At 43.4% G+C, this 142,049-nt stretch overlaps 5 protein-coding genes, 1 long non-coding RNA gene, 1 other non-coding gene and 2 pseudogenes across 27 annotated transcripts; 8 read left to right on the forward strand and 1 right to left on the reverse strand.

Moving 5' to 3' along the window:
* The first annotated feature begins 5,023 nt into the window (after window positions 1-5,023).
* On the forward strand, window positions 5,024-33,870 carry LOC101717170 (uncharacterized). Of its 10 annotated transcripts, XM_087201079.1 has the most exons (9): window positions 5,024-5,268; window positions 7,922-8,048; window positions 10,438-10,533; window positions 13,721-21,829; window positions 22,441-22,514; window positions 26,054-26,176; window positions 26,256-27,871; window positions 31,960-32,146; window positions 33,426-33,870. In XM_087201079.1, the coding sequence occupies exons 1-4, from the start codon at window positions 5,239-5,241 to the stop codon at window positions 15,358-15,360; spliced, it is 1,893 nt and encodes a 630-aa protein (XP_087057205.1). In that variant the 5' UTR covers window positions 5,024-5,238; the 3' UTR covers window positions 15,361-21,829; window positions 22,441-22,514; window positions 26,054-26,176; window positions 26,256-27,871; window positions 31,960-32,146; window positions 33,426-33,870. The 10 variants fall into 10 exon arrangements, with proteins under 10 accessions (XP_087057205.1, XP_021101877.2, XP_087057202.1 ...); XM_021246218.2 differs by having other exon boundaries at window positions 5,365-8,048; window positions 26,054-27,871; XM_087201076.1 differs by having other exon boundaries at window positions 26,054-27,871.
* LOC147821304 (small nucleolar RNA SNORA2/SNORA34 family) lies at window positions 25,684-25,820 on the forward strand. The gene has a single exon (XR_015447355.1). It is a non-coding gene; the product is annotated as a small nucleolar RNA SNORA2/SNORA34 family (small nucleolar RNA).
* Window positions 33,871-41,694: 7,824 nt separating the features above from the next.
* Window positions 41,695-49,668, forward strand: LOC147821305 (uncharacterized). Its single transcript, XM_087201067.1, has 4 exons — window positions 41,695-41,937; window positions 43,931-44,057; window positions 44,690-44,785; window positions 45,931-49,668. The coding sequence occupies exons 1-4, from the start codon at window positions 41,821-41,823 to the stop codon at window positions 47,559-47,561; spliced, it is 1,971 nt and encodes a 656-aa protein (XP_087057193.1). The 5' UTR covers window positions 41,695-41,820; the 3' UTR covers window positions 47,562-49,668.
* Window positions 49,669-52,368: 2,700 nt separating this feature from the next.
* LOC101713087 (zinc finger protein 543-like) lies at window positions 52,369-73,036 on the forward strand. Of its 7 annotated transcripts, none has more exons than XM_087201070.1 (5): window positions 52,377-52,707; window positions 54,931-55,020; window positions 57,364-57,459; window positions 68,949-70,557; window positions 71,626-73,036. In XM_087201070.1, the coding sequence occupies exons 2-5, from the start codon at window positions 54,978-54,980 to the stop codon at window positions 71,729-71,731; spliced, it is 1,854 nt and encodes a 617-aa protein (XP_087057196.1). In that variant the 5' UTR covers window positions 52,377-52,707; window positions 54,931-54,977; the 3' UTR covers window positions 71,732-73,036. The 7 variants fall into 7 exon arrangements, with proteins under 7 accessions (XP_087057201.1, XP_087057196.1, XP_087057200.1 ...); XM_087201074.1 differs by lacking the exon at window positions 54,931-55,020 and adding an exon at window positions 65,778-65,948; XM_087201069.1 differs by having other exon boundaries at window positions 52,378-52,707; window positions 54,931-55,057.
* Window positions 73,037-87,478: 14,442 nt separating this feature from the next.
* LOC110346102 (uncharacterized) lies at window positions 87,479-94,417 on the reverse strand. Its single transcript, XR_002389939.2, has 5 exons — window positions 93,863-94,417; window positions 91,178-91,362; window positions 90,057-90,204; window positions 89,350-89,414; window positions 87,479-88,783 (listed from the first exon to the last, which is right to left on the reverse strand). It is a non-coding gene; the product is annotated as an uncharacterized LOC110346102 (long non-coding RNA).
* Window positions 94,418-95,798: 1,381 nt separating this feature from the next.
* Window positions 95,799-106,522, forward strand: LOC101708995 (zinc finger protein 304). 4 transcript variants are annotated; one of them, XR_015447262.1, is made up of 5 exons: window positions 95,799-96,214; window positions 98,320-98,446; window positions 104,848-104,972; window positions 105,234-105,303; window positions 106,332-106,427. XR_015447262.1 is itself a non-coding variant. In XM_021246230.2 (4 exons), exons 1-4 carry the CDS (start codon window positions 96,185-96,187, stop codon window positions 106,342-106,344), a joined length of 240 nt encoding a protein of 79 aa, XP_021101889.1. In that variant the 5' UTR covers window positions 95,799-96,184; the 3' UTR covers window positions 106,345-106,522. The 4 variants fall into 4 exon arrangements, 2 of the variants coding, with proteins under 2 accessions (XP_021101889.1, XP_087057017.1); XM_021246230.2 differs by lacking the exon at window positions 104,848-104,972 and having other exon boundaries at window positions 106,332-106,522; XM_087200891.1 differs by lacking the exon at window positions 105,234-105,303 and having other exon boundaries at window positions 106,332-106,504.
* A 6,483-nt stretch (window positions 106,523-113,005) lies between these two features.
* On the forward strand, window positions 113,006-127,907 carry Znf548 (zinc finger protein 548). Its single transcript, XM_013066275.3, has 4 exons — window positions 113,006-113,398; window positions 114,949-114,984; window positions 118,887-119,013; window positions 120,429-127,907. Exons 1-4 carry the CDS (start codon window positions 113,201-113,203, stop codon window positions 121,865-121,867), a joined length of 1,800 nt encoding a protein of 599 aa, XP_012921729.1. The 5' UTR covers window positions 113,006-113,200; the 3' UTR covers window positions 121,868-127,907.
* LOC101709600 (tRNA (adenine(37)-N6)-methyltransferase pseudogene) lies at window positions 123,518-127,907 on the forward strand (annotated as a pseudogene). The gene has a single exon (XR_015447245.1). The product of XR_015447245.1 is annotated as a tRNA (adenine(37)-N6)-methyltransferase pseudogene (transcript).
* Window positions 124,071-127,907, forward strand: LOC147821307 (tRNA (adenine(37)-N6)-methyltransferase pseudogene; annotated as a pseudogene). Its single transcript, XR_015447264.1, has one exon. The product of XR_015447264.1 is annotated as a tRNA (adenine(37)-N6)-methyltransferase pseudogene (transcript).
* Window positions 127,908-142,049: the final 14,142 nt, after the last annotated feature.

The following is a 142,049-nucleotide window of genomic DNA, read 5'->3' on the forward strand; positions in this document are numbered from 1 at the left end:
GTCTTTAACGTTGGTAACATGTTTCTATCCAGCTTGTTAGCTAATTGAGATAATATCAAAAGATTGGTTTTACAAATTCAGTGTCTATTGTTGTTTGTCTTTTCCTTAGTTAAAGATAATATAGATAGCTTAAAGTGTTTAAATTTTATGATTTGATTCTCATGAGTCATCTAAAGCAAGATGTTAAGTTGTTAAAATATATTTAAGTTGGCTATAATTAAAAGGTTAGGCTTTCTAAAACAATAAAGTTTTCTGAACATATTGAAATGCTCTTCATTAAACTTACAAAACTAGCAATAAGTTCTGTATTTTACTAAAATAAGTTTCTTGTGTTCTTGTTGTTAGGATTTAGGTTACTGAAAAGTGAACTTTAAGAGTTAAACAGTATTTGAATGTTAACCTACAAAATGTTTTCAGTAATCAGCTCACAATTGGTTAAATAAACAACTGTTATCTTAGTTTATGACATAACATATTTTTGGGCATATATGTATGTATACATCTAAAAACAAGCTATGCTGTGAGTGTAAGCTTTAAAGTTACGTTTATAGAGTTAAGACTATATAAATTTATGGGGCCGGGGATTTAGCTCAGTGGTTCCACCACCTGCCTCACAAGCGCAAGGACCCGAGTTCGATCCCCGGTACCAAAAAAAACCCAAAAAAAAGACTATATAAATTTAATAAATATAAAGTAACCAATAGGTACTCTGTTTAGGCCTCAAACATATAAAATGATCAAAATCTGACATCTCTTTAAATTTGATCCTGACATTTAAACTTGATCTTCATCTATTGGCTTTGATTAAACAAGCATTTTTTTTGTTACTATATAAATGAGATACACTTGTATGTTGGCTAATAAGTCTATTTATTTTCGGTCATTAACACTGTTTCCTGAACTTATCAGAGCTGTAAAGATATCCTTTATTCTTGTGGATACAATTACACCTTATAAAATCTGTTAAAGGAGTCTGTCTTAGTTGCTTTTCTCTCATTGCTGAGACAAAACGCCCAACACCCAAAGTTAAAGGGGAAAAGGTTTATTTAGCTCACATTTTGAAAAGGTTTCAGTGCATAGTCAGCTGACTTCAAGGGAGGGTGGCTCGGCAGAGGGGCATCGCAGAGGAGAAGTTCATGGTAAGGAGAAGACAGCAAAAGCGAGCAAGCAAGGGACCTTACCAGTGTCTCTCTGCCCCTTTTACCCTATCCAGGCTGCTTAGGGCGGGCAGCACTCACACCCTTAACCCTAGTGCCCTTCAGCCTAGCACTGCACCGTGAATCGATTCCAGCGTCACATACTCTAGATCCAGCCAATTCTGAAAGAGCCCCACCTGTGACCGCAGGGGGCTTTGGGGGACATCCAGACACAAACCGTAACAGAGCCTAAAATCTGTCTTAAGAGCAGAAACTAAATATGTAAGGGTTCCATAGACCTGTGATGCCAATCATTGCTAACTTTATGGTATATTTGTGTCTCCCAAGTATACAGGTCTCCAAAGGTGCAGAACTGTAAAACATCATACTGGTGACCTCTAGGTTAAAGTTTTATGGTGGTAAAACTTCTTAGGCTCAAACACCTGGCAACCCTTTACTTGTGTTCCCACTACCTTTGATGAACTGCACCTACCAGTCCGATATGAGACAGCCAACCAGATGATGTGGATATGTTTTCTGGTCTGTGCTTTTGTGATTGTTATGTAATTGTGTTATAACAGTTAGAGGTACTCAAACACTGCAGTCCAGACAATATCACTGTAACGATTAGAGATTAGGCATTAATAATTGGTAAAGTACATCTATAAACAGGTACATTCTACTCAAATTTCACTATAGTAACAGAGCATTTAAAAGGTAACAATTAGGTAAAACTTTCTTTGTGTAATTTAATATTTTGGGGGCTTTTTGGGGGAGGGTGAGACAGGGTCTTGCTATGTAGTTCAGGCTGGCCTTCAACTCACTATATAGTCCAGGCTGTTCTAGAATTTATGGCAATCCTCCTGCCTCAGCCTCCCAAGTGCTGGGATTATGGGCATGCACCACCATGCCTGGCTAATATTTTGTAATTAGATAAAGACCACTGACCAAAAAGTTATTCTAGGGCTGGGGATATAGCTTAGTGGTGCTGTGCCTGCCTGGCAAGCATAAGGTCCTGAGTTTGATCCTCGGTACCAAAAAAAAAGTAATTCTATACTAAGATGAACAGCTAAATGTGTTTCAGAGATAATGACAAAACTTAATGGTTCTAGTAATGTTGTCATGATTGTCATGCTAAAGTGCTATGTTTCCCTTGATCTCAAACCTTCTCTGTAAAGCTTTATCCGTTAGCATTCTGCAAGAATTTGACTTCTAAAATAATCATGATTGGTGAAGAAATAACACTTTCCTGGTCATATTATATATTTCAACCATTCTCCTGGGTATTCAACAATTTAGGTTTGGAACCAGAGCTAGAAAAATAAGTGAGCTAAGGGGACAGCCCATATATTGGCTCTGGCCCTCCAAGGTCAACAAGGACCCAGGACATGAGTGGACTTCTCTACGAGATGCTACAATTCTGGTGAGTCACTCAGCCTCCTGAGCAGGGAGATTGTCGGACCCCTAGAGGACAGGTGTCAACCAGTGTACAGTGTGCTAAAAAGGAAGGTCACCAAAGAGAGAAAAGTCTCCCTGCTTTTATAGAAAGCTACATAGTCAAGCAAGACTGACCCATCTGGGTGGCTGACACTGACAGAGGAACTGAGAGGATGTACACATGGTTCCAAAAGTAATGTTTGAAGAGACTTAACTGACTTCCATAGATAGCAAAAGGTTAATTTTTATTATTACAGGTCTTGCTTTAACTTGGTTTTAAACACCCAGCAGAAAAGTATGACCAAAGGATGTATAAAAATAATACCATAGAGAGGGTGGAGATTTAGCTCAGTGGTTTCACCGCCTGCCCCGCAAGTGCAAGAACCTGAGTTTGATCCCTGGTACCAAAAAAACCCCAAAAACATAGTAATAAAGGATAGATACAGAAGGGGCGCTCCAATCACTGACCCCTGCTGGCAGTTTCCAGCTACACTTGTAGCTGACCATTGTTATAGTTCAGTGAGGCTAGAAAACTACAATGGAAGCTGTAAAAGTTCAGCAAGAGCCGGGGATTTAGCTCAGTGGTTCCTCTGCCTGCCTCGCAAGCATAAGGTCCTGAGTTTGATCCCCAGTACCAAAAAAAAAAGTTCAGCAAGGATCTTCAGATTCCTCACTAAAATTGTCCTTCAAAACTACCGACCTCTCCATCTTCTTACATCTAAAATTGGAGGGACTTATGCACTAATAAGTGAGATTTGTTGCCTTTAGGTAAATAATTCAGATCTGTTGAAAAAAATCATAAAAGAAATATCAGACTTGGGGCCGGGGATTTAGCTCAGTGGTTTTGCTGCCTGCTGCACAAGCACAAGGACCCGAGTTTAATCCCCAGTACCAAAAAAAAAAAAAAAAAAGAAATGTCAGACTTATAGATAACCTCCATCAGTAGAGAGGTCTAGGACACAGCTGATTAGAATCTCTATTCCAGTCCTTCACAGCAGTGTTTGGATGTGGCTCTTTCCCCAACCTAACTTTCCATACTAGTGCTCATGCTTTGATTGTATATGGTTTCATCTCTTGGAAACAATTGTTTATTATCAACTAGAGACTGCCAAACTCCGAGTGATCATGGAGATAGAACCAACGACAAATGTGCCAGACTCTGTTTACTGGAACCCACTAGATTGATGATGTCAAGGGAATTTACAACTGCTATACCACAACATGATTTCTATCCAAGGCCCATTAGATTAGCTTTCTGGAGAAGGTCCCTGACTGTGGTCTTCCCTACACTGACTTTTCTCACATTGAAGCAGCTAGATTGAAACTATGCCCTTTCTTCCCTATCCACAGTTAGGGATAGCTCCTCAGAGGGGGGAATATTGTAGGCAGCTAAGTTAGACAGAAGTTAATATATAAGCAGAGAGAGACAGACTGTGTTCTCAAGGAAGTCAATCAAAAATAAAGACATCAGAATTGTAGCTGAAAGCTCTTGTGAAGAAGGTGAATCCTCAAGATAAAGTCACAATGGCCAGATTTGTGTACTTCCCTAAGGGAGAAGCGGAACTGTAATTAATATCACCCAGTTCATTAAGTCCTGATGTGCATCAGACACCCAGGGTAGGTGACCAGAGCACCTGGACCCATCCCTTCCCAAAATGTTCTTGTGTTTGAAGTCACAGATAAGCCAAGGTTAATGATGTCAGTCATATACCTTTGCTACATGCCCAGCTTCCCTATAGGATCAATATTAGCTAAGCAGCTTTACTTGTGATCTTATTGGTTGATTATAGTTTGACCCACCTTTTACCCACATTTGCTGTATACATTACCCCTGACCAAGGCCTCATTGGCAATCCACTTCCTGTCCCTCAGGAGCTATCTTTCAATCAACCTTTCCTACTGGTAACCTCTGTTGTTCCTTGGAATTCATTCTTTGGTTTCTGGGAGTATGAACTCGGCACATCTGACATCTAGCAGGTTGGGAGTTATATTTCTTCTATATCTATACGCTGGGAATGGGGTGAATCTGTGTCCAGGACAGTGTGGGGCAGGACAGAGCCAGATGGCTGGGAGATTTCATTTTAGAATACAATAAAATTTATGAATGGCGTCCTTAAGTATGTATGTATTTATGTGTGTATGTATTGATTGATGCAGGATCTCGCTATGTAGCCCAGGCAGGCCTCAGACTCGCGGCGATCCTCCTGCCTTAGGTTCCCAGAGTGCTGGGGATAGCAAGCGAGCGCCTTTCAAGCCTTGTGAGGGAGGAAGCTGGGCTCAGGAGCGCTTGCCTCCTGCTGTCAGCAAGGAGAGAACTACGTTACCCAGAAAGCCCCGCGCGCGCGCGTTGGCCACAGGCGCTGGGCCAATGATGGCCCAGGATGGGGGCGTTTCCGGCGCGTCGCGGATCTGGGGCGGGACTTCCTGCCTGTTGTTGGTGACGCCAATTGGACGCGTCGGTTCCGTCCACGCCCGCCCTGACAAGTGTAGGGGTGTCCTGTGGTCTAGTCCGAGAGCGCTTTTCCGAGAGAAGCGCGAAGCAGGCCAAGTCGCACCTCTGCGCGCCGGGCCGAGCCGTGAGCTTGGCGCGTCTGTCCGCCGGGGTCACCCGCCGGGGCCAGGGAGCCTGTGGGAGTCGCCGGTCCCTCGGTCCTCGCTGTCCGCGATGGCGGCGGCACTGGTGGACCCGGCGCAGGTGAGTGGACGAGGGTTCTGGCTCCCCGCTCCTCTGCTAGATGGAGGGGCTGAGGCCAAGACGGTCACAGGTTTCTTTTTGTTCGTGTTTATTTAGGAAAAGTGGAGCAGGCGCCTCACTCAGTTTGTCTCCAGCCTCAGCACACGGGGAGCTGGATACACAGACAGTAGGCAGACCGTGCTTAAAAATAGGACCTGCAGCCACAGTCTGTACCAGCCTGCCCAGTTTTCTGGCCAGAGGCCCCCTTTGATACAATAGGCACTTCTGGAAGTCAGCCTGCTCTAAGTCATGCTTGTAGAAAGCAGATTACCATCTCTTGTGACAGTCCCCGAAGCCAATAACTTCTGTAACAGGCAGCTCCATACGGCCAGGATTTGATTAATAACCGGCTGCCCTCGTTTTTGTTTCTGCTTCTAATGTAAGTTCAACCAGAGAAAGCCAGTTACACACCTCTCACTAATCAGGTAGGTTGCTTCTTTACTGGTTTCCCTTACTACAGCTTCCCCGTACCAACAGTGCCAGGCCTGCCTATGGGGGCTTAACTGGTTGAAAGAAAAATGAGGCTGCAGGCCCTGGTCTCCCATCACATGGCTAATCCAGACTCCACACTTCTGCACATCCCTGCTCATCTGCTGTGGCTAACCGCTGTGATCTCATCTTTCCTTCCCTCTTCCCTGGCTCACAGCTATTTAGGGACACCTGCCCGACTCTGCAATGTTCTATTCGCTCTCCCAGCCTTTGCCCTTGTAGCTCACTCTGCCTAGCACTGTCCTGAGATCTCTTTGAGACCAACCTTTGCATTTTTGGGAGGTTCTGCTCACATGTCACTTCTTTGGAGAGGCTGTTCCTGGCAGTTTAGGCTAAAGTGGGCCTTTTTGTGTGTGTGTAGATAATCTAGCCCAACTTTTAAATGCTGCTAAGTTGAGGTTTTTCAGGATGTTTTGGAATAAAAAGCATAAGTGGTAAAACAAGACCCCGTAATAACTGACTTTGACTCTTCCATGTGAGCGTTATTCATCACCTCATTTAATTTTGATCCCTGAGACTTAGGTTCTGTTATTACCTCTACTTTACACCAGAATGGTACAGACTGACATGTCTTAACTCTCCAGTGTCATTCAGCGCTGAAGTAGAAGTGACCCTTTGTATGTGGACTATCAGAGCTTTTTTTTTTTTTTTGCACTACCAGGGATTGAACCCAAGACCTTGTGCTTGCTAGGCATGCGCCCTGCCATTGAGCTACAGTCCCAGCCCTTAAGCCTTTGTTTTTACAGCCAGTGGCTGGGAAGCTGTTCAAGAGATACCTGAAGAAAGCTTGGCAAGGTGAGCAGGTGAGGAGGGCTCCTTCAGCAAAGAGCTGCCTTGGTCATTAGGGAGCGGAGCAGACAGAACTGGATAAAGGTGAGGTGTATTGGTTATTTAAGGAGGGCTGAGAGGGCCTGTGAGGCTGCATGGCTCTCCTCCAACACCCTTGAGATTTTTCCTGGAAAGGCAAGATCGCATGGTGTTTGGCTGGATGTTCCTTCCACCTTTCACTGTACAGCACTGTGACCAGGAAAAGCCTGTGTTTTCATGACCACAAACAGCGTTCCCTCAGCCATGTGAAATTTCTGGTCTGGAAGTACACTGGTTTCAAGGCTATCGGCTGACAGTGCTTGGTGGGAGGAGGGAAAGGCTCATGGTTCCTTGTGCAGACTTCCTAGAAGTATGTAAAACCTAGGGAGGTAGACGGAGAGAATGAGCTGTCCCAGGCCCTGGCACTCCCCAGGGGTTTGGCATCCCATGGGAACTTCTCTATAAGTTTGGTGATTAGGACTCTGCACACATCAGAAGTATTTGGAGGAGCTGCTGAAACAGACTGACTGATTAAAAATTGGTAGAAATGGCTCATGAATTTCCCACTGTAGATTTATATTGATGGTAGAAGATGATTGGTGTTACCTTTAAAATCTGGGCAGCAATCCTCTCTCTAAGGATAAGATGTGAGACTGGTTGAATTTGGGAAGGTCTTCTGGCCTCAGGTCACTGTGACATAGATTTGACTGATGGTGGTGTTAACCTCAGAAGCTGGGAAAGGATCAACGAAAGTCCTAAAGCCCATGAAGCAGGAAATATTTTCTCCCTGTGTAATGAATATTATTGACAATGTGGGAATTGCCGTGTTAATCTGGAAGTCAAGGCTCAGGGGTGAAGTGAGGTTGCAAAGGTTGCACAGCCATCAAGTGTCTGTGTTTTAGGAGTTTGGATTCTGATTCCAGGAGTCTCACTTAGATCTGTGGATGTGTAGTCACTAACACAGAAGGTGAAGCCCTCAGCCTGGGGCAGGCACCGGGCTGGACCCGTGAGGCTCAGGTATTGCTGCTGTCATTGGAATCGTCATTGTCACTGATTTTCTCTCATTCCTCTAATGTCTGGAGCCCTGACTGTCCATCTCACAGCCCAGTTTCCTTTGCCGAATTATCTGATGGCTCCCGCACAGAAGGGCTATCTCCTTTGCACTGCTGCCTTCTGTCCACATCCCCATCTCTTGCCCCCTTGAGCTCAGCGCAGAACGTGGCCCTCAGGAAGTGTGGTGTCAGCAGGGCTGTGCTGTCTCTCTGCTGTTTCCAGCCAACCATGTAAGACAGCCCATAACTTCTAATTGACCCTCCAGGTGCCTGTGACCTTCGAGGATGTGGCCGTGACCTTCACCCAGGAGGAGTGGGGGCAGCTGGACCTGGCTCAGAGGGCCTTGTACCAGGAGGTGATGCTGGAGAACTGTGGGCTCCTGGTCTCACTGGGTAAGGCCACCTCCTCCTCAGTGCAGTGGACGTGGCTGCAGGCTTGGCTGGTCACGAAGACTGCTGGATCCTGCCCTGCTGCTGCTCACAGCTTCAGTCACTCCCCTCTGCCTACACTCCCCTCTGCCAGGCTGGTCCTCCTGTGTCTCTGGGCGGGAAACAGTGCCAGTTGGCTCCCAGGATGCTGTGGAGAGGGAAGGAGTGGAGGAAACCAGAGGCAAGATTTCTGGGCAGGCCCCATGAGGGACTGAGAACCACTCCAATTACAGCCTGACTTCTACATGGGCCTGCTTACTCCACTGTCTACAAAGAATGGCTTTTACTGCTTTAGCAAGACTGCAGTGTGCATGTCACCCGAGTCCTTGCTCTTAGTGGGTCAGGTTCCTGGTCTGTACTTTTCTGCATGTTTCTATTTTCCTTTCTCTGCACCTGACCTCTGTGAGACATTTTGAGGATACAAATGACACCCCAAAGCTCACACTTCCTTCCAAGTCTCAGCTGGTGCCCAGCATAGGCTGCTCTCTGCCAGAGGTTCTTAGATCAGCATCTTGTTCCTGCCTGGACTTGCACCTTCTGGGCAGTGTTGGGAAGTTCTGTGGTTGAACAGAAGAGCAGAGATGGCCGAACCTGGGTCTCTGATTGGCTCAGCTGTTCTGTCCTGTACTCTGCTCAGCCTGAGCCTTGGTTGTTCCCTGTGAAACGGTGCTGATCACCACAGGACTCCCTGGAGTGCTGTGAGAACATTCTGATACAGAGTCCCTTAGTCTGTAACCTGCAAAAGAGCACTGTAAAACTTGGCTTGGATCTCAGCAGAGATGTAGGCCAATGTAGGTGTGCCCTCCTGTGGACTCTGTAGACAGTTTGTGTGCTGGAGTCCTGGTCCTCAGCCTGGTGAGCTGAGGTGTAGGACCTTTAAGAGGCATTGCTGGGCCCAGGGATTTAGCTCAGTGGTTCGGGTGCCTGCCTCGCAAGCCAGGGTCCCGAGTTTGATCCCTGGTACCAAAAAACAAACAAACAAAAACAAAATAAGAGGCATTGCTTAGTGCAAGGTGGTTAGATCATTGGGGTGTGGGTCTTCCCAGATGTACTTCTCAGTGGAGTTCTCATGGTACCCAGTGAGTTCCTGTGAGACCAGGTAGTTGTGTCAATGAGCAATCCTGGCCCTTCTCACTCTGGCTTCTGTCTCATATGATCCCTCTCTCACCTCTCTTCACCACGTTATCTACTTTGAGGCCTAACATACAGTGGGTTACCCTATCTGAGACTTTCAGTCCCCAAGTCTATGTAAACCTGTTTTCTTTCTTTCTTTGAACCTAGGGGTGCTCTGCCACTGAGCCCTCTTTAAATTTTTTATCTTAAGACAGGGTCGTGTTAAGTTGCCCAGGCTGGGGTTGAACTTGCAGTTATCTTGCCTCAGCTTCCTAATAGCTAAGATTGTAGGCCTGTGCCACTATGCCTAGCAATATTGTTCAGTTTTGGAGTGGTACATTGGAGTTGTTGCTTGTTCCACTGAGAGCTCCACCAAGATGGGTTATCCCCCATCAGTACTAATTTCTGATTTACTGTTTGGAGTAAGTTTCTGTGGCAGCATGACACGGCGAGCCCTTGGCTTCCAGGTCACGAGGTAGAAGGTTTGTGTTGCTTCATTCCCAGGTCTGGTCTCCTAAAGGCCCAGATGACTGAGATTCTTTATCTCTTGTCTTTTTGTTTGTCCTGGGGAATGAACTCAGCACCTTTGCACTGAGGTACATCTCCAGCTTTTCTTTAAAACTGGAGGCCCTGGTACCAAAAAAAAAGAAAAAGAAAACTAGGAGGAGAGGGGAAGGAAGGAAAAAGTGATTAAATGGAAACGGAACTTTTGCAAATAGGGAGGGGAAGAAGGACTGGAGGGAGGGGAAGGGGACCAAAAAAAAGAATTAAGATGTGTTATGTGTTACAAGTTCCCCGTGATGAATATGATCATTATGTACTACAAACATGTACAAAAAACTGAAAAATAAAAGTGTATAACATTAAAAAAGTAAAAACCTAACTATTAAAAGATTTTTTTTTAGGCTGGGCATGGTGGCACATACCTGTAATCCCAGCCCTCAGAGGCTGAGGCAGGAGGATTGCTGTGAGTTCAAGGCCAGCCTGGGCTATGTAGTAAGTTCAGTGACAGCCAGAACTGGATAGCAAGGCCCTGTCTCAAAAAAAAGATTGTAAATTTTCAGACAGGGCCCTACTGAGTACCTAAATTGGTCAGCCTGGGCTCAAAGTGTGATCCTCCTGCTTCAGCCTTCCAGACTGTTAAGGTTAAGCTGGCATTATGGGTGTGCCCCACTACATCTAGCTGCTTTATCTCTTTTTCCCAAAACCCATGCATCCACATTTTTTTCTCCCTGACCAGGGTGTCCTGTTCCCACACCTGAGCTGATCCAGCAGCTAAAGCACAGGCAGCAGCCGTGGACAGCGAGGCTGGTCTGTGCCCAAAGCACACAGCCAGGTAAGAGCCAGGGTGGGGATGGGAGACCACGGCCTGGAGCCTTGGGATTGGTTTTTCTTATTTTTGTTTTTTTTTGTTTGTTTGTTTTTGAGATGGGGAGTGCTGAGAATTGAACCCGGGGCCTTCATCCTGAGCCACTTTGAGACAGGGTCTCTCTGTGTCGAAAAGTTGCCCAGGCTGGGCTTGAATTTTCGATCCTCCTGCCTCAGCCCTCCAGAGTGCTGGGATGACAGTCATGCACCCCCACGCCCATCTGGGGACTGTTCATATTGTGGGCCTGTGGGGATATTGGAGCCTTGGAGCCCTTTGTCCTGTGGCTCCTCTGACCTCCCAGCCCCAGCACACTTGTCCCTGCTCCTGGGGAGGGGCAGGTTCATGAGCTGGCTGTCTCTGGGTGCTCCTACCAAACTCCAGAATCCTAGTAGTTCAGCATAAATAATTAAATGATATGATAAATAAGTTGAATTTTTAAAAACTTATTACAATAAAAGATACAAAAGGAAAGAAGGGAAAGGAAAAAATATGAGAAAAGGAAAAAATGGAAACAAAGTCTTTGTAAATAGGGAGGGGTAGAGGGGTTGAAGGGAGGGCAGGGAAAGTGGGAAAAAATAACCAAAATGCATCATATAAAGGTACAAGTTCCCAGTGATGAATATAAATGTATACCTAAAATGTACCGATAAAAGAATTTAAGAATAAAAAATAAATATAATAAAAGATACATTGCCATGAGTTCCTCTCAAAATCTTCTTTACTTTAAACACACTAGTCCCAAGGTTCTTGCCACTTTCTGAAGCAATTCTGGAAGTCCTCTTTCCTGAGTGTCTAGTTGCGCTATTATGGCTGCTTTAGTGTCCTTAAGTGATTCAAAACATTTGCTTTTCACCATCATTTAGACTTTGGGGAAAAGGCAAAGGTGGTATGGTGCCAGATCTGGTGAGTGAGGTGGATGCGGTTACATTATGTTTTTATGAGCCTGCCTTTCTGTTGGCTGGCATTCAGCAGCAGCATTCACTGTATTTTTCATCTTACCTTGTAAAGACATGAAAGAAGACTTCCAGAACTGCTTTAGAAAGAAGCTAGAATGGTGAGAAAAGTGTTTGAAGTGTGTGTGTGTGTGGGGGGGTATTTTTAAGGGGATTAAGAGCAATGTGTCTTTTAATACAATAAATATTGAGATTTTTATTATAAGCATTCATTATACTTTTCACTCACATCTTGTATATTTCTCAGTCATACCAAAAGTTTGTGGGGGCATTGGGGAACTCTGTGCCATACGGTTAAATCATGGACCCAGGGACCTTCTAACATCAAGCTGTTGCTTTAAGATTGTCCTGACTTCTTTCCAGCTGGCACTGAATTGAAAGGAGCGGACATCACACCCATACCTAGGAACACCAGTTCCCCTCATGTTCCTCACCCAGGACTAGTCCTTGGCCACACTTGTGTCCACAGGGTTTGGATATGTGGCCCAGCTGTACAGGGAGAACAGGAGTTTTCCTAGTGGGGGAGGCTTTCTCCCCCTGGCTGTTTGCAATATCTATACCCAAATTCAGATGTGATTTCATCCCATTCCGCGTAAAAATGCACTCACTTTCCTTACACTTCCAGAAAACAACAGGTAAGTAAGTGCCTGTGCTGAGATTTCGTGAATCCATTTGCTTTCTGAGCATCTCACTGTTAAAGTGTTTCCGTGTTCATTAGCAGTGATGCTGTCAGTTCCAGCATCACTTTCCACATATGTAGGGTGTTTTTTTTAATGTTTCTGGGATTCAAATGATTGAGTTATAGACTGTGAAGGTAGACATTTATAGGATTATTCCTGTTGTTTTCCAGAGAGCTTATACCAGCTTATATTCTACCAGAGAAGAATTGACGATTCCATGGATCCGTTTCCTATCCCATTCTTGGTAGTGTAAGGCTTCTCAATTTCTGCCAATCAAATGGACACAACATAATATTTCACATGCTCTTGATTTTCATTTTACACATTGCTGTGGGGGTTTAGTGACTTACGTGATTTTTTAACCAATCTTTATTTTCTTCTGTGAAATGTCATTTCAGATAAATGCCTATTTTTCTTTGTTTTCGTTTCTCATGTTGTTTTGTAAGAGTTCTTTCTATATTCTGGTACTTCTTGTTGTTGTTCTGGTGTTGCTTTTGTACTCTAGGCCTTGGACATGCTAGCCCAGGGCTTCCTGGGTTCCTCACCCCCAACTCACATTCCTGATGCCTGTGCCAGTTATGAGTGCTGCTGGTGTATTTGGTTCCATGTGTATGTGGGTTCTGAGCTCCTGTTTTTCCTTTGCCTTGTCTCTGTCCCATCCCACTTTCCTTGTGAGCCCTGTCCTGGGAGAGGCAGTGCTCAGCTCCACTGTCACCTGCATCAGCATCTTGGAACCAGCCTTCTCTCTCTACGGGCTTCTCACCAGCACTGTACTGTGCAATTGTTTTATACATTCTGTCTTTTTGGCTACAGTACCCTTCTCTTTTTCCCTTTATGGCAACTCTTTTACAGCCTGTAGGGCTCTCTTTTGTTTTTGGTACCAAGGATTGAACTTGGGTCTTTGCACTTGCAAAGCAGGTGGCAGAACCGCTGAGCTAAATCCCCGGCCCTAGGGCTCCCTTTTTTGGATACCTGCAATTGAAAAATCCCTGATCTCTTCCCACCCAGGATTAGGCAAACTCAAGGTTAAGAACAGGGTCCTTCAAGATTGCCAACTCTGTCCAACTCCTCCGATGCCAACCACAAATTCACGATTTCCCCAAACCACCTCAGGGTCACTAATTTGCTAAAAAGACTCACCAAACTCTTTTAAGACCTATTGAGTCAGTCACGTTTGTTACAGAGTCTGTATTAGAAGAGATGCCAGATGTGGGGCAGGTGACCCAGGCATGACATTTCCATGTCTTTGGGGAATTGTTACTCATCTGGTATCCAGGAATATTAAGTGTGCACCTGGAGTGTCCTGAGCCAGGAAGGTCAGGAGAGCTTCAGTGGGCAGTTTCACTGTGTGTCGTTACACACACACAACTCAATCATTGCCTCGTGACTCCGTCTCCAGTCCCTGTGCCATTTCCATAGAGCTACTATTTTCAGCTTCTTCTTTTTTTCAATAAAGTAGTACTTTTGTTTCTTCTGGGTTGCCATTACTAACAGCCCTACTGTGTCTTGAATTTCTTTCAGATGACAGTGGAAAAACCAAAGCCACAGAATCCACCACGTCTGAGCCAGCCTTGTGTGAGGGAGCCGGGCTTCAGGGGCATTTGTCGAGTGGAGCCTCCCGGGGCTCCCCATGGATGCAAGCTCTGTGTCAGGGCCGCCCGCCAGACAGGCAGGAAGGATGTTGGAGATCAGGGGGTCAAGCCCTGAGGGAGAAGCTTCCCAGGAGCTCGAGCGCTGGCCCTGGTGGCTTAGGGACCGAAGATAGAGTGCATCTGAGGGCTGTGCAGGAGCAGGTTCCTGCAGGAGATGCAGGAGATGTGCCACCCTGTGCAGCACACAGCCCCAGGGGAGATGCCGTGACCAGGGAGCAAGAGGAAAACATCTTCCGGTGTGGCGAGTGCGGGAAGGTGTTTAACAAGAAACGCCTTCTTGCTCGACACGAGAGGATCCACTCTGGCGTGAAGCCCTACGAGTGCGTCGAGTGTGGGAAGACCTTCAGCAAGAGCACCTACCTCCTTCAGCACCACATGGTCCACACCGGGGAGAAGCCGTATAAGTGCATGGAGTGTGGCAAGGCCTTCAGCCGAAAGTCACACCTTACGCAGCACCAGCGCATCCACAGTGGAGAGAAGCCTTATAAATGCAGTGAGTGTGGAAAGGCCTTCACCCACCGCTCCACATTTGTCTTGCATAACAGGAGCCACACTGGAGAGAAGCCTTTTGTGTGCAAAGAGTGTGGCAAAGCCTTTCGAGATAGGCCGGGGTTCATTCGACACTACATCATCCACAGTGGAGAGAACCCCTATGAGTGCTTCGAGTGTGGGAAGGTCTTCAAGCACAGGTCGTACCTCATGTGGCACCAGCAGACCCACACGGGTGAGAAGCCCTACGAGTGCAGCGAGTGTGGGAAAGCATTTTGTGAGAGCGCGGCCCTCATCCACCACTACGTCATCCACACCGGGGAGAAGCCCTTCGAGTGCCCGGAGTGCGGCAAGGCCTTCAACCACAGGTCCTACCTCAAGAGGCACCAGCGCATCCACACTGGGGAGAAGCCCTACGTGTGTGGCGAGTGCGGGAAGGCCTTCACCCACTGCTCCACCTTCATCTTGCACAAAAGGGCCCACACTGGAGAAAAGCCCTTCGAGTGCAAAGAGTGTGGGAAAGCCTTCAGCAACCGGGCAGACCTCATCCGCCACTTCAGCATCCACACGGGAGAGAAGCCCTACGAGTGCACGGACTGCGGCAAGGCCTTCAACCGCAGGTCAGGCCTCACCAGGCACCAGAGAATTCACAGTGGCGAGAAGCCCTATGAATGTGTCGAGTGTGGGAAGACCTTTTGCTGGAGCACAAATCTCATCCGCCACTCCATCATCCACACAGGAGAGAAGCCCTATGAATGCAATGAATGCGGAAAGGCCTTCAGCCGAAGCTCCTCACTCACACATCATCAAAGGATGCACACGGGGAGAAACCCAGCCAGTGCTGGAGAGGAGGGACGGCCTTTCACAAGTGCACAAGCCTCTGTCAACATCCAAGAACTTCTACTGGGAAATGACTTCTTGAATGTAACCAGTGAAGAAAATCTTTTACGGGAGGAAACATCTTACACGGCATCTGACCGTTCATACCAAAGAGAAAGCCCCCAGATGTCTTCACTATGAGGAAACCCTTTGTGGAGTGTTGTTGCCATCTGAACACTCATGCTAGAAATGGACCCAACTTGGAACATTATGCTTTATCTGAGATTTCATCCAGGAGAGAGACCCAGTGGTTATTTTGCACTGAGGAAAATCTTTAGCTACATTTTCCTCCACAGTTTACAGTGCAGTGTTATCTCAGGAATTTTTATTAAAAGGAAGTGACAGAAGAGACAATGAAATGCAAGCAATGCTTCTTTCACACTACCCTATAAAGTCTGTGGCACTTGTTCATTCTTATTCGGGTGGGGAGGGTTGGTTTAAGAGGTAACAGACCTTGACCCTTTGTTTGTATTGTGTATATGTTCATTGCTGTCCAGTGATAAAAGAGTTAGAATGTTGAGAGCAAGTGTAGAAATGTACTGAATATCTTCTTTGTTCTACCTTGTTGTTTTTGTGCACCATAGGTTTTTATGAGAAATATGAAGACTTGAATAATGAAATCCTTTTATATTTAAAGCGAGAAGGCAAAACAGGTGGATGTATGTGATGTTGGGAAATTGAATCCAAGATCATGAGCATGTTAAGCATGTGCTATACCACTGCACTACACCTGCAGCCCCAGAAAATATAAGTGAATGGGCACTTTTTTAGGTACCACTTAAGACTGTTTAAGTCTTTGATTTTAAAAATTAAGAGTCTTGGGTGGTTTTAAACACCAGTCAGAATTTTTCTTGATCCCCAACTGTTGGTTTACTTGATTGCTATAGCTATACAGTCAATGTTAAGATTGAGTCAAGTGACTCTTTTTTATTTGTATTTAAAAATGATTAACACTCATATTTTTTTCATTTGCCGTATACACTAGGTTTAGGTTTTGTGCTTTTATAATGAAATCTGGCTCAGATGTTGCGTTAAATCGGTGTATCAGTTTGTTGAGAATTGGTTTTCTTTCTGTGATGAGTCTTCCAATTCACGAACATGGTACATCTCTACATTTAAGTATTCCTTGATTTATTCCATTACTGTTTTATAATGTACAGCATAAGCACCTTTTGGTATCCTCCAACTTTAATGAAGTTACTATTTCTAGCCATTTTTTTGTTGTTCTTATTAGAGAATCCTCGGGATTTTAAACATAGACATATCATCTGCAAAAGTTTTATTTCTTCTTTGCATCTGTATACCTTTTACAGACACTCCCCATTTAACGGCTGAGTTCCATCCCTGCGACTAGTCAGAAATGAATTGGTCTCTAAACCTACAGTATTGTATCATACAGTACAATCAGTAAAAGTCACAGCACTATATAAACAAGGCATACTGTCACAAAGAAGACATTGAGAGGGCCGGGGATTTGGCCCTGCTTCTGCCTCCTGCCTTGCAAGCGCAGGGACTTGAGTTCAATACCCAGCACCAAAAAAAGGAGAAGACATTGAGACTCTGTGAACAAGATGCATAGAACTGTAGGAAAGACACAGGGGCCTGAGTCCGAGCGGCAGTCATTGGACAGGCAGGTCGTTAAACGACGAATGTCTGTCTCTTTTTCTTGTTAGCACCCTAATTAGGTTTTCCAGTGTGATGTTAAATAGGATTAGTGAGAACTCATCCATATTTGGTTTATGATATTAGAGGGAAATTTTTCAGTTTCTCATAATGCGTTAAATGTAAGATTTAAAAAAAAATTTTTTTGAAATAAGGTCTCGCTGTGCAGTTAAACTTACTATGTAGCCTAGGCCAGCCTTGACCTTGCAGCAATCCTGCCTCAGCCTCCCAAGTGCTGGGATTATAGGCATGCGCCATCATGCCTGGCAAGATTTTTTTTTTTGTATGGGGGATTGAACTTGGGTCCTTGTGCTTGTGAGGCAGGCACCAGAACCGCTGAGCTAAATTCCCAGCCCCGGCTTGAATTATTTGGAAGACAGCTTGTAAAGTTGGTATTACTCTTGTAATCGTTGTTTCCATTCATTTGGGCCTGGAGGTTCTTTTAGATGTTTAATTATGTATTTATTTAATTTAATAGATATAGAATTACTAAGAGTATTTCATATCAGATTGATTTTTATGGTTCTTTTCATTCAAAGAATTGTTCCATTTCATGTACATTTTCTGGTATGTTTGTAAGCATTATTCAAAATATTTCCTTTCTGGGCCGGGGATTTAGCTCAGTGGTTTCGCAGCCTGCTGCGCAAGCTCAAGGACTCGAGTTTGATCCCCGGTACCGGAAAAAAAAAAAATTTCCTTTCTATCCTTTTGATGGTAGTAGGATCTGTACATATATGCACTATTTTCTTCCTAACATTGGAAAATGATCCATTCTCTTTTGGTCTTTGTAAACTCTTAACTGTTTTCTTTGTCATTTCAAGTTAATTGGGACTTTGTATCATACCGATTTTTCCCCTAGTCTCTTTTTATTTTTTGTTTGTATTATTTTTCGGTGCTGGGGATTGAACTCAGGGACTTATGCTGTTGCTAGGCAAGTGTGCTACCACTGAGCTACATTCGCACCCCACCTCCTCCATTTAAGAATTTTTTTACAGGATCTTGCTAAATTGTCCATTCTGGCCTCAAGCTTGTGTTTCTCTTCCTTTGGCCTCCTGCAGCAGGGATTATAGCGCAGCTGTGTGGGGCTTCTGTTATCGCTTCCTTTTTCACTAATTTTTGTTCTGATCTGTATTGTATCGTTTTTTCTGCTTGCATCGCTTGTATTGGTTGGCTCTTAATGATTTCTTGAGGTGGGTGTTTTCATTATTGTTTTAATGTTTTTTTCTATCATAAACTCTTAAGTTCTATAGATTTTTATCACAGCACTGTTAGCTTCATCCCACAAGGTTTTTTTTAAAATTAATTTTATTGGTACATTTTAGGTATACAATATAATGACATTCATCATTGGTATTCCACAAGTTTTAAAATGTTTTAATTATATTTCATTCAGTTCTGAAACTTCCTGTTTGTTTTGAGACTTCCTCTTTTTATGCATGAATTGTTTAGAAGCATGTTAATTTTCTAGTGTTTTTTTTCCTGCTCTTTGTTACTGGTTTCTAATTTGTTTCATATTGGCTCTATTGAAATTTTTTTGCGGGGGGCGGATAACGGAGATCGAACTCAGGACCTTGCACTTGTGAGGCAGGTGCTGGAACCATTGAGCTAAATCCCCAGCTCTATTGAAATTTTTTTCTTGACCCAGGATATGGTTTTTCCTCTTCTGTATGGTTGCTTGCTCTACTGGCACTAGGTAGAGTTTCTTTTCTTTTTTTTTTTTTCTTTTTTGGTGCTGGGGATCAGCTTGCAAGGCAGGCAGCGGAACCACTGAGCTAAATCCCCAGGCCCTAGGTAGAGTATCTATAAATGTCTGCATGAACCTGTTGGCTGGTGATATTATTCAGACATTCTACATCCTTGATGATTTTCTATGTTTTCTTTTTTTTCTTTTTTTTTTGTTTATTTACTGTACTGGAGGTTGAACCCAGGTCCTTTACACTGAGCTACATTCCCAGGGCTATTTTTGAGTTTTGTTTTGGTATTGGGATCGAACTCAGGACCTTGTGTTTTCGAGGCAGGTGTGGCACCTCTGAGCTAAACCCCCAGCCCACTATTTTATGTTTTGAGACAGGTTCTCACTAAGTCACTGAGTTGCCCAACTTGTGATCCTCCTGCCTGAGCCTCCCAGAGTGCTGGGATTATAGGCGTGTGCCACCGTATGTGGCTCTGTCCAGTATTTCTCTCAAATTGCCAAGAGAGGGGTGCTGCAGTCCCATATTTTAATTGTGGGATTATCTGTTCTTCCTTTAGGTTCCATCAGTTTTTCCTTCATAATTCACAGCTCAGCCTCCTGAATGCTGGGATTACAGGTTTGTGCCTGACCAAGGCTCTTTTTCGTAAATACTCACGTCGGGTTGCTAAGGCTTCTTGAGGTATTGACCTTTTATCACTTTTTTAAAATCACTTTAATATCCTGTTTTGGTCCTATAAATACTCTTGGCTCTGAACTATACTTTATCTGATGTCCATATAATCACTGTTACATTTTTTGGTTAAAGCTTTGCATACTTCATATTTTTTCATCATTGTCTCTATCATTGTATTTGAAGAATATGAGCAGCACATACTTAGGTCATGCATTTATATCCATTCTGTTTATTTGTATTTTAATGGCTATATTTTGACTACTTAAATTTAAATAAGTATTGATCTTTTAGCACTTACAGCTGCCATATTAAGATTTGATTTTAGTTTATGTTCCCTGTTTGTTGTTCTCATTTTTATTGTCATTTGTTTCTCCTTGTGAGTTACATTTCTGAAGAATCCATTTAATATATCTAGTTTTTTAGCATATCTTATTATTTTTGTAATATTGCTCTATGTATCACAATGCACACCTTATCGAAGTTTAAAGATATCACCAATTTAGCACTTTGATGTCTAGAAACCTTAGTTGCATTAGGTCCTTTTTATGTATCAATTAATATAAATTTTTTCAATGTTTCCTTTTCACATGCTGAGCATCATTTTGTAAGGTGTAATTTTTGTTTCAAGCACATTTTACAGATGTCAGGAGACGTCTTGGGTTACCTCTACATTTACCTAGTTTACGCATTCCATTGTTCATTAGTCCTTCTTGAAATGGCATGCCTTCCGTGGTTCTCATTTTCTTTCTGATGATCTTCCTCTGGCCTTCCTTCTAGGGTAGGTCTGCTGGTGAGAGGTGCTTATTGCTTTTTTTCATCTAAAGATGTCCTTATATTCCCTTCATTCCTGAATGGTATTTTCGTTAGAGTCAGGGTTGTCTCTTCTTGCCAGTCATGTTTATTTCTTCTGTCCACCATGGTTTCTGATGAGAAATCTGCTGCTATTTGAACTGTTGTTTCCCTAGTTCATGATGTGCCATTTCCACCAAACTTTGTTTAAAATGTTTTTCTTTTTAATGTTTAGAGTTATGAAGTCTCTGACATGGAATTTTTAATCTTAATTTGCTATTCATTCATCTTCAGCTTTCTTATTTGTAGGTTTATGCTCTTTGGCAAATTTGGGAGATTTTTATCATTACTTCAAATATTTTTTCATCCTCATTCTTTCTGTTCTCTTACATGAACCTCAGTAACATGAATGGTAGAGCTTTTGTTATTGTCTGTAAGTCTCTCAGGCTCTTATTCTTTTTCCAATCTCTTTTTTCTTTTCTTCACATTAATTTCATTTGCTTTTCTTTGTGTTTGTGTTTGTTTGTTTGTTTTCCGGTACCAGGGATGGAACTCAGGACCTTGTGCTTTCCAGGCAGACGCGGTGCTCCTAAACTACATCCCTGGCCCTTCCTTGCTTTTCTTTACACTCAACTGATTTTGTTTGTTTGTTTTTGTTTTTTTGGTTATAGCTGATCTGCTGTTGAACTTGTGAGTTTTTCTTTTTGTTTTTGTATGTTTCAATGACTTAATTTCCATTTGGTTGTTTTTTATATCTTACACTTCTTTGCTAAGTTTATAATGCCAAAGGAGGACTTGAGAGAAATATACAAACCTGTGCATTCCAGTTGTGGGTTTTTTGGTTGTTTCTCTCACTGATTGAATAGAACTGCTAAATTACCTGGAGGAGTGGAAGTCCTATGATTTATATTGGGATCAACAAGTATTTCTATGACCTGATTTTATAGTTTAGAAAGATCTGCAGATTTTTCAGAGTTGTGTTCTTTAGGTAAGGTTTGTATATAAAATTCTCAGCACTCTAAGCATTGTTATATCTTTAATGAACGTAATCTCTCCTAGTCTCAAATTCCCCTTGCCTTTTGTGGCTGGACACATACTCCTCCTTTACCCATTCCTCTTTCATACTGTTTTTTTGTTTAGAAAGGGTTTCAATGTGTAGTACAGGCTGGTCTTGAGCTCACTGTGTAGCCCAGGTTGGCCTCAAATTCACAATTGATCCTTCTGCTTCAGCTTCCTGAGTGCTGGGATTACAGGTATGTGCCACCATGCCTAGCACACTCATTGTTTAATCTTTTTCTTATTAGCCCTCTTCTTAACCCATAATCTATTATAGGGGGGATTAATCCTTCAAATACCTAGAAAGGGGAACAGTGAGGGCTAAAGAAAAAAAGACACTTGAGACTTGTGTATTTTCAAAGTATATGGGGTGCTGGGGGGTCAGTGGCTTAGAGTGGGAAAAGACCAAGACTCTCCGAGCTGCCACTATTTAGGGGTGCACACAGTGACTGGAGGGAGCATGGGGTGACTTGGGGCGGCGCTGATCTCATGTCTGATCCTGTGCAGATGCAGACCTCATGCTGATGAGGGCGGAAAGGACAGCGTTCCCACCTCCGTAGGGGGTGAGCTGGGCTGATCTTTCTCTTCTGTGTCACCACTGGGTTCTCAAGGAACCAGGACGTCTCCAGCTGGTGTCACCTTGCTGTTGAGCACCGCAGCTCCACAGACCATTGAGGCCTCAGCTGTTACCGGAGGGATAGTGGAGTTATGTTTCTGCATTCCATAGCCGCTCTCAGGCAAGGCAACCTTGGGCCTCAGACAGTTACAGTCATACTTTAATTATGAGACGATTTTTCTCCAAAGTTTATGTAGAATGCTCCTGACAGTCTATAGGTGTACACACTCTTTAGCATCATCTTCAGCCTATTTCCATTCTGCTTGTCTGTCAAGCTCTGCCGTGCCTTTTCCTCTTCTTAGATGTGCCCTATGTTATTGTTCTGGGCACTGCTTATCCCCAGCGCTTACATTCCTTTCACTCCCAGACACTGCACAATGGCTTCTATCACTGGCGCTGATGTAGGCAGGTCTCTCTCTCAAGTATTCTTTTGATCCCTCAATTCCCATTTTGGACCTATATAGTGCTAACCACCTCTCCAACTTGAAGGTCCTTTCCTGGGTTCTATAAATTCCTTTTTTCTCTTTCTTCTCTATAGGGAAACCGTTTTATATCCCAGGATCTGTCATGCCCATTGCTTTTCTAATTCTGTTCCTCATGAATGGGTTGATAACCTTTCCTAGGCATTTTACTGTCAGTGTTCTGTAGTTTCCCTGAATCTTTTTCTTCAGGTTGAATGTTTCTTATGTCCATTGTCCACCAGTCATCCTGCTTTTTTTTTTTTGGTACCAGGGATTGAACTCGGGACCTTGGCGTTTTCGAGGCAGGCGGCAATGGCACCACTGAGCTAAATCCCCGGCCCTATGGTAGGTAATGTTATTTCCCCCATTTTACAGGAGGATGAAGGAATTTGCTCAAGGTTGCACGTTTCTACACTTTGGCTTTAAGGAACTGGAGACCATGTAGGTGCCTGTAGCGTGGGTCTTTGTTCTTCTTGTCACCACTCATTTTTACTGTCATGGATGAAACAGTGTTCCTTTATCTGAAACCTATTAAAGGTTACAGCCTGGCTGGGGACTTAGCTCTGTGGTACTGTGTCTGCCTGGCAAGCACAAGGTCCTGAGTTCAATCCTTGGTTGCCCCCCCTCCCCCGAAAAAAAGGATACAGCTTGGCCATCCCTCCAAGCACATGAGATAAAGTAAACTCAGTCTCTTTTTTTTGGTACAGGGAATTGAGCTCAGGACCTTACAATTGGCAGGCAGACACAGTGCCACTGAGCTAGGTCCCTGGCGCAGGAAACCCAGTCTTTAATGACTGTATAATTTGTTGTGACTATGTAGAAGTCAGAGAATGTCTGGATTTGAGGAACTGGGGATGGGTAGGGAAGCCAGAGGAGTGAATAGTGGGAAACGACTCATGCATGTATTTGTTTCTGGGTATTGTGGTTGAGGTTCCTTAAAAACATCTTTGTAAATTCCCCACTGTTCTGCCTTATTGGTCAACATGGGTATACTGCAGCCCTCTCTCCTCTTCCTCTTATCACTCCCACATCCATCCCTGCCCCATTCTGTAGTCCACCTTTTGTTCCTTAGCAGACCCTCAGCACCTGTGTGTTTAGGTGAATGGCCATAACAGTGAGGTGTTTCTGTAATTGATGTGGCCCCCACATGTGTTCACCACAGAGCTGTGCATATAGTTTGCACCATATATGTCATGACTTTGAAGAGACTCTTCATGGACTTTTATGGACCAGTGTACAAGATTTTAAAACTCAGTGAGTGAGGGCTGGGGATTTAGCTCAGTGGTTTTGCCACCTGCTGTGCAAGCGCAAAGACCCAAGTTCAATCCCCGGTACCAAAAAAAAACAAACAAACCTCAGCGAGTGGCTATGTCAGAGTCCTTAAGACAACCTTCAGGTTCGATGATTACCAGGAAAACTCACAGGACTCACCATATTGTCATACCAAATGGCTATGGTTTATTACAACTAAAGGGTATAATGCAAACTCAATGAAAGAAGAGTCTCATAGGATGAAATTAATGAACCACACACCGTTTTCTAGAGTCTTTTTTTGTGTGTGTTACCAGGGATCGAACTCAGGACCTTGTGCTTGTGAGGCAGGCGCGATGCCACTGAGCTAAATCCCCAGCCCTCTTCTGGAGTCTTAATGAAATGACTATGCTTAATTTAAGCTTCATCTGGGACTTGGAACAACACATGTGAGATGTCTAATGGGAAATCCCACTTGGTCCTCATTGCTGAGAGTTTGCACTGGGCATGCTCTCTAGCACACACAGTTCTAGACCTTGGGAAGGCTGACAGATGCCCACATAAGCCACATTGCTGAGAGGAACAACTTAAGTACAGGGAGCCAGTCACCCTCATTTTGGGGAACAGTATATAACCTGAAATCTAAGGTCCCAAGCTACAGCTAAAGGTGAAATTTGCAAGCTCAAAGGATAAGCAAACTCAAGCCAGCTGGATTATATCTTTTTCAAAGTGGTTTAGATGAGACAAGTGCCAAGTTCAAATTTCTTCAACATTAAGTAAACAATTATAGTACATAGAAGTAATCACACTGGAGGCTGTGTTCTGTACCTGTAAACTATTGGAAAACAGTCATTGTGGCAATTTTCCCCCCTGTGGCAATTCTTAATTCACTATCCCGGATTTAATCTGGTGGTGACAGTTCAGAGGAAGTCTGGAAAGAAAGGACCTTGCCTCAGCCTGGTATTATACATAGATATGTCCACAAGTGTTTTTACTTGGAAATTTAATGTTTTCCTTTATTTCTGTACAGATGCAATGGGAAGGTAGATGCTCTGTATTTCCATACACGTCAGTAATTTCGTTTGTACTCTTTGTACTGCTATTGAAAGTTATAGCCTCTGTCTACAACAGAGATAATATGGGATTCATAATAATTCCTGTATCATTAAATATGGATAATTTGAGATTAAAGAATGTTGTTGAATGCTTAGTTACTTTCATGATCTGTTTGTGAGATTAACTTGGAGAGAGTAGGAGCAGCTAGTAACAAGAAGGCCTGTAATTTAGGGGGTAAAAATGACTTTTCAAGATTTTTTTTTTAAATTAAGCTGCTTCTCCTACTCCCTCTTCAGAGTATAAACTACAACCACTTCCTCTCCTCAAATCAGAGAAAAGTGTTACTGTGGAAAGGGCAGGTGTCCAGACTCTTGTGTACGATGAGGAAAGAATTTGTAAGTGTGCACCCAGTAGCAAGTGGCAAGCTTACACACTTACTGAAGATCATGGGAAGTTGTGCTCAGGGCAAATCCATTCCAGCAGATACAGCACAGACAGAAAAATAGTTTCAGGGTAATAAAAGCACTGCACACAGGTCAAAGCACACGAATGTAGCAACAGCAGCAGCCTCTGATAAATCAAGTCTTCAGAAATTCAAAGATAGGCATCTCATGCCAGGAACCTCCCCCGAATCTCTAAGTGTTTTTGTTTTGTTTTGTTTTTGAAACAGGGTCTCCCTGTGTACTTTAGGCTGGCCTCCAACTCAAGGTGATCCTCCTGCCTCAGCCTCCTGAGTGCTGGATTTATAGACATGTACCACCACACCTGGCTGAATCTCTAGGTGTGATGACAGGAATGATGCACAGGGTGTTAAATCATCTTAGGGGCTTTCAACATGCATGCTTATGCAGAATTCACTCTGACCTTAATGTATGGCATGTAGCACATACTTATAAACTCTTGATGAGATAGGAGTACGTTGAAGGTGATTGAAGGTCAGGCTAGGAGAGTAAACATACATTCTTGCCTAGAGCATCAGCTGGATTTTTATTATTTTCTATCTTGGGACAATTGACAGAATAGCTGTATGGTCCTGTTTAGAATTAAATGGAAGGGAGTGACTTTCTGAGTTCCATTGTCTCTATCTGTACTAAAGGAAAGGACAGAAAAATGTGTCATAAAACAAGTGTATCCATTTGAAAGGAAATATGTGGATATTGGTGCTAAGAGGACATAGTCTGCTTTCCTTTCCACAAGAGAGAAGGAACTGGCCCTGAATCAAGGTCGGCAGTTTTCTGAAGCTGTTGGTTTCAAGCAGGAGCCTAAAGAGATGTCTTTCTATGGTCTGTTGGCCATTTCAGAACTTGGCAAATGGAACGATCAATTCATTAGAAAGAAACAGTACTAAACAAATTATACCCAGGCATGGTGGTGCACAGCTGTAATACCAGCACTTGGAAGGCTGAGGCAGGAGGATAGCTGCAGTTCGAGGCCAGCCTGGACTGCACTGTGAGACCCTGTCTCAAAAAGCAAACAAACAAAATCTTTATCTCTCTTTATAGTTTTACATTTATTTAAAAATATATATCAGCATCAAAAATACAGACTTAAATTTTCTTTGTTTTATTTCATTTTAGAGTGAGATAAACACTTTTCAACTAAAAAAAGAAGAAGGAGCTGAGCATGGCCAAGCGATGAAAGAATGTGAAAGTTTCTTTGTCTTACTGTACCTTTTCCTTGCAATAAAAGCCCTTGCACAGGTGAGAGAGATCTGAGGCAGTAAGAGGTATCTATCCCCTTCTGGGCTACCTTTGAGTAATTTTTTTTCCTTTTCACCAGCCTCTCATGTTTCTTAGGGAGCAGCCTCCAGTACAGAGTGGCCAGGAACAGGGCCTCTAGAGACATGCGGAGCACTAGGGGAATCTTGGCTCTTGAAGTATGTCCAGCTTATCTCTCTTCAGACTCTAGGCCAAAGACAGCCTTTCTTCTGCATTGTGCAAAGCTGGGCTGCCTCTGGAGGTGCTCAGTGATATCGTGTGTCAGTCTTGAGGATTAAAGCTTAGTATTTGCTCACAGAGTTTTCTCATCACAAGCAAAAATCTGTTAGGGCCAGAGATTTAGCTCAGTGGTGCGATCCCTGCCTCACAAGTGCAAGGTCCTGAGTTCGATCCTGGTACTGGGGGGCAAAAGTCTGGTACACATCTTGCAGTTGAGTGGTTTCAGCTGTTTGTTCAATGGCCAGTTTATTTTGCCTCCTTTTGAGCAGTGTCAAGGAAATGGGCCTGGCATTGACTCTTTCTATCCTTGCTTTGATCTACAAGATAACTCCAAAAATTCCTATCCATGTTTTCTCCTAATATGCAGATGTGCTATATTCAGCATATGTTTTGAGAAGTGCGACCTCACTAATCCTGTATACTGCCCATTTCAGAACTACCCAATTCCAAGTAGTAACAAAGGACTTTCCTCGGTGTACGCCTTTCATATGCAAACCAAACACTCCAGAACCTCAATCTTTCAACTACTTCTTTCATGAAAGTCTCACAAATGGAGGAACTGTCTCTGCCTTCACTAACCAGGACCAGATGTCAAGTAACTAGGGACAGTCTCTCCTGAAACTCTAGCCTACCCTAACCTGCTTAGATTCTTTATTTTGCACAATAAATACACTTGCGTTGCTTTCTTTGCACTCCTGTTTGTCCTTCCCCAACCTGGCCGAGTATGGCTTGACGTGTGCTCTTTTTCCTGAGAACTAGGAGGTATCTCTGCAAAGGCAACTGTCTCAGCAACTTTTGGCTTCACCATACTTGAATAATAAAATTGACCTTTTATAATAATATGCTTAAGTCGTTAATAAGGTGCTACATTTTAAGAGTTTAGTAAAGCAAATCAGGCATTTCCATGTAATTTCCAAAGCATAAGGCACAGTGCACAAAACAAGACAAATGACAGAACCATAGAGGGGCAGATCAATGCTCAGAGGGGCTGTTGAAGTGAAGTAGTGATTGAGAGAGTTCTCTGCTAGATAAAAGGGCCCCTGCCTACAGGAAACAGTCTCTCCAGAGAGAACAAAGACCTGCTTTTTACACACACACACACACTCGCCCTCAGCTGTAGCCAATCATCTGCCTCCCCTACACTCCCCCTAGCCCTCATAAACCGCACCCAGCCAGCCCCTGGCTGCTGTTCTCACCATTGTTCGAGACAGTCCGGCAGCTCTGTCCTTTAATAAAAGCTTTGCCTTGGGTGTTCGTGTTTCAGCTCATTTTATTTCTCTCATTATTGGTGCCGAACACCCGGGAGGGACATGATCGGGATTTTGCGATGATCCCCCCCACCGGTCGGGGTTGATTAGCCTCCCACCGTCCTGAGACCCTGCCGAGCCAACACCCAACCAGGGGCCTCACTCCTGCCATTGCTGACGCTTAACATCCACACTGGCCTTCAGCTCCTGGGTGAGTACTCAGGTTAGCCCCGCTCTCGGGTGCCCTGCCTCTCAGTGTTCTCACTCAAAACATCTTAGCGCTAAGTCAGATGGACTCCTCTCTGCCCATGGCCAGGACTGCTGCCCCTGGGGGACGCCCCATTGGCTCGGATCCTCTCGGTCTCTCTCCAGAGATTGTCAAAGGGGACAAGGATGCTCCTCACTGTCGCGCTTCTCCTCCGGAGCTTTTCTGATACTCACCTTACATATCTGGCCTCCCTTTATTATGGGAGCTGCTCAATCCAAACCCCCATGATCAACCCCTCTGAGATGCCTATTGGCTAACTTTAAAACTCTCGGGCTCGCTGACGACACCAAGCCTAAATGGCTTCTTTCCTATTGCAACCAAGCGTGGCCTCTATATAGATTAGGTGACGATTCCGAATGGCCAGAAAATGGAACGTTCCACCCGAATGTTCTTCGGGACCTCCACTATTTCTGTCATCGCAATGGCAAAAGGTCTGAAGTCCCCTGTGTGCAGCCTTTCATCCACCTCCTCACCCGCCCTTCTCTTCGTCAGTCCTGCTCCACCCCTCAGATTCTCCTCGCTCACGCGGTTTCACCCCCACTTCCAGTCTCCGCTCAGAACCAGACCCGGCTCCCTTCGACCTGGCCGACTGCCCTCCACCCCGCCCTGCAATCCTTCTACCTCATCGTCCTTGGGGCCCTCGGCCGCGCCGCGCTCTGCCTCCCCACACCGCTCACTCGCTCTCACCACCGCAAACCGCCCACACCTCCTGTTTCCCCTCCTCGCACCCGCGCCCGGTACCCAACCCTTCCAGCCCCCATCATGCCCCTCCGGGAGGTAGCGGGAATGGAAGGCGTTGTCAGAGTCTGCGTCCCTTTCTCCCTCACAGATCTTTGTCAGATTAAAAAGCGTCTTGGCTCTTTTTCCTCTGACCCTGACTCCTACATCAAAAAATTTCGTTACTTGACTCTGTCCTATGATCTGACTTGACACGACGTCTATATGATACTGACTTATCCCCAAGGACAAGGAAAGAGTTTGGACTGAGGCCCAGACCCCAACAGATGAATTTCATGCTGCTGGTAACACCAAGCCAGTGGGAGACAGGCCGTCCCCTGAGAAAACCCACTATGGAACTCTCAGCTAGGCCAGGCAGATAGAGGCCACAGAGACCATATGACTCTCTGCCGCATAGAAGGCTTAAAAAAGACAGCTCACAAGTCTGATAACTTTGATAAGATTAAAGAAATAACACAGACCCATGAAAAACCCGGCACAGTTCCTGTAGCGCCTCACTGAGGCCCTTCACAAATACACCAAAATGGATCCTACCTCCCAGGTGGACATGATCATCATTAACACTCAGTTTATCTCTTAGTCAGCCCCTGATACTAAGAGAAAGCTAAAAAAGGCTGAAGAGGGTCAAAGAGGGCTTACACTCAGATTTTTTTAAAAAACTGAAAAGAGAAAATAAGTGCTGGATTAAAAACAGCTAGAAAAGCTCTGAAGAAGATAAAACAAAATAGTAAAAAAAACCAAAAAACAATCCACTCCTGGATTTAAGAGCCAAGGCCAGCACTATGTTATCAGCCTGATGCTGTTGTAAAGGTCTGGAATCGAAAACAAAGCCAGAAAACTACAGCTGTGCTCTACCAGACATCAAGAGATTTTTACCAAAAAATCAAGTTACAAATTTTAGTTAACCGATAAATGTATTTGTTTCAAATTGAGTTGATGTTTAATTGGTGTGCTTAAGACATTTCTTGTGCATTGTAAATTCTTGAATTGCAATTATAGGGTTAACTTACTCTTTTCTGTACTTTGTTGATGAAAAACTCAAGGTTACTACTGTTTTATTGGCAGCCAGTCAAATTTTAAAATGTAACCATCTGAGAACAGAAAAAAAAGGGACACTTTAAAATTTTAACAGCTGAAGATGAGTTTGTTATAGAAGGTTTATAGTGAGACGGAGGAAAAATATTTAAAAAGCTGTAAGTACAGGAGATATACTTTTGTTTGTTTCTTTTTGTTTTTTGGTACTGGGGATTGAACTTGGGAACTTGTGCTTGTGCGGCAGGCACCGGAACCACTGAGCTAAATCCCCAGCCCAAGAGATATACTTTTGATATGAAAGGATTTTATATGTTTCTCTTGTTAAAAGGATAAAAAGAGATATACAAGACCAACAGGCCTAGGTACATTGAGAAGGTGTACAGAAGTGATTTATGAAGGAAATATGTATGTTTGCTTGTTGATTTCAAGCTTGTTATAAAAGGTTTACAGGCACAAAGAGCTTTCATTCCTTCTGATTCTAATTCTACATGTGATCTCTGTTAATTGACTTATAAAAAGTTTTGACTAGTCTTATTTATAATTGTAAACCTAAAAATTATAAAGAGATATTATAATTCAATTGGGCTAAATATATTTGAGTACACTCCAGTTTTATAAATTGTCTTATATGTTTGTTTGTCCAATCCTACAGTTGTTTTGTTTATAGATAAAGGTTATTAAGTTCAAGACATGCTCCCCCCCTCAGGTTGCTAACAGATTAAAAGATGTAATACATATTGTTGTCTGAATATAATCACTCCAAAACTTTAATTGGTTACAAACAATGTAACAATCTTGTTTTTATAGGTTATTAAATAAACTTTGTCAAAGTAATTAAAGAGATTTAAAGAGGGTGCTATCAGGACTCCCCTTGGTGTGCAAAGGAGCAACCACATGGAAATATTTTCCACTTTGCTCACTAGGGGGACCGCAACAATTTTCAGTCTTTTTTTTGGTACCGGGGATCAAACTCCGGTCCTTCTGGTTTCGAGACAGGTGATGGAACCACTGAGCTAAATCCCCGGCCCTGTTTTCATAGTCTTACAACAGACTGACCTGATAGTTTTCATAGCCTTATAAAAGAATTACATCAGGGCTGGGGATTTGATATGAAAGAGATAAATTCTAAATATGTTGTTATGATATGTTAACACTGGTCATTTTCAAAAGATTAAATTTCCTGTAAAAAAACCCAACCAAACAAAAAAGAACAATAACAAGGTTTTATTAAAAAGATGCTTTTGTACCAAAATGAATTAAAGGGCATAAGTTCTCATACATATAATTATGATAATTATTATTGTTAATTTTCTGGTGTATTAAGTGTATTTATGCTTCCTGACTGTACAGGTTTTCTAATATGTTGTTTATGATAATAACCTCTTTTTGATTCAGGTATTTGCCTTTTTATACACTCCAGCTATTTATGATAACAGGTACATTTATGGGCTGAGACATTTTCTTTAGATGGTATCCTATCAAAGATAACAATTGAGATAAAAATTTTTGGTGTTTTTTTTTTTAAAAAATGAGTATGCTTAACAATGGCTATTTTATACCAAGATGGACATTTAAATGTGTTGCAAAGATAAGGTCATCATGATTGTCATAAAATACTATTTATGGCTCTTGATTTAAAGTTCTTTTTTCTCTGTTAACATTTTACAGGAATTCAACTACTAGAACAATCATGATAATAACAGTCTTTTAACTATATTTTATATTTCAAAGTGCTTGATATCCAGATAAGATTATAATAGTTAAGTTTGATGGGAAAAAGTTTTAGACTGCTTAGTAGATTAATTATTAAAGTAGTTGTAGAAGCAAAATAGGTAGTGTATCCCTTTAAAAACTTGCCTTAGCCCATTGCTTTTGGTGTTTAAAGTGAAGGTTATATAGCTCCTTTGATCTGTAGGTCTACTATAGACAGCATCCTAACTCTGAAGAACACAGTTGCAATGCTTGGGCAAACTTGTGATATATGTGCCTTAACCGTCATGTGTTTAGGACTGTAATCAGTAACAGAAACCACCTGTGTCTAACCATTAAACAGGAATTGGAACTTTATTTACTTAACGAAGGCCACTAGGGATGAGATAATGACTAAAAAAGTATAAAAAGGTGACTAACAAAGAACGCAGGGTGGGGAAACTGACCAGACCAGTTTCTGGTGGTTCTGCCTGCTTGCAAGTAAATTTTTATTAATTTACCCAAATTCTGTGTCTCTTTGTATTTCTTTCCATGCTTTCCGGAACAAGTTCACTACTCCTATTGCAATGCTAATGTTACTGATCTTCTCTTCTTGGTGTTCAACAACTAGTTTGGAGACCAAAACTAAAAAGGTAACTGGGCTATGAGGACAGCCAATATTTTAGCCCTGGCCCCTCAAGGTCAACAAAGATCCAAGACATAAGGGAACCTTCTCTACAGGATCCTACCTCTTTGGTAAGTTACTCAACCTCCTGAGCAGGGAGATTGCTGGACACCAGAGGACAAATGTACAATGTGCCAAAGGGAGTCACCAAGAAAAAAAAAATCTCTACATGGTTAAGCAAGGCCATGACCCATCCTGATGGCTGACACTGACAGAGAAGCATAGAGGCTCTACACTTGGTTCCAAAGTAATGGCCTGAGGAGACTTAACTGGCCTTAATAGATAACAAGAAGTTCATATTAATTGACACAGGTCTCACTTTAACTTGGTCTTAAACATTCAGCAGAAAAAAAAATAACCAAAAGAGGTATAAAAATAACGACATAGTAATAAAGCTAGACACAAATATGGGGCTCCAATCACTGACCCCTTCTGGCAGTTTCCAGCTACACCAGTAGCTGACTGCAGCTATAGATCAGTAAAAACTATGGTAAAATCTATAAGAGCTCAGCTAGAGTTTTAATTTTCTCAGTGAGATTTGCTCTTCAAATTGTCTCTTCTTATAGCTAAAACTAGAGAGACTTATGACAAAGTATCAGACTCAGATAACCTTTATCAATGAAAAAAATCTAAGAGCCAACAGGTTACAATCACTCACTATTTCAAGATCTAAGTGTGACTTTCTCCCCCACCTGCCCTTCCATTCTAGTGTGCTCATGCTTAGATTTTTCCTGCTCTAATTTCTTTAAAAATCTTGTTTATTCATGCCTATAGGCTGCCAAATTCAAAGTGATCATACAGATAACATCAACAACAAATGTGCTAGACATTTTTTTTTTACCAATATCCACCATGTTAACAAGTGTGCCCTTCCTGTACTCCCTTTCCCAATAGGAGCCAGAGTTCTGGCAGGAATAGGCACAGGGGTTGCAGTAATCTCAACATCAACACACTTCTATTACTCCCTATCCCAAGAGCTAAGTGAGGATATAAAAGGTAGCTGACTCTCTGGTCACCCTGCAGTCTCAAATCAATTCCCTGGCAGCTGTGATACTCCAAAATAGATGAGCTGTAGATATAATAACAGGAGAAAGAGGGGAAACATGTCTCCTCCTGGGGGAAAAGTGCTGTTATTTTGTCAATCAGTTTGGCATTGTGGGGTACAAGGTGAAGGAGCTCAGGGAGCATACAGAGAAACACAGATGAGACCTAGACCAGCTACACTCCCTACCAGGATACTTTGACCAATGGCTTCCCTGGCTTCTTCCTTTCCTGGGACCCCTCACTATCCTCTGCACAATCCTACTCTTTGGACCCTGCCTGTTTCATTGTTTTCAAAATTTCTTGCAGGAGCAGTTGGAGGTCTTTACCAATCAGACAGTCGGTGAACTCATTATGGCCAGTTATCAACCTTTTGCCACAGGAGACCACGCCATCATCACGTAGGACCCAGACCTGTTACCCTTTATCACTGCCTCTGTGCTCACAGGAAGCAGCTACAATAAAGAGACCTCTGCCCTTACTCCATAATAATATCAAGAGTCTGGAATGATAGAGTTCTCTGCTAGGTAAAATGGCCCTGAGAACCCTGCATCCTAAAATGGCCCCTACCTACAGGAAACAAGTCACCTCCTTTTTTCCACCTCGCCCCCAGCCGTAGCCAATCATCTGCCACTACCACACTCCCCCAGCCCTTATAAACCTCACCCAGCCAACCCCTGGTTGCTATTCTCGCCATTGTTCGAGACAGCCTGGCAGCTCTGCCCCTTAATAAAAGCTTTAGCTTGGGTGTTCACATTTTGGCTCATTTTATTTCTCTCAATGATAACCAGAAAAAGTGATACCTTGGTTGTCGAATGGTTCTAAAAATTGAACTTTCCACTACTTGAAAAGCAAAGTTAAAAAAAAAATCTGTTTGGTTTTGGTAACTTTGCTCCATAGTCAAACCGAAAATCCAATAGGCTGAGAGTGAGGCATGTGTCCTATCTCCCTGTGAACACAAAGGGTGTCATTTCGGTTTAAGCACCCCTCTTGCCCAGACTACAGGCAATACTTGTGTTAGTGCATTAAAACATTTGGCACTGTGTTTTTTGTTTTGGGGTTTTATTTGCACTTTATTTGTGTAAGATATTGTAAACATGGTCCAAAGAAAGGTAGTAATACCAGTGGTAAGGCCAAGAGGATAACTGAAAACCACAATGAAGAAAGAAATAATTGGAAAATTTGTTAAAGTACTGAAAAAATGAATTTGTAAGTAGTTTTTGGACCACAGAACCAATTACTTGGTTTTCCATTATTTCTTATGGGAAAATTATGTTTAGTTCTCAAGCTTTTCTGTGTTCGAACACAAATTTGGAACGAATTAAGTTTGAAAACCAAGGTATAAATGTAGTTTACAGACCACTGAATTAGTGGGGTCCCAGTGCCTGGGATTTTAGAAAAGTAGTTCTGGATGTCCTCCTTGTTGCCCGATACTTCTGAAAAGGGCCACACGTAAAGAGGGGCCAGATCATTTCTCCACTTCTTGTGACTTTTGGAGGAGGAAATGGCCTTTCTGTGTGCCATCTCCCAGGCCTGCCTAGATGATCTGTTTTCCGGCTTATCACCCTTTCACAGGCATCCTCAAGATTTTCCATTCTTATGCCTTAAGGCATGTTACTATTGCTCTTTCCCCGCTGTCAGGTAAATTGATGGTATGTTTCAAGTACTCTTCTCACTTTGATTGATGCAGTGACACCGTGCTTTATCTGTTTAGAGTGCCTTTTGTCTTTTGCTTTAGGTGTTATCAAAACAACTGCATTGCTGTCCCATCTGCATGATGTGTTGCAACTGTCTCTCCTCTGTCTCCAAACGCCCTTGCAGTGTTTATCTGTATCCCCTATGTAGAGATCTGGAAAAGACCCAAGGCAAGCTGGGAAGTCACACCCCTGTCCAAGGCCAGGCCTCGATCATTTAATTACTTTAACCAAGGGAAATGTTTCCGTCAGCACAGCCTCGGTTTAATGTGGGCGAATGATAGAGTTTCTACCATTTATTTAAATTCACTGTAGGTCTGCCCATGCCCTACCCAGGTCCTGAGTCAAACAGAACACGCCGAATCAGGCCACTGCAGACTGACAGGTCTGTGCACGCTTTACTGAGGTCCTGAGTCGCGCGAAAGACGCCGAATCACCCCGCTGCAGACAGGCAGGTCTGCCCATGCCCTGCCGAGGTCCTGAGTAGCACAGAACACGCTGAATCAGCCCGCTGCAGACAGGCAGATTTGCCCACAGCCTACCGAGGTCCCCAGTCGCGCGGAATACGCCAAATCAGCCCGCTGCACAGAGGACAGTCTGTGCACGCCCTAACGAGGTCCCAAGTAGCGCGGGAGACACCGAATCACCCTGCTCGAAGGCAGCCACCTAGTTCCACGCTACAGGGGCGCAGAGGACACCAGACCACCAGACCAAGGTACTGAGTCCCGCTGTTCCCGGCCAAGAGGTAGGGGCTTCTGAGCCGCCTTCCCACTGCTCCTGGTCCAGAGGAAGGGGCTTCCCAGTCACCATCCCTCCCACTGCTCCCAGCCCAGAGGAAAGGGCTTTTGGGCCACCTTCTGTCCCACTGCTCCTGGCCCAGAGGAAGGGGCTTCCAGGCCACCATCCCTCCCGCTGCTCCCAGCCCACAGGAAAGGGCTTTTGGGTCATCATCCCTACCGCTGCTCCCGGCCCCTGTCCCACCTCACCCAGCTCAGAGGAGGTAATCCGTGCAGGCGCTAAAAGCCCCCCGCCCCATTTGAAATGAGAAAACACATAAATAAGTCTCAAAATCAGACTTCCAGATCACCTACAGCAACCGAAAAGGGAAATGAAATGGAACACTCTGATACTCAACCACCTGGACCCACTGAACTGGCAACAAAAGGGGATCTGGAAAAAATGAAATCAGAAATAATTTCTCAGATAACAGGAGAAATTGTGCCCCTAGTGCGAGATATGATTAATAAATCTAGAGAGGAGCTCAGGAACATGATGGAATCCCAACATAAGAAACAAATGGAATCCATAAAACAGATGCAAGTAGATTTCCAGGACATGAAAAACTCCCTTGAAAGTCTACACAGCAGAATGAGCCAATGTGAGGACAGAATTTCAGATACAGAAGATAAGATTGCAATTAGTGACCATGAAAAGAAAAATTGCTTCAAAATTATAAGGGAACATGAGAAATCAATCCAGCAGCTGCTAGATGATGCAAAGAAGAATAACATAAGACTGATTGGGTTCAATGAAGAAACAGGAGAGAGTACAGATGACATAAAAAGTCTCTTCACAGAAATAATGGCAGAAAACTTCCCAAGCAGGGGAAAAGAGCTTGACATACAGATAAGTGAGGCATATAGGACTCCAAATAGCCTTGATCAAAAAAAATCTACACATAGGCATATAATTGTTAAGATTCCAGAAACACAACAGAAGAACAAAGTTCTCCAATCAGTCAGAGAAAAGAAACAAATCACATACAAAGGAAAGCCCATCAGAATCACAGCAGACTTCTCAACACAAACCATCAAGGCAAGAAGAGCTTGGAGTGACATATTCCAAGCCCTAAAAGAAAACAGCCTCCAACCCAGATTGATGTACCCTGAAAAACTATCTTTCAAAATGGATGGAGAAATAAGATACTTTCATGACAAAGAGCACCTTAGGAACTTCGTGAATACCAAACCAGCACTCCAAAGAATTTTACACAATATCCTAGGAACAGACAATGAGGATCACAACCCCAGGAAGCAAAGCAGAATGAAGCCATCTGGCATGACAAGAAATTAAATGGAAAGGGGGAGAACCCAACAAAAAGAAAAAGTCATGGCAATGACAAGTCAATACGTTTCCGTTATAACCATCAACGTTAATGGTCTCAATTCACCAATCAAAAGAAATAGACTGGCAGAATGGGTCAAGAAGCAAAATCCAACAATATGCTGCATACAAGAAATACCCTTAATTCAAAAGGAAACTCATAGACTGAAAGTTAAAGGGTGGAAAACAATACTGCATGGGACAGGAACCCGAAAAAAGGCAGGAGTAGCTATCCTCTTGGCAGATCAAGTAGATTTCAAACCAACACTAATTAAGAGAGATGAAGAAGGACACTACATCCTTGTAAAGGGAAGAATCCAAGAGGAAGAGATGACAATCATAAATATCTATGCACCAAACACTAGTGTGCCCAACTATATAAAACAAATACTAACGGACATGAAAAGTCATATATGCATTAATACAATTGTAGTGGGGGACCTCAACACCCCACTGTTACAAATAGATAGATCAACTAGACTAAAAGTAAGTAATGAAATACTAGAACTCAGTGGAACTCTTGAACAAATGAACTTAACAGATGTTTACAGAGTCTTCCACCCCACAAAATCAGAATACACATTCTTCTCAGCTGCACATGGGTCATTCTCCAAAATAGACCACATACTCACACATAGAACATGTTTAAGTAAGTGCAAAGGAATTGAAGTTATCCCCTGTATATTATCAGACCATAGTGCCATGAAATTGGAGATCCATAGCAAAAGAAACTCAAAAAGTTTCATAAACACGTGGAAATTGAACAACACACTTCTGAATAACCAATGGGTCACAGAGGAAATTAAAGAAGAAATCAGACAGTTCCTTCAATTAGATGACAATGACAATATGACATATCGGAATCTATGGGACACAATGAAAGCAGTCTTAAGAGGGAAATTCATAGCAGTGAATACGCATATTAGGAACGAGCCCAATTAAACAACCTGATGCTGAACCTCAAGCTTCTAGAAAAAGAAGAGCAGGACAACCCCAAAGCTCATACAAGGGAGGAAATTATAAAGATCAGAGGAGAAATCAATGCAATGGAGACTAAGAGAATGATACAAAAAATCAATGAAGTCAAGAGTTGGTTCTTCGAAAGAATCAACAAAATTGACAAACCTTTAGCCAACCTTGTCAGAAAAAGGAAAGAAAAGGCCCAAATCCATGCAATTAGGAATGAAAAGGGTGAATTACAACAGACCCAGCAGAAATCCAGAGGATCATCAATACCTACTTCCAGAACCTATATGCCAATAAGATGGACAACACAGAAGAAATGGACAGATTTCTAGATAGATATGAATTACCAAAGTTGAATGAAGAATACCTAAAAATTCTGAACAACCCAATATCAACCAATGAAATTGAAAATGTCATTAAACACTTATCAACTAAGAAAAGCCCGGGCCCTGATGGCTTCACTGCTGAATTCTACAAGACATTTAGAGAGGAACTACTGCCACTACTGTTTAAACTCTTCAATGAAATTGAAAGGGAAGCAATACTCCCAAATTCATTCCTGGAAGCAAGCATCACCTTGATCCCCAAAGCAGAGAAAGACCCAACTGAAAAAGAGAACTATAGGCCAATCTCATTAATGAACATAGATGCAAAAATCCTTAATAAGATACTGGCAAACAGAATGCAGAAGACCATCAAGAAGATCATACACCCTGATCAAGTGGGATTCATCCCAGGGATGCAGGGATGGTTCAATATATGAAAATCAATTAATGTAATACACTATATCAAGAGAGCCAAGGACAAAAACCATATGATTATCTCCATAGATGCAGAAAAAGCATTTGACAAAATCCAACATGCATTTATGATAAAAACCCTACAAAAAATTGGAATAGATGGTCTCTACCTCAAACTGATAGAAGCCATCTGTGAAAAACCAACAGCCAATATCATACTAAATGGTCAAAAACTGAAATCCTTCACACTAAAATCAGGAACAAGACAAGGATGTCCACTATCACCACTCTTGTTCAATATAGTTCTGGAAACTTTAGCCATGGCAATTAGACAAGAGAAAGAAATAAAAGGAATAAAGATAGGTAATGAAGAAGTCAAATTGTCATTATTTGCAGATGACATGATACTCTATATAGAAGACCCCAAGAACTCCACCAAAAGTCTTCTAGACTTAATAACCAAATTCAGTCAAGTAGCTGGTTACAAGGTCAACACACAAAAATCAATAGCTTTCCTCTACACCAATGACAGACTCACTGAGAGAGAAATAGGGCAAATAATTCCTTTCACAATAGCATCCAAAAAACTGAAATACCTAGGAATCAACCTAACGAAAGAAATCAAAGACTTCTTCTCTGAAAACTATGGCACTCTCAAAAGAGAGATTGAAGATGATATCAGAAAATGGACAGACATCCCCTGCTCCTGGGTAGGAAGGATTAATATAGTGAAAATGGCCATACTTCCAAAACTGCTATATAGATTTAGTGCAATTCCAATTGAGATCCCAGCAGCATACTTCATAGACCTCGAGAAAACAATCCAAAAATTCATTGGGAACAAGAAGAGACCCAGAATAGCAAAAGCAATTCTAGGTAACAGAGACATGGCAGGGGGTATCACAATCCCCAACCTGCAACTATACTACAAAGCTACTGTGATAAAAACAGCATCGTACTGGCAAAGAAACAGACTTGAGGACCAGTGGAACAGATTAGAAGATGCAGAAACAACGCCAGACACACTCAGCCATCTCATCTTCGACAAGGGAGCCAAACATCCTCACTGGAGGAAAGATAGCGTCTTTAATAAATGGTGCTGGAAAAACTGGGCTTCAACTTGCCAAAGATTAAAACTAGACCTGTATCTCTCACCATGCACTAAACTAAAATCAAAATGGATTAAAGATCTAAATATTAAAATAGAAACTCTGAACCAGTTGGAACAGAGGTTAGGTAGAACCCTTGAAGACATCGGTGTAGGAAAAGATTTTATGAACAAAACCTCAGTTGCCTGTGAACTAGCACAAACAATCAACAAATGGGATCTCTTCTTATTAAAAAGCTTCTGCACAGCAAGAGAAACCACCAGCAGTGTGAAGAGACAACCCACAATGTGGGAAAAAATCTTCACCTGCTCTTCCTCAGACAAAGGTCTACTATCTCGAATCTATAAAGAACTTAAAAAGATCAGACTTCCCAAATTTAAAGACCCAATCCAAATATGGGCATCTGAAATGAACAGACATTTCTCAGACAAAGAAGTAGAAATAGCAAATAAATACATGAAAAAATGTTCAACATCACTGGTCATTCGAGAGATGCAAATGAAAACAATGCTGAGATTCCACTTCACTCCAGAAAGAATGGCTGCTACAATGATATCAACCAATAACAAATGCTGGCAGGGGTGTGGGGAAAGAGGAACACTGCTCCACTGCTGGTGGGAGTGTAAACTGGTGCAAGCACTGTGGAAATCAGTATGGAGATACCTCAAAGAACTAGGACTGGAAGTCCCATTTGACCCCACTATTCCACTGCTGGGGATCTTCCCCAAAGAATTAAAAGAATCATACCACAGTGATGTATGTGCACCCATGTTCATAGCAGCGCAGTTTGTAATAGCTAAAACTTGGAAACAGCCCAAATGCCCATCAACTGGTGACTGGATAAAGAAGATGTGGTTTTTTAAAATAAAATGGAGTACTACTCAGCCATAAAAAATGAGAAATTAGAGACATTTATAGCTAAGTGGATACACATTGAGGTGATACTCTTAAGTGAAATAAATAGGACACACATGTGTAAATACCGAATAGTTTCTCTGGTGTGAGAAACTGAAAGTGTAAATAAACTAAATGTATAATAGGTAATGTGAAATAGGACTAAATGTATAATAGGTAATGTGAAATAGGAAGAAAAGGGGCAAAGGGGAAGGAAGTGGGAGGGCTAGGGGAAAGGATAGAAGGGAATGGGATTAATATGAGAAAATGGAAAAATAGGAACAAAATCTTTGTAAATAGGGAGGACTGGAGGGGTTGAAGGGAGGGCTGGGCAAGGGTGAAAAATAAGAACCAAGAGAGAATATGTAAAGGTGCAAATTTCCAATGATGAATGTCATTATATTGTATACCTAAAATGTACCAATCATTAGAATGGATAATCGATAATGTAAAATAGGAAAAAAGGTCCAAAGGGGTAGGGGTAGTGGGAGGGACAGGGGAAAGGAATGAAGGGAAAGGAAAAATGATGAGAAATGGAAGAAATGGAAATAAAGTCTTTGTAAATAGGGAAGGGTGGAGGGCGTGAAGGGAGGGCTAGGAATGGGGAAAAAATACGAACCAAGATGCATTATGTAAAGGTACAACTCCCAATGAGAAATGTAATTGTGTTGTATACCTACAATGTACCAATAAAAGAATTTAATACCAAAAAAAAAGGATAAAAAAAAATTCACTGTAAAAATCAGGCCTGTGGCAAACAGAGAAATAGGATTTGATTTACATTACTTTTTAATATTTTTGTTGTTGTTGTTCTTGTTTTGGTACCGGGGATCGAACTCCGGAGTTTCTACTTGCAAGGCAGGCGGCGGAACCACTGAACTAAATCCCCAGCCCCAGAAATAGGATTTGAAAGGTCTCCACCGTTTGGATGACGTCAGATTTTAAAAAACTGCGTTACCCGCGAGGCATTGCGGCGGGTTGGGCGTTTGATCTGGACCAATCATGGCCCGGAACAGGGGCTATGCCTGTCGCGGGGGAGGGACTTACGACTGTCTTCCTGTGCGTCATCTTCCGGCGCCGGAAAGATCCGGATAGAGTGCTGGCGCCTCGTCGTGGGAGGTGCAGGCGAGGCTGTGAGGAACCAGCCCAAGGATTCCAGGAGCCGCCGGCGGCGCCCTGTACCTGTTGCGCGTCTTACATGGAGGCACCTGAGGCTGGGAACGGGTCCGTCCACCAAAATCACCCACCCAGGCTGGGGAGGCGCTGGAGGTCGCCTGCCCCTCGGTCCTCGGCGTCCGCGATGGCGGCGGCGCAGGTGAGTGGACGAGGGTTCTGGCTCCGCGGTTCCTCTGCTAGTTTGAGAGGCTGAGGCTAAGACAGCCCGCGTTTCTCTTGGTCGTCATTTATTCCAGAGAGGAGGCCGTGGTTGTGAGTTGCTTCATCCCCAGTTTTCCAGGGAAGGAGGCTGTAGGGTGAGTGCAGCTCCATCTGCGGTGTCAGCTCACACTTTTCATAAACGCAGCCCCACTGTGGCCTTGAGTCCCCGTCATCCGCCCTGCGCCCTCTCCCGACCTGGTCTTGGTTTCTCCTGGTTCCTTGTCTTGAAACCCAGCAGCCTGACAACACGAAGATCTCTTCTGCTTTGCAGCCTTGTCCTGCATTTGGCCTTGCTGGAGACGCTGCCTCTGAATCTGCATGGCCTCCCTTTCTGCTCTGATCAGAAACTACCATGCCCATCATCAGTAACCTGTTCTGTTGTTATCATGTTCTCTACGGAGTGCATGGGGAGGTCTGGAGAAGTCACCTAAAGTAAATTGCAAGTCGAGCGTGCCTCATTCAAGACTGTAGTGTTGGGCACATGGGCTCTCAGGCAGGGAGACCGCTGTCACTCAGGAAAGGTTCATTGGTTTAAAAGGAGTCCTCAGGAGACCTGTGGGTCCTCCCCCACCTGCTGACTCATATCCAGAATGGATGAGAGTGTGATTTCCTTTTCTTGCCGTAATGGAGATTGAATATAGGGCCTTATGAGTGCTGGACAAGTGCTCTTTCTCAAAAGTGCATCCCCTATCTCTTTATTATGTTGGCCAGGTTCATCTTGAACTTGTGATCCTCCTGCCTCAGCCTCCTAGGTACCTGGGATTCCAGGATTGCACCACAACACCTGGCTCTGTGGTCTTTTGATGGATGTTACTTCCTCTTAACCGGGAGGGAGGGACATGATATCCAGTCCATATGCTAGGTTCTCGTGGCCATAACTCTCTTGGAGTCCTGTTCCCTGTTGCTGAAGGATCCGACCCTCAGTGATAAGTCCTGGCAAGATTCAGGTAGGGAAAAGAAGTAGTGGCTCATTTTGAATTCTCCACGGGCAACTGTGGGGTCCAGAAGGAATGTAGAGGACCTCATAAGCTGGTCCAGGCCCTATCACTTCACATACAGATGCCACTATGTCAGGTATCTCCTTAATGAGATGTGTGACGATGCCCCCCCGCCCTCTCCACAGAAATATTTTCAGAAGTGGATACAATAGGGAAACTTATTTGGAATGCATTACAATCTCATTAACTGTGAATTAACTTTGCTCTTAGGGGAATGTCATTTCTCCATGAGTAGGTTGCCTACTGGAGGGTCCTGGATTCAGATCCTGTCATTTATATGGCATGTAAGTTTGCATGAACTTGTAGAACTTCCTGGACCTCAGTTGAGATGTTGATAGTGTTGACTTCTGGGGCTGTGGCCCATCACCCATGTTTCTTTTATAGGCATTGTTTCTCTCATTCTTCTGAGGGTAAATGGAGAGGTGGAAAATATATTGATCTGAGATAGAGGCTCAGACCAACAAGGGCCTGATGGTCACACAGCAAGCAGATATTGATTTCTGGAGTCTGGCTCTTGAGTTGAGGCTTCTTGTCACTTTACCATGGCATATGGAAGGAGCCAAGCCCACACTGAGGACCAGTAAGATGGAGGTGCTATTGCTATGTCTATATATTATTTTTGTTGTTATTCTTTTCTATTTCTCAGTATCTCAGAGTACTTGCTATGTGTGCCATATGTCCGTTCAGGATTGTCTTAAACTTGTCTAAGTCTGCAGTGTCATCCTGGCTATGAAATTTCTCTCAAGCATACTGCTATAATCTGACCATGCAACACCTCCTTACACTGAAGCACAGCATAGAGCTCAGCCCTCTACTGGGGTACTTGGTGATTTGGTTCTTGGTTGTCCACATCTTTTGTTGTGCTCAAGTGACACAGTCACATTCTACCGAACAGTCCCAAGGCAGTTCTGCTTCCTGTGTTTGACTTCCCAGGTTGCTGTGACCTTTGAAGATGTGGCTGTGAGATTTACTCAGGAGGAGTGGGAGCAGCTGGACCTTTCCAAGAGGACCTTATACTGGGAGGTGATGCTGGAGACCTGTGGACTTTTGACTGCTGTGGGTAAGGCTCCCCTCAGCCATCTGGCCACTGGATCCTCTGTCCCTCTGCTCTCAGAGTCCACACTGGGCTGGTCATTGACACCTCTGGAAGTGCCTTCCTTGCTTTACAGTTTCTGTCATTTCTTTGCATTTACTTCTTCCTTGATCTCTTTAAATCTCATTTAGCGAGATTTGGGAGACAAACAGTCTGTGTTTGGTCACAAAAAAGAGGGATACATTGGAAGGACATAAGGGTATTGTGCAGAACCAAAGGCACCCTTTTTAGTCAGGGATGCAAGGCTGGGTCAGCATTTGTAACTCCAGCCCTTGAGGACAGATGAAATTTCTGGAAGGAACTTGGTTGTGCCTGGCTTTAAGTCTGTTGTCCTGGTTTTTCTTTGTGGGTCTCTTCCTGTCTTTCAGCCTATTATTTTGTGAAAGGTAGTAGTGAGGTAGGTCATGAGACCAACACATTCCCCATTCTCATCATCTTTCTGTTTATATTGTTCGTTCACACTGCACTCTTTTAACTCTTCTGGCAACTTTATGAATGTAGAAGCTTTTTCATTGACTCGTCCCCATCTTGAAGTTCCAGACTAGATTAAGTGGATTCTTATTCCCACCAATCCCTGTGTCTCCTTTCTTCATGTACAGGCTGTCCCTTGTCCAAGTCAGAGCTTATCTACCAGTTGGAGCACAGCCAGGATCTATGGACGGCAACAGGAGTCCTCTTCCAAAGCTTTTATTCAGGTAGGTGCCAGCCACTGGGTGGACAGCAGGTAGCAGACTTACTGGTGACCCCTGCCTCTGAACTCTGGAAATCATTTTTTGCCTCTGGGGCAGTGGGGCCTTGAAGCCTTTAACCTGAGGTGCCCTCTGCCCTCTATATCTCTCAGGCCTTTCACAGACTACTGCCCCTGGGGAGCTGCGAGGCATAATACAGAAGTCAGCTCCTGGTTCTGCTTGGGCTTAACAAATAGCTTTGACACAAAAGAGGCTTGTGTACTTGGGGAAGTCTCACTGTCCCCTTGAACTTCAGTCCAGCAGCAGTAAATCTGGCTGCTCTAATAGCTATGCTCCTGTTGTAATCTCACTGGTTTACAATAGGAAACACAGGACCACGGGGGTCAGCAGGCAGCTTGCTGTCACACAAGGAGTCATGTACCCATTGCCCACTGTCCACAGCATAGGGGCTGATGCATCCCTGGGCACCTCCATCTGGCAGAAGGGAGATGAGGAAGTAAAGATGTCACTCCACTTCACCATGCACTGCTTCCCCTCCTACTTGCTGACATTCAGATACACTTAGCTTCAGGGGCTTTGGACTGTGCCCAAGCTTGTGTCTAAAAAGAACAGATGGCACACTTCAGAGCCAGTGTCTCTTCCCTTCAGGGCTCCCTTGGCTATGTTGTTATTATTCATCCTCTGCCTAGTCTTGACTGTGAGTGGGGTCTCGATTTCAGAAACTTTGTCATCTGCCCCAGGCACCCCCTCTGAGTTTTCTTTCAAAAGTCTCAAGGAAAAAAAAAAAGTCTCAAGAATCTAGTGCTGGGCTGTGTTGGACAGTATTTCTTTGTAAATGAGTTTTGAATGTGTAGAAATGATTTGGTTGATCCAGTATCGGCCCCTTTTATCACTGAAGCATTTCTGACTAGCAGTGTGACAAAGTACTAGATGAGATTTTTCTTGGTTAATAATAAAAAACTGATGTATGAAAACAAGAAGTTTCAAGAGTCCTAGGGACAAAAAGAAAGATGTTACAAAACTGGGTTTGCTGGATTTCAAATCATTCCAGGAGTAGAGTCTTGTATTTCATCTTATTCTTACTGAAATGCTGATTTCTTTTCTCTGGTATTGGTGTTACTCACCCTTTTTGTGTATTGTATTTCCTTCAGGTAATAGCAGAAAACCTAACAGCATGAAGCCCACTCCTGCTTACCAGGCCTGGCCTGAGGGAGCCTCCCTTCATGATTGTCAGTCAGAAGGAACCTCTGGGGACTTCCTGTTGGGGCTGCACCGGGGTCAGGATGAGCCGTGTGAGTTGCAAGAAGGATTCCTGAGACCAGGGACTGAGGTTCCAGGGGAGAAGCTTCCTGGGAATAGAAGGCCTGGACATGATGGCATGGGGTCAGCTGATAGTGTGTGTTCAAGGTCTGTGCAGGAGCACATCTCTCTATACCCAGCTTCATATATCTGTGACTCCCGTGGATCAGCTTCAGATCACTTGGTACATGAAGGAAAAAATCCCTTCAAATGCCAGGAATGTGGGAAACTGTTTAAGAAGGAACGGTTTCTCCTTCGCCATCAGTGGGTTCACATGATAGTGCGGCACTATGAGTGCACAGAGTGTGGGAAGTCCTTCCGCAAGAGCACTCAACTCCTCCAGCACCAGATGGTCCACACCGGAGAGAAGCCCTATAAGTGCCTGGAGTGTGGGAAGGCCTTCAGCCGTGGGACTCACCTTAGTCGGCACCAGCGAACACACAGTGGAGAGAAGCCTTATAAGTGCAGTGAGTGTGGACAGACCTTTGCCTACCGCTCCACAATGATTTTGCATAACAGGATCCACACTGGAGAAAAGCCCTTTGTGTGCAATGAGTGTGGCAAAGCCTTTCGAGATAAGGCAGGTTTCACTCGACACTACTTCATCCACACGGGAGAGAAGCCCTATCAGTGTTCGGAGTGCGGCAAGGCTTTCAACCAGCGGTCGTACCTCACGTGGCACCAACAGATTCACACTGGAGTGAAACCTTTCCAGTGCAATGAATGTGGGAGAGGATTTGGTGAGCGTTCAGCCCTCATTCACCACTATGTCACCCACACCGGGGAGAAGCCGTATATGTGTCTGGAGTGTGGGAAAGCCTTCCACCGAGGGTCATACCTCAAGCAGCACCAGCGCATCCACACCGGGGAAAAGCCATATGTATGTGGTGAGTGTGGAAAGGCTTTTGTCCACCGCTCTACATTCATCTTGCACAAAAAAGCCCACACTGGAGAAACACCTTATGAGTGCAAAGAATGTGGGAAAGCCTTTAGCGATAGGGCAGACCTCATTCGCCATTTCAGCATCCACACAGGAGAGAAACCGTCCGAGTGCATGGAATGTGGGAAGCTTTTCAACCACAGGTCAGGCCTCACCAGGCACCAGCGGATTCACAGTGGGGAGAAGCCCTACAAATGCATGGAGTGTGGGAAAACCTTTTTGCGGAGTGCACACCTCATCCGCCACTCCTTCATCCACACAGGAGAGAAGCCCTATAGGTGCAGTGAATGTGGAAAGGCCTTTACCTGCAACTCTTCTCTCACACAGCATCAAAAGAGGCACATGAAGAAGAACCCTGCCAGTGTCATAGAGGAGGAGAGACCTATCACAAGTGTGCAACCCTCTGCCAAAATTGAAGGACTCGTATTAGGGAAAGAGTTTCTTCATGTAACCACTGAGGAACATCACTGGTCAGGCGAATCGCCTAACACAACCTCGGGTTATTCATACCAGAGAGAAACTCAGTTAGCGCCATCTCTATGAAAAAAATAATCATTTGTCATCTAAAGAGTCATGTTTGAAATTGACCCAGTCTTCAGTCTTCTACATCTGAGAATTCACCCATGAAAGAGTTCAGTTGCTATTGTGCTTGTTTGTATTAAAGGACTTGTATTAAAGGTCTCAACTGTATCTTCTAGTGTACGTTGAAATTTTATCTCAGGGATAGTGTGGTTTTATTTTTTTGTGGTACTGAGGATTCAATCCAGGGACTTGGCATGAGCTACATCCCTAGCTTTCTTTTTTATTATGATACAAGGTCTTAGTAAGTTGCTAAGTTGCCTAGGCTGCACTAGAAATTTTGATCTTTCTGCCTTATCTTCCCAGAGTGCTGAGATTACAGGTGTGTGCCACCTCACCTGGTTCCTGCTAAAATATATGTGTATATATATATTTTATTTTATATATTTATTTATTTTGGGAAAGGGTCTTGCTTGTAGTTCAGGCTGGTCTTGACAGCAATCTTCCCTCAGCTTCCTGAGTACTGGCATTTTCGGCATGTCCCACCATTCCTGGCTCTTCTAAAAGTTTTAGCTTACCTTTTTCTTTTTAATCTCTGGTCCATATTAAGATAATTTTTGTATTACCATACAAAGCATAGGTTGAGTTTCATTATTGAGAAATTTCATTTGTTCTAGCACCATTTATTATAAAGACTATTCTATGTTTATTGAATTACTTTTATGTCTTGGTCATAAACAACTGAGCATATTCATGTTGGCCTATTTTTGCATTTTCTAGGTTATTGATGTGGTTTTCTGTGTTTATTGGCAGAGGCCAAAACCTGTGTCAGTAACACACTATCTTGTGCACCTATCAAATACATAGTTATTCTGTCCTCTTTGTTCTTGTAAAAATTGTTTTGTCTTTCCATATCAGTTTTATTCTTATGGCTTTGTTTCATTTTTAGCATGTGTTTTTATATATCTAAGAAGCATCTTCCTGTTATTGTAGAAATTACTATAAATCTGTACAGTAAGTTCTTTTGATGATAATCAAAAGGTTTTGTATGTTGAACCTTCCAGTCCATGAATGGTCTTTTTTTTCCTCCAAATCCCCTTTCATTTATTTCATAAATGTTTTATAATTTTCAAGTAGTAAACCCTGGACATATATTTTTTTCTTTTCCTTTTATTGGGGTGGGGGTAGTTTGGGTATTGAACCCAGGTCTTCATCCATGCTTGAACTACACTGCAGCGATTTTTAAAATTTTCGAGATAGGTTAATTTGTTTTTGTTTTTTTTTGGTACCAGGGATCGAACTCGGGACCTTGTACTTTCGAGGCAGGCAGTGGCACCACTGAGCTAAATTCCCGGCCCTAGACAGGTTGAATTTTGAGACAAGTTGCCCAGACTGGCCTAGAACTTGTGTTCCTCTTGTCTCAACCTGCAGAAGAGCTGGGATTGCAGGTGTGCACTATCACCCTGCTTGAATTTATTGTAGATACTTTTGTGAGGTCATTTTATGTGACATTGGCAGGTTTTGTTTGTTAAGAGATGGGGCCTCTTAACTCCTGGGCTCAAGGGGTTCTTTCACTTTAGCTTCCTGTGTGAGTAGTTGAGATCACAGGTATCACCTCACCCAGCTTCATACTCGTTTCCATATGATCTTTCGTAGAATAGGAATATATTTGTTAGTGTTCACCTTGCATATTATAACATTGCTTAACTCAGTTTTTAGGCCCATCAGTATTTTAAAATATATTCCTCAAGATTTTCTTCATAAACAATAACATTAGCTAATAGTGAACCGATTTCTAGGCTTCATCACTTTCATTCTGTCATTGTACTTCATGATCTTCAAGTATGATGTTAAATAAAGGGGAAAAATATCTATTCTTTATACTTGTGTGGTTGATGTTTATGGAAAATGTTCAGTGTTGAGCATTAAACATAGCTCTTTGGTTTCATGTAGATGATAATGTAATTTAGAAAGCTTCCCTTCTAAATTGCTGAAAGTGTGTTAAGAATGAGTGTAACAATTATGTATCCTGTTTTCCTGTAGCCTCTTGATATAATGGATTGCTTTGACTTAGTTACAAATGTTGATCTAGTCTTGTATTGCTGCAATAAATTTCCCCATATTTTGAGAACTTTGGTATCTAAAATCAAAGTGTTTTGTTTGGTCAAACCTCCTTTAGATGCTCCACTGTGGGGGAAGGGTAGTTCCCACAAAAGAAAGTCCTGCAGAATCCTCAGATTTAGCTGGTTAGGATTCCTAAGAATGGAGCACTAAACCTCAGGGTGATCAGTCCAAACTATTTATTAGAGACATTCATGTACATCCAGGGCTCCTTCTTGATTCCCTGAGCTCTACAATTTTTTGTTCGTGACTAAGTTGTTTTCCACGTGTCTCATTTCCAGGTACTCTAGAGAATGTATTTTGCTGCCCACCTTTCTCCACCATTTTTAGAGCTAGCATTGAATGAACTATTTTTCTTTCTCACTAAATCCTCTTGTTTCTTCAGAAATGATGAGCAGTACAGTCTTTAGATATCTGGAACAGACCCTGTGGAGACATGATGCTGGATACTAGGCAAATCCTGGTCTCTTACTGTTCGTCAGGCTTAGCTCTTATGTAGACTATAGCTCACAGATGGCCTTTCTCTATTGTAGGAAATGGGCCTGCCTCTGCAATGCTCAATGATATTGTACTTCAGTTTTGAAGATTAAAGACAATGTCTGCTCACTGATTTTTTAAATTTTTGTGACCAAAAACTGTTTATGTTATGCATCTCACAATTTAATTTCTCATCTATATTGTCAAGTGGCCAGTTTATTTTGCCTCCTTTGAAACAGTACACAGGGCAGTAGGACTCTATGTATCTATCCTTAATCTGACTTACAGGATAACTTTTTTTCTCTTTGTTTTGTTTTTGTGTTTTTGAGACAGGGTCTCACTATGTAGTTCAAGCTATCCTTGAACTCACTATATAGCCTAGGCTGGCCTTGAACTTGCATTGATCCTCCTGCCTCAGCCTCTGGAATGCTGGATTTAAGGCATGTGCTATGACATCTGGCATGCAGGATAACTTTTAGAAAATTCATATCAATACTCTCCTTTTAATTTGGAGATGTATTCTGTATGTGTTTTGAGAAGTGGGCCTTACTGATCCTGTAGAGACTGCCCATTCCAGACCGACTCAATTCCAAGTGGTAGCAAAGGACTTTCCTCGGTGTACACCTTTCATATGCAAACCAAACACTCCAGAACCTTCATCTTTCAACTGCTTTTATGAAGGTCTCACAAATGGAGGAACTATCTGCCATCACTAACCCAGGGCCAGATATCCAGTAACTGGGGACAGCCTCTACTGAAACTAACATGCTAGGGAACAAGGATGAAAAGGGGAAGGGGAAATGAGAGGGATGAAGATATGCCATGTACAGGAATGTAATACCAATTAATGTCAACACTATATGCCATAAAATGCGCTAAGACAATATCAACGAGTATGCAAAAGGATATTGGGGAACTCTAAGGTGAAGGGGGAGGAGGGAAGGGGAAGGGGATTTTTTTAAAAAGCTGTAATATGTACATGTAACCACTCTCCATAATAATTGTAAACTGCATGAAGCAAATGTACTAATAAAAAATCTGAAACCTACCTAGCTTATTTATTCCCTTGATCATTCCTTGCTGCAAAAACACAATAAACAGTCTTGCCCTTGCTTTCCCCTTACTGCTGTTTGACCAACTCTTGTACTGTGCTTCCCCACCTGGCCCAACATGCCATGATGTGTGCTCTACCTCTTGGCAACTTGTGATCTTTTAGCCTCACCATATTTGAATAATAAAAATTGACATTTAAAAATAATATGCTGAATTAATGAGGTACTAAATTTTAAGAATTAAGCAAAGAAAACGAGCCATTTCCATGTAATTTAGAAAGCACAGAGGTCAGTGCACGGAGCAAGACAAGGTAGAGCACCATGGATGGAGGTGAGATCAATGCCAAGATGGGCTGTCGAAGTGAAATAGTCGTAACCAGATAAAGACCACTGAGGTAGTAGGTCTCCAAGGATCTGAGTGATGGAATTTTAGAAAAGTATTCAGCTTCACATGCCCTCCTCATTGCCTGATACTTCTGAAAAGGCCCAAGCATAACAGATAAAGATTCTTCAGAAGTCTTTTCTCCACCTCTTGGACTGTTGAAGGAGGAAATGGCCTTTCTGTGTGCCATCTCCTAAGCCTGCCCACACCATTTGTTTTTTTGATTATCACCTTTTCACAGGCTTCCTCAAGATTCTACATTCTTAGGCCTTAAGGCGGCTGTAGTTGTGTGATCTCTCCCGGTCCGTTTGTTTACTCTTGCTTTTTCCCTGCTGTCCGGTAAAATCGCTCTCAAGTTTTAAGTACTAGTCTCTTTGCATCTCCTTGATCCTTGCAGTGACTCGTAGTGACTACACGTTTAGACTGCCCATTCATGTTAGCCTGGCATCAAAACCACACAAAGCTGTTCCACGTGTATGTGTTGGCTCTGTCCCTTCCCCAGACGCCCTTGAAATGTTTATCTGTATCGACTCAACCGAGACCGGGAAGTCACAGACTAGGACCAGAATGAGCTCTTTGTACGTACCTTGACCCCAGTATGTTCCCCTTTGCTGAGGCTCTGTTTGGGCGAATTATGTGCATTGTAAGAAGACAGCCCTGTGCCAAACGCACGTAAAAATATGTTTTTTGACGGTCTCCACCGCTAGGTGGATGCCAGAGAAAAAAACCTGCGTTACCCGGAAGGCGCCTGGACTGGACCAATCATTGCCCAGGAGAGGGGCGTTTCTTGCAGGACTCGGAGGCGGGACATCCTGCTGCTCTAGCTCGAGTCATCTCCCTGCGCCTGACCGCTTATGACTGAGTTTGGGGGCCTCGTCGTGAAAGGTGCGGGCGAGGCCGACCGGACCAATCCTCCTTTCTCCGCGTCCTCTGAGAGCCTGGCACCTCCTCCTCTCTGACGGGGTGTCCCGGGGGCGGCGCTCGCCCAAGGTCTCCACGGCCGCCAGCGTACGCATTTTACATGGGGGAAACTGAGGCTGGGAACGGGTCCGTCCACCAAAATCACCCACCCAGGCTGGGGAGGCGCTGGAGGTCGCCTGCCCCTCGGTCCTCGGCGTCCGCGATGGCGGCGGCGCAGGTGAGTGGACGAGGGTTCTGGCTCCGCGGTTCCTCTGCTAGTTTGAGAGGCTGAGGCTAAGACAGCCCGCGTTTCTCTTGGTCGTCATTTATTCCAGAGAGGAGGCCGTGGTTGTGAGTTGCTTCATCCCCAGTTTTCCAGGGAAGGAGGCTGTAGGGTGAGTGCAGCTCCATCTGCGGTGTCAGCTCACACTTTTCATAAACGCAGCCCCACACTGTGGCCTTGAGTCCCCGTCACCCGCCCTGCGCCCTCTCCCGACCTGGTCTTGGTTTCTCCTGGTTCCTTGTCTTGAAACCCAGCAGCCTGACAACACGAAGATCTCTTCTGCTTTGCAGCCTTGTCCTGCATTTGGCCTTGCTGGAGACGCTGCCTCTGAATCTGCATGGCCTCCCTTTCTGCTCTGATCAGAAACTACCATGCCCATCATCAGTAACCTGTTCTGTTGTTATCATGTTCTCTACACAGTGCATGGGGAGGTCTGGAGAAGTCACCTAAAGTAAATTGCAAGTCGAGCGTGCCTCATTCAAGACTGTAGAGTTGGGCACATGGGCTCTCAGGCAGGGAGACCGCTGTCACTCAGGAAAGGTTCATTGGTTTAAAAGGAGTCCTCAGGAGACCTGTGGGTCCTCCCCCACCTGCTGACTCCTATCCTGGGTGGGCCAGATTGTGATTTCCTTTTTTTTTTTTTTGGTACCAGGGATCAAACTGGGGACCTTGCGCTTGTGGGGCAGGCAGCGGAACCACTGAGCTAAATCACCAGTGTGATTTCCTTTTCTGGCCAAAATTCTGATTGAATATAGGGGCTTGGCCAGGGATTTAGCTCAGTGGTGCTGCAGCCTGCCTCACAAGCGCAAGGTCCTGAGTTCATCCCTGGTATGTATAAATAAATAAATGATAGAAGGAATGAATATAAGGCCTTAAGAATGCTAGGCAAGTACTCCTGTGCTAATGTACATCCCAGCTTCTTTTATTAAGTTGGCCTATCTTTCCTAAAACTTGTGATCCTCCTACCTCAGCCTCCTAAGTAGCTAGGATTCCAGGATTGCACCATTATACCATCTTTTGATGGATGTTACATATGACTTACCAGGACATCACGGCCAGTCCAGACCCCAGGTTCTTGTGGCCATAGCCTGCTATGCTGTCTTGAACTTCTGTTCCTTCTTTCTAAAGTGTCTTAGTTTCAAGTGTAAGTCTTGGCAAAGTTCAGGTAGGAAAAACAATAGTGGTTCACTTTGAATTTTCCAGGAGGAAATTCCAGAAGCAATTTCCCAAAGGAATGTAGAAGAAGCTTCCAGGCCCTGGCATTTAGCAGACAGATACTACTACCTCAGATGTCTGTTTAGTGAGATGGATGATGATGCCCCTTCCCCCAAGTCCACAGAAATATTTTCAGAAGTGGCTGATACGGATACAGTAGTGAGACTTATTTGGAATTCATTGCAATCTCATTAACTGAGTTAATTTTGCTTGCAGAGGAATGTCATCTCTGCAAGAGTAGATTGCCCACTTGTTGAGCCTGGATTAAAATTCTGTCTCTTATATAAAGTCTGGGTAAACTGGTAGAGCTTCCCGGACCTCTGGTCTATGGGTTTGAAATGGAGATGATGATAGTGATCACTTGTGGGACTGTGGTCCATCACCCATTTTTTCTTTTACAAGCATTTTTTCTTTATTTTTTGTACTCATGAAGAAGTAAAGAAGTGCTTTATTGATTCGAGATTAGAGACTTAAACAAGTGTCTCATGGTCACACAGTAAGTAGGTGTTGCTTTCTGGAGTTTATTTTTAACCCAAGGAGGTTGGCTTCTGAACTGTTGTCTTCTAGTCCCTTGGCTATGGTACAGAAAGTCCACAACAGGAGCCAGAAACACAGTAAGACTAAAGCGCTGTTCCTTTCACTGCTGTATTATTTTTGTTGTTTTTATGTCCTATTCTTCTCTATCTCAGAGCATTTGCTCTGTCTTATAGTCCATTTGGAATTGTCCTAAACTTGTCTCAGTCTGCATTGCTTTCCTGCCTATGCAACTTCTCTGAAGCATATTGCTGCAATCTGTCCAATCAGCATCCTCCTTACGCTGGAGCACAGCACAGAGCTGAGCCCTCTGGGGATGTTTAGTGATTTGATCCATGGGTGTCCATGTCTTGCTGTGCTCAGATGACACAGCCTTATCCTATCCAGCAGTCCTAAGGCAAATTCTGCTTCCTGTGTTTGACTTCTTAGGTGGCTGTGACCTTCGAAGATGTGGTTATAAGATTCAATCAGGAGGAATGGGATCAGCTGGACCTTTCCAAGAGGACCTTATACTGGGAGGTGATGCTGGAGACCTGTGGGCTTCTCATAGCTGTGGGTAAGGCTCCCCTCTCAGCCTTGTAGCCACTGGGCACTCTTTCTCTCTGACCTCCAACTCCAGGCCTAACTGGTCATCAAGGCCTCAGGAACTACCCTCCTTAGTCAGCACAGCTTCTGTCATTTCTTTGACTCCACCTGTTTCTTTTTGATTTTTTGTGTCTCAGTAAGAATTGGGAGACAAAACAGTCTGTGTTTGATCACAACCAAAAGAGAGGGCTATATTGGAAGGGCATTAGGGTATTGGGCAGAACCCAAAGGTAACCTTTCTCACTGGATCCTCTGAGGGACTGATAAATTCCCTGGGAGGGAGTATAGTAGTGCTGTGGCTCAGACTATCTTATCCTGACTTTTCTTTGAAGGTCTCTGTCATTGTTTCCATAGTGGCCTTCTGTCTTCTGTGTCATTTTGTGAAAGAAAATGGTCATATAGTCTTTTAGGCCCTAAATTCCCTGTCTTCAATTTTTTTTTTGCATGTACACATTTTTTTATCTATTCACACTGTATTATATTTTTCTGGCATCCTCACCCTTAGCAAATATAGAAAATAAGACCATTATTGTGAGTCCTTCATAAAGCTTAATATATTCATTATCAAGTATGTATCTTCATTATTGGATCCTGTCCTTTGCATTACTCAGTGGTAAAAGTCCTTTGTCTTGTAAAATGTTGATGATATTTGATGTTCATGCGAATGTCTGCATATGCCTGTCTTAGCCACTTTCTCTCATTGCTGGAACAAAGTGCCTGACATCCACAACTTAAAAGAGGCAAGGTACATTTTAGATCACAGTTTTAGAAGTTTCAGTCCATGGTTGGTGTATTAAATATACCTTTCCTGCCCCTCAGTGAACTGCCTCTAACTAGGCCAAGGCTTTGTGGCTCTGGTGCCTCTAGATTCCTGTGTCTTTGACCCTGGCAAATCTGTTGTTGAAGTCTTAGTTGTATGTGACCATCCAGTTCAGTCTTCCCCTTGTAAGGAGGGTCTTACCTTACCTACCTTGTAAGGAGGATCTTATCTACTCGACTTGTGCATGTTTTTGTAGCTTTTTGTGTTTCTGCTTCATGTCCTTCATCCAGGTCTTTAGCGGGTACCTCGTAGAAGTCCCAGCATGCCAGTACGACAACAAGGGGTAGAAGATATCTCATGCAGCCCTTCCTGGAATTTAGAGTCTTTCTTTTATTTGGGTGTTCAGTGAGGTTACTTGTCTACCTGACTACTGATCATCAGGGATGCGTGCAGGCTACAATATCCTGGGCCCAGTGATTAAAATCCAGTGCCTAGTCATCACCCTCAGGGGTTTTGTTTCAGTTGGTCCGAATGGCAAGTAAACATCCGTAGGTCTTGCCAGTTTACAGGGAGGTGGAGGTTCTATGACTTGAATTAATTACAACTACCAGCCAGCTACCATAGCATATGCCTATATTCCTAGCAGTGTGGGATACAGAGGCAGGAGGATCACTTGTTGTAGCCCACCTTGTACAATTCAGCAACTTAGAGAGATCCGGTCTCAAAATAAAAAAGTACAAAAATAGAGCTGAAGATACAGCAATACAGAAAAGTTTTAGATAACTTAATAGATTGAATATTAAGGTAATTGTAGAAGCAAAATAAGTAATGTGTTCTTTTAAGATTTGTTTTTCCTGTAACTCCTTGTTTAAGGTGAGGATTATCTGACTCTAACCGTAACTTCATTAACCTAACAAAGTTACCATGCCAGGGTGAATTTACAATGTAAATGCCCTATCTTGTGTCTGTGACTTGTAAATCGGAACTGGAATTGTATTTACATATCAAAGACCACTAGGGATGACATAATGGTAAAAAGGATATAAAAAGGGAAATGCTGAACAAAGGTGGCGTGGATATGGACCAGACTGGTTTCTGGCATTCCCACCCACTTGCGAGAAGAAATTGTATTATTTTATCTGAATTCTGTGTCTCTGTGTATTTCTTTCCGAGATTTCTGTAGCAACAGCTCAGGCTGAAGGCCTTGGGTTCAATCAAGAATATCACACACACACACACAAAAAAAAGAAAGTAAGAAAAGAAAATATACCAGGGAAATATGTCTAGAAAGTGTTCAGATCCTGTAGGGTGGAAATCAAAGGGAATTAGGTTTGTCTATGCAACCAGTTGTACTTCCTGCAGTACATCGATTCCAAAGATGCCATTTTGTAGTTTGCTTCTAGGTTGTAGTTCTCTGAAGCTCTGCTTCAAGGTCTGTTCCCCATCCTGAAGATCCAGGGTAGATTGCAAAGATTCTTTTATCTCACCAATCCTTGTGTCTCCTTCTCCATGAACAGGCTGTCCTTTGTCCAAGTCAGAGCTGCTTTCCCAGTTGGAGCACAGACAGGCATTAAGGAAAGCCAAAGATGACCTATCCCAGAGCTTCTGTCCAGGTGGGTGCTGGGCCTGGGGAAGGTGACGGTACCAGTAGCTTGGAGGGTGGGGGTGATGGCAGCTTGCAGGTTCACAAGTGATCCTTGCCTCTGCACTCTGGGAACCATCTTTTTTGTGGCCTCTGGGGCAGTGGAATCCATGATGCCCTTAACCTGTAGTCTCTCTGTCATCATGGACCTTGGTGCCATGCAGGGATTCATGGACCCTGTGCCCTCTGCACAGCATAGTGGCTGATGCTTCCCTGGCCGTCTCCGGTAGGCATAGGGGAGATGAGGAAGTGAAGATGCCAGTCCTCTTCCCCACCTCACACTCAGTAACAGCACATTCAGACACACTTGTGTCTAGAGGCCGGGGACTGTGCCCAAGCTTGTTCCACTGTACTCCGTTCCTAAAGATTCATCGTGATAATACATTGTCGTTGTGTGATTGAGGATGTAATAGATTACATATGACACCTGACCATAGTGAGTAGCTCAGTAAAAGGAAGCTACTTGTATTATTCCTGTTATCCTAATGAATGGTGTATTTTAGCTTTCCTTCTGAACTGTGAACAGTCCTTAACAGTGTGTTCTGCATTCTGTCATTTCATGCCTCCTCCCACACATCCCCTGAGCATCAGTCAGACTCAGAAGATCCCTTACTTTGTGTCTTCGTGCTTCTGCTGTTTTGTAGAGCCCCAGAGTGACTTTAAGCCTTCCCTGTCTCCATCTTGGCTTCTGAGAGCATTGGGGCCATCATGTACGTTGATTGGCACACTTCAGAGCCAGTGTCTCTTCCCTTTGGTGATCCATTTGGTGATGTTATTACTTGTCTTCTCCTCCCTAGTCTTGACTGTGAGTGGGAGTCTCAATTTCAGACACTGTCATCTGCCCCAGGCACTCCCTCTGAGTTTCCCTTCAAAAAAGTCTCAAGAATCTGGTGCTGAGCTGTACTAGACATTATTTATTTATTTATTTTTTGGTACTGGGAATCGAACTCGGGTCCGTGCTCTTTTGAGGTAGGCGCCAGAACCACTGAGCTAAATCCCCGGCCCTAGACATTATTTCTTTGTAAATGAATTTTGTACTGTAGAAATGAGGAGTTTGATCCAGTAGAGTAATGCCTCAGTTCACAAACTTCTATGCACAAACAATTTGAAGTATTCAGTAGAATTTTGCTTCCATTCTCAAACTCTGCATCAAGTGGCAAACATGATCACAGCCATATTCCTCACATGAACACAAATGCAACCATCCATCTTCCCCACTCTGATACGTGGTCATGGCTTCCTCTAGTCGAGATTACAGTCGCAGATAAACCTGTGCACACTTACTGTGAAGCTTTTTTGCTTTTTAGCACATATAGTACTGTACAGTATCATTCAACCCAGCACAGCTTGAAAGAAAATGCAGAGCAAGCATTATGGTAAAAAGAAAGTGGAGAATGGTAATGAAGGTAACCAGAATGTGCAGAATGGTAATAAAGGTAACCAGAATATGCAGGATGGTAATGAAGGTGACAAGAATGTGCACAGCAATAATGAAGGCAACAAGAAAGTGCAGGGCAAGTATGGTAAGAGGGGTTTGAAGAAAATAGTCATTGAACTGAAGAAGGAAATTATAGAAAAGCGTGAGTGTGGTATTCATGTGACTGATGTGGCCTCAGAGTACAAGATGGTGAAGTTGACAATCTTGACTATTTTGAGGAATAAAGATGCCATTAAAGGAGCAGATATGGCAATAGGAATACCAGTGTTAAGCAAGCAGAGGACACAAGTGCTGGAAGAAGTAGAAAAACTTTTTTTAGTGTATTTGAATGAGAAACAGCTGGCAGGTGATAGCATTGGTGAAGCTACAGTCTGTGAAAAAGCCAGGAAATTGTACAATAATTTACTGCAAGAAAACCCCTCTACAAGCGCAACAAGTGATGAATTTAAAGCCAATAGAGGGTGGTTTCATAAATTCCATAAGGGAAGTGGTATCCACAGTGTGATAAAACATGGTAAGGCTTCCAGTTCTGATAAGAATGCTGCAGAAGCCTACAAGAGAAAAATTCTCAGAATTCATGAACACTCAACAAATGTTCAACTATGATGACACAGGGCTCTTATGGAAGAAGATCCTGAACAGAACCTATGTCATACAGGAGGAAAAGGAACTATCAGGGGACAAGCCCATAAAGGACAGATTGATGCTTTTGCTGTGTGCAAATGCAAACACTGATCTGAAGATTAAGCCACTAGTGTTATACCATTCCCAGACTCCTCATACATTCAGGGAACAGAATGTGAACAAGGTCAAATTGCTTGTCATGTGGAGGGCCAATGCAAAAGCTTGGGTCACAAGGGAATTGTTCATTGAGTGGTTATATAAGGTTTGGGGGCCCACCATTAAGAAATACCTTTCTGGAATGAAGGACTTCTGGAAAGATGGCAGAATGGTGGACAGCAGAGAAGCAGCCTCTCTGAGATTTGGTGTCCAGATGCTGGAATATACCTATGCATGGAAGAGAAGAAGGAGGGAAGTGGGTCCTCAGGACCCAGCAAAAGTTTCATGAAAATTGAAGCCCATGAAGAGAACAAAGAAACTTCAGTGAAGAAGAAGGAGGTGGCAAGTAGCACTTTGTCCCTGAGCCCTGACTCACTGTGGAAAGGGTGGCCTGAACCTGCAGACACAGTGACTACTGGTGACCCTAGGAGCCTTCACAAAGATGGTTCAGTGCAATGGAGAGGTACATGCAGTGGACTACATTTGCTGGTGAGTTATTCAGGTTCAGATGTCCCTCAGGAGAGAGCAGTTGGCTGGTAGCCATCTTGGAGAGGAGCCAACTGAGCTCAACTCAGAGCAAATGCTGGCTCCATTGAGCAGCTCCCAAGATCAGGGTGAGGCAGAAGTGAGGTCAGGTCAGCAAGAGGTTAAGCAACAGAGTTCAAGCTGGCAGGGGATGCACAGACTGTTGCAGGTCGAACAAATATGATTCCAATCTCAGAGCCAGACACAAACCTGAACTTCAGTGTAACTGAAGGTGCAGGCTTGATGGGATTATCCACTACCCCCTCATAAATCTACAGCTGGCTTGCTGGTATTACTCAACACAGATCTGGGCTCTGTCTGCCCATTCTGTCAACCAGTGACAACAGAGACACCCCTGAAGTGGACTTTTTTTTTTTTCTTATTCATTTTTTTTGTTTTTGTTTTTGTTTTACTTTCTTTTTTTCTTGTCTTTATATGAGTGTGAACACTGCAGTTTTTAATTGTTGTTCTGTTCTGTTCTTGTTTATATTTCTTCCTTCTTTCTTTCCTCTAGTCTTCTTCACCGGTTTCCCAACATTTGCATAATCTTTTGTACTCCAACCTTGCTTCTAATCTCTTCCTGTTCTATTTTTCTATTTTTCCCACCAACCTCTTAAATTTTCTCCCTTGAGGGTAAAATCACCATATTGAAGGCATATTTATTGCATACAATTTTTCAGTTTGTTTTAGATTTTTGTTATATATCGCCAAATATAGTTCAGATGGTTAAAGATAGCAAATCAATAGTTACCGCAGTTTGTTATTTTCTAGGCTATGTTTGACTCTATTGTTATTACTGATTGTACTACTTTAACCCATGTGACAGTTGTTCTGATTAGTTGTGCTTCCCTATGTCAGGACTGAGATTGCCTAAGGGTCATAAACAACACTATGAGCCAGTGCCAAAGAATCAGGGGGCAGGGCAAATAGGCAGAAACTTCTCATTCACAATCAATTGAAGAGGTAGGATCTTGCAAGACACAATCCAAAAGCCACTACACCTAGAAGACATCTCTGAGAAATAGTCATTGTCTAAGGTTTCTAAATACTATCAATAAAGCTAATTGCCGTAATTGCCATAAGGAATGTATAAGCATCAACCCAGGAATTAACAGCAACAAAAAAAGAAAATGAAGACACTTAAGCAAGATGCAGCCTCAGACTTCCAGCTCACCAAAGGTAAACCTAGAGGGCAGTGAGGTGAAACAGTTCAAAAGTCACTCACCTGGACTCTCTGAAGTGGTAACAGTGAAAGTAACAAAGCAGATGAATGAGGCTCTACAAAACAAATCAGAAATGATTTCTGAGATAACTACAGAGATGGTAACCATAATGAAAGACATGCTTAGTGATTAGAGCACGTACAGATTAAAAAAAAATAGAGGAGCTTGGGAACGTGATAGAAACCATGAATGCCCAGCATAGGAAAGAAATGGAATCCATAAAACAGATTCAAACAGATATCCAGAAGATTAAAAATTCCACCGAAGGGGCCCAAGATGTAGCTCAGTGGCACCACACCTGCCTTGCTAGCATAAGGTCCTGAATTTGATCCCCAGTACTGAAAAAAAACAAAAAAGTTCCATTGAAGTATATGTAGTAGAATGATCCAATGTGAGGACAGAATATCAGAGAAGACAGGATTACAGATAGTGATCATGAAAAAGGAAGATTTCTTTAAAATAGCAATGGACTGTGAGAAATCAATCCAACAACTGCTAGATGAAGCGAGGAAGAGTAACATAAGATTGATCAGACTCAATGAAAAAGCAGGAGATAGCACAAATGACATTAAAAAAAACCTATTCACAGAAGTAAAAACAAAACTTCCCAAACAAGGAAAAAGAATTTGATATACAGTTAAGTGAGGCATATACAGCTCCAGTTAACCATAATAAAAAAAAATCTTACCCAAGGCATATAATAGTTAAGATTCCAGAAATCCAACATGAGAACAGAGTATTAAAAGCTGTTAGAGAAAAGAAATAAATCACCTATAAAAGAAAGCCCATCAGAATCACAGCAGACTTAGCAATACAAACTCTCAAGGAAAGCTGGGAGTGAAGTATTTCAAGCCCTAAAGGAAAACAACCTCCATCCCAGATTGATGTACTCTGCAAAACTGTATTTCAAAATTGGTAGAGTAATAAGATACTTCTGTGACAGAGAACACCTGAAGAAAATCATGACCACCAAATCAGCACTCCAAAATGTAACAAAGAACATTTTAGAAAAAGATAAGAAGGACTCCAACTCCATGAACTCCAACAGAACGAAAGATAAGTCTACACACATCAGTTATAACCATCAATGTAAATGGTTGCAATTTACCAATCAAAAGAAACAGACTGGCAGAATGGATCAAGAAGCAAGTTCCGACAATATACTACATACAAGACACACATTTAATTTAAAAAGAAATTTATAGATTTAATGTCAAAGGATGGAAAACAATACTCTATGTGACAGGAACTCAGGAAAAAAGTAGGGTTAGGTATTCTATTTGCAGACAAAGTGGATTCCAAGCCAAGACTGACTAAGAAAGACAAAGAAGGTCACTACGTCCTTGTAAAGAGAACAATCTAACAGGAAGCGATAACAGTCACAAATATATATGCACCAAGTACTAGTGCACACAACTATATAAAACAAATATTAACAGACATGAAAAATCAAGAGAGCACGAATAAAATTGTACTAGGGGAACTCAATACCCAACTGTCACAAATAACTAGAAAAACCCCTCAAATGTCAGAACTGAACCAGGTATTTCAACAAATGGACTTAGTTGATGTTTGCAGAGTGTTCTATGCCACAACATTAGAATGCACATTCTACTCAGCTGCACACAGGAAGTTTTCCAAAATAGACCATATACTAGCTGATAGAACATACTTAAGTAATTATAAAGGAATAGAAATTATCTCATGCATATTATCAGATCATAGTGCAATGAAATTGGAAGTCAGTGGTAAAAGAAACCACAAGAACTTTGTAAAGACATGAGAATTGAATAAGAGTCTCCTGAGCAACCAATGGGTCACAGATGAAATTAAAGAAGAAATTAGACTGTTTCTACAATTAAACAATAATGCCATTGCAACTTACCAGAACTTATGGGATGCCATGAAAGTAGTCCTGTGAGGGTAATTTATAGTGGTGAGCTTCCACATCAGAAAAACAGAGTGGGCTCAAATAAACAACCTAATGTTGAACCTCAAGCTTCTAGAAAAAGAAGAGCTAGAGATTATAAAGATCAAAGCAAGGCTGGGCTGGGGATTTAGCTCTGGTTCCACCACCTGTCTTGCAAGCACAAGGTCCCAAGTTCAATCCCCAGTTCCAAAAAAAAAAAAGATAAAGCAGAAATTAATGCAATGAAAACTAAGAAAACAATAGAAAGACTCAATGAATCAGAGTTGGGTCTTTGAGAGATTAAAATTGACAAACCCTTAGCCAATTTTATCCAAAACAGGAAGGATAAGACTCAAATCTATGCAATTAGGACTGAAAAGGGTGAAATCACAACAGATCCTGCAGAAATCCAGAAGATCATCAATACATTCTTTGAGAACATTTGTTCTAATAAGATGGAAACCACAAAAAATGGAAAGATTCCTAGATATATATGAATTATCAAAGCTTTGTTAAGAAGATATAAAAATTTTACTCAAATTTTTTTTTTTTTTGTACCAGGGATTGAACTCGGGTCCTTGTGCTTGCGAGGCAGGTGGTGGAATCACTGAGTTAAATCCCTGGCTCTACAAATTTTAAATGAACTTATACCAGTCATTGAATTGAAGATGTAACTAAAAACCTACCAACAAAGAAAAGCCCAGGCCGTGAAGGATTCACTGCTGAATTCTACAAAAAATTTAGAGAAGACCTATTGCCACTGTTTCTCAAACTCTTTAATGAAATTGAAAGTGAAGGAATACTCCCAAAGTCATTTCTGGAAGCAAGCATTACCTTGATTCCAAAACCTGAAAAGGATCCAATCAAAAAGAATTACAGGCCAGTCTTCCTAATGAATATAGGTGCAAAAATCCTCAGTAAGATACTGGCAAGTAGAATGCAGCAAATCATCAAGATTATATATCATGACCAAGTTGGATTCATCCAAGGGATGCATGGATGGTTCAACATATGCAAATCAGTAAATGTAATACACTATATTAACAGCGCCAAGGACAAAAACTATATGATCTTCTCAGTAGATGCAGAAAAAGCATTTGACAAGGTCCAGCACCCATTCATGATAAAAACCCTACAGAAAATTTGTTTAGATGGTCTTTATCTCACTCTCATAAAATCCATGTAAGACAAACCAACAACCAAGATCATATTAAAGACAAAAACTGAGTGCTTTCACTCTAAAATCAGGAACAAGACAAAGATGTCCACTGTTAACACTCTTTGTTCAATATAGTTCTGGAAACACTAGCCAGAGCAATTAGACAAGAGAAGGAAGTAAAAGAAATAAGGATAGGAATGTAACAAGTTAAATTATCATTATTTGTGGATGACATGATACTCTATATAGAAAACCTCCAAAACTCCACCAAAAGACTTTTAGATTTAATAACCAAATTCAGTGCCACAGCTGGATACAAAGTCACTCAAAAATCAATAGCCTTTCCATACACAAATAATTAATTCACAGAGAGGAATTAGAGAAACAATCCCTTTCACAATAGCATCTAAAAAAATGAAATACCTAGGAATCAGTTTAATGAAGGAAGTAAAAACCTCTACATGGAAAACTATGGTATTCTGAAAAATGAGATTGAAGAGAATATCAGAAAATGGAAAGATATCCCTTATTCTTGGAAAGGAAGAACCAATATAGTTAAAATGGCCTTACTAACAAACTTGTTATACACATTTAATGTAATCCTGACCAAAATACCAATACTCTGTCTCACAGAATTAGAGAAAATAATCCTAAAATTCATTTGTAATCAGAAGAGACCTAAAATAGCAAAAACAATTGTTGGCAACAAAGGCAAGGCAGGGAGCATCACAATCCCTGACTTGAAATTATACTACAGAGCTACTGTGATAAAAACACCATTGTACTTGCAAAAACAAAAAACAAACAAACAAAAAACACTCAAGAATCAGTGGAACAGATTAGAAGCAGAAGCAACTCCAAACACCCTCAGGCACCTTTGACAAAAGAGCCTAACACCTTCAATGGAAGAAAGATGCCATCTTTTTTTTGGTACCGGGGATCAAGCTCAGGACCTTGCGCTTTCGAGCCAGGTGGTGGAACCACTGAGCTAAATCCCTGGCCCCAAGATACCGTCTTTAATAAATGATGCTGGAAAAACCTGGCTTTTCACATGCCACAGATTAAAACTAGACTCATACCTTTCACTGTGCACTAAAATGAAATAAAAATGGATCAAAGATCAAAATATTAAAACAAAAACACTAAATCTGCTGCAAAATAGAATAGGTAGAACTCTGGAAAACAATGGCGTAGGCAAATACTTTTTGTTTTGTTTTTGGTATTGGGGATCAAACTCAGGTCCTTGTGCTTTCAGGACAGGCAGTGGAACCACTGAGCTAAATCCCTGTCCCGGCAAATACTTTATAAACAAAACTGCAGTTGCAGAGGAAATATCACAAAGAATCAGCAGCTGGGATCTCATCTTAATTCAAAACCTTTTGTACAGCAAAGGAAACTACCAACAGAGTGAAGAGACAACCCACAGGTAGGAAAACTCTTTTTGCCAACAGTCCTTCAGACAAAAGACTAATATCTAGAATATATAAAGAACTCAAAAAACTCAGACCCCTCCAAATTTAAAGACTCAGTCCAAAAATGGGCATCTGAAATGAATAGACACTTCTCAGATGAAAAAGTAGAAATGGTAAATAAATATATGAAAAAATGTTTAACATCGCTGTTCATTGAAGAGATGTAAATTGAAACAGCACTGAGATTCAATCTTCACAAACAATGGTTGCTATCACAAAATTAACCAATAACAAATGCTAGAGGGGATGTGGGGAAAAAGGAACCCTTCTCCACCGTTGGTGGGAGTGTAGACTGGTGCATCCACTGTGGAAATCAGTGTGGAGATTCCTCAAAAAACCAAAACTAGAGGTTCCATTCAACTGAGCTATTTCTCTTCTTGGTATCTTCCCGAAATAATTAAAAACATTATATCACAGTGATATATGCACACATATGTTTATAGTGGCACAGTTTATAATAGCTAAATCTTGGAAACAGCCCAAATGCCCGTCAATCAACCAAGGGATAAAGAAGATGTGGGTTTTTTATACAATGGAGTACTACTCTCCCATAAAGAATAACCAGCTTGAGACATTTCTAGTTAAATGGAAGCACATTGAGACCATACTCTGAAGTGAAACTTGTTTAAATATTGCATTGTTTTTCTGGTATGAGAAACTGAAAGGGTAAATATGGACCAAAATATATAATAGATATTGGGAAATGGGAAGAAAATGTTCAAATGAGAATGGGGACGTGAGAGGAGGGAAAAGTGAAATAAGGGACAAGGGAAAAAATGGAAACAAAGCCTTTTGTAAACCAGGAGAGGAAGAGAGGTTGAAGGGAGGGGAGAGAAATGGGAAAAAAAGAAGCAAAATATATCATGTATAGAAATAAATTCCCCTTGATGGATGTTGTCATCATGTGTATCTAAAATGTACCAATTAAAAAAAAAATATATATATATGTATTTCTGACAATCAGTTGCCTCAAAGGTGCTTTCTTATGATAGACAGTGCCCTGGCCCACCCTCCAGCTTGATGAATGATATAGATGCTGAGTATGACTTCATAAAGGTCAAGTTCCTCCCCTCGAACATGACACCTCTTCTGCAGCCTATGGACTAGCAAGTGATCTGTAACTTCAAGAAGTTGTACACAAAGGCACTCTTCACTGCATATTTTAATGTAACTAAAGAGACATCCTTGACTTTGAAAGAGTTCTGGAAGAAGCATTTCAAAGTTCTGGAAGAAGCATGTCTTCCATTGCATCATCCTCATTTTCAAAGCCTGGAAAGATGTCATATACCAAACCTTAAACTCAACCTAGAGGAAACTGGCTATACTATGTCACTGAATGTTACTTTGAAGGGTCTGATGCACAGGTAGTGGAGGGGATTGTATCCATGGGCAAGAGTATGGGTCTGGACATCGGTTGTGCAGACATAGAGGAGCTTGTTGAGGACCACAAGGAGGAGTGGATGACAGAAGAACTTGCTGAACTCCAGAGTGAGCAGCCAAAGGCGTTTGAGGAGCACTCCACTGAGGAAGAGGAAGACATGCAGGAGTTTAGCAGTGATTTGATAAAATCCATTATGGAAAAATGGAATTAGTGCCAGGATTTCTTTGAGAAGCATGACTCCAAGATAACTGTAATGAACAGTGTTGAATATGATGTACAATAACATGATCTCTCATTTCCAGAGGGTTGTGCAGCACAGAAAAAAAAAAACAAGTGAAATTAGATTTTTCATCAAAATTGACCTTGCAGCTAAGAGATAAAGAAGAGAGGAAGCCCCTGAAAGAGATCTCCTCATTATCTGTATGGAGGGATACTCTCCCTCCAAACAATAACCTCTTCCCCACCCACCTTTCTGTCCACACCAGAAGTTGCCCCACGCAAGGTTAGTGTTCTCTCTCTTCATACTGTACTATGTTGTACTTGGTTTCTATTTTTGTGGTTAGAAAACTACAATTTAGCTCAGTGGTTCTGCTGCCTGCCTCTCAAGCGCAAGGTCCCAAGTTCAATCCTCAGTACCAAAAAAAAAAAAAAAAGAAAACTATATATGGTTCAGAATGGATTAACTTTATTTACATTAACCTTATTTACATTATAACCTTGTGAGAAAATTTGATTCTGTTTGCTACCAAGTTCGTAGGGGTCAGAATGCATTATTATTATTATTATTATTTTGGCACCAGGGATCGAACTTGGGACCTTGCGCTTGCAAGGCAGGCGTTGGAACCACTGAGCTAAATCCCTGGCCCTAAATTTTTACTTTTTTTGGTACCAGGGATCAAACTCAGGACCTTGTGCTTGCGAGGCAGGTGGCAGCACCACTGAGCTAGATCCGTGGCCCAGAATACATTAAATTATATACATTGAACTTCATCAGGAAATTTGATTCAGTTTATGATAAGAATTGTAGAACAAATTAAGCTTGTGAACTGAGCTTCCTCTGTATTGCTTCATCACTGAAGCATTTCTGACTCAATGTGATAAAGTATCACGTGAGAGGTCCGGCGATTTAGCTCAGCAGCACTGTGCCTGCCTTGCAAGTACAAGGTCCTGAGTTTGATCTCCGGTATCCCTCACACACACACACAAAAAAAAGTATCACAAGTAGGGCCAAGGATTTAGCTCAGTGGTTTCACCACCTGATGCACAAGCGCAAGGACCCGAGTTCAATCACCAGTACCAAAAAAAAAAAAGAAGCATCACAAGTATCACATGAGTATTACCTAAGTATCACATTTGCAGTTCATAATGAAAAATGGTGATATTGTGTGAAAACAAGAAAGTTTTAAGAGTCCTAGGGACAAAAAGAAAGACATTACAAAACTGGGTTTCCTGGATTTCAGATCATTCCGGGAGTAGAGTCTTGTTTTTCATCTTATTCTTACTGAAATGCTGATTTCCTTTCTCTAGTGTTGCTGTCACTCACAATCCCTTTTGTTTATTGTGTTTCCTTCAGGTAACAGCACAAAACTTAACAGCATGAAACCCACTCTTGCTTACCAGTCCTGGCCTGAGGGAGCCTTGGTTCATGATCATCAGACAGAAGGAGCCTCTGGGGACTTCCTGTTGGGTCTGCACCAGGGTCAGGATGAGCCCTGTGAAGTGCAGAAAAGACTTAGACCAGGGATGGAGGCCCCAAGGGAGAAGCTTCCTGGGAATAGAAGCCCTGGACATGATGGCATGGGATCAGCTGATAGTGTGTGTTCAAGGTCTGTGCAGGAGCACATCTCTCCAGACCCAGCTACCTGTATCTGTGATTCTAATATGCCAGCTGCAGATCCCTCGATCCGTGAAGGAGAAAATTCCTACAAATGCAAGGAATGTGGGAAAGTGTTTAAGAATGAACGCTTACTTATTCAACATAAGTGGATTCACACAGGAGTGAAGCGCTACGAATGTACAGAGTGTGGAAAGACCTTCCGCAAGAGCACTCACCTCCTCCAGCACCATATTGTCCATACCAGGGAGAGGCCGTATATGTGCTTGGAGTGTGACAAAGCCTTTAGCCGGAAATCATATCTTACTCAGCACCAACGTACGCACAGTGGAGAGAAGCCTTATAAGTGCAGTGAATGTGGACAGGCCTTTGCCCATCGCTCTACATTTGTTTTGCATAACAGAATGCACACTGGAGAAAAACCTTTTGTGTGCAAAGAGTGTGGCAAAGCCTTTCGAGATAGACGAGCTTTCAATCGTCACAACATCTTCCACACGGGAGAGAAGCCCTATCAGTGCTCAGAGTGTGGCAAGGCCTTCAACCAACGGTCTTACCTCACGTGGCACCAACAGACTCACAAGGGAGTGAAACCTTTCCAATGCAATGAGTGTGGGAGAGGATTCTGTGAGATTGCAGGCCTCATTCACCATTATGTCATCCACACTGGGGAGAAGCCCTATAAGTGTGTGGAGTGCGGGAAGGCCTTCCTCCGTGAGCCACACCTCAAGCAGCACCAGCGCATCCACACTGGGGAGAAGCCGTATGTGTGCAGTGAGTGTGGAAAGGCATTCGCCCACTATTCTACTTTGACCTTGCACAGAAGGGCTCACACTGGAGAAAAACCCTTCGAGTGCAAAGAGTGTGGGAAAGCCTTTACCAATCGGAAAGACCTCATCCGCCATGTCAGCATCCACACGGGAGAGAAGCCTTATGAGTGCATGGAATGTGGGAAGGCCTTCAACCGCAGGTCACACCTGATAAGGCACCATCGGATTCACAATGAGGAGAAGCCCTACAAATGCATGGAGTGTGGGAAAACCTTTTCACGGAGCACAAACCTCATTCAGCACTCCAACATTCACACTGGAGATAAGCCCTATAAATGCAATGAATGTGGAAAGGCCTTCAGCCTCAGCTCCTCCCTCCGGTACCATCAAAGGATGCACACAGGGAAAATCGCAGCTAGCGTCAGAGATGAGGGAAAGCCTTTCACAAGTGTGCAAGCCTCTGTCAACATTGAAGGACTCATATTGGGGAAAAATTTTCTTCACATAACCACTGACGAACATCAGTGTTCAAGGGAATCATCTAACACAGACTCTGGTCATTCATACCACAGAGAAACTGGGTTAGTGGCATCTCTATTAAAAAAATGTAAATAATCATTTATTGTCTAGAGTCATGTTTGAAAATGACCCAGTCCACAGTCTTCTACATCTGAGTATTTACCCGTGAGAATTCAATGGCCATTGTGCTCTTAGGAAAGGCCTCAGCCACATATTTCTAGTATATGCTGAAATGTTATATGAAGGATAGTTTTGTTTGTTTGCCTGTTTTGTGTTACTAGGGGATGGAACCCAGAGGCTGTGCACAACTACATTCCACCCCACCTTGGCCCCCTTTTTTTGAGACAGGATCATGCTAAGTCAATAAGTTGCCCAGGGTAGACTCGAAATTTGATTCTCCTGCCTCAGCCTCTCAGGGTGCTGGGATTATAGGTGTATGCCACCTTGCCCGCTCCTTCTCAAAGTTTTATACTTTACCTTTTCCACTTAAAACTCTGATCCATGTTAAGGTAATTTTTGTATTATCCAAGGATTAGATTCAATTAATTTCTTTTGTTGAGGAATACAGACATTCTTCATTTAATGACAATTCCGTTCCTCCATCTAGGTTGTTAAATTAACTGGTTGCTAAATGAAGAATTGTATATAGTATGTACAATGCTCAGAACAAAGAAGTGGTCAAAGGAAACTCCAACTTGATGACTGCTTTTATTTGTATAACTCTTACATGTAATGTGTAACAACATAAAATACAGTACCATATAATACAATCAGCAAAAGTTAGAATACTGTATAAACAAAGTATACTGTACAAAAAAAGACATTGAGGCTCTATCAACAAAATTACAGAGCTGTACCCCCCCAAATGGATGAGTTGTAAGTCCAGATAACACCTCCATCATAAGTCTGGACATTCATTAAACAATATTTATATTCATTTGTTCTAGCACCATTCTAAAGACTCCTAACTATGAACTTGCTTTTATGACTTAGTCATAAATCAACTGGGCATATTCACATTGGTCTGTTTCTGTGCTCTCTGTTAATTATCTGGTTTTGTAATTGTTTTATTGGCAGAGATCCAAAACCTCTGTCAGTACCATACTATCCTTTTTGTCTTTTTCTTTCAGGTTTTTCAGACAGGGTCTCACTATATACTTCAGGCTGGACTTGAACTCACTTTGTAGCCCAGGCTGGCCTCAAACTCAGGGCAATCCTCCTGCCTCACCCTCCTGAGTGCTAAAATTACAGATACCTTGTTTTGTTATAGCTATCTACTTAATTTTCAAATATGTAAAGTGATTCTACCCTCTTCTGGTAAAAATTGTTTTAGATATCAATTTTATTGATCTGACTTTAAATTTATGTATTTAGAAAGCATCTTTCAGTTATTTTTGTAGAAATTGCCTTAAAACTATATAGATTATTTTGGTGATGTTTTGTATGTTGAGCCTTCCAGTCCATGAATTTGTTTTTTTCTCTAAATCCCCTTTTTTTTCATAAATGTTTGGTAATTTTCAGGTAATAAATCCTGGGTATTTTATTTTATTGGGGGGGGTGCAGTATTGGGATTGAATCCTGGGTTTAGTTGTGCTAGGTAGATGCTCCATCACTGAGATTCACCCACGCCATTTCTTAATTTATTTTGAGACAGGATCTCACTAAATTGCCCTGATTGGCCTAGAACTTGTGATCTTTCTGCTTTCACAGCATTCACAGTAGCTGGAATTACAGGTGTGTCCCATCAATTTTGTTGTTGTTGTTGACACCTTTGTGGGACCATTTTATGTGACACTGAGGGGTTCTTTTGGGGGGGTGGTTTTAAAAGTTTTTCTGATTTAAGACATGGGGCCTCTGTGTTTCCCCTTTAACTCCTGGTCTCAAGGGATCCTCCTGCCTTAGTCTCCTGAATAGCTTGGATGATAAATACTATCTTAGCTAGGTTCATACTAAATTTTTAATTTCTTTCATATGATCATTGGTGTTAGAGTGAAGTACAATTATTTTTTAAATGCTGATCTTGAATATGACTTTCCAGAGTTTTTTTGTTTGTTTTTTGGGTTACTGGGGATGAACTCAGGACCTTGTGCTTGCAAGGCAGGCGCAGCACCACTGAGCTAAATCCCCAGCCTTGTCAGTAATTTTTATACATTCCTGAGGATTCTCTTCATAAAATTAATGAACAATGAACCAGTTTCTCATATGTATTCCTTTTATTTACTTTTCTTCTGTTATAGTATAGGATCTTCCATGATGTTGAATAAAATGATAAAAGTAGATATACTTACCATGTAATTAGTGTTTGTAGAAAACATTCAATGTTGAGCACTACATGTCATAGCTATATGGTTTCACATAGATGCTCTTTATCTAGTTTAGAAATTTTCCCCAGGTGTTGAGGCTTTTGTTAAGAATGAGTGTTTCAATTATTTAGCCTGTCTCCCTGTAACCTGCTGTAATATGCTTTGCTTTGACTGAATTATTAATGTTAATACAGCCTTGTATCCCTCCAATAAATTTCCCCCAATTTGGTTGAGAAGATTTGTATCTAAAATCATGAGTGTTGTTTAAGCAAACCTATAGCTGGAGTTGCTTCAGTGTGGTTGTAGGGGAGTTCCCACAAGAGAAAGTCCTACACTGAAACAGACATGTGAATTAATGGAATGGAATACAGTATGGAAAAACATTCCTGATCTGTGACAAAGGGGCCAAAAGCATGCTGGAGAAAACACCCTCTTTAGCAAAAGGTGCTGGGAAAACTGCCTGTACACATGCAGAAGATGGAATCTAGACCCATGTCTCTCACCAAGTACTAAACTAAAATCAAAATAGATCAAAGATCTAAATGTCAAAACAATCTGGTGGAAGATAAAATAGGTAAAACTCTTGAAGTGGGCTTGGAATTTCTGAAGAGAACCTTAGTTACACAAGAAACATCAAGAATCAGTGGGATGCTGGGGATTTAGCTCAGTGGTGCTGTGCCTGCCTGCCTTGCAAGCGGAGGGTCCTGAGTTCAATCCCCAGTACCAAAAAAAAATGTGATCATATCACATTGTACAATAAAGGAAATAATAACGGGGAAAGAATTTACAGAGGACTAATATCTACAATATATGAATAACAGACAAAAAAGGAGGCCCCTCAAAATAAGACTCAATTGGGCCGGGAATTTAGTTCAGTGGTTCCACCACCTGCCTCAAAAGCACAAGGACCCAAGTTTGATCCCCGGTACCAAAAAAAAGAAAAAAAGACTCAGTCAAAAATGGGCAACTGAAATGAATAGATACTTTTCAGAAGAAGTACAAAAGGCTAGTGAAAACATGAAAACATATCCACCATGTCTGGCCATTAGAAAAATGCAAATTAAAACAGATTCCATCTTACTCTAGAAAAAAATGGCTATCAGGAAGAAATCAAATAACAAATGCGGGCCAGGCAGGGGGGAAAAGAACCTTTCTATCCTATTGGTGGGAATGTAAACTAGAAAATCCACTATGGAAATCAGTTTTTCTAGTTTCCAAAACAAGAAAGTTTATCGAACTCAGCTATTCCCCGTCTAGTTATCTTGAAAAAATTAAAGGCATCATATAGTGTTAACATTCATACCCATTGTATAGCAGTACAACTCATAATAAATAGCTAAATCTTGGAAGCAGCCTATATGTCCATCAACAAACAGATGGTTAAAGAAAATGTGACATTTATACGCAATGTAGTACAATGTTACAAGGCTAAATCTGAGTCTTTTTAAACAAAAAATGGATGCATCTTAAGACCATAATTGTAAAGGCCAGGGATTTAGCTCAGTGGTTCTGCTGCCTGCTTTGCAAGCACAAGGACCTGCGTTTGATCCCTGGTACAAAAAAAAAAAAAAGATCATAATTGTAAGTGAAATAAATCAGTCACATGAGCTAAATTATTGCATACTTTCTCTTATACAAGAAACCTAAAGTATAAATTAAAGAGCTAGCCTAGTGAGGTGGTGCATGCCTATAGTCCCAGCACCTGGGAGGCTGAGGCAGGAGAATGGCCATGACTTTGAGGCCAGCCTGAACTATGTAACGAGACCCTGTCTCAACAAACAAAAAAAACCTCAGCAAAATAAAAGATAATAGGAAATGGAGATAGATTTTTTTTTGCAGCAACAAGAAATGGAACCAAGGAACCCTTCTCCATTGTTGGTGGGAGTGCAGACTGGTGCAACCACTGTGGAAATTCGTATGGAGATACCTCAAAGAACTAGGACTAGAGGTCCCATTTGACCCAGCTATTCCCCTACTGGGTATCTTCCCCAAAGAATTAAAAGAATCATACCACAGTGATATATGTGCACCTGTGTTTATAGCGGCACAATTTGTAATAGCTAAGGATTGGAAACAGCCCAAGTGCCCATCAGCTGGAAACTGGATAAAGAAGATGTGGTTTTTTTTAATAAAATGGAGTACTACTCAGCCATAAAGAATGAGAAACTAGTCATCTATAGCTAAATGGATGCATACTGAGGCCATACACTTAAGTGAAATAAATAGGACACACATGTAAATACTGAATAGTATCTCTAGTATGAGAAACTGAAAGTGTAAATAAGGATGAAAATGATTAAAATGAATAATTGATAATTTGAAATAGGAAAAGGTCCAAAGGTGGAGGGGTGGTGGGAGGGGAAGGGGAAAGGGAAGAAGGGGAAGGAAAAATTATGAGAAAGCAAAAAAAGGAAATGAAATCTATGTAAATAGGGAAGGGTGGAGGAGGTGAAGGGTCCATAGGTAATGAGGAAAAAAATAAGAACCAAGATACATCATGTACAGTTACAAACACCCAATGATAAATGTAAATGTATACCTAAAATGTAGCAATTAATATATAAATTTTTTAAAAAAGAAATTGAACCAAGAGATGGAGGAGAGACGGTGTGGAAGGGGAGGGTACAGACACAACAAAGTTAAGATGTGTATATACGTGCACCAACTCCCAATAAAGAACTGCTAACACGTGCTAAAAAAAAAATCATAAAGCAAAAACCTTAAGTGTCAGGCCGGGCGTGCTGGCACATCCCTATAATCTCAGCACTTGAGAGGCTAAGGCAGGAGAATAGCCGTGAGTTAAGGGCAGTCGGGGTTACATAGTGAGTTTGAGGCCAGTCTGAACTACATAGTGAGACAGAAAGAAGAAGAAAGAAAAAAGAGAGATTTGGGTGGTTGGGATTTCCTTGAATGGAGTGCTAAATCCAGTGTGATCAGTCTAAACTAAAGGTGAAAGGGTCGACGAAGAAGGGGACCCACAGAGGCGTTCAAGCAGCAAGCCTGTATTGGGGGTGACAGTCTGCAGCCTGCCGGGCTGACTCAGAATGGAGACCAGCAACTGCATGAGCTGAGCTGGAAGCTTATATAGGGTTTTGCAGGTGGGAGAGCACTAGGCCATTGGTGGGGGTGGGTGATTGGGGCTAGGGTATGTGGCAACAAGTTTCAGTTGGGGGGATGGAGTAACAGTTTCCAGGAAGCCCCTATCTTACACGGGAACATCTGGCCACGAAACCGGTGGGGCAGAAAGTCCTTAACTAGGCAGAGAGTCACTGACAAAGAGAGGTCATGCCTTAGTTATGCAGAAGTTCCCTGTTCCCTGTGGCCGGAGTGGGGCAGGGGGAAAGGAAAGGAGGGGTCTTGCTCTGTGGGGCTCTGAAATACCTAACACAAGGGATGATTATATATAGAGGGCTATGATAGGTCTCCCACCACCTGAGCAGCTATTAAGTATAGTAGCTGCCCTCTTCCTATGGTGACTTGCCCCCTCCCCTGTGTGACATCATGCCAAGATGGTTGCTCCCACCAAAGAACAAACCCTTCTTCCCAGCATGCCCCTGTTCCCACCTAGACAGTAACCTAATACTCGCTCACCTCCTACCACCTAGTGACATCACCGGCTCCTCCATTCCCTAGTCACTACCTCATTCAACCCCGCCTCAGCCCCTACAAGCCCCACCCCAGTCTCTATAAAAGACTCTCCCTGCCCCAGCCATATTGCTTTTGTCTCTCCTTTGTTCAGAGACAGCCTGGCAGATCTATTCCCCTAATAAAGGCTTGTTGTGGCCTGGTCTGGTCTTGGTCTTCGGCCCTTTTACCTGACATTTCTGGTGCCGTGACTCGGATGGTAGATGGTCCATTAATGGACGGTCCCCCACAGGACGGGGTTGATTGACCTTTTGGCCATCTCCAACGGACCTATCTGCTGTTGCCAGGACCCTCCGGGGCTTTCTACCTTTGCCATTGCTGACGCTACACATCCACACCGGTCACCAATGTCTGGGTGAGTAGGGAGTTCAGCCTCCCTCTCGTCGGGTTCTGTGTCTCGTTCTCTCTCCCTCCGGGGACTTCTCAGAAATCCAAGCGCTTGGTCAGAGAAACCCCCACGGCCTCTGGGCCCAGGACCGTGCCCCTGGGAGACATCCCATCTGCCCGCCTCCTCTCATTCTCTCCCTCTGGGAGACTCACTCGGAGATTGTCAAAGGAGACAAGGACGCTTCTCCCCTTTGTCTTTCTCCCCAGGGGCTGCCTCCTCCTCACCCGCTCTAATCAGGGGGCCCAACAATCCAAACCCCGCCCCTCAATGCCTCTGGGCTGCCTTCTGGCACAACTCAAACCCCTCGGATTGTTGGGACCAGACTTTAAGCCAAAAAGATTTGTTTTCTATTGTAATCAGGTTTGGCCTCAGTATAAATTAGATAATGGGTTTCCACGCCCCAAAAATGGCACTTTCAATTTTAACATACTGTGTGATTTACACAACTTCGGTCAATGCAATGGCAAATGGTCAGAAATCCCCTACATACAAGCCTTTTCTACCTATGCTCTTAACCCTCCCTCTGTCAAACCTGTTCTCCTTCTCAAGTACTCCTAGCCTGAGCCGATCACTCACCGCTCATACCTCCCCCACTTTATAACTCTGTTGATAAGAAAAAATTTTAAAGCCTAATAGATTAGCTATTAAAGTAGTTGTGGAAGCAAACTAGGTAGTGTATCCCTTTAAAAACTTGCCTTAGCCCATTGCTTCTGCTGTTCAAAGTGAAGGTTTATAGCTTCTTTGATTTGTAGCTCCACTATAGATAACATCCTAACTAAAGAATGAAGTGAAAATCCTTGAACAAACTTGTGATATATGTGCCTTAACTGTCATGTGTTTAGGGCTGTAATCAGTGACAGAAACCACCTGTGTCTAACCATTAAACAGGAATTAGAACTTTATTTACTTAACAAAGACCACTAGGGATGAGATAATGACGGACAAAAGTATAAAATGTTTATAGTGAGTCGGGAGACAAAATATTTAAAAAGCTATAAGTAAAAGATATATTTTTGATATAAAAGGATTTTATATGTTTGTCTTATTAGCAGGACAAGACCAAAAGGCCTAAGTACATCAAGAAGGTGTGCGAAAGTGATTTATAAAGGAAATATATATATTTACTTGTTGGTTTCAAGTTTGTTATAAAAGGTTTACAGAAATAGAGGTTTCACTGCTTCTGATTTTAATTCTACAAGAGATCTCTGTTAATTGACTTACAAAAAGTTTTAAATAGTCTTATTTATAATTATAAACCTAAAATTATAAAGAGATTATAATTCCATTGGGCTAAATATATTTGAGTGCACTCTAGTTTTAGAAATTGTCTTATATCTTTGTTTTTGTCCAATCATACAGCTGTTTTGTTTATAGATAAAGGTTATTAAGTTCAAGGCATGCTCCCCTTGGTGAACAAAGGAGCGGCCGCATGGAAATATTTTCCAGTCTTTGTTCACTAGGGGGACCTCAACAGTTTTCATCTTACAACAGACTGACCCAATGGTTTTCATAGCCTTATAAAAGACTTACAGGAATAAATATTATTTAAATATATTATTATACTGTTTATATCAATTGTCATCAAAGGGATAAATTCTAAATATGTTATTATGGTGTGCTTACACTGGTTATTTTCAAAGGACTAAATATCCTGTAAAAAACAACAATAACAAGGTTTTATTTTTTCTAGTGTACTAAATGTATTTATACTTTCTGACTGTACAGGTTTTCTAATATTTGTTTATGATAATAACCTCTTTTTGATTCAGGTATTTGCCTTTTCATACACTCTAGCTATTTATGATAACAGATACATATATGGACTATTTTCTTTAGATGGTATCCTATCAAAAGATTATTATTATTTTTTTTTTAAAGATAATTTAGGTAAAAACTTTTGGTGTTTTAAAAAAATGAGTACATTTAATCATGGCTATTTTATATCAAGATGGACATTTAAATGTGTTACAAAGGTAAAGTCATCATAATTGCCATGTTAAAATATTATTTGTGGCTCTTTTTCTGTTAATATTCTACAGGAATTCAACTACTAAAAAACAACCATGACTAATAACAGTAACAGTTCTCTATATTTTAAACTCCAAACTGTTTGTTATTCAGGTAAAACTATAATAGTTAAGTTCATTATTCTTGTTACAATGCTAACGCTATTGACCTTCTCTTCTGGGTGTTCAACAACTAAAGTTTGGAGACCAAAACTAAAAGGTAACTGGGCTATGAGGACAGCCAATATTTTGGCCCTGGCCCCTCAAGGTCAACAAAGTTCCAGGACACGAGGGAACCTTCTCTACAGGGTCCTACATCTTTGGTAAGTCACTCAACCTCCTAAACTGGGAGATTGCTGGACACCAGAGGACAATGTACTGTGTGCCAAAGGAGGGTCACCAAGAAAAAACTCTCCACTGCTTTCACTGAAAGCAACTTGGTCAAACAAGGCCATAACCCATCCAGATGGCTGACACTGACAGAGAAGCAGAGAGGCACTATGCATGGTTCCAAAGTAATGGCCTGGGGAGACTTAACTGACCTTAATAGATAACAAGAGGTTCATATTGATTGACACAGGTCTCACTTTAACTCGGTCTTAAACACTCAGCAGAAAAAATAACCAAAAGAGGCACAAAACAATGACATAATAATAAAGCTAGACTTCAGAAAAATTAAGACATAGCCCACCCATTAAAATCTTTTGGTTCACTCATGACACAGCCATTTCAAAAAGACAAAACTTTGGGTACTAAATAGAAGCAAAAATCATTAATTAGCTACAAGTGTGTACAGATTCTTTTCAAAAAAAATTTAAAAAATTCTTTACAGGTAACCAATCCTAGAAACCACTGGTCTCCAGATCTCTCCTTTTAGATAAGTGTTTTTCTGATTCTGTGATAACTAATTAACTATCGTGTAATGATCAAAAAAACCCAAAAAAAACCATAAAGTAAGAGTATTGAGAAAAAATCACGTGCTTGTCAGCCACAGTCAGGATAAGTTCTATACCAAGCAGCTACAAGATTTATTCCTTTTAAAATAATGTACATCCTTGTTCTCTGTTTATGATGCCTCTTCTCATTGTGTTCATATTTCCTGGATACCTACCCTTGTCTAAAAAGATCAAGCCTTTTATGTTACACTTGATCGCCTTAAGTCGTCCAGTGTCCTTGTTGAGGTTATCAGTTCTCTTTATTTTTAAATATATCTAGGAGGCCTCCAAAAACTGAGAGATACAGGAATAAAACTGTCCTGGCCTTGAATTTAAAGAAGAAGTCAGGTTCATAGTAATGCTACACTCATCGGTATGTTGGCCTCCAAAAGACATTTGCTCAGTTACATACACCTTTTATATCCCCCCCCAAAAAAAGGATTATAAAGATTATATAAATTGTGTTTATCACCTTTCCACTCATTCTCTAAGAGCAAGGACATGACACATGGGCCCTTAGATCAGGAGCTATGATCTCTTCCATAACAGTCTCTTACTTCTATAACAAATGAGCCCCTAAACATCCAGCTGTCTCTGTAAAACCTATGTAAATAACAAATAAAAAATTACACGTCAAATGAAAAAAATTAAAACTCAATGGGCCAGATAGATATGCCCCCCAAGGTACTAATCAATGGTGGGGCACGTTTGGTTCCTGGAGCTCATGGCTCGCCTGGCTGTTCCTACTCTTGGGACTCCTCAGTATTATCTGTTTAATTCTCTGGTTTGGACTGTGCCTGGTTCGCTGTTTTCAAAATTTCTTGCAGAAATGATTGAGGGCATTCACCAGCCAGACAGTCACAGAGTTCATCATGGCAGGGTACCAGCCAGTACGGCAAAAGGAGGAGGTCCCCACTTGCCACGGGCCTCATCAGATCCAGGTCTAGCCCCGATCTTCGCCCCTTGTCAGCAGGAAGCAGCTCCAGAAGAAGAGACCTTCGCCCAACTATCATACAACAAAAGCCTGGAATGATAGGTCTCCCACCACCTCAGCAGCTATTAAGTACAGTAGCTGCCCTCTTCCTATGGTGCCTTGCCCCCTCCCCTGTGTGACATCATGCCAAGATGGTTGCTCCCACCAAAGAACAAACCCTTCCCAGCATGCCCGTGTTCCCACCTAGACAGTAACCTAATACTCGCTCACCTCCTACCACCTAGTGACATCACCGGCTTCTCCATTCCCTAGTCACTACCTCACTCAACCCCGCCTCAGCCCCTACAAGCCCCACCCCAGTCTCTATAAAAGACTCTCCCTGCCCCAGCCATATTGCTTTTGTCTCTCCTTTGTTCAGAGACAGCCTGGCAGATCTATTCCCCTAATAAAGGCTTGTTGTGGCCTGGTCTGGTCTTGGTCTTCGGCCCTTTTACCTGACAGGCTACACTTTGGGGTATACCTAGCATGATTCAGTGCTTCCTTACTCCAAAATGTAGGTACATAAAAGTTTATAAGAATTTCATAATGATGAAGAACTGGAAATCATTTAAATGACAGTCATCAGCAAGATGCTTAAGTAAATGGTGAAAGTCATCAAATGGATGAAGATATGGCAACTAAAACTTCTGCTTTCATGCAACAGGATGAATTAACTTCCCTAGGAAAAAAACCACTTGAAGTGAGGTGCGTACCAGCTGCAACCTGTCTGTGGTTTGTGGTTGCTATCTGCCCCCTAAACCAAGTGGATGTCTTTTGAAAAAACAGTCATTATCGACTCTGAAGAAAAGATTTATACATGGTTGGCTTTGATTTTTGCAAGGGGTAGATAGGCAGGAGTGGAGGGCTCGTTAGTCTAGGTCAGTGGTGGTGAGCCTATGGCATGCGTGCCACCATAGGCTCTGCCAGCATGCAAGCCAAGTCTCCTCAGCATCACTCTAGCAGCCGAGCATTGGATAACAGCATACATGTGGCAGTTTTGGCACCTTGTGGTAAATAAGTGGGTTTTGAGTTGCAGTTTGGACACTTGGTCTCTAAAAGTTTCATCATCAGCCATGTAGGCTGTCGGTTCAGGTCAGGGATTGTAACGAGAAAATCCACAGTGAGGCCTGCTTACCTCCAAAACTTATTGTTAGCTTTACCTGGGCTTCATGACAGTCAAAGAAGTAGACAATAATAACAATAATAACAACAACAACAATAATAATAATGTATAGCCCCTTGCCACAAAGAAATCCTTGAAATCTTTGAGTGGCAGAGACGTGGATGGCAGGCAAAGTAGTATACACTGTGTATTTTTATTTTTTATTTTTTGGTGCCAGGGATCAAACTTGGGACTTTGCACTTGCGAGGCAGGTGGCGGAACCACTGAGCTAAATCCCCCCGCCCTATATTGTATATTTTGATAAGGTCACCACCAGGCAAATCTAATATATTGTTAAGTGATGAAGGACAGAATATTGATCATTTGCATAGTATAAACTGAGAGGAGACATTTGTGCCTGAAAGGTATTGGGAATGTTTCTCTGTATGGCTAGGGAATACTTGGGGAATACAGAGGGGATTTTCAAGCCATGTACCAAAAATCTGTCTACTGAAGTAATGTCATTGATTTATACATATGAAAGATAAAATATATGTAATACATTAATATGACACAAATGAGAAACTTAGCGCACTCTACATGAGCCTATCAGTTTGAAAAGGAGAGGTTCACTTGGGTCACAGTTTCAGAAGTTATAGCCCATGATTAGAAGATTTGCATGCAGAAAGGGGAGAATGGGAGGGCCTGGGCAAGGACAGCTACTAGTATCATGTTGGCCACAAGGAAAGAGAGAAGGTGGGAGCCAGGGACAGGAATACAGCTTCCCAGTGACCTGTCTGTACAGAGGCCAAGCATTTGTGGGTATTTTTGCTTCTCAAGTTCTGTACCTTTGATTCAGCATATCTGTCAATGAGAGTTTTGTCAATGAGAGTTGACTAGACCAGTGCAGTCTTCCCCCTGTAAGAAGTATCTTATTTTTGCTATGTCTCCTGAGTTTAAAAAAATAAGACTGCTGTGTTAGTGAGTGCTGCTCAAGTTGTATACATTTTTCTAAATTTTTGTGTTTTTGCTTCCTGTCCTTGGTCCAAGTGTTTGGTAGGTACACTTATAAAAGTCCCAGGATGCCTTAGTGTTAAGGGATATGTAAAGTGACTGCAGGCAATAGCACCATCCCTAGATAAGGAAATGCCTGTGGCATTTCTTAACTGCAACTCCCCCCCTTGAATTGGGCCAGATGTCCAAACTAAAATAACAATTACCATGCCTTGCTAGCAAAAGTATGCATAGACCCGAAGATTTCTGTACATTACATTGATAGAAAAAAAAGTTTTAAGTAGCTTAATAGATTGAATATGAAGGTAATTGTAGAAGCAAAATAAGTAATATATTCCTTTAAGATTTGCTTTTCTCACTGCTCTTGATGTTTAAGGTGTTAACCTGTAATTTAATTGTAGATAACGTTTTAAGCTAACAAAGTTGCAAATGCCTAAGTGAATTTACAATGTATATGTGCCTATCTTGTGTCTGTGACTTGTAGGTAGGAACCGGCATTGTATTTACACATCAAAGACCACTAGGAAGGAGATAATGACTAAAGAAAAGTATAAAGAGAAGAGACTAACAAAAGGGGTGGGGGAGTCTGAAGGGACCAGTTTCTGGCAGTCCCTGCGGCTTGCAAGTAACCCTTATTTATTTTACCTGAGTTCTGTGTCTCTGAGCATTTCTTTCTGAGATTTCCGTACCAATAGGACAGTGAGGGTAGAAGAGCAGAATTTAGGCACTTTCTTTACTTTAGGTGACCAGAATGGTCACTTGCCTATCAGACAACTGATCATCAGGGATGCCATCTACAAAATGAGTGAGATAAGGACTTTTCTAAGTGCTGGGGTCATTAGTCACCTGGGAGTATTTAAAATCTGGTGCCTAAGATTCTTCCTCAGATTTTGCTTCAATTGGTCTGAGTGGCAAGGAGACATCCCTAGGTCTTGCCAGTTCAAAGAGAGGTGAAGGGATAGGACTAGGTTCATATCATTATCCATGATTTATGACACACATTAAAACACAAGTTCTCTCAACCACTGCCCACAACTCAATTGACTGCACTGAACAAGTGGAAACTTGGTACATGCTGTTACTAAGGTACAACACTCCACTTCTCACATGGAAGATCCCTGCTGTTCCTTTGGATGGCACTTGGTAGCAGCAATCAACATATGTTACTATAACAACTAGCAATTTGGCTTACGATTTCAGAAGTTTCAGTCCATGGATGGCTGGCTCCAAGGCAGAAACATCATGGTGGAAGGGTATAGTGGAACAAATTCCTATGATGGACACAAAGCAGAGCACAGGGGAAAGGTATACCACAGAGGAAGGAGCCAGGGATCAGATATGCTACCCAAAGTCATGCCCTCATAATGCATTTCTTCCAACTAGGCCCACTTTCTTTTTCATTCATTCATTCATTCATTCATTCATTCATTGGGGTAGGGTCTCCTTATGTAGTTCGGACTAGACTTAAACTCATTATGTAGCCCAGGCTGGCCTTGATCTTTCAGTGATCTGCCTGCCTTGCTCACCTGAGTGATTGGATTACAGGTGTGCATTACCATGCCCAACCATCTTCTGGAGTTTTAAAATCCAGTTGACAAGTGTGAGACCAAAGCGACTCCATTTTGCTAAAATCCACTGTTCCCCTAGTCTTTCACAAATTAATGGTTAAAATGTGCTTGCTTTGGGACAAAAGATACAATCTGTAACGAAACAAAGTTCCTGAGTTAATTACTCAGCCATCTGTTTGCCCAGGAAATGAATGTTCCGGGCCCACTATCCATAGAACAATCTGTAGATGTGCTGACTGTCAGTTCGTAATGGTAGTGACTAATAGTCAGTTTGTCTGCTGACCATCAGTACGTGACAGTCAGCCACCAACCTTTGTCCCTCTTTTCCCTCGTAAAACCTACATGTAGTCACCCCTCAACCTCCGATGCACCTAGCCAATCAGAAATGTACACTTCATGCTTGCTAATTGTCAACCAATCATGTAACTGCTAAGTGGAAAATCTCCAAACCTTGCTGTAACCTCTATAAAAACCCCGCTGATTTGAAATTCGGGCTCTCAATCTCGACCTGCTGCGTCGGTGACAGTTGAGAGTCCCTGCTCGAGCTTGAATAAATGACCCTCGTGTGTTTGCATCGGAATCAGCTCCTTGGTGTTCTTTGGGGACTTTGCGATCTGGGCACAATACAAGATTAGCCAGAAAAACTCTGAAATCTCATGAAATGAACCATGATATGAAACCAGGTTAATTTTACTGCCCATTTTTGCCAAAATCTCATTAGCCTTTATACTCTATGTTTAAAATGATATGGCCTGCAAGAACGTGAGGACTATAGACTTACCTGTAGTTTATAAAACGCTCTTGCATGAATTTTAAAAAATTAAATGAGATGGAAAGTGTTGTACCCAGTGAGAAAGAACCACCCAGAGACTGATATTAAATCCACACAGGGGGGCCGGCGATTTAGCTCAGTGGTTCCAGCACCTGCCTCGCAAGCGCAAGGTCCCGAGTTCGATCCCTGGTAGCAAAAAAAAAAAAAAATCCACACAGGAGTTTATTACCGGCCAGGACCTGAGCTGAGCATTGGACTTGAGACCTGACTGGGGGAGAATAACATATTTTATACACCTTTGAGGCCAGCAGTTTCTAGGCCCCCCTATGGGATAGAACTAGCAAAGCAAGCAAAAGGTAAGGAAGCAGAACATCCTGTCATTAGAACATTTGTAAAACAATAGTTAATTAATTGTTGTTTCTAAGAGACTAAGGGGAGGAGGTTTCTAAGCTTCCTCCTTCTGAGTTCATCTAAAGGGCAGGCAGGTGGATCAAGCAGCAATATGGAGTCTGTCTGGCTAACTAGGGTCCTTCATGATAGGTCTCCCACTACCTCAGCAGCTATTATGTATAGTAGCTGCCCTCTTCCTATGGTGCCTTGCCCCCTCCCCTGTGTGACGTCATGCCAAGGTGGTTGCTCCCACCAAAGAACAAACCCTTCTTCCCAGCATGCCCCTGGTCCCACTGTAAGACTGAAGCCCTTACCAAACGCTCTGAGGAGCTGACTGCAGCGAAGAACACCCAGAAAGGAACACACCGGACAAGTTGGAAAATAAAACAGACCTTTATTAGTCTGGCCAGACGGCACTCCCAGAGCAAAATAGCTTAGAGAGACAACTGGCTCAGAGTCCGAGGCTGTTCTTATAGCGGGTTGAGGGGGAAGTTAACATATAGAATTAAAGAAAAGGGGACAAAGGTTAGTGGTTGACTGTCACATACTGATGGTCAGCAGACATTTGTAGCTTGTTCTATAGATTGTGGTGTCCGGAACATCAGTTCCGGGCAAACAAGGAGTTGAGTAGTTTAATTTGGGACTTTAGGTCTGTTACAGATCTTTATCTAGTGTCCCAAAACTAACAAGCATCTTTATCCATTAACTCACATTTAATCACAATGGGGCTGGAGAAAATGAACAAAGGTTATACAGTCCCACACCACCTAGAGAGTAACCTAATATTCGCTCACCTCCTACCACCTAGTGATGTCACTGGCTCCTCCATTCCCTAGTCACTACCTCACTCAACCCCGCCTCAGCCCCTACAAACCACCCCCCCCGCCCCCGTCTCTATAAAAGACTCTCCCTGCCCCGGCCATATTGCTTTTGTCTCTCCTTTGTTCAGAGACAGCCCGGCAGATCTGTTCCCCTAATAAAGGCTTGTTGTGGCCTGGTCTGGTCTTGGTTTTTGGCCCTTTTACCTGACATTTCATTCCCAATTGGTTCTTGTAACTTAATCAAATCTTTGATTTCTCTATTTATTTTTCAGATTCTTCCTCTAAAACATCTTCTAAAATCTCATAATTTTGTCTCAGCAACCATCAGTTTAACTGCATCAACCCTCTGTCTAACATATTTAGTCAGAGCATTTATAATACAAGGTCCCGCAAGGAAAAGCAGAAGATAACTAAGGGGCCTGCTACAGCAGAAAGTAGGGTAGTTAACCATGGGGACCAGTCAAATAGATTTTGAAACCAATTTTGATCCCTTTGTTGAGCATATTTAGTCTTTAAATTTTCCCTGACCATAGCTAAGGTATCTCTAATGACACCAGACTGATGAGCATAGAAGCAACAGGTTTCTCCTAGGGCTACACATAATTCTCCCTGTTTTATGAACAGGAGGTCATGTCCCCTTTGATTTTGCAGGACCATCTCAGCTAGGGAATCAACTTGGTTTTTTAATCTGGAGATTGAGTCTTTCAGGTGACCCAAATCTCTGGCTACTTGGTGGCTTAGGGCTTTAAAATTTGTGTCCTGAGGATCAGGGAGGAAGTTCCAATAGCTGCTGACCTGGCTATTCTTAATCCTACCAGAATGGGCACTAAAACGGGTGCAGCCCATTTACTCCTAGTGTTCAGTGGTTAATCCCAGATGTTTGCGGCCCCCTTTTCCATTATAATACAAGACTTGTGGAACAACATACACAGTGACACAAAATAAAGTGGCAGATTGGGTAGCCAAGACTGATTTGGGTATACACTTAGTCAAGCCCTCAGTACAAGCAAACCAGGCATCTTCTGGAGCCTTATAATAACGGGGGCCTGAGGCAGGGTGACTATTATAACTATTATTACATAGATCTCTATAAGGTGATGTATCCATACTGTAATTTGTTCCTATTAGGCAGGTTCCTTTTCCTTGGATGTCCCCCAAGGTGAGGCAAGGGTGGCTCCAATCACAACCTGTTGAGGGGGACAAATCTGGCATGGCCACGAGCCCCAACCCCAAATAATATGGGGGCTTGGGGTCGAGGCAGAGCCAACAATCTTTAGCTTCCTCAGGCCTGGATTTGTTGAGGAATAAATGGACACTCATCAACATTTCCAGCACTAGAGTGGGGGTTTTATCTTGTGGTATAGTTGGAAGAGTGGGGGGTTCTGGTTTTTGAGCAGGCGAGGGCACAGGCTTAGACCTTGCTATGGGGATAGGTAGAGAAAAGTCCTTGCTGGGCCCTATAGGTTGCTCAACCTGCTGGTGACCTTGCTGGATGGTAAATTCCAACCCAGAATCCCACCAAGATACATATAATCTAATTCCCCATGTCCTTCCAGTTACCAGGATCTTCCAATCTTTGGGGTGTAATGGTAATCGGATAACATGCCAGTATCACAGGTTTTATCATGATCTACAGTGGTGGTAGACATTTTTAACCAGGGATCTGTAATTTGAATGGACCAAGGAGCTATAGTCTCACATCCCCATTGTGCACAATGATAGTCATTGCCATTACCATCACAATATGCGTCTTCATTTTCTGGATATACATAATATTGGACAGGATGGAGTCCCCATTTAGTGAGAGTACAGCATCCAGATTTTGCACAGCCCCTGTTCCCATAATACGAGGCCTCCTCAACCATATGACATAAGCTAGCAGTAAAGGTGACCTCGGATTGGTCGGGTCCTCTTTCTATTTTTGCCAGGATTTTTCCACTAGAAGTTAGTCTTAATTCCCAAGTTTCTGAACAGGGAAGGAACAAGTTATTTGTTCCCCCAAGCTGACATGATTGATAGAGAATATATACCAGGAGCACTAGTCTTCTTTTCCCAATTTTAACTTTAAGTCTCCTGGGGCACTTAGGATCTTCCATTGTGCTGGCTCTGGGCTCTCTGCTGATGCTGACTTGACTTGGGTGTCACGAATCCAAGCTGTGACCCCGGCTACTTTGACCATGGAGGGGGTTACCAAAATAACAGGGTATGGCCCCTTCCAACGTGGCTCAAGGTTCTTAGTCTGATGTCGGCATATTAGGACCAGGTCTCCTGGCTTGAAACCATGGGACTGGAATGTCATAAAGGATTTTTCTTGAGCTTATTGTATTGTAGCCTGGATCTCACTCTGAAGAATCTGTAAGGCTTGAAGAGACTGAAGTAAAGAGACACAAGAACTCTCTGTTATCTGTTCAAGGTTTAACTTAGGGAGGAGTGGTGGCAGCCTCCCATACAAGATTTCAAAAGGGGTAAACTTGTCACATATGGGGTACATCTAACTCTTAACAAGGCTAGAGGAAGCATATCAGGCCACCTACTGCCAGTTTCTAGAACATATTTAGTCAGGATTTCTTTTAGGGTTTTATTTATCCTTTCCATTTGCCCTGAACTTTGTGAGCGATAGGCACAGTGTAACTTCTAATTGATATGTAGTGCCCTTGCCAACAATTTGGATATCTGTGCCGCGAAGGCAGGCCCATTGTCAGACCCCAGGTAATGAGGGATGCCAAATCGGGGAACTACCTCCTGGAGCAAAACCTTAGTCACTATGTTGGCTGATTCTCCATGAGTGGGGAAAGCTTCTACCCAACCTGAGTAGGTGCCAACCAATACCAGTAAGTATTTGAACCTATTGCTGGATTTTATTTCAGTGAAATCAAGTTCTCAATGTTCCCCTGGCTCTCTTCCCCATAGTCGATTACCTTCGCTCCTTGGTCTCACCTTGGAGTTTACCTGTGCACACACTTGACATCTGGAACTGATGTCCTGGACCATAGAGGTCAGCCCTGGGATTGAAAATTTAGAGCTCATTAGTCTTTTTAACTTTGATTCTCCCAGGTGAGTTAAGTGATGTCACTGGTGAACAAGTTGTCGCCCCAAGGCTCGGGGGAGACAAATTTGTTTGTCCCTTTCCACCAGCCTGAGTCCAATTTTGTAGCCCCTCACTTTTGATTTTCCTCTTCCTCTTCCAGGGTATATGTGGGCTTTTCTGGCAGGTAGCTAAATGGTTGGATGGGTAGAATGTCTATTGGCCCCACTGGTTCTTTGGCCACTTGTCAGGCCGCATCATCAGCCTCTCGGTTACCTCAGGCCTTGAAGCTGTCTCCTTTTTGGTGGCTTTTACAATGAATAATGGCCAATGCCCTGGGTTCCCAAATTGCCTCCAATAAGGCCAAAATTTCTTCTTTATTTTTAATAGTTTTCCCTTCTGATGTCAATACCCCTCTCTGCCTGTAGATGTCGCCATGCACATGGGCAGTGGGAATGCATACCGTCTGTCAGTGTAGATGTTTACAGCCTTGTCTTGACCTAACCTCAGGGCTTGAGTTAAAGCTATTAGTTCAGCCCTCTGTGCCAATGCCCCCTGGTTTAATGCCTGTGCCCAGTGCACCTGTCCTCCTGGACTGAGTATGGCCACCCCTGCATACCTGACTCCATCTTCAACGAAGCTGCTTCCATCGGTGAAGAAGGTCTCATCTGGGCTTTGCAGGGGAATGTCAGTCAGGTCTGGGCGGTTGGTGGTAGAAGTTGTCAGAGTGTCCAGACAGTCATGGAGGGGCTTGCACAGGTCAGAGTCTGGGAATAAGGTGGCTGGATTAAGGGCTGTCTCTCGGGTGAATTTGATACATGGAGCATCTAGCAACAGGGCCTGATACTGAGTCAGGTGAGCATTGGAGATCCATCATTCTGGGGGTCCTCTCAGAAATGTCTCCACCGCATGGGGTGTGGTGATGACCAGGTCCTGTCCCAGGCTGAGCTTATCTGCCTCCTTAACCAGGAGGGCGGTGGCTGCAACTGCCTCCTACAGGTAGGCCATCCACTTGCCACAGAATCAAGTCTTTTAGACAAATAGGCCACAGGTCTGTTCCAAGGCCCTAATGCCTGAGCTGGCACTCCTTTGGCTATGCCCCCTTGTTCAACCACAAAGAACCGAAAGGGCTTGGTGACATCAGGTAGGGCCAGGGCTGGTGCTGACACTAAGGCTTTCTTTAAAGCCAAAAAGGCAGCTTTCTCCTTTTCTGTCCACACTAGAGGAGTGCCCCCCCCCCATGGTGGCTGAGGAAAGCGGTTTGGCAATCTCAGCAAAACCCAGGATCCACAGCCTGCAATATCCCACCGTCCCTAAAAATTTTCGCATTTGTCTCTTAGTGGTGGGCGGGGGGATTTGTAGGACAGCCTGTATCCTCTGAGGAGAAAGCAGTCTGTTTCCTTTAGTGAGCTGGTAGCCTAAGTATGTGGCCTTAGTTACAGATAATTGGGCCTTCTTGGCTGAGACCTGGTAACCTAGTTGTTCCAACAACTTTAAAAGATCTCGGGTAGCTTTTTGACACATGTCTGTGTCTTTTGCTGCAATCAACAGGTTATCTACATACTGTAGTAGGGTCACCTCTAGGTGGGTGGCTTGAAACGGGGACAAGTCTCTGTTCAGGGCTTCATCAAAGAGGGTTGGGGAGTTCTTAAAACCCTGTGGTAATCTAGTCCAAGTCAATTGACCAGAGTAGCAGCTGTCTGGGTCCACCCATTCAAAGGCAAATAAGGGCTGGCTTACCTTAGCCAATGGGATACTGAAGAAGGCATCCTTGAGATCCAGAACGGTGTAGACCTGTCTCTCTGGGGGAATTAAGCTCAGCAATGTGTAAGGATTTGGGACCATGGGGTGAATGGTTTCCACTCTCTTATTGACTTCTCTCAAGTCCTGGACTGGTCAGAAGTCATCTGTGCCTGGTTTCTGGACTGGAAGGAAAGGGGTGTTCCAGGGAGACTTACATGGCACAAGGATTCCAGCAGCCAGAAGCCTCTCGATGTGAATCTGGATTTTCTCTTTGGCCTTTTGTCTGATTGGATATTGTTTTACTGCAATTGGAGTCATGGTGGCATGTAGAGTGACCATTACTGGGGGTTGATGGGTGGCCAGTCCTGGGGGGTTAGTCTCTACCCATACTCTAGGACACAAGCTGGTCAATTCCTGAAGAAATTGAGAGTCTAGGGTTTTTGAGTCCATAGGTATAATATCAGGGAGCAACAAATATTCTTCTGATAGGGGGCAAGTAACAAGAATTTTGGCAGGTTTGTTACCAATTGAAAGACTAGCATGTTGGCCCTCAAAGAATATTGTAGCTCCTAACTTTTTGAGTAAATCCCTTCCAAGCAATGGGTATGGGCAATCCAGGATCACAAGGAATGAGTGTGTCACCCTGTGGCACCCAAGGTCCACTGTCCTTTCTGTAGTCCAAGGGAAACCTGTAGTAGCAGTCCCAGTGGCTCCCTGAACAAAAGTTTTTCTTTTCGTTATTGCCCCTAGTGGTTGGGTCAAAACCGAATATGCTGCTCCTGTATCGACCAGGAAATTTATAATTTTGCCCCCTACTTTGGCTTTTACCTTGAGCTCATGGGGGCTTAACAGATAAGAGCCCTGACCCCCCTAGTCCTCTTCTTCCTGTATCACCAAAACCTCCAGTTTGTCCTTCTTGGAGGGGGCTCCTTTATCCTCATAGGGACACTCATTTTTCCAATGTCCCATCCTCTTGCATTTAGCACACTGGTTCTTCCCCAAGGGGGGATGGTGTGAGTCCCGAGGGGCTTTCCCCTCCTTCTGTCCAGAGGAACTGTCTCTTGTGCCTGGAGTGCAGCAATAGTGACTTTCCCCAGTTTCTTGGCTAGGACTTCCTCGGGGGTGTCACAGTTATCATAAACTTGCTGAGCTATGCTCAGGAGTTCAGCCTTATTCTTTCCCTCAAATCCCTCCAATTTTTGTAATTTTTTTTTCTAATGTCTGGGGCCGACTGGGAAACAAAGGCCAAATTTAAAGCTGCTGCATTTTTGGGCACCTCTGGGTCAATAGGAGTGAAAACTCTATAGGCTTCCAAGAGTCTCTCCAAAAATGCAGCCGGAGACTCCATTTATCCCTGGTGAATCTCACTTACCTTACTCAAATTAGTGGGCTTTCTGGCCACTGTCTGGAGTCCCCCTAATAAGTGCTGGTGGTAGGTCCCCAGCCTCCTTCTACCATCATCGTCATTGGGGTCCCATTTGGGGCATTGCAACAGAACCACTGTTTCAGCCCTGGCTGAATACCCCAGAGTTCTGGGAGTGATGCTGGGGTTTGGCCCCAGGGCCTCTTTGACTGGCTGTTGATAAATGCAGTCCCGCTCCTCAGTGGTGAAGAGGATCTGTAAAAGCTGCTGGTAGTCATCCCAAGTTGGCTGATGGGTATGAAAAACAGACTCAAGAAGAGAGATTAACGCCTGAGGTTTTTCAGAGAAGGGGGGATTTTGATGTTTCCAATTGTAAAGATCACTAGTTGTAAAAGGGACATAAATCAGTCCTCCCCCGGGCTCTGTTTGTTTCAAAGGAAAAAGAGAGGAGGAAGATGGGACCGATGGACCGTAGTCCTGTCCCGATCAAGTATGGGGAGGTGAGCGGATCTGGTCCAAGGAGGAGCCGGGAACGGGAAGGCCTGTAGCGGGAGATTCAGGGCCCCTCTCCTGGGCGCTGACTCCACTCACATGATAAGGGAGAGGTCGGCACAAATTGTCCTCAGGGTCAGACTGGAGAACACCTTTACTGGTTGACAGAGCCATCAGAGAGGGGCTCTATTCCAGTGGGTTTCGATTTCCCCTTCTCCTCCAATTTAGGGTTGCCAAAGGTCAATAGGGACCTGTACATCGTATAAAACATTTAGGAGGATCCTCCAGCATATTGATCCAAATGTTGATATATGGGAATTGATCCAGATGCTGTGGGGCCCTGACTCCTGTGACCACATTCCAAACTTTGTGAGCAATAGGCATGGAATAAGTTCCCACCAGGGACCAACTGACCCTGAAACTTGGCCATTCTGATTGACACAGAGTTTGCAATTTGCCTTTAGAAAATTTTATGCCATATTCATCTTCTCTGTCTCTGGAATAAATTTTTTTGAAGTTATTCAAGACACAATCAAGTGGAGTTCCTTCCATGGACTGTGAGGAACCCATAATTTTAGCCTGTGAAAACACAAAAGGCACACAAAGCAGGCAGACAGACAGACAACAATAAACAAAGACAAATGTTGGCCAAGTAAAACCTCTGGGGCCCAATGGATTTGGACCCCACCCAGAGAGTCGCTCTTCTGAGGACTCTGGCCCAGTTGAGTCTGCTTGCTGCCACAAAGAGACTCTAGGTAGGGGAACCTGTGCTGCGCCCAGCTTCCTCCTACCTACCCACAGTGCACCAAGAATCATTTGATTCTTACCTCTAGAGGCTTTCCCGATATACTCCTGCGGGTTGGTTGATCAGCGATAGGGCCGGACTGGGACTGGTCTACCCAGAGCCCTGGAATACCGTCAGGGTGGCCTCTCTTTCCGCAGACCGGTGTCCAGAGGGGCCAAACACCGCTGATGTCTGATCCTGGTCTCTCCTAAAAAGAAACAAAGGCTCCAAGAGAATAAGCTCCAGAGCAGCTGGCCATCTCTCTGGGGCCTCCAAGAATGTTGCACCCAGTGAGAGAGAACCAACCAGAGACCGACATTAAATCCACACAGGAGTTTATTACCGGCGAGGACTCAAGCCAAGCATCGGACTCGAGTCCCCGACTAGGGGGAGACAAACATGTTTTATACACCTTTGAGGCCAGCAGTTTCTAGGGCCCCCTATGGGATAGAACTAGTAAAGCAAGCGAAAAGTACAGAAGCAGAACGTCCTGCTGTTAGAACATTTGTAAAACAATAGTTGATTGTTGTTTCTAAGAGACTCTAAGCGGAGGAGGTTTCTAAGCTTCCTCCTTTTGAGTTCATCTAAAGGGCAGGCAGGTGGGTCAAGCAGCAATGTGGAGTCTGTCTTGCTAACTAGGATCCTTCAGAAAAAAATAAATGAGCTGAAATGTATACAAGTCTTCATTATGCTAGATTTATTACTTAGGATTCTACTTGCTAGTTTGGAATTTTTGTATGTTATGTTTTAAAGAACATCACTAGTGACTGCAAAGAGGTGCCTTTGGTTTATCTTCCTGTATCAGTATATGTGAAGATCTGGTGGTGATGATGACAAATATAATAGCCTCCTTATGTTTAACACTTTGCACCAGTTAAGCACCTTTCAAGTCACTTTCCATGAGGTAAGTTGCAGTAGTTTTAATTTGAGCCACTGGACTGTGCTTTTTTTTTGGTACCGGGGATCAAGCTCGGGACCTTGTGCTCGTGAGGCAGGCGGTGGAACCACTGAGCTAAATCCCCGGCCCCTGTTTGTTTGTTCTTGACTTTTAAAGAGCTTCAGTTCTCACCCTTGCGGTAAGTCCCCACCCCCAGGAATTCTTGGCCAGAAGGTGGAGGCTGGGGCCAGAGAATTGTATTTTGATGTTTGCAGTGATGCTAATGCTGAGAAAGTAGTGTCAGGTAAAAGGCCCAAGACCAAGACCAGACCGGGCCACAACAAGCCTTTATGAGGGGAATAGATCTGCCAGGCTGTCTCTGAACAAAGAAGAGACAGAAGCAATATGGCCGGGGCAGGGAGAGTCTTTTATAGAGACTGGGGGGGGGGGTTGTAGAGCGGGGGTTGAGTGAGGTAGTGACTAGGGAATGGAGGAGCCGGTGACGTCACTAGGTGTAGGAGGTGAGCGAGTATTATTAGGTTACTCTCTAGGAGGGAACAGGGGCTGGGAAGAAGGGTTTATTCTTTGGTGGGCGCAACCACCTTGGCATGATGTCACACAGGGGAGGGGGCAAGACACCATAGGAAGAGGGCAGCTACCATACATAATAGCTGCTGAGGTAGTGGGAGACCTATCAAGTAGGGGCCCAAATTTTGGAATCAATAAATTAGAGGGATGTTTAACGTTACTATACAAAAGCCCCACATCTTTTTCCGCAGGTAAGATTTTAAATTTCTCTCCCGAAGCTGAGAGAGATAAAGTAAGAGTCCTGCTGGAGATTTCTGAGGCATAGCATTGTCTCAAGTAACCAGGAAATCCGGTGAATCCCCTATAAGAGGAACTTGGTGCTCCAACATGGTATTTCATTAGCTCTTTTTCTTTTTCTGCTTTCTCGGAGATCCGGAAGGTGGGAGGGTGGGCGACCTGGATAACCAGTAGGTTACTCACCGCTTGGGTAAACGTTAAGCAACCGACTACATTACCCAGAACTCTGTGCGGAGGCTATTAGCCAGTCATAGCACAGATCTTGGCATTTCCAGTTTCTCTTGGAGGAAGGGGAGGGACTTCCGGCGTGGGGCTTGTGACGTTTTCGTCTGCGTCGAGTCTGTCTGCACCGGCCAGGAACCCCTGGTTACCAGGTTGGGTCCCTTGCTGCCCAGCTCCTGTGAGCCTGGAGGCAAGGACAGTAAGAGACAGGCTCTTTCTCCGTGTGTGTGTGTGTGTGTGTGTGTGTGTGTGTGTGTGTGGCCCGGGACCTCCGCTGCAGCAGGGTGACCTCGCGGGGTCGTGTCCACCAGGCTGCGCTTTTCCCGAGGCCTGTGCACCTGTCCTCTGCACTTCTCCCACGCCGAAGGAAGAGTGGGGTTCGATCGAGCCCTCGAGGAACATCCCGTGGACCTCTGCTTTTCACCTCTGGTTCCACCTCTGATGGCGACCGCGAGGATGGACCGGGCTCAGGTGAGTAGAAGGTCCTTCCGGCCCTCACTGTCCCAGACGTAGGGATTCGTGTGTGCTGGGTGCTTCGCCTTCTTCCTTTTCTCCTTGAGTATAAACTTCGAGGGAAGTCAGTGGACTATCAGTGAGTGGAGAAGTTCGAATTTCTAGGATCCATGGGACGAGATGTGGAGGAGCTTCCAGGGCACAAATGTATAAATCCTTGGCCATTGGAATGAATTAGGAGTGTTACAGGTGCTGGCATTCTCTAGTCTGATGAGAAAAGAAAACAGTGGTTCATGGTCTGGCCTATAACTGACCTAAAAAGCTGAGGTTTACTTCTGAGGGTGATGGGAGCCATGAAAGGTTCACTAGAGAGATGGAGATGCTCAGACACATCTAATAGGATTTCTTAATAGGAATTAATGGGGTTAATTTCTATTAATAGGAACTCTTAATAGGATTCTTAATAGGATTTCCTATTCTTAATAAGATAGCTGTGAATAGGATTTCACTGGCTGCAGAGTGGGGATACTGGGAGTTTTGGCTGTGGGTATAGAGGAAAGAGTCTACTGCTCAGTGCTGATGATGGGTGGCCAGTTGTGGAAGTGAAACGAATGTATTTTATATGGTCTTTAAGTAGGCTTACCAGATTTTCTGAGGAGACCTTGTTATTCAGGCACTCACAGACTGAAGGTTCTCTCTCCATCTGAGTCTGGGGGTCTACAGAGAGGGTCTCTTCAAGCTCAGTGTCCTGAGTCCAGGGCAGAGTTATAGGGAGTAGTTCTCTTTCTTGGCTCCCATGGATGAGGAATGCAAGGGTTCATTAGCCCTAGGAACTGACATGTGTAAATGCTTGTAGGTAAGATGGCGTTTGGGGTGTGGAACCAGAAGTCTTAATTTTGTCTGTGGGAAGCAGAGCAGGGATAGATATTAGGCAGGAATGGCAGATTGGAAAGCAGAGCCTATATTCTGAGTGTGGTGAAAATGATGGAAGATTTGGAGCAGAGGAGGGAGATGATTTGATTCCAATATTAAAAGTCTTCCCTGGCTCTGAGGTTGAGAATGGACTGTGGACATTGGCAAGGAACCTACTACAATATTGTTGTTCTAGTCTGTCTCCACCACCAGAGGTGTGATATGGAAATAATGGAAATTTAATTTCCTTTTTTCAAGTGGGGTGACCATATTTTGTGACATAATGGGGAAAATGTGAAGAACTGTGGATGACTCCAAGGGTTTTTTTGTTTGTGTGTTTATTTGTAGTGCTTTAACTGTTAGAATGATGGAAGTGCCATCAACTGAGATGGACAAGTTCCTGGCTGGAATGGTTTTAGTGGTTTTGTCAGGAAGTACCTAGGTGCTGTTTTGTTGAAGAACTTCCAGACACCTCTTTGTTGACATACTATATGTCAAGGTTTTTCACTCTGGAGAGTGGTTCTTTTGAAGAAATTCAAAAGGAGACTCCAAAATAGAGTGTAACATAGAGCTATGGGAGTGTCAAGATGGCAGTGTCATTTGACAGTAAGCAAGATGAAAGAGAAAAGGGAACTGGCTCTGTTGTTTTGGTACCTAGGTGGCTGTGGTACCTGTAGTAAAGACAGGTGACTAGTTCTGTAACTGTGTGCATAGTGGCCTGTTGGAATGCCATGGAGATGTGTTTAGTATGGGCCAAGAGTTTGTCGGTGTTGCTAGTGGTTTCAGAGATGAGGAAAGTGTGGTCCTAAGAGTGAAGTGCATGTTGGGATGAGTGTACACTGACACCCTCATGACCCTAAGATTGATGGCTTCTGGGACAAAGTTCAGCTGGGTTTGGTTGTGTCTGGCAGGCACGTTCTGGACATACTTGCATAACTGCTTGGTAGGAGAGTATCCGGGACCCTTCCTGCCAAACAGAGTTTAGGCAGTGCCTCTCCTTGCACTTGCTTGGTTCTTCTGAAGGCTGGACACAGTAGGGAGAGAGACATAAGGAGACAGCAGGCACTAGCGGTGCTAAGGGCTGACCTCATCTCTGATTTGTAAATCTTGGGAAGAGACTGACCAAGGGCTGCCTACAGTTGTGTTGATCAGAAGGGGGGTGGCTTTGGGGAGATGTGCTGCCCATAGGTTCAACTGTCATGTCATTCTAGGGCCACGTGACCTTTGAGGATGTGTTCGTGTACTTTTCCCAGGAGGAATGGGAGCTTCTTGAGGAGGCTCAGCGATTCCTTTACCATGATGTGATGCTGGAGAACTTTGCACTTGTGGCTACACTGGGTAAGGCTCTTTCTTAGGTTTCTATTGCTAGTTGGTAAATTACCCAAAGTTTAATGGCTTAAAACAATAGAAATTATCTTTTAATTGCAGCACTTTAGATCTCTGGTCACAGTTTGTGTGGGTGCTTTTGGCTCAGAGCTTGCATGGTTTCATTCAAACTGTGAGCCAGAGTTGTGTCCTCTGAAGCCTGTTTTGGGAAGAGTCTACTCACAAGCTTGAGCATCATCAACTCCTTAGTAGTGGATGGCCAGAGGCCTCTCTCAGTTCCTGGTCTTGTCTTTTCAGCTAACATGTGCTTGAGTAAGTAAGCAGGAGATTGCCCAGGATGAAAGCTCAGGTTGTAGCTTAATCTTGAAAGTGACATTCCATTACTTTTTCTGCATCTTGTTTCTTAGAAATGAGTCAGACAGTGCAGTCTGTAAGTCTCTTCCCTTAGAGGCTTCTGGGAAGGATAGAGTAGGAGGTAGGATCCCTGGTGCCTGTCTTTGAGGTTACCATCCACAGGCTGCCACACTCACTCCCTTGTCCTTGGTGGGGTTCGATCCTCCCTCAGGGACAGCTGTTGGTGTCCAGCCAGATCTGTGACTCTTCCCTCCCTTCCTCTGTTTTTTCATTCTTGTGTGTGTTTCCAGTTGCCATATGTAGGACCCTAACCATGCTCCACAAATACTATTCCTTTGAACTACACTGTTACCCCTCCTTCTCTTCTTGAGTTCCCAGAGTAGGTGCTGTGAGTCTAGAGTTGGGCTGTGTGCAGTGTCCTCTCCCTTCCTGAGTAGTCCCCAGCAAACTCTCCCAAAGCCTTATAGGAAATGGTAAGGGATAATCGGATTTTTCAACATTACCAGTGGATTCTATAGAGCTTGAAGACTCACTGTCCTGGTGCCATCTTCATGGCTGACACATGTATTTCCCAGGTTTTATGCTCATTTTCTTCCTGATATCCTGGGGAATGAATGTTCGTGAGGGTTCGAGTTGCTCTGGCATCAGGCGTCTGGAGTCATAACCACCAACATTGCCCCTGCATAGCTCTAGTGTGTTTTGTTCAGTTTCTCCTCCTAGCACACTAAAACAAGCAAAATCCCTGGTGTGGTGTGTGGAGCTTTGTGACCTGACCTGGTTACTGTCAGTGTTGGGAATGTGAATGATGCGTTTGCTATTTGCTAGAGAGAAACCACATACATTTGGGCTTGGGTGAAGTCACTTTTATTCCGACCCTTATAAAAGCCCCTCTTAGGCCCGGATCACAGGGTCTTCTTGGTGGTGTTCCTGTTGCCCTCGACACAGTGTTGTAATCAAATCCCCAATAAACTGTGTTCTCTGCCCTTGCAGATGTTTCTGTGTCTCCATTCTCTCAGCACCTTGCGGCCAGTTCTCATACACTGGCAGTGGGTATTTGCAGGACAGTTAACAAATCAGACAAGAACCCAGGAAAATGGTTAAGAAGAAGGAGGCAAACAATAGTTAGAGGACATTGTGCAGTCTTGGTAGACTTATGGAAGAATTTGAAACTCCAACAATTCCAACCTTTTTTTCTCCTCCTCCTGTAGAAGATTGAGGAAGTCCTGCTCTCTAGAGTTGCTGTCAATGCTGAGTGGATTCCCTCAGGAGTGGGGCCATAGTTGCCCGAGAATAAGGAATGTAATGGGTGATCAGAGGCCTCAAATACAATACATTATTTACTGTATTTCCCCCAAAATAAGACTGGGTTTTATATTAGTTTTTTGCTCCAAAAGATGCACTAGGGCTTACTTTCAGGGGATGTCTTTTATTTTTTCCATGTACAACAATCTACATTTATTTATGTATAACTATACATTTATTTATTCATGTACAAAAATCTACATTTATTCAGGTACAATCATGTCATCTTCTGGAACATTGTCATAACTCTCCAAACCCAGATTTCCAGCCTGAATTTCTTACGACTCCATTTCCTGTAGAACCATTGGCCCTAATCTCTTATGTCCAGCAACAGAGCTCTCCTTAAATGAGCACTTTTTATCCATGTAGCCTGCTCATAGTCCATTGGCAACACAGCTGTCAGTGATTTTATCCCATGAATTCTTCACCCAAGTCATGACTTCTTGCAGGCTAAGCTTCACAAAGTTTCCATTAAGTCAAGTGTTAATGGAAGACTTCCAGGACAGGAATGCAATAAAAAAGTGATGACACTTGAGAATGATGGTCCACACAAAAGCAAGGAAAAATTGCAGGCCCCAAAATTCAGAAAGTGTTCCTTTATTTCACACAAGTGCATTAAGTAGGTCTGTTACAACACATGGCATATTGAATTATGAAGATTCTTATGAGACACAACCACATTCATTTGTTATCAGTTGTGCACATTATTCATTTGTTGAGTCTGTACTCTGGTCATTCGGCAATAAGTTTCAAGTTCATCTGTTCAGGTAGGTGTTTACCTCTCATCCAAAGGCGCCTGCTTGGGCATTTATAAATATTTAACTATAATGTATATTATTTAAGTATTAATGTCTATTAATTTATATTCAATTATATATTAATATTTTATAATTTAATACATCCATCCTATGTTGAAATGAATATACTAAATGCATCCATCTGCCTGATGATTTTAACTGGGGCTTATTTTTGGGATAGGGCTTATATTACAAACATCCTGAAAAAAATCGTGCTAGGGCTTCCTTTCCAGTTAGGTCTTATTTTGAAGAAATATGGTACTTGTTCTTCAATAACAAGAACCACAGGTGCTGAATGTGTGCTAATTCACAGCAATCCTGGGAAGTTACTGATAGATATGGGGGGTAAGGCCATCAGAGTGAAGTAAGCATTGTTGCATCTGGGAAGTGGGAATACATCCCCTGTTCTACATGTGGTAGTGATCTTCCTGGCCCCTGGAAACATTTTAGGGATGGTTACTCTAGTTGGAAAGACATTGTAGACCTCAGTGAGGAATTTCAGCTAATTGCCAGGTAGGAAAGGGAGTATTGAGGTCCAAAGCAAAATGGGATTCTGTTAGCCTTCATGTTCCAAGGAGGGTAGTGACTAGAAGACAGTTTAAACTGCCAGGTGGGCTTGCTGAGATTGGAGAAATGATAAAAAGAATTAGAATGGGTTGGAATTTTATGACTAGCTCAAAGTGCACCCAGTACCCTTCTCTGGCTGATGAAGAAGCCAGATGGGGCTTGGAGAATTGACTATCAACCACAGGGAGCTAAATAGAATGAAACCTCCTACTTAACATTACTCAGGTCCTGGGAAAAATTGCATCCTCTGGCTGTGTGGATGCTGCCTGGAGCTGGCTCATGTGCTTTCAGCCTTTGATCACAAACCAACTTAAACCAGCTCACCTTCCCTTGAGAGGGAGGACGGTGGACATTCCATGTACTGTCTCAGGGAGTCTGTGCGGTCCTGCTCTCTTCTGACAGTGGTTTGGGACCTCTCTGTCCTCACTTCCAACTCCTTTTGTCTGGTCTCATTACACTGATGGTATCATGCTAACTGGTGCAGGTTGTGCCCTTAACAGGACTGACTAGACCCACTCTGCATTCAACTACACATGAGGGAGTGTGCTGTCCACCCCAACCGGACAAGAAGTTCCTTAGAGTGGTCTGGTGGTCTGGGCAAGACCCACGTGATTCCAGGGACAGTGCAAGATCAAGGGCAAACCTTCCCCATCTCCATGTGGTAAAGGGTAGACAGGCTTTTCTGTGGTCCTGAGTTATTTGCAGGCATTCATTCCTTGTCTGACTCTAGTCCATTCCCACTGTATTGGCTAATTAAGAAGAGTCACATGTAACTGGAATGGGCCTCAGCAGGAAGCATTTGAAAAGGCAAGGAGAACTATCAAAAGCCTCTTCCTCCAGCCTTGTGGGCCACCTTGAGGTGAGAGACAGCCATGTGAGCGTGCCAAGGTCAGAGCGCCTACAGTGGCATCGAGGAGCAGAGCTACCCCCAGGGCAGAGGAAGTGAACCTTCCAGGCTGCCGTACCACTGCCCCCAGCGCCCAGGAGGTGAGCCACTTGGGCGCCAGCAGCACACATCCCCCCTGCCCCCGACCCTGTTGAAATGAGAAAAGGCAAGGATTGTGAGAGCCCAGGGGTATGCTCTGGACACCTCTGTCAGGTATGCCAATGCAATTAGATGTCACCAATACCCCCAGATAGCATGTTGGGCTCTCTGGTGAAAAAGTAAGGACAAAACTTACTTCTAGGTTTATAGTCACAGCTGTAGAAGGGATCTAATGCTAGAAACACCCATTTGGATCAGTTTTGCAGTGTACAGGTGGAATATCTGACTAGTACTTTGCCAGTCACAATGCAAACTGGCCTACCTAGAAAAGGATGCATAGCCTGTTTCACCAGCCTCAGTCTACTGTGGCACAGACCCCCTACTCCAAACGAGTGGTATTGAATATATACAACAACACAGTGTCCTCTCCAGTAGCTCATTACCTCCCAAACTGATGGTATTGGCCTTGTTATCAATGAAGCTGCCACTGGGTGCCCCAGGACCTTTGGTGTCGTAAGTACAGGAGTGGGTGGCACCCACATCTAAACACTTGGTGCGCAGATGTGTCAAACAGGAGGAGCCCAAGTATCTGAAAAGTGCTGTGGTACAACTCACCTCTGCTGCCATCTGACTTGTGGGAGGAAATCCGAGCATCGGTGGGCAGGCTGTAGACAGTGTGGCTGGAATAACTCACGAGCCATGGCCAGGGCTATGCTGAAAGGTTGGCATTGAACTGGGACCTCACACTGGATGTGCAGGGGCAAGAACAGTGTCTACACTAGGAGAGCTTTTCTGGGGAGCCACAGCGTGGGGACAGATGTGGGAACCAGTGGATGAACCAGGGCTAAAAGTGACTGTCTAGCATGTGCTGCTTGGAAAGACACAGGTGGATCCTCTGCTGAGGTGCAGGCCTTGTCCCTGACCCAGGCTGTGGACAGAAAAGTGCTAATATACGTAGGGTGGGCCATACCAAGGGGCAGAATTACTCTGAAATAGAGTGGCTTCTTGGCAGCTGCAGCCCTATGTCAGGTGTGTTCACACCTGTGGCCCTGTCATTTCACCCACAAACAGGACTAGTTCTGGCTGTGCAGCCCTTACGGAACTGGTAGGTTGATTAAATTGGCTCTTTGGAAACAATAACGGCATGAATATGCCTTGACCTGTATAGGTAAAGCTACAGGACTCATGCAAGCCTTTCCCAGCAAGAAAACTAAGCCATCACTGTCTAAGGCTTTGAGAGGTTGTGTTGTAGGAGTTCCTGTATGGCGGAGCCGTGCCTGGGGACCTGGTTCCCGGATGTGCTCTCCAGGATTGGGCCTTCCCAGGCTGTATCATGACACTTCCCACTGTGCTAAAACCCCCAGGAAGCTAGGTGGCGGAGAACAAGAACAGCTTATTAAAACAACAGATATGGGTCCTATTTGGTAAACCCAGCTTGGCCAGCTGGACTGATGACCTTGGAGAAACACTGATAAATTCAGATACCCACAGAGCTAGGACACCTGCCGTTTATGAGCACCCGAGGGCTCTGGACCCCATCCTAAGCACTACACATGCCCACACCTTATGTCCCAATGCCACAGTTGATACAAAGAGAGTGGTGGTGGTTTGCAAACTGCAAGCATTAAATTGAGAGAAGGGGACAATTAAGTAGAGGCTCAGTAACTTTCCCTCCATCCTCCCCAGAATTGGTTTTCTCAGTGCAGTGTGAGGAGCCTCTGGCCCAGTTGGCACTGTCAGTCCTATTGGACTCTGGCCCTGTGGTCGTGAAGTATGCCCTGAGTGGGCTAAAGGGCACACCCTGGGGGTCTGCACTCAGCCTCTTGTATGGCTGCTGTGGTGCCATTTCTTTTGGAATCACTTAATAGCCTTGTCCTGTTGACCATGTGTGACCTGCTCTTCTGCCTCGGGCTATCTGCTGCAGTTCTGGTGCTGTCCTGGTGGATGGTACAAGTTTACTTTTACAAGTTTCTGTTAGACATTTATTTTTCTGTTCATAGTTGGAGTCTTGCTGTTTTTCCTGGAACCTGTGTGGTTAACGAGCCTGAGTTCATGCTTTGTGTGGCCCTGTCCCTCCTGTAAGGATCTACTAGGCTGTTGGTTTGGTTTCTGGGGCTCCTTGTTATTTTCATTTGCATAATGAGTCTCTGTCTCTTTGTCCACGAACCCCTGCTGTGGCTGTGGACTCTGTTCACACACTGGACAAACAGCCTCATGCCATATCACCAACACAGTGCTAAAACCCTTTATAGGCTCAGGGCACATTGAGGAAGAGGGAGACGTGAGATTGTAAGATTCAGTTCTGAGGGGCAGAATGCAGGGATTCAGCTTGAGGGGTCTGGAGACTCCTTGAGTCATTGCCACCATGACTGCCCCTGAGTGCCCTTGCTCTGGGTTTCCTCTCACAGTTTTCTGGCACGTTGTAAATCAGCAAAGCCGTTACAGTGGCGTGTGGAACTTCAGGATTGGGTCCCCATGCCATTAGCACCAGGAAGATGCCCGATGTTCTTGATCTTAGCTTGAGATAAATCAGGTAAGCTCTGGGTGAATGAAGTCATTTTTCCTGACCAAGGGTATCAGCCACTTCCCTCTGACCCAGATCTTTCAGATCTGCTGGTCTTGCTGTCGCTTTGCCCAGTTCTGTCAGCAAGTGGCTAATAAATTGCAAGCTGTAATCTTGTCTGCCTCTTTTTTTTGTTTTGTTTTTGGTACTGAGGATCGAACTCTGGTCCTTGTGCTTGTGCAGCAGGTGGTGAAACCACTGAGCTAAATCCCTGGCCTCTTCTTTTTTCAGTGTCATGGCACCTTGTGTCGGTCTCAACCACTGAAACCAGGCTTTTCAGAACACTGTGCCAGAATTCGAGGTACTACGTAGCCACTGCTTATGGGAGTGCCAGAGCTATTCTGCCACCCACCCCACTTGGGGATTCCTTTCTTAACACTTTGTTTTCTCCACTGTGGGATGGGCTTACCTGGGACACTCACCTGTTCTTTGTTTTCCTTAAAACGTTCACCCTCCAGATCCCATGTAATTGCCCAGTTGGAGAAGGGCAGAAAGCCCAAGTGTCTGGCAGGGAAGATACTACGTTAGTCACAGTGGAAAAGGTCCAGTGAAGGCCTGGCCTTGCTGCATGGGAGCTGGGGCAGGTGCCATGTTAGGACTGGGTTCATATTGAAACTGTAGTCTGATTTTGTTCGGCAGTGTTTTGTTGCCAAGGCCCATAGCAATACTTCATTCCTATTTTTCCTTCCCCAATCTTCTCCCTTTACCCATTCATCATTTTTCCCCTGACTTCCATCTCTTGGTAAATTTGCCACCCTGTGGCCACCATGAGTCATTCACTATCCTTGTTTCCCCTCTAATGCTCCACAACACTGGCCTCCCTTAATGTGTCATGAGTTTTGCACCTTACCTAGTCCTTAAGAATCAACTACTTGAGCCAGGTGTGGCAGTGCACGTCTGCAATCCTAGCACTCAGAAGGCTGAGGCAGGAGGATCACTGTGAGTTGAGGCCAGCCTGGGGTACATAGTGAGTTCAAGGCCAGTCTGAACTACACAGTAAGACCCTGTCTCAAAAAAAAAATCAGCTATTTACTTGCAGTCAGATTCTTTCTGACCTAGACACATCCTTCTGCCCAGAGCTCAACTGACTCCTGCAGCTCAAGCCCTGCAGTACCCCTTCTGCAGAGGAGTGAACTAGATACATTCCCTCTACCTGTCATGGAGCTCCTTTAGTCTTGAGATCTGTCAGACCTAGGACTGAAAACTGGCTCTTCCATACACTGATCCTGGCTTCCTCATCCTTCCAGCAAGCCAGCATACTCTCATTGTGGTAGGGCTTCTGCTTCCCAGCTAATCAACACGCTCCTCACCAGATTTCTTTGCTTTCAGGTTGTTGGTGTGAAGCAGGAAATGAGGAGGCATGTTCTGAGCAGAGCATTTCTGTACAAAAAATGTCACAGATCAGGACTGAGTCAGGTCTTTTCTTCCAAAAAGCCCACCCCTGTGTGATGCATGATACACTCTTGAAAGCCATTTTGCACCTGGATGAATACCAGGGCTCATATGCTATGCAGAAACTGCACACGTGTGAGCGATGTGAGAGAGGATTTTCATTCATTGCAAAATTTTACCATCACCAGAGGTGGCATTGTGGAGACATTCCCTCTTGGGGGAATGATGGACTGGCCTCATCCGTGAAGAGCTGCACAGCCCGTGTGTTAGGGATACCTGTTGTGTCCAGGGAGGCCGGGATTGACTTGCTGAACAGCACTGGCCTCTTCCAGCCCTGGACCCCACACAGTGAAGTGATTGCATGGAGAAGGAATGAGTGGATGGAGTCTGTCCCAGCCAGCTCCAGTGTTGGCCAACCCCAGGAAGACCATCATGGACAGATGATTTTCAGTTGCAGGAATGATGGAAAAGTCTTCCTAAATACTGTTCCTCTTCATGACAGCCAGACAACTCAGACTGAGTCGAGTCCCTTTAGATGCCTACCATGTGGAAATGTGTTTGAGCAGAAGTTAAGTCTTTTCAATCACAGAGAAATCCACAGTGGAAAAAGAGCTCATGTGTGTAAGTGTGGAAAGACCTTCATTCACCCGTCTCACCTAAAAATGCACCAGGATTGCCACACTGGAAAAAGACATCACATGTGCAGTGAATGTGGAAAAACCTTCAGCCGTAAAGACACACTTGTTCAGCACCAGAGAGTTCACACTGGAGAGAGGCCTTTTAAGTGCAGCGAGTGTGGCAAAGCCTTCAGCCGTAAAGACACACTTGTTCAACACCAGAGATTTCACACTGGAGAGAGGCCTTACGAATGTAGCGAATGTGGGAAATTCTTTAGCCAAAGCTCTCACCTTATTGAGCACTGGAGAATTCATACTGGGGCAAGGCCTTATGAGTGCACTAAATGTGGGAAATTCTTTAGCCATAAATCCAGCCTCGTTAAACATCAGCGAGTCCACACAGGAGCAAGGTCTTACGTGTGCACCAAGTGTGGGCATGCTTTCAGCTGTAAAGACACACTTGTTCAGCACCAGATAATTCACACTGGAGTGAGGCCTTATGAATGCAGCCAGTGTGGGAAGGCCTTCAGCCGTAAGGACACCCTCGTGAAACACCAGAAAATCCACACTGGAGAAAGGCCTTATGAGTGCAGTGAATGTGGGAAGTTATTCAGACATAGCTCCAACCTTATTGTACACCAGAGAATTCACACTGGGGCAAAGCCTTACGAGTGCAGTGAATGTGGAAAGTGCTTTAGCCACAATTCTAGCCTCATTCTGCACCAGAGAGTTCACACTGGAGCAAGGCCTTATGTGTGCAGTGAGTGTGGGAAATCCTACATTAGTAGCTCTCACCTTGTTCAACACAAGAAAGTTCACACCGGAGCAAGGCCTTATGAGTGTGCTGAATGTGGGAAATTCTTTAGCCGCAACTTTAGCCTCCTTCTCCACCAGCGAGTTCACACTGGAGAAAGGCCTTATGTCTGTGATGCATGTGGGAAGGCCTACAGCAGGAGCTCCCATCTTGTGCGGCACCACAGAGTTCACCGTGGAGAGAGGCCTCACACATGCAGCTTTAGTGATCCTTAACTGCATCTCTTCATCTTGTTTTGCATAAAAAATTCACACAAGACAAAGGCCCATAAATGCAGAAAATCGCAATTTCCTCTTTCTTGCTCACTAGAGAAGAGCTCTGCATGCCCTCTGGAGACAACCTCGCAGGTGAACTTGTCCATTTTTATGTCCATCCTGGGCATGGGGAGACTCCAGTAAGCACTACGTATGTGGGAAGTTGTCATGAGGTGCACCAGACTCAGTACCGTCCAGGGCTCTTGGCAGTTATGTCACTGCCGGTACCTGTGGTGGGACCCATCATATGCTGCCAGCTGTGTGTGTTGGGCCCTCGGTTCTCAATGAAGGCAGACATCTGCTCACTCTTCTGTTCTCTGTGGGAATCATGATTATTCTGAGCCCACTGGGGTCCTCATTTCCTCTCTCATGGCTAAGTTCTGAGTGGCCATGATCTAACTCTGGCATGAGGGATCTGAGCTAGGGTCTGCTGGGGATTACCAGGAAAAATTCCCATTGGCAGTGTTGACCATGAACACAGTAGTCATTGAAATCACCCAGCCTTGCAAATTCCCTGTTCCATGATGTAATTTATGCAGTGGCAAATGTTATATATTATGTCATCCTTTCCTCTTGGTTCTGTGTACTATGTGGAGTGGATTGAGAAAAAATAGTCTTCTGCCAGTGTGAAGAGAGGCATACCTTTTGTGGCACAAATTTTATTTTCTTGATCATGGGTTGGCCAAGAAAAGTTCTCAGTCTAGTTTGACTTAATGTACACTGTTGTAGGCCTGCTAGAAAAGACTGAAGAGCTTTATGTGCCTAATTCTGTGGCTTGAATGTAAAGGTCTCCTGTGAGCCCAGTGTTCATTCTGAGGAAGGTGTAGCTGCTGTGAAAATCTCCCATGCTTCTGGAAGCAACATGAGTTGATTCCCTTAGGTGTAATATTCCCTAACACTGTTGAGTGATTACTGTCTCCTAGACCTGTACAGGAGCCAGTCTCTAATATCCAGAGTTCCATAGGCAAGTGCCATAGGTTGTAAGACCTGCACAGCAAGGTGAGAATCATTGGTACAGAAACTCTGAAATAACAGTAGGGGTGACTGGCAAATATTGATTTGTCCTTTCGATAAGACTGTCTACAATATCCATGTGATTATGGCTGTGTGGGATGAGGATGTACAGAAATTCTCAAAGTCTCTAGACATTGCTATTTCCTGGGGCCACAGCTATTGTGAGAGTAAATAAAGGTTTGTGGATTTTTGTAGCTCTGTGGCCTGTTGACCTTAAGGCCATCACTGCACAGGTGCTTCTCTGACCTCAGAAGAGACATGGTGCTCCCTGACCTCACTTTCACTCCTTGTAACTGAAGTGGGTATGAACTTTATTGTTCTCCAAGTTTTGCTTATACTGAGGCAGAGATCACTCTCCTAAATTGAGAGAGGGATACAGTACAGCCAAAGTAGTTGGCACATCTGATTTTCCATGAGGAGTCAGATGATATTCCATCCTCAGCCTGAATATTTAGTTCTTAACAGCTTTATTGAGATATGATTAACACTTAATACACTACAAATAGGTAAATTATAAGATGTGCACCCTTTCAGCATGTGTGTTTGAAATTGCCATAATCAAGATAATGAATATATCCAACAGAAGCAAAAGATTCCTTGTGTCTCTTTATAATCCCACCCGTCCTTCTTATTCCCCCCACATTTACAAATAACAGGAGGCATTTTATATAAAAAAAGAAACCATGGTATATATTTTTTTGAGGTTGGGGGCTCTAGATTTTTTTCATTAATCATCACTATTTTAAGATTAATCCATATTGTTGCATGAACCAATAGTTTGTTAATTTGTATTTCTGAGCAGTATTCCATTGTATAACACAGTTAAAATCCATTTAGTTTTTAATAGATGTTTGGGTTGTTTCCAGTTTTTTACTATTATAAATAAAGCTGCTATAAATATTTGCATTCGAGTTATGAGAGACTAATATTTCATTGCATTGATATGCCACTTTTTGTCTATTCACTGATTGAAAGTTGTATCAGCTGCTTTCAAGTTTTGGCAATTATGAATAAATCTACGACAAACATCTGTGTGCAGTTTCTCTGTGAACAACTTTTAAACTCTTTAGTTACCTGCTAGTGAGTGTGATTTGCTGGATTATATATTATGAGTATATTTATAATCATAAGCTGAGCTGTCTTTTATTTTATTTTTGGTACCTGGGATCGACTCGGGACCTTGTGCTTCTGAGGCAGGCACCTGAACCACTGAGCTAAATCCCTGGCCCATACGCTATCTTTTAAAGTGACTATACCACTTTGAATTCCAACCAGCAATGGATGACAGTTTTAGATTTTAGCCACTCAGATATACAGCATTATATCATTGTTGCTTTAGTTTGCCATTGCCTAATGACAGGTGATGACATCTTTTCACATTCTTTTTAAAGTGTCTTGCAGAGAAATTTTTCATCAAGTCTACCTTACCCAATTTTTCTTTCATGGATTTTATTTTCCATGTTTTGTTAGCTTTACATAATTATAAAAAATGGTTGATATAAAGTAGTTATGAGTAAAGAGAGGTTTATTTTGTGAAGGGTTCTAGAGGTTCATGTCCAAGATCAGGCATCCCTGTTGGTTTGGGCCTCTGCTAGGTGTGGAACATCATGGTGGGTGGGTGTGTTGGTCACATCTTGAGCCAACAAGAAGGGAGAGAAGGAAGAAGAGATGTGTGAGGGGGAGAATGCTGATACAAAACTCATCAAATCCTTTACAGCAGTGACTGGTGAGTGGTAGAATAAATGACTGTGAGGAACAAGGATTAATGTGAAAAATAGGAGCATCAAGAAAGATCAGGTCTTGGGCCGGGGATTTAGCTCAGTGGTTTCGCCGCCTGCTGCGCAAGTGCAAGGACCCGAGTTCGATCCCTGGTGCCAAAAAAAAAAAGAAAGAAAGATCAGGTCTTTCCAGAGATGTAAGAGAAGAAATGGCCTCACACAGTCCAGTCTCCAGGAGCAGTGTAACTTCAAAACTGATTACTAAATTATCCCTATGTTAATTTCAGAAAGGCACATTTTAAAAAGTAATGGAATTCCTAAGTGTTTTTAAATAATGTCCACCTGTAACCAAGTTGTTACATGGTAGTGTATTCATTTCTCTAGGAAAAATATGCTGAATAACTGAATAATTTTGTGCATCATTTTTCAGTTTACTGAGCTAGTTAGCAGAAAATACAGTGTTGCTATATTCTGCCTATCCATTACTGACCTAATCCCCAGTTTTTCTTTTTAACATTTACATTAGCGTGTTATCGGTTAGTGTCTTTCAGATCAAGGACTCTTCTTCAGTAATTAGGAGAAACACAAAATGGAAGTATACATGGAATGAGGGAACCCATGGAAGGGCATGGGATGTGGAGACAGAGAAGGGAAGAGAGGATAGATGAAAGTAAGTAGGCTGTCAGGAAAGTACGGGAGTATATGTAGATATCCCCACTGGGCAGGACGGGAATATATACATACTAGGGTCTCTGGTTTAAAGGATACTATTGAAGAGTTTTCTGCACTCAAGCAATATTCAAGAAAGGAGGACAAATTTGGCTTTCAGTTTGTCCCTGTGATTAATGAATATCAAATAGACAAATATTGACTCTAAGAATACATGCAACAGTCCTGTATATATGCAGAGCAGCTGATAACCACAGTGCATCCCATGTATCTACTGTTGTGCCTGAAACTCAGTACATGCTTATTGGACATTTTGTGAAGCAGTAAATATACACCACTGTACTGCTTCCCTATTCATTTTTACCTTTGTTGCAAGTCTTTTACTTTACTGTCTTTACTTCTCCCACAAAACTGTTAGTGAAGAAAGTATTAAAAAAATCACAGTTTAGAGAGAAAAGCATGAATGTGGTGAAAGTTTTAGTACAGCCAGGGGTTCCCCTTCATTCTCTGACTTGTTGGACTTGGCTGTCTCTTTCAAACTTCCTGAGATCTTAACTCTTTTCCCCCACATGTCAGAGATATGTTTCTCTAGAAATGTTTCCGGATAACTACATGATCATTATAAATAGCTCTTGGCAATTTGTATTTCAGCATTTTTAATGGATAATTTCAATTCCCTGTGTAGACAGCATTGCAATTACAAATAGAATGATAAATCACTTCTCAGCAAGAAAATAAAATTATGGGATTTCACTTTTTCTTAGGAATGATTCCCTCTTTATATATATGCTCATGCTAAATGGCACAGTGTCTTGGCAGGAAATGGCATGTGATTAGTTGCTGTAATTTTTATTTTGAGATTAAAACAACTGGAAAATATCTCAGCTGTGAAGTAATATTTGAATGAAATTGTTTTTCCCAGGGTAGGAAAACAATGACTGATTATTCAGCCAGGAAAGATGTTTCTCTGGAATGAAAGACACATTTTCACCCTTTTGGTTTATTTCAGTGCAGTCTACCATCCCTCCTCATTTCATTGTCTTTCTTCTCCAGGACCAAACATATTGAACATTATTATTGTTTTTGTTATTAATTTATTCTTGGTGCTGAGGATTAATCCTAGGGCCTCACTCATGCTAACCATGTGCACTGCCAGGACACTCCAAACCTCTGAAGCATAGCTCTCTATATATTTCAAAAGTAGCAGGACAACTGACAGTTAACAGCTGTTAGGAGACTCAGAGTGCCTTCCCACGGTGTATCCCTTTAGATGTGTGGCCTTTGAGAACTTACCCTGCCTCACAGAGGCTGAAACAATGGGTGTCTAACATTTCTGTGATTATCCTAAACTACACTCCAAGGAAATACGTGTACGTTGCCTTTAAGAGGAAGCTAGGCACCCTCTGGTCTTTGGAGCTCTGGAACTCCACTTCCCCGCGATGGTCCAGGTGCCCTAGGGCTACACTTGATCTTAGCCAAAAGGCCAAGAAGCTATGGGTGCCCTAGGGCTTTAAGGAGTTACAAAGCTGCGGAGCCGTGGCTCGAGCGGCGCGGAGACTTCGTTTCCCAGAAGTCCGTGTGGTGTGCACGACGACGACTGAGCCAATGAAGGCTTCGGCAAGATCGCTCATGTGCGTGGGCGCCACGAGGGGCGGGACTTCCGGTATCTTTTGGTGGGAGCCATCTTGGTTGTCCCATGGTTTCTTAAAGCGTTAAGCTTATGGACTGTTTGGTTGTTACTGAGGTGACAGAGCAGAAAAGCTGGAGAAGCGGTTTGATTCCCAGTGCCCAGAGGAGGGGATGTCTCTCAGCTGAGCCAGTCTGGCGACTGCAGTGCCTTTACCCTACCCTTGTGTCCCCACTCGGGTTATCCCTCTGGGCTCGGTTGGCGGAGGCCGCACTCATAAGCTTGGCGCAGGTGGGTGCTGCGACCCCGGGCGCCCCACTCCGAGGGCTACGCTTGGGTAGAGGGGCTCGGCCCGTTCACCTCAGGTCAAGGCCTGTGTGCAGGACGGAAGGGTCTTGTGAGGGATCCTCTTTCTGGCCGTAGCGTTGAGGCGTGGAAGAGAGATCCCCCCCGCCCCGGGCCGGCTTCTTGAAAGCTGCAGGTGCCACGTAGTTCGAGCAGCGGGGAGACGCGGGATGTCTGTTGTCTGCGAGAAAGAGCGGTTGGTGGAGTCTCGTCTGAATGACAACCAGAACGTCTGGAAGCTCTCGAGGGCGAATAGGAGGGAGTGTCCCGAGTTAGAAATTGATAGTTGGGGAAAACAGGATAGGGAATTAAGGCAGGGATGCTGGTGGAGATACCACTGCAGTTGAACTGGACTACTGTGGTAGGGGCTGGACCAGAGTGGTGGCAGTGGAAGAGCAGTGTGATGAGATGCTGGTTAGACCTGAGAGATAAAATCCAGAGGATTTCCTGATACATCAAATATGACTGCAAGAATAGTTAGCATTCCGTCTTCCCACTGGCTCCCAAGTCAACATCTGAATGCTATTGAAGAAATGAAGTTTTAGATCATTGCAGAGAGTTTTTTGTTCACAACTCTGATCTTCTAAAACGGCTAAGACCTGGCAGAGGAAGGATTTTGGCTCATGAATGTAGAAAATAAGTCCTGGATATGTTAAGAAACTGGCCTAGGAAAAAGACTGAAGTGTGAGACTGTTTAGATTTTCCACCTGCAGGCTTGGCTGATCCTCAAGGCTGCTGTCTGTGGAGCAAGAGAAAAGTCATCCAGAGTAGTGGAGCAGCTGGACTCCAGACCAAGCCACTGCTTTTTCCTCCACGACATCTCAGGGCAAGAGGGGATGATTTAGTATTGTATTCAAGAGTCCTGGACGAGCTCCCTTCAGAGCCAGAGCAGGTCTGGTTGCAGAAAGGACTAGTAGCTGACCTGCCTGCTCAGGTCTTCCCTACAACTCATTAACCTAAGGATGAATGAAACACTTATTGATGCAAATACGAATTAAACACTATCTCACTAAGTCTGTACACATTTGTAGCACATGAAGTTACTCAGGAAGTTAAATTTCTGCAAACAGTTCATAATTGGTTTGACATTACTTTACCTGTATTTGCTTATCATGGGAGATCTCTAAAATCTTGAAATGCTAAAAGTATACACCCAGTTTCAAAGCCTTACTACTTCATTTGCACTGAAAACATACAAAACCATTAATTAATCGTATGACTAGCAATACCTGGTATGTAGTAGCTGTTTTACCAGTATGAGCCTTTTGAGGTAAGAACCATTCTTATTCTGTGCAGATGAGTCTCAGGGAGATTCAGTTCTTTTCCAGAGCCATAGATCTGCTGAGAAGCTCTTAAGCTCTGAAGTTTGATGAGCTGTGTTTATACAAACAGATTGAGATCAGTTTTTTCCAAGGCAGAGCAGAGAGGTGGTGGTCCAGCTCACCCTGTGAGATTCTAACATAGTGGCATATTTCTCATGGTCTCTCTTCCCACAGGGTCCACTGATGATGGCAGAAATGGATCCTGCACAGGTTAGTAGAGGATTTCCTACCTTATACCAACCCTAGTTACCTCCAAGATGGCTTTGGCACCCTAACATAAGGAAAGGTGGTATGTTGAGACCCTTGTTCTCCCTCTCATGTATGAAGACTAGTTGGTTCCGTAAGGCTAAGTTTCTTACATTTTGTAGTTCTCATGTTTTTTTTAAAATAAATTTTATTTTATTTTACCCCATACCCCTCTCAAGCCCCCTCCCTTCCCCACGTACAAGTTTTGTTTCCATGTTTTCCTTCTATTTTCATGTCCCTTCCTAAGAATGGTAGAATTTTTAACAGAAGAAGAGAGAAAACGATTTTTTTTTGAGAGAATACAAATTTGAAGTCAAGGAAGAGCAAAAGCTAAAGCTCAATACAAACACTCATTTAATCAATGAGTTCTGTTTAGGTGACCCAGGTCGTTAAATGAATTGGTTGCTAAATAAGGAATTGTATGTAGTATGTACATTATAATATTCAGAAAAAAAGGTCAAAGGAAACTCCAACCTGGTGACTTTGCTTTTATTTGCAAGACTCTTACATGCAGTACTGTAATGTATACCATAAAACTACCGTATTCTATGGTACAATCAGAAAAAAATTAGTCTTGTACAAACAAGGTATACTGTACAACAAAAGGCACTGAGGCTCTACCAAGTTGTACAGAATTGTACAAAAAAAAACCGGATCCTAAATCCGAGCGGCGGGTGGTAAGTCTGAACAGTTAAGTGGGTAAGTTGTTAAACAAGGAATGCCTATATACACTTCAGCAATCCGATAAGCACCTGCTTAGACGGAGTATTTACTACAATTATACACCTGGTAACTTAACTATACCCCTCACCTGACACGAGAAGAGCTGAAAGCCCTTCCCAAGAGCGACTGCACTACGCAGTCTTATTGATACGTCTGATTACAGCGAATTAGGTAAGGCTAAGGGAAAGTGAAAAGTCTAAAATATAAAATAGTAAGGAGTAGAGGTCCTAATTTCGACAGCTCTACCCTTCCAATTCAGTTAAGGCAGAAATGATAGCGTTAGAAGAGTTAAAGTTCCTACCTGAATTTTGAGCTCTCCCACTTCCAGGGGGTCACAGCCGAGATTAAACGCCAGCGTGGCGGAGACGAGCGCCAGGTGGTCGGCAAGCTGCTCTCGCGGCTGCCCGGAGCCGGGTCCCCGCCTCTCAGCTAGGTTCCAGCGAGGCTCCAGGACCTGCACCTTGGCCAGGTGGGGTTGGGCAGTGTCCGACGACTCTCCCGCCCGGGCCACCCACACTCACTCACCCTGGAAAAGGCCAAGGCCGCGGAGGCAGCTCCGGCTCACGCCCGGTGCAGCTCCAGTCCCTCCCAGCACTCCCTGGAGCTGCCCCCGCGTGCTGGACACTGCGAAGAACGACAGCACAGGCGCGGGTGGCCGGCAGCTGCTGTCTCCTGGCTCGGGGGCCAGTCTAGTCTGTCGGCGGAGCTCAGTCACGGTCAGCCGCGTCCCCGGGCCCAGCAGCCCCTGTAGCGCTGGGCGAGTCTCCAGGACGCCGGCGGGATCTCCCCACGCCTCACCAGCAACGCCGACCCCAGGTCCCAGCCCCGGCCCGGGCGAGGCGCCCAGCAAAGCCCAGCCAAGCGCTGGAGGCCGCGCCCACACTTGCGCCCGGAGCCCAGGGTCAGGAGCTGCAATAGTGCACGGCTGACCAGAAGCTGCGGGAGCCCCAGGCCGCGCGCTTCGGAGTCCACACCCGTCCCCTCTAGGGCCGCCAGGAGCTGGGCCAACCCCGCCGGGCCCTCGCTGCGGCCTGCGAGCGCCAGCACTAGGCCCAGACCCGCCGCAGGCCATGCCCCCCCCCCCGCCCCGGCGGCAGCAGCAGCAGTAGCACAGCCAGCGAGGGTGTCTCGGTCGGGAAGGGCTCCAGGACTCTCAGGATGGCCAGCGCCATGGTGACTCTCATTTTTGAAAAATGAGCTAAAGTATGCCAGCATTGTGGGCACAGGACCCAGAATGTTTAAATGCTTGGAGGTAAGACAGGAAACTGGAAGTCTGTTGTTGTAGGAGTGCGGGCTGTAAGAGGATGGCTAGAAGCACATAGACACCAGGCTTAGAGTGACCATGAGGTTCTGGGCCTCAACTCTGGGCTACAGAAGAGTTGAACGAAAAGAAGACGGTAGTGTGACCTAGATTTTTAGTGCATTTTGAACTAAAATTGTTCACATTTTATGATATAGGAAGTGAGGAAGCTTGGGAGATAAGATGAAAGTGGAATTGGGAATGTCCTCTTGATTTCTTGTTTGGAAGAATGGATAGATGTTCTATTAAGTAAGAGGGGGAAGTCAGCAGTATGAAGAATTTTCAGAGGGAATGAAAGAGTGAGTTTTGTCCATGCCACAAATATTCCAGATATTCCTGGTGAAGGAGTTCTGGTCAGAGACATCCGCAATATTGTGGCTGGCATGTGAACTGGAAGGAAGCTGTGGGTAGAAGTTAGGACACAGCATCTCTGTGTTACCATGGATGTAGATGCTGTGGGGGAAAGGAGACCAGTTATGGTGTTGCTAATCCTTAATCGGGGTGAGGTGATGGTAGGTGTGGGTAGTGAGTGAGGTTAGTGCAGCTGGGTTTTGTTTTCTTTTTTTTTTTTTTTTTTTGGTACCGGGGATCGAACTCGGGTCCTTGCGCTTGCTCAGCAGGCAGCGAAACCACTGAGCTAAATCCCTGGCCCAGCTGGGTTTTAATATGAGATTTTGGTGAGCAAATAGACCTGACTGTTTATGGGACAAAATGTGTAATGCAGAAGCTGGAAACACCCAGGAGTGAGGTCCCTGCCTATGCTTAGGTGGCTTTAAAGTGAGATAAAGGGCAGATGGGGAGACCTTCAAAGCAGGGCTTTGGGCTACCCCTGATGTTAGGGTACTCGGGGTATTCTGGGACGGGACTGAGACTGAATCAGATGTGGAATATATTTGGCATGTTGAATCTCGTTTCCATGTGTGCAGTGTCCAGTTAGGAGGTAACAGAAATGTCTATGGTATGGGCTGTGTTGGAGGTGTGTTCACAGAATGAGGCGCAGGTAGAAGGGTGTGAATGCTTAACCCTAGGCCCTGAGATCAGGCACACAGGGAGAAGGGTCATCCTGAGTGTAGTTGTCTGGGAAGTAAGATCTGGAGGATCCCAGGGAATTGGCTGGCCAGAGGGGCTGGAGTTCAGCATAGCAGTCCTACAATTTAAATGGTGCTTTTTTTTCTTGTGTTCCAGACTCAGTGCTCAATGAAAATGAGAGAAAAGGCACCAGTGCCACCAGGACTGGTATCTGTTTCACATTGGGAAGGTGTAGAGGAGATTGAGCAGTGGATGGTTGTGGAGGAGAAGGACTTAGAACCTAGAGAGAGAAAAATGTAACAGTGGTTGTACCTATGAGGTTTTACTTTATGGATATGAGTGAAAGCAGTGACAAAGAAGGTATTTATTCCCTACACTTCCCAAAGGGGATGTACATCACACCAGGGTCATATGACAAAAAATGGTCTTGGGTAGGAGGCATAATACAGGAGCAAGGAGGAAGCCTAGGTTGTGGCCTTTACTGGGGCTCACAAGGGAAAGACAAAGCAGAGCATAGTGAGCTGCTTAAGTTTGGCTATTTTGAATAATTCCAGCACCCTGAAGGCATGGGAGCTGCCCCTAGTTGTCCAGTACTTGCCCCTGGTTGATTTAGGTCAAGGAAAATAGTGGCTTGGGTTGCAAAAATTAGATGAGGAGGTCATTCAGAATACGTGCATGGCGTAGGACATGTAAACAAACCTAACTCTTAGTTTAGCCCTTTAGTTACTGGGTGCCAAATAGATGAATCTAAAAATCAAAGAAGCATAGTTAAAAAACAAGCTGTGCATTTACTGAACTGTCTTCATTGTGGCAGGGCCGTGTGGTCTTTGAGGACGTGGCCATCTATTTCTCTCAGGAGGAATGGGGGCACCTCAGTGAGGCCCAGAGACTGCTGTACTGTGACGTGATGCTGGAAAACTTGGCACTTTTGTCCTCACTAGGTAAGGCCCTCACACCCACTCAGTGTCCTGGTTGAGCTAGGGTTTCCCTGTTACCCAAGGGCAGCTCTGTCTTCCCACATTCTGACCATGGCACAGAGTTCTTCACTGGTTTCCTAATAGTGTGTTATGGGAAGTGTGGCGCTCTGTACTTTGTACCCCTCTAAACCTGTGCAGCCCTGTCTCTTGCTGCTCTGAGGGTTTGCAGAAAAGGACTTGAGTCAGAAATGTTGAGTTCCTCTAAGAGACCCCAATGTCCTGCTTGTCCCTGGCTAGGTCATCCTGTCCATATGTTCGGAAGGTCGATGCTCCAGATTGTCACCTTGTTCTTACTGATATTTTTGGTGTATTCTTGTGGCAGGAATATCTTGCACTGACCTGGTGGTCACCAGTTGGGGGCCACTGGATTGATTCTGCAGGACTTTTCTGTGATGTTGTGATTATAGCATGTGGGATGCTGTGGGATGGATCCCTGGACGTGTTCTTCACTACCTTTCTCTGTCTTTCCCCTTGGAATGACCTCTTCCAACTTCCACCTAAGTCACTTTGAGTGATGGGAAGGTCCTGGGTATCCAGGAGAGTGGATATTAACACCAGTGATGTAATAGGGACTCACACGGACATGGTCCTGTTGCTAGGGAGTTGGGAATGGGGATTGTATCAGAGCTTGGTTTTTTTCACATTGGGTACCTTTCCTACACCTGCCATTGTTTGATGCCAAGACCAGTGGCCAACCTCATTTCTACCTTTTCTTCCACATTGTCATTTGTTTAGACAAATGGCTGCCCCTGACCCTACATCTGCCCCCCTCCCCCTTCTGTGGCCTTCACCTCTCACCCATGCTCTCCATTGCTCCCTTGGCAGGGCCTTCTAACACATGGTCTATGCTTATGGTGCAGTGAGGTATGTACGTATCGCTCAGTAGTCCTTGAACTCTGCTGATCTGTCAGAATTAGATATCGCTACATCTGGACACAGCCTTTTTTTTTGACACAGGGTTTCACTATGTAGTTCATGTTGGCCTTGAGCTCACTATGTAGCCCACACTGCCCTTGAACTCACAGTGATCCTCCTGCCTCAGCCTTCGAGTGCTGGGATTAAAGGCATATGCCACCATGCCTAGCTGTACATAGCCTTCTACATACTGCTCCCCAGTCACCATCAGCCATAGCCTGGTGAAAGCATTTGCAGAGGATTGGGATAGAGAGCCTGCTTCTATTTCCCCTGCTGTGCCTCTCTTTATGTCCTTATTCATCACTGGGCTCTCCTGTACAGCAGGTCCTCCTCTCACTGGCTTTATGGCCATCTCCTGGCAGGAAGCCTGTGGACTTAATGTGGATGTGTGTGACACACATTTGGAATGAGGATCCTCCCATTAAAGTCAACATGTACCTCACCAGCATGTTCTCTTCTTACAGGTTGCTGGCATGGAGCCAAGGATGAGGAGGCACTTTTTGAGCAAGGAATTTCTGTAGGAGCATCACAGGTTACCACTCCAAAGCCAGGGTCGTCTACTGAGAAGACCCAGCCTAGGGAGTCACTCTTGAAAGATATTCTGCATTTAGCTGAGCACAGTAGAACACAAACTGAACAAGAGATGTACCTTTGTGAGGCAGAGCTTTACCAGCCTTATAAGCAGAATCTTTCCAGAGGGGACAGTTGGAGACTTTCATTTTTGAAGAATCACAGAATTCATATGGCAGAAAGAACTTTCACATGCAAGGAGGGTTGGAAGGAAGCGCCAGCCACTTCAGGCCTTCTCCAGCACCAGGCCCCTTGCTGTGTGTGGAAGCCAAACATGGAAACCCAGGGTATGGAAGCCCTTCCAGCCCGACACAACAATTACACATGCAGTAAATGTGGGAAAGCCTTCAGATGCAAATACTCACTTGATGAGCATGAGAAAACTCATACAGGAGAAAGACCTTATCAGTGTAGCAAATGTGGGAAATTCTTTAGGTATAATGCCAACTTCATGAAACATCAGAGTATTCACAGTGGAGAAAGGACTTATGAGTGTAGAGAATGTGGAAAATCATTTATGTACAACTATAGACTCATGAGACATAAGAGGGTTCACACTGGAGAAAGGCCTTATGAATGTGACATTTGTGGGAAATTCTTTAGGTACAGCTCTACCTTCTTTAGGCATCAGAGAGTTCACACTGGAGAAAGGCCTTATGAGTGTAATGTATGTGGGAAATTCTTTATGGACAGCTCCACTCTCATTAAACACCAAAGGGTTCACACTGGAGAAAGGCCTTATAAGTGCAGTGAATGTGGGAAGTTCTTTAGGTACCACTCCACTCTCATTAGACATCAGAGACTTCACAGTGGAGAAAAGCCTTACGAATGCAGCATATGTGGGGAATTCTTCAGGTACAACTCCAGCCTTGTTAAACATTGGAGAAATCACACTGGAGAAAGGCCTTACAAATGCAGTGAGTGTGGGAAATGCTTTAGGTACCACTGCAGACTCATTAGACATCAGCGAGTTCACACTGGCGAGAGGCCTTATGAGTGTAGTCAGTGTGGGAAGTTCTTCAGGTACAACTCCAACCTCATTAAACATTGGAGGAATCATACTGGAGAAAGGCCTTATGAGTGCAGGGAGTGTGGGAAAGCCTTTAGCCACAAACATATACTTGTTGAGCACCAGAAGATCCACACTGGAGAAAGACCTTATGAGTGCAATGAATGCCGAAAGGCCTTCATTCGAAAATCCCACCTGGTTCATCACCAGAAAATCCACAATGAAGAGAGCCTGGTGTGCTCTGAGAATGTGAGGAATTCTATAGGTACAACTCCAGCTTCATTAAACATCAGAGATTTTACCATGGAGAAAATTTACCATTGACTTAATTGGACAATGTTTTTTGAATTCCCATTTTTCCGGCAGTTAATCTCCAGAACTTTTTATCTTGCAGAAGTAAAACTATCCCCATTAAACAGGAATGCCTCATTTCCTTTCCCTACTGGCCCTGGCTACTGCTACTCTATACTTTGTATCTATGAGTTGGATGCCTATTGCTATCTTATGGGTAGAGTCATACAGTATGCCTTTTCATGACAGGCTTATTTCACTTAGGATGTCTAAAGTTCATCTGTGTGTAACAGGTCAGAAGTCTATTCCTTTTTTGCAGTGAAATAATATTCCATGGTATATGTATACCATATTTATTTCTTCAATGGTTAATGGATACTTGGGTAGTTCTAACTTTTAGCTATTAGGGAAAATGGTATATGAAGATGAGTGCACAAATAGTTGTTTGAAGCCCTGCTTTCAGTTCTGTTTGGGTGCTCCCAGAAGGAACATACTGGATAATACAGTGTCTTAATTTTGTAAGGAACTGTTTTCCATAATAACTACCATTTAACATTCTCCCTGCACAAAGTTTCCTGTCTGCATCACTACCAACACTTCCTTTGTTGTTTCTGGGGTTTTTTGATAGTGTGCGTACATGTGTGTGTGTGTGTGTGTGTGTGTGTGTGTGTGTACATATGTAGCTCACCTTTTGGATCTGAGAACACTGCATTTTTTTTTATACTACTGATTAGTGATGTGCTTAGTAGGATTATTTAATCTAGAGAAATATCTTCCATTCCCATTTCTAATGAGGTTTTTTTGTTGTTGAATTACAGAAAGTTTAGAAATATATTTTGTATATGATCTTAAAATATTTTCTCCTAGTGCAGATTTTTTTGGTTCTGTAGATTATATCCTTTGCGGAACTTTTAAATTTTCATGTGGTCCAGTTTATTTTATCCATGCTTTTGATATATGCAAGAAATCATTGTCAAATCCAATTTCATGCAGCATTTTCCTTATGTTTTCTAAGAGTTGTTTATTTATTTATTGGTACTGGGGATTGAACTTGGGACCTTGTGCTTTTGAGGCAGGCGGTGGAACCACTGACCTAAATTCCCAACCCAGTTGTACATTTATTTATGTCTGTAAGCCTTATATTTATGTATTTGATTTTTTTTTTTTGAGACAAGTCCTCACTATATTGCTCAGGGTGAACTCCTGGGTTTGAGAGAGCCTCCTGCTTCACCTTCCCAAGTAGCTGGAATGACAGGTATGTGCCACTGTGCCTGGCATTCATTTGTTTCTGTGTATGTTAGGCAAACCACCATGCTTTCCCATGTGGATAACTAGCTTTCCAAGTTCCATTTATTGGAAAGATTGCCTTTTCCCTATTAAATAGTCTTGTCACTCCTTTCAAAATCATTTGACCATACATGCCAGGGCTTATTTGTGGACTGTTCTGTTGGCCTAAAAGTCTGTCATTGTGACAACATTACATCAGATATATACTTTAAAAAGTTTACTTTTTTTATTTTCTTGAGACAGGCTCTCAGTATGTATCTCCAGCTGGCCTTGAACTCACTATGAAGCCCAGGCTGGCCTCAAGCAATGATCCTTCTGCTTCAGCCTCCCAAGTGCTGAGATTATGGGTGTGCACCACTACACCTAGCTTTTTTTTTAAAACACTATTTTGAAGCCATGTGCCATTTGCAGGAGCCGAGGCCTCGCCCCACAGCGACCCTGTGTGTGCACGAAGCCGTCCTTGGAGACAGGAAATCTTTTAATTGAGCCAGTAGGCTACTTAGAATCCTGTTTCACAGCCAAGAATGGAACTCCACAGCAGCCATCCATTTGTAGCCATTCACAGGCCTGTTTGAGGATTAGAAAGAGCATCTTTAATAATCCTGAACATTCCTTGATGGGCTTAGAACAGTTTTCTCATGTTTGGTGGAGCTGTATACCTATCTGGAATTGACGTGATATGTGGCACACCAGTACTAGAAATAAAGCCTTACATAGCTGATTATGACTCACCACAGAATTTGATGGAACCTTTAGGGGATTTTAATAAGCAGAATAACCCACATAAACCCAAAACTGTCCCAGTCTGATGGTAAAACTAATAGCTATGACCAGTAACAGCTCTCAGGATGTGTTACACCACAGCTGTACCAAAGCAGTAAGGAGAATTTGATCCCCGGTACCAAAAAAAAAAAGTGTACAACAAGACCGAAGCACTAAGGAGAAATCTAAATGCTCTGAAGACAGCTTCAGAAGAAAACTACCTGAAGCACAATGATACAAGAAAAATCCAGCAACCCTTGCCTAAGTGCAGAGAGAGCAACGGATCTTGGGGTGGAGCCAAGAAGCCGTCAGAGTCTGTGGCAGAAGAGCAGATGGGCCCACATGGCCTTGAGAAGACCCCTCTAGAGGGGGGTAAAGATAAGAGGCCAATGAGTGGAGAAGGACCCCTAGTTGTGCCAGGAAACTGTGGAGATGCAGCCCCGGTCTCATCCTTGCTCAGTCAGGACCAGGACGACTGACAGCATTGTTCCTGACTGGGTGAGAGAGGCACCTGTGGCCCCTTTACAAGTCTGGTTTACCCCTCATGCAGAGATGGACCTCTGGCAGCTCAGCTAAGATCCTGGCCAGGTGTCCTTTAGGTATTTTCAATCAACAGAAAAGCAAAGTGTGCCATTGAGGCTGTGCTGTCTGCCCACCCCTGAGTATCAGCAGAAGCTCTGCCAGGACTGCCTTTTCTACTTCACCATGGACACAGCACACATCACTTGCTGGTTTGGTGATGGCTTTGTGGAGGTTCTCAGGATCAAGCTGGCCCCTGAGCCTGTGCATAAGACTGAGCCTGTGGATCTTTGATATCTCTGGGATTTTAAGGAGCCTCCATCATGTCTTTGAAACAGCCTCATTGGCCTCTGGATTTTTTCTTCAAGCTAATTTTGTGTCTTCTTTGTAGAAAGAAGTATCATTTTACAGTTTCACTGCCTTGATTGGGGGATGTTCAAAATATTTATTTAAAAATGTATTTCAGTAAACTTAACTAAGATATAAGATACAGAATAATCACCACATCCTTTTTGACCTGCTAATATTGAAGAATCCAAAGGTGATGCTGATCTTGGTGATTTCCAAAAAAGCTGATTGTTTTTTGCATTTGATAAAATTAGACAGAGATCATTCTAGCAGAGACTTTGACACTAGAGTTGACCTGTTCAGCGATTCACCCTGGGGTTGGGGCTGTAGCTTTGTGGTAGAGTGCTTGCCTGGCATGTGTGAGGACTTGCATTTGGGCCCCAGCACTGCAAAAAATAAAAAATAAGAAACAACAAAAAAACCTCCAACAATTTAACATTGGTTTTCCTGTCTGGAACCTAACCTTTTTAAAAATTCTAAATCAGACTGAGTTATGATATCTTAGGAAATTAACAAAAGCAGGTGGTTATAAAGATCTCTAGAGCCAGGCGTAGTGGCATACATCTGTGGTCCCAGCACTCGGGAGGCTGAGGCAGGAGGGTTGCCATGAGTCCAAGACCAGCCTGGACTACATAGGGAGACCCTGCCTTAAAAGGTCAGAGAAAAGGTGCCAGGGATTTAGCTTAGTGGCACTGTGCCTGCCTCACAAGTGCAAGGTCCTGAGTTTGATCCCCAGTACCACCCACCAACCCCAAATCTTTAGGAATTAAACCTCTGTATTTTGGAGACTTTGATATATACATATATGTGTGTATTTAATTTTGATTCCAAAATAAGGACTTGAACTTTCTTTCAGTATCCTTGTATCAGAAAAGAAAAATCACCCCGTCCAAAAAAAGCTTAAGAAAATCAATGCTAGTTTTATATCTTACTTATTTTGTGACTAATTGAGAACCTACTATGGGTTAAGTTTTGGTGATAAAATGAACAAGATGCGGTTCTTGTTGCAAGTACAAGAAACACCTAACTCAAAAAGAAATTCACAGACAAAAGGATGGAAAACTCCACGTGACAGGAACCCAGAAAAAAGCAGGGGTAGCAGTCTTATTTGCAGACAAAGTAGATTTCAAACCAAAACTAAGACAAAGATGGTCACTACATCTTATGAAGGGAAAAATCCAAGAGGAAGAGATGACAATCATAAATATATATGCACCAAATACGAATGCCCCCAGCTATACAAAACAAATATTAATGGACATGACAAACCAAATAAGCACTAATACATTTGTAGTGGGAGACCTGAATACCCTACTATCACAAATAGATCATCTAGATAAAAAATGAACAATGAAGTGAACAATGAAATTCTAGAACTGAACCAAGCTATTGAACAAATGGACTTAATAGATGTTTACAGTGTTCCACCCCACAAAATCAGAATACATATTCTTTGCAGCTGCACATGGGTCATTCTCCAAAACAGACCACATGCTAGTTGATAGGACATGTCTAAGTAAAGTAAAAGAATTGAAGATACACCCCGTATACTATCAGACCATAGTGCAATAAAATTGGATATCAATAACATAAACTGCAAAAGCCCTACAAACACATGGAAATTAGATAACACCCTCCTGAACAACCAGTGGGTCACAGAGGAAATTAAAGAAGAAATTAGTTTCTACAAGTAAATGATACTGCCAGTACAATATGCAGGAATCTATGGGACAGGATGAAAGCAGTTCTATGCAGGAAATTCATAGTGAATGCCCATATTAGGAAAACAGAGAAAACTCAAATAACCTAATGCAAAACCTCAAGGTCATACAAAAAGAGCATGACAAACCCAAAGCTCTTACAAGAGAGGAAATTATAAATATCCGAGCAGAAATCAGTGCAGTGGAGACTAAGAGAATGATACAAAAAAAAAAATCAATGAATCAAAGAGTTGCTTTTTTGAAAGGGTAAATAAAATTGATAAAATTTTAGCCAACCTTATCAAAAAAAGAAAAGTCTCAAATCCATGCAATTAACGAAAAAGGTGAAGTCACAACAGACTCAGCAGAAATCCAGAGGATCACCAATACCTACTTTGAGAACCTGTACTCTAATAAAATGGAAAACAGAAGAAATGGACAGATTCCTAGATACACATGAATTGCCAAAGTTAAATGAAGAAGATATAGAACTTCTAAACACCCCAATTGCAATGAGTGAAATTGAAAATGTAATAAAAAATTTACCAACAAAGAAAAGCCCCGGTCCTGAAGGCTTCACTGCTGAATTCTACAAGACATTTAAAGAAGAACTATTGCCATTACTCTTTAAACTCATCAAGGAAATTGAAAGGGAAGCAATACTCCCAAATTCATTCCTGGATGAAAGTGTTACTTTGATTCCAAAACCAGGGAGAGACCCAACCGAAAAAGAGAACTACAGGCCAATCTCCCTAATGAACATAGATGCAAAAATCCTCAACAAGGTACTGGCAAACAGAATACAGAGGGTCATCAAGAAGATCATACACCCTGATCAAGTCGGATTTATCCCAGGGATGCGAGGATGATTCAACATATGTAAATCAATAAATGTAATACACTATATTAACAGCTAAGGACAAGAACCATATGATCATCTCAATAGATGCAGAAAAAGCATTCGACAAAATCCAACACCCATTCATGATAAAAAAAACCTTACAGAAAATTGGGATAGAAGGTCTTTATCTCAACCTGATTAAGGCTATCTATGAAAAACCAACAGCCAACATCATACTAAATGGTCAAAAACTGAAAACTTTCACGGTAAAATCAGAAACGACAAGGATGCCCACTGTCACCACTCCTGTTCAATATAGTTCCGGAAACATTAGCCACAGCAATGAGAAAAGAGAAATAAAAGGAATAAAGGTAGGAAAGGAAGAAGTTAAACTCATTATTTGCTGATGATGTGATGCTTTACATAAAAACCCAAAAAAACTCCACCAAAAGACTTCTAGATTTAATTGACAGATTTAGTAGAGTAGCTGGATACAAGGTCAACATTCAAAAAACAATAGCCTTCTTGTACACAAATAACAGACTCGCTGAGATAGAAATTAGGGAAACAATTCCTTTTACAATAGCATCCAAAAAAAAAAAAAAAAAAAAAGAAATATCTAGGAATCAATCAACAAAGGAAGCAAAAGAGCTCTACCCTGAAAACTGCAGCACTCTGAAAACAGAGATTGAAGAGGATATAAGAAAATGGAAAGTCATCCTTTGCTCCTGAGTAGGAAGAATCGATATAGTAAAAATGGCCATACTTCTAAAACTACTATATAGGTTTAATGCAATACCGATTAAAATTCCAACAATATGTTTCATAGAACGAGTGAAAACAATCCAAAACTTCATTTGGAACCAGCAGACACCTAGAAGAGCAAAAGCAATTCTAGGCAACAGAGACATGGCAGGGGGTATCACAATCCCCAACTTGAAACTATACTACAAAGCTACTGTGATGAAAACAGCATGGTACTGGCAAAGAAACAGACCCAAGGATCAGTGGAAAAGATTAGAAGACCCAGAAACAACTCCAGACATACTCAGCCACTTCATCTTTGACAAAGGAGCCAACCACTCTCATTGGAGGAAAAATAGCCTATTTAATAGATGGTTTTGGAAAAACTGAATTTCAACCTGCCAAAGATTAAAACTAGACCCCTATCTATCACCATGCACTAAACTAAGATCAAAGTGGATTAATGATCTAAATATTAAAAGAGAAACACTAAACTTGCTGGAAGATAAGTTAGGTAGAAGTTTTGAAGACATTGGCTTAGGAAAAGAGTTTATGAACAAACCTCAGCATGGGAACTAGCACAAAGAATCTCCAACTGGGATCTCATTACAAAGCTTCTGCACTGCAAGAAAAACCACCAACAGAGCTAAGAGACAACCTACAATCTGGGAAAAATTTTTTAGCAGTTGTATCTCAGACAAAGGACTACTATCTAACATATATAAAGAACTGAAAAAAATCAGACCCCCCCCCAAGTTCAAAGACTCATTTCAAAAATGGGCATCTGAAATGAACAGACATTTCTCAAAGAAGTAAACGCAGCAAATAAACATATGAAAAAATATTCCACATCACTGGTCATTCAAGAGATGCAGATGAAAACAACACTGAGATTCCACCTCACCCCAGAAAGAATGGCTACTATCAAGAAATCAACCAATAACAAATGTTGCTGGAGTTGTGGGAAAAAGGAACCCTTCTCCATTGTTGGTGGGAGTGCAGACTGGTGCAACCACTGTGGAAATCAGTATGGAGATAACTCAAAGAACTGGGGCTGGAGGTCCCATTTGACCCAGCTATTTCTCTGCTGGTTATCTTCCCAAAAGAATTAAAAGAATCAGGCTGGGGATTTTGCTCAGTGGTTCTGCCACTTGCCTCGGAAGCACAAGGACCCGAGTTCCATCCTTGGTACCCAAGGAAAAAAAAAAAAGAAAGGAATCATACCACAGTGATGTATGTGCACCCATGTTTATAGCGCCACAGCTTGTAATAGTTAAAGCTTGGAAACAGCCCAAGTGCCCATCAACTGGAAACTGGATAAAGAAGATGTGTTTTTTTTTTAATAAAATGGAGTACTACTCAGTCATAAAGAATGAGAAACTAGAGACATTTATAGCTAAATGGATGCATATTGAGGCGATACTCTTAAGTGAAATTAATAGGATACACATGTGTGAATACTGAATAGTTTCTCTATAGTGTGAGAAACTGAAAGTGTAAATAAGGATTAAAATGATTAAAATGAATAATTGATAATTTGAAATAGGAAGAAAAGATCCAAAGGGGTAGGAGAAGTGGGAGGGGAAGGGGAAAGAAAAGAACCGAAAGGAAAATTAAGAGAAAAGAAAAAAAATGGAAATAAAATCTGTGTAAATAGGGAAGGGTGGAGAGTGTGAAGGGTGCACAAGTAATGGGGAAAAAATAACCAAGATACATCATGTACAGGTACAAGCACCCAGTGATAAATGTAAATGTATACCTAAAATGTACCAATAAAAGAATTTAAGCAAAACAAACAAATAAAAAAACACTATCTTGAATCCCTTTGGAAGCCTAGGCTATAGTTAAGTCAGTTCCTCTGTTGTAGAGTTGCTTATGTCTGTACCCCCAACTTGTTCCTTTCTTGGGCTCTCAGGCTCTGGAAACTAGACATCAGCCCAGATAATTTGGATTAACCAATCATCAGAACCTGGGAAGCTGAGGTAACCCAGCTCTATTGTCTTCATAAGCTGCCTTCCAGCTTGAGGGCACTGTGACTCTGCCTGAGATGAAGCCCTGGTAGGACCTGAGAGTTCTCTCTTACCTAGCTATAAATACTAAATAGTTCTGTATTTCATATATCTGAGTGACACTGTTATGTCTTGATATGAAGAAATCCTTTATATCATGGGTGTGGCTGTATATCCAGAAGGGCAGTAAAAAGACAGTAGGCTGGGGACTTAGCTCCGCAGTAGAGCACTTGCCTAGTATGCACAAGGCCCTGGGTTCTGTCCCCACGTGCACTGAAAGGGAGGCATACTAGGTGTGGTGACACATACCTGTAAACCAAATACTCTGGGAGGCTAAGGCAGGAGCATGCAAGTTCAGACCAGCCTGGGAGAGTTGGCAACTTAGCAAATCTCTCTCCCAAAATAAAAGTAAAGTGCTGGGGTGCAGCTTAGTGAGAAGACTCTTGAGTTCAGTCTGTATTGGGGAAAAAAATGAATAGGAGCTGGGCATGGTGGCACACACCTGTAATCCCAGCACTTGGGAGGCTGAGGCAAGAGGATTGCTGTGAGTTCGAGGCCAGCCTAGGCTATATACTGTAGTGAGTTCAAGGACACCCTCAACTACGTAGCGTGACCCTGAAAAGTAAGAATGAAGTTAATGTTGAAAAGTGATTAGCTGTTTGCCTACCCACATTCAGCACCATCAAGTTCTCACTGGAGAGAGCCCTTATGCAGGCAGTGTGACTCTCCTTGTTAGGCTAATAGACCAAAACCCCTAGGAAACAGCTTTTTAATGAGATAGGCAGCAATTGAACCTCTAACATCCACAGCAGGGTTATTCAGTATCACTAGACACATGGGACACTTCTGAACTTCGTTGCACTCTTGGATTTGCCTGACATCTTTGCAGAGTTATTTCACTGTTAGTGCCTACGACAAAGGTCATTTCCCCTCTACCAGCTGGCCGAAAGCCACAGTATATGTAATATTGTCACATTAACGGGCCCAGGCATGAGCCAGGTGTGGTAGTGCATGCTTGTAATCCCAGCTCCTTGGCAAGAGGATCACAAATTTGAGGCCAGCCTGGGCAACTTAGCAAAATGCAATCTCAGAAAATAAAAAGAGCTTGGGATATATCTCAGTGTAGAGTGCTTGCCTATTATATGCAAATTCCTGAGTTCAGTACCACCAAAAAATAACAAAAAGAACAGCAAAACAACTCCAAAAGTTGAGACATGGCATTATTCTGGGCTATCTTTGTTTGGAGGATTCACCAGTCATTTGATTGCTTTGGGAACCTTATTCCCTTGCTCATGGTTGATTTGGCTGTGGACATCAGCTTTGGACAGAGAATGTAGCCTTCTGTTGGCTAGGAGTGTACAGAAGTGTTCCTTCTTTGGAGCATTATTGGTCATCTTGTGACCATCGTAATGGGTTTTTCCAACCTCCAAGTAACCCACACTGTGAACTCCCCTCCCATTTGTTTTTGTGATATATCATGTTTAAAAATCTGAATACAAGACATTTAAGGCATCTTGACAAAAGCAATACAGCACAAAAATCACATCTAGGACATTTACGTTGTACAACAGATAGCTGTCAACCCTGTACTTTACTGTTGTGCCTGGAATCCAGTAAGTGCTCATTGAATAATAAATATGATGCTAGAGTAATAAATTTGGTTTAGGTGCCCTATTCATTTTTACCTCCTGGCAATTCTTTAAAATATTAATTCTTTATGTTAAATGTATATTAAGTTCTTTAAAATATTAATTCTTTACATTTTCCTCCAAGTTACTATTTTTTTATGACAAAGTCTTACAATATATTTGAGGATGGCCTTAAACTCACCGTGTCGGTCAGGCTGGCCTTAAACTTACTGTAATCCTCCACGTCTCATCCTCCCTAGTGCTAGGACTACAGGTATGCACCACAATGCCCAGTTCCATGTTAATATGCAAATATTTTCAAAATATTTGTGAAAAAGGATCATTTTGGAGACTTAAGAAGTGTGCCCAAGATTCCGGGACAGCCATAGTGTGCTTAGTTCTCTGACATCTCAGATCATGGTGCTGCTTGCTCAGACGTCACTGACAACTTTATTTCTCCTACTCTAGAAGGCTTTGTGCCATTTTATTTGAGTAACTACAATAATCATTACTGATACCTTTGATAATGCCTAATTTACAAGGATTTTTTTGTTTTTTGAGACAGAGTCTCGCTTTGTGGTTTAGGCTGACTGACCTTGAACTCACTGTCCAGCCCAGGCTGGCCTGGAACTTGTGGTGATCTTTCTGCCTCAGCCTCCTAAGTGCTGGGATTACAAGCATGCACCACCACATCCAGCCACAAGCATTTTTTAGAGGTGATTTCAACTTGTGCTCACTGTTGATTCAATTCCAGATGAAATGATGTCACTTCCCATCAGGGAGATGAGCTCCTCAATTGCCAAACTTGTCTCAGAGTTAAGAGGTCTTCTTTGAACATCTGCATTGACAGAAGGCCACTCTGTCCCATCGGGAAATGGCAAAAATAAGTCATTCTTTTTCCGATACGTTTCAAACTCCTAAAATAAATGAAATCTCAGATATAAAGTAATAAATATTATGTGAATAAAAGTGTTTGCTAGGTTGGGATACAATCAGCGGCTATTTAGACAGGAAAGAGCCCTCCAACTCCCCTTATGCCCTATCTGGGCTCTTTTCTTTCTTCTCCCAGGGTAACATACATGAAAGTCATGAACAGTCTCTAGAGCTTCAGCCTAGTTACACTCCATAGAAAACGGACTAGGTGATAGCATGAGTGGTCGGCAGGTTCGTCACGGTCTGGCGTGCCCTTTGTGCTAGGTATTCTTTAAAACCTTGCTCTACTTTATAGAATCTGAAAAGTTTTCCGAAACATTTTCGGACTTGTTCTAAACTACGCTACAGGATAATCTGACTTTTTTGTTTAAAAACCAGGGAAGCCCTGCCCGCCCTTGGAACCCTTGAACGTTTTCCAGCGTCCCTCCAAACGCCCCTCGCCTCGCCTCAGTGAAGTGACAAGGGCCTTCCCACTCCAAAGCAGGGCGGACAGAGGCGTGGGAACTAAACTGCCCAGAAGCCTCTACTGTATTCGCGGCAGGGAGCTGAGCCAATGAAAGCCCGACAAGGAGACGCTTACATTCTTGCGTAGCGACGACGGGGCTCCCGGCGCGACCTCCTGGGGTTGGCCTTTTGGCAGTTCTTGGTTCTGTGCCGCCTGAACCGCCACTCAGGGGAGCGGTGACGGCAGGGAAGAGCGGAGAAGGGGCGCTGTTCCCGCTGCCCAGGGCCCAGTGAGGCTGACCAGGCAGGGCTGGGACTGCGACCTTTGTCTCGTCGTAGTCACCGAGTTGGGCGCTGGGCTGGGCTGGTGGAGGCCGCGCCCGTGAGTTCGGCGCAGGTGGCTGCTGCGACCCCGCGGCCTACGACCCTGGCGGCCTACTCCGAGCGGTGAGGCCTGGTCCCAGCAGGGCAGGGCCGGGTCCAGGACGGAGGGGCCTTGCCCGGGGTCCTCGCTCACGCGAAGGCTGAAGGTGTTACGAAGTCAGCATCAGGGAGATGCGGGTGTCTGAGTAAAGGACCAGGGTGGGCGGAGGCCCTGGTGGAATGGCATCCTAAGCCCCGAGAGATGTCATCATCGGGAGCGGATCCTGACGCAGCGAACGGCATGCCCCTCACTTCCTTGGTTCTCTGTTCTTTGCGCCCCTGATGAAATAATTCGGTCACGATACATAGGCAGCCGTGCAGAAGTATAGGTAGAGCATACTGTAAAGTAGATGTAGAGAGTTACGCTTTCCAGTGAGAAAGAGGGAAGGTATCTGCACCGGGTGCGATTTTGGATACGTTTGATGGACCCGTAAGTTACTTGTGGGGTTCGGGCAACTAGAATGCTTAGGATGTGTTTTACTTAGAATTTACTTTGAAATTGCAAACTATCTTCCTGTCTTTTTTATGTTTTTAATTTTTTTCTTCTAGATGGTCACTGTTTCCTCAGGGGCCTTAATCATGTAAAGAACTTACAAAAGAAATTTAAGAAATATGTTCTTAATTTGAACCAGATCCCAACCCGAGGCAAGAGGGTCTTTAAAGAACATTTCACTTCCTGATATCACTGGGCTATAAGTATGGGAGCTAGGAATATTGTATGCCTTGTTCTGGAGTTAGATGGCCAGGTGGGCAGTTATTGGAAGGACCGTGCACCATGTGTAACCTCAAGATATCACTATGCTCTGTGGAATCGCTTTAGGTCTGAGACATAATAAATGTTAGTAAATATACTGTACTTTAAAGTCTTTGTTTCTTAAGTGACAACACACGCAGTTTTGGACTCCTTTTTTGTCCCTCAGGCTCGCTAATGTTCAACTACTTGCCTAACAAGTTATTGAAAATTGCAGAATGAGGTTGGATTAGTTATGGGATTAATCTGCCCAGTTTTGGAAGTTTAACGTTGAGGGGGGATAGGGAATGAATATAGGGATACCAAAGAGGAACCCACTTCAAAAGTCCCTTGGATGAGAGGATAAGTGATAAGATTTTGGGTAGATTTGAAAAATAGAGCCAAGAGAATTTCCTGCCGAATCAGATATGTCCATGAGGAAAAGGAAGGTGTAGAGGTTCATCCCGTCTTCTTCTTCTTCTTTTTTTTTTCTTTCCTGAAACTAGAATTGAGTGGTGAAAGTGAACATAAGGAGTAGTATTCACAGAGAAGAGCACAGGCCAGATTTTGGATATGTTAACTTGGAGATGTCACATGAAGACATCACATGGGTTGATGGATGTAAGTCCCAGAGGCCAAGGATTGTGGCTGGCCTGGGCCTGTGGACAAGACGGCTTGGCCTATTTCAGATGGTCTGTGTGGTGAGAGAGACAAGGATTGAGACTTAGAAGGTCCACTATTGAGAGGTAGGAGGACATCCCTGATGCTTCCTCCAGAAAGGAGCATGTCTGTGGTAAGAATTCCGGTCTGTCTGTAAAAGGGACCCCTGGATGGAGAAAGAATATGGCCTGGAATGGAGGTGTGAGCTGTTGTGCATACAGTGTTCTGCAGGCTCCATAGAGCCCCAGGGCTGTTGTGGAAGCTGGTGAAGAATGTGGTCCAGACCTGAGGATGGCTTTCTCACATACCTCCCCCCACCCCAGGGACCCCCAGCAAACATCTTTCAGAACAGTGTGAAACAGCTATGCCTCGTTGATGAAGGGACCAGCAACTGACCTACCAGCTCAGATGCTCCCTGCAACTCATTAACTTAGGAATGTATAAAGCATATTGATTTAAACGCCAACCAGTATCCTTCTAAATATGTACACATACTTAGGCAACTAGGAATTAATGTAATCAAGAAGTCAACTTTATTTAAACACTTGTTAGAATATAATTCGCCTTTAAATATTTTCTTGCAATGGAAAGGTTTCTTGGGCTGGGGATTTAGCTCAGTGGGTTCACTGCCTGCTGCGCAAGTGCAAGGATCCAAGTTTGATCCCCAGTACCAAAAAACAAAAACAAAAAACAAAAAATCCTGAAAGGTTTCTTATATTGCAGTTTTGAAAACTTTAAGAAATGGGAGTTTTATATATTATATTTTTATACACCAAGAAATGAGAAACAATACTCATTTTCAAAGCTCTTGCACTTTGCACTGAAAACATATACAAAATTTTAATTTTTGTATTTAATTTTAGTTTTGTATATGTTTGCAGTGTGGCAGTGTGAGCCTTATAATATGAGAACCTTTTTTTTTAGTGGTGCTGGAGATGAACCCAGGGCCTCTTACATGTTAGGGAAACACTTTACCACTGAGCTACATCCCAGACCCCTGGAAACCATTTTAATCTACAGTTTACAAAGAAAAACACAGGCTTGGGGGGCTCAGTCTTTGTTCAGAGTAACAGAGTAAGGGGCAGTGCTGGGGTTTGATGGAAGGGCAGAGGTAGTGCTACAGCTTGGCCACTAGGATCCTACAAGAGCAGCCCTTTTTTCATGCTCTGCTCTTCCCCCAGAGTCCCATGGAAGTGGCAGAAATGCTCATGGGCCCTGCACAGGTACTCAGTGGATGACTCTTAGGTTTTCACCCATTCCAGTTATTTCTCTGATGTTTTGGGCACTCGGGTAGGGGGAATGTGGTGTCCTCATTCCCCATGTTTTTCCCTCCCTCAGGTCCAGAGACCCTGTAGTTCCACAAGACCCAAGCTCCTGAACTCAGTCCCCAGCTAAGTAGAATAATCTCAGTTCTAAAACCTGATAGGGTGCCAAGATGTCCTAGGGTCAGGGTCCAGTATGATCCTGAAACTTAGCTGGTATGTTTAGGGAAGTGCAAATCCATGTTGTGTCTTGTGGGAATAGGGGCAGGGAAGGACATTGGCCACATTCAGAGGTCAGGAACGGCAGCCTGAAGTTCTGGGCCTCTCACCTGAAGAGTGTGGGAAGCAGGGAAGCTTTTGAGTTAAAGAAGATGATTTGATCTGGATCTGAAGAGGGCCCCTCTGCTGGCAAAGTGGAGGACTCAATGGGAGTGAGGGTGGAGGCAGGGACATAGTTTGGGTAGTTTGTGCAGCAGTCCAGGTTAGAGAGGTTGCTAGAAAGGTGAGAGGAGTTGTTATCTTCTGAATGAGTTCTGACCTAGAGCTGTCTACCTTTATGACGTGGAGTGAGGGAGCCAGAGAGTTGGTTGAAGGACTCAGGAGGAGCCCTTCAGTTCTGGGCCTTGTTTGTAAGGGTGGATGCCCCAACAGCCAAGATGTGGTAAGTTCCGTGGTAGGTGGAATTTTAATAGGGAATGTGAGCCGAGGACTTAGCTCAGTGGTTCCGCCGTCTGCCTCGCAAGCACAAGGTCCAAAAAAATTTGATTTTTTTTTTCTAGAACACAAATTTATTTGGCATTTGGATGAAATGGTTCTCACAGAATCTTAAGAAATGGATTAGTGTCAATCCAACTTTAAAAGTATACCCAATCTAAAAGCCTTAGTGAAAGGAAAAGTAAAAACAGGCATTGAGACAATGTACAGTCTCAAATTCCACCTCCACAAGGCAGGTCAGAAGGCACCTGGTTTCAGAACAGTATCAAGGCAGTCCTGGGGGAGGGGGTCCCGCCCAGGAGCTTGGACTGTTCTTTGGGGTCCTATTTGTGGGGCGAGCAGGTGTGAGAGGTCGTCTCGGGACGTGCTGGGCTCCTGGTGATCACGTGACCGACTCCCTGGTCCTTGGCGTGCCAGGATCGGATCAGCACTATGAGAACTGGGGCGGAGGGCACACAGGTGCTTGAGACACTCTCTGCTGTCTGAGAAAGGGGAGGGCCTATCTACAGATCATTAGCAAGGCCGCAGTGTTTTTTAAACATCTGCCTAGAGCAGGGTCCGTTCCCAGCAACCATTTCAGCCTTGCAGCTGAGTCTGCTTGCTATCTGCCTGTTGGAAACAGTACAAAATGTACTCGCTTCAAAGAATAAAGGCCCTTAGGCTCCTGCGGCTCTGGGTCCCCGTGTCCCGCTTTTCTTTCTTCTCAGCACACACAGCTCAAGTCCCCGTCTCTCTTCAAGGAGACCCCCACAAGCAGGGAGGGGCACGTCTCTCGCAGGAACACAGCTCAGCCAAGGCCAGCCTTGAGATTCTTCATCAGATCTTGGGGTGGTGGCAGAGGGCAGGTGAGAACAGATGGGTGCATGCCAGGCCACAGCGCAGGCCATCGGGGAAGCAGCAGACGTAGTCTGGAAGTAGATGCAAGATTGGGGGAAAGCATGCTTCATCAGGCTTTATCAGGTGGGAAGGGAAGGCTGAAAGAGCTTTTGTTCAGCTGATTAGAGTGATCAGCCTCGGGGCATAGGGACTAGCCCTCCTAGTGTGGTACAAGGCCTTGGGTTGATTTAGGGCATGGGAAATATTGGTGAGTTAGGGAAGGAAGTGGTTCAGACTGTGAGTCCTAGATGGTCAAGGAAGCTGAAACAAATTGGACTGTTACTCGGGTCCTGTAATTAATAGATGCCAAATGCAGAAGTGCGGATCTGTGGAAACAGCCCGAAGCTGTTCATGTGAACTGTCATAACTTCGGCAGGGCCGTGTGGTCACTAGGTAAGTCCCTCCCTTCTATCCTGGGTCTTGGGGAGTACTGGGTTTCTCCTTTTCCCCAAGAAACTCTCTTTCCCACACTAGACCATGGGGCCGAGCCTCTCCCTGGTTCCCCCTGGCAGGTGTGCTGTGGGGTGTACACTGCACCACCTCACCCCTGTCAGTCTTGGTTCCTGCTGCTCAGTAGCCTTAGAAGTTCAGGAGTCAGGAGTGTTGAGTTTGTCTAAGCGATCACAGCAGCCTCGCTGGTCTTGGTCAGTTGCTCTCTACAGGTGTCTGAAAGGTCTGTGCCCTGGGCCTTCTCCCTTTCCTGTTGCTGACATTCTTGGTGGCTGTCCCTGTTAGGAGTTTCTGGTGTCCACTGCTCCCTACATGCTAGGATTATGGGATAATTTTTGTAAAAGTTTTAACTTTAGGAAGCAGGATGTCCTAGGTTGTACCACTCTGGCATGTGCTGGCCAGTCTCTGCCCCTTTTGCACCTGGAACTGGCCTGTGCCAGGCCTAGCGAGTTGCTCACCTTAAGCAAGAGGGAGGGACCTGGCTTCTGGACAGGGTGGCCATCACTCCAGCATTGGTGGGAGGAAGAGGACTCGGAAGTACGCAGCCCTAGCCTGAGGAGCCGGAAGGCACTGAGGTCAGAGCTGCGTGCGATTGTGCTGCATAGCTGCCCAGCTTGTGACCCTGCCAGTGGCCACGCTCTTCTCTGCCTTTTCTGCTCTGCCGTCGCTTCTCCTCTTTGGGTCCTGGCTATCCTCCAGGCTGCCTTTCTGGCCCACACTACTCAACCATTTGTGCTTCTGCTTAACCCTTTGTGACACTCCTGACATTTGACCCTTACTCAAGGTACTTTGAGGTCCTTAAGGAGTCCGGGAACACAAGCTAATCTGTTAAGCAGATGTCCCTGAGTCTGAACACAGCCATAGGCTGCTAAAAGCCATTTACAGGATGGGATTTGAAGGCTTCATTGTCATGTAATGATTTTATTTAAAATTTTGTGGAATGGTTTGCCATAACAGGTGCACCATTTTGGATTCTTACTATCAGTACAGTGTAAGAATTCTAGTTTCTCACATACTCTCCAACATTTTCCCATTTGTCCCTTTTATTCAGTGCTGGGGATTGGACCCAGGCCTTGTGCATGCTAGGCATTCACTCTATCACTGAGCTCTACTCCTACCCTCTTTTAAAATATGTATTAACTAAGCAAAATATTGTCCTTCAAAGTGGTATTTTCATGTATATACTATAATTTGATCATGTCTGTCCCTCAATTGTCCCTACTTTTTAATAGTAGCTGTCTTAATGGTGTTATACCATTGTGGTTTTGTTTTGCATTTCCCTAATGATTCATGTGTTGAACATAATTCTATCTACATTTTAATTTTTAAAGTCTTGTTTATTTAGGTACTAGGGATTTAACCTAGGGGCTTTTGCATACTAAGCAAGTGCTCTACCAGTAACCTACACTCCCAACCCTTTGTATCTCTTATTTCCCCTTACCTTTTCTGTGTTACTACAACAAATAGATTAACTTAGCTCCAACACACATAGAACTTAATAGTAGGATTGTGTGGCTCTGAAAATTATTCAAAACTATAAATTATCTCAAGGGATACGGGACTTTGATTAAACCTCTCTCTTTGGCTATTCTTTTGTTACAATCAAAGCATCTGATTGTATCTGTAGGCTTTCCCTCTGCAGGTTCATCCACCCTCAATTGAAAATATTCAAAACAAAAAAATTGTGTTGAACACGTACAACCATTTTTTATTGTTCCCTTCTCCTAAACAATATGGTATAACAGGTATTACATACAGTTGACATTGTGTTGGTTATAAGTAGTCTAGAGATTAAAGTACACCAGAGGATTTGTGTAAATTAAATCCAAGGTATGCCATTGTATGTAAAAGCCTTGGCCATTCTTAGATTTTGGTATCTAGGGGAGGGTACTGGGAATAATCCCCTGCAGATACCAAGGGATGACCACACATTTTAAGCACTAGTGATAGCATAGGGAAAGAGTGAGGTCAGTAGTTCAGCACACTGGTACATACTGGAACAGTGGGATTCTTTTTTTTTTTTTTTATCCCCCAGTACTGGGGATTGAACTCAGGACCTTGTGCTTGTGAGGCAGAGGTGGTGTCACTGAGCTGAATCTCTGGCCCTGGAATAGTAGGATTCTTACTAAATATTTTTGAATGAGATGCTTTTCTGCAACTATTTTCTTTGTTTTCTTTCACAGTTGAAATTTAATCTAAAATCTAGGTGTATATCTCATTGTGATGTATCAAGAATATGAACCCTGTTAATTGTTGCTGTCACCTGACCAGAACTATACTTTCTTTCATGTGGGTCACCATACTATTCTAAATGGAGTCTAAATGGACTAAATGCTTGTAATGTTAATATTCTACAGTCTGTTCTCATCAGAGAGCAGGCCTGAGTATTGAGCAATGTAATCATGTCCAGTCTTCCATCTGCTCAAATCCTTGCCATGGGTCCCAGTTTATTCATTGTGAAATGGAAAAACAGTTCGCTAAATGACCTGCCCTTCAATCCATGACCTGGTTCTTGTCCACTTTCACTTGTTTACTTTCATTACCACCAGTCACCTTGCTGGTCCTGGACGAGATAATTGCACAATGAAGGTTTATCTGCTTTCAAGAGGCTTACTGAAGTGTAACACTGCTAGAAAGGAGATATGAATGCTACAGCCCTTGTGATGATTGATCTTGTGGAGTTGAGTGGATTGAGAAACATCTAGGAAATTAGGAAAGGAAATTTATAGGTGTCTAGGAAAGTGTCTCTAGAGATGACTGGCATGTGGGACAGCAAACTGAGTGTGTGTGGGGGAACCAGCCCTGAATGTGAGGTGTCACCAATGTTCTGTGGGGCCTAAATGGAACAAAAAGGAAATGAAGAAGCTTGTCAGCACATCCTCTCTCTCTGCTTCCCGTCTGCCATGAGGTCAGCAGCTTTGCTACATGTCCACTACTGATGTTTTGCCTAACTTCAGATACGAAGAAATGAAACAAGTCAACTAGGGACTGAAACCTCTGGAACCATAAGCCAAAATAAATGTTTCCTCCTTAAGTTGTTTTTCCTAGGCATTTTGTCACAGCAGTATAGTCCTTTTTTAATCAGAGGACCCAGTCCTGATTAAAAGAAGTCCTGATTCTCTGCTGTCTGCTTGTGATATTGTCCCATTACGTGTATAATTCTCCCATAACCCATATTCAATGCAGTAAAGAAATCTTTTAGCTTACCTTTCCAGTAATGTCAAAAACCTGACCACATGTCAGGACCATTAGTGCTGACTCAGTTATTATCACCATTCTACTAAAACAGCTGCATTTTACTCATACGGTTCTAATGGTCTCTCAGCTTCTGACAATTCTCAACACAATAGTCCTAAATCATTAATAGTCTCTATTCTTCTGTTCAAATCACTGTCATGGCTCCCTGATTCAGTTAGAGAAAAATGAAAGATCTTCAAATTGTTTTGCCCTGCTGTCTACATCCCTCCCTCAGGACTGTACTCAGCTCATTCCTACTCTCCTGCTCACTCACCTGGATATACTTGCTCCAGGCTCCTTGTTTTTGTAAGGAAACAAATACGATCTTACTTTAGGATCTTTATTCTGCCTGTTTTCTCTACTTAGAACTAATTCCTCAAGATATCTAGGAGGCTCAGGCCTTATCCTTTTTCAGTGTTTGCTCACATACTTTCTTACTAATTCCTTTAATATATTAATGGAAAACATTTGGTTACAAGAATATAACCCCTCTTAGCATCCTTAAAAATCTAACAATTATCCATAACATAAAAATATAACTGACCATGTCATTAAAATTTTCTCTGCATTTCTTTTGACTAAAATGAAAGCCACATAAGAGTGTATTTTAGCTTGGGTCCTGATATGGCCCATAAACCCACAATAGTA

The sequence above is a fragment of the Heterocephalus glaber genome, unplaced genomic scaffold, assembly GCF_053883595.1.
Source record: "Heterocephalus glaber isolate CG9 unplaced genomic scaffold, H.glaber_assembly_v1.0 deba00001745, whole genome shotgun sequence".
NCBI classification, from domain to species: domain Eukaryota; kingdom Metazoa; phylum Chordata; class Mammalia; order Rodentia; family Bathyergidae; genus Heterocephalus; species Heterocephalus glaber.

Coding starts and splice junctions, on each gene's coding strand:
- Znf548 (XM_013066275.3), top strand. CDS start 113,201: ATGGACTGTTTGGTTGTTACTGAGGTGACAGAGCAGAAAAGCTGGAGA. Junction 113,399..114,948: donor CACTCATAAGCTTGGCGCAG/GTGGGTGCTGCG, acceptor CTCTTCCCACAG/GGTCCACTGATGATGGCAGA. Junction 114,985..118,886: donor CAGAAATGGATCCTGCACAG/GTTAGTAGAGGA, acceptor TCATTGTGGCAG/GGCCGTGTGGTCTTTGAGGA.
- LOC101713087 (XM_087201069.1), top strand. CDS start 52,591: ATGGGGGAAACTGAGGCTGGGAACGGGTCCGTCCACCAAAATCACCCA. Junction 55,058..57,363: donor TGGGCTTCTCATAGCTGTGG/GTAAGGCTCCCC, acceptor CTCCATGAACAG/GCTGTCCTTTGTCCAAGTCA. Junction 70,558..71,625: donor TCATACCACAGAGAAACTGG/GTTAGTGGCATC, acceptor TTTTTCTTTCAG/GTTTTTCAGACAGGGTCTCA.
- LOC101717170 (XM_087201076.1), top strand. CDS start 5,239: ATGGCGGCGGCACTGGTGGACCCGGCGCAG. Junction 5,269..7,921: donor CACTGGTGGACCCGGCGCAG/GTGAGTGGACGA, acceptor TTGACCCTCCAG/GTGCCTGTGACCTTCGAGGA. Junction 10,534..13,720: donor TGCCCAAAGCACACAGCCAG/GTAAGAGCCAGG, acceptor AATTTCTTTCAG/ATGACAGTGGAAAAACCAAA.
- LOC147821305 (XM_087201067.1), top strand. CDS start 41,821: ATGGAGGCACCTGAGGCTGGGAACGGGTCCGTCCACCAAAATCACCCA. Junction 41,938..43,930: donor CCGCGATGGCGGCGGCGCAG/GTGAGTGGACGA, acceptor TTGACTTCCCAG/GTTGCTGTGACCTTTGAAGA. Junction 44,058..44,689: donor TGGACTTTTGACTGCTGTGG/GTAAGGCTCCCC, acceptor CTTCATGTACAG/GCTGTCCCTTGTCCAAGTCA.
- LOC101708995 (XM_021246230.2), top strand. CDS start 96,185: ATGGCGACCGCGAGGATGGACCGGGCTCAG. Junction 96,215..98,319: donor CGAGGATGGACCGGGCTCAG/GTGAGTAGAAGG, acceptor ATGTCATTCTAG/GGCCACGTGACCTTTGAGGA. Junction 98,447..105,233: donor TGCACTTGTGGCTACACTGG/GTAAGGCTCTTT, acceptor TTCTTTTTTCAG/TGTCATGGCACCTTGTGTCG.